This window comes from Engystomops pustulosus, chromosome 1 (genome assembly GCF_040894005.1).
Source record: "Engystomops pustulosus chromosome 1, aEngPut4.maternal, whole genome shotgun sequence".
Classification (NCBI taxonomy): domain Eukaryota; kingdom Metazoa; phylum Chordata; class Amphibia; order Anura; family Leptodactylidae; genus Engystomops; species Engystomops pustulosus.
Window position 1 is genome coordinate 260,533,036 of NC_092411.1, and position 127,490 is coordinate 260,660,525.

General features: G+C 43.6%; 2 protein-coding genes and 1 long non-coding RNA gene across 4 annotated transcripts; 1 reads left to right on the forward strand and 2 right to left on the reverse strand.

The window, feature by feature from the left end:
- Window positions 1-7,796: 7,796 nt before the first annotated feature.
- Window positions 7,797-40,010, reverse strand: LOC140112591 (uncharacterized). The gene is made up of 4 exons (XR_011852700.1): window positions 39,920-40,010; window positions 23,748-23,897; window positions 8,004-8,064; window positions 7,797-7,909 (listed from the first exon to the last, which is right to left on the reverse strand). It is a non-coding gene; the product is annotated as an uncharacterized lncRNA (long non-coding RNA).
- Window positions 40,011-52,358: 12,348 nt separating this feature from the next.
- SMIM20 (small integral membrane protein 20) lies at window positions 52,359-57,705 on the reverse strand. Its single transcript, XM_072132602.1, has 3 exons — window positions 57,525-57,705; window positions 56,023-56,079; window positions 52,359-52,479 (listed from the first exon to the last, which is right to left on the reverse strand). Exons 1-3 carry the CDS (start codon window positions 57,631-57,633, stop codon window positions 52,442-52,444), a joined length of 204 nt encoding a protein of 67 aa, XP_071988703.1. The 5' UTR covers window positions 57,634-57,705; the 3' UTR covers window positions 52,359-52,441.
- Window positions 57,706-62,748: 5,043 nt separating this feature from the next.
- Window positions 62,749-113,311, forward strand: SEL1L3 (SEL1L family member 3). Of its 2 annotated transcripts, XR_011849895.1 has the most exons (25): window positions 62,749-62,876; window positions 66,324-66,879; window positions 69,072-69,201; window positions 71,561-71,682; window positions 73,690-73,805; window positions 74,317-74,375; window positions 76,356-76,488; window positions 76,699-76,831; window positions 77,764-77,907; window positions 80,144-80,343; window positions 80,439-80,618; window positions 82,202-82,321; window positions 92,945-93,085; window positions 97,106-97,168; window positions 97,606-97,782; window positions 98,497-98,624; window positions 99,313-99,396; window positions 100,385-100,475; window positions 103,276-103,360; window positions 103,833-103,942; window positions 104,027-104,154; window positions 105,372-105,474; window positions 105,568-105,631; window positions 111,347-112,961; window positions 113,030-113,311. XR_011849895.1 is itself a non-coding variant. In XM_072125986.1 (24 exons), the coding sequence occupies exons 1-24, from the start codon at window positions 62,817-62,819 to the stop codon at window positions 111,505-111,507; spliced, it is 3,288 nt and encodes a 1,095-aa protein (XP_071982087.1). In that variant the 5' UTR covers window positions 62,749-62,816; the 3' UTR covers window positions 111,508-113,311. The 2 variants fall into 2 exon arrangements, 1 of the variants encoding a protein (XP_071982087.1); XM_072125986.1 differs by having other exon boundaries at window positions 111,347-113,311.
- Window positions 113,312-127,490: the final 14,179 nt, after the last annotated feature.

Consider the following 127,490-nt stretch of genomic DNA (forward strand, 5'->3'; position numbering starts at 1 on the left):
GGATATGGTAGAGTGGGCCCAAGATCGATTTTCCCTGGTGGTCCTAAGGAACCCCAGATCTAAACTGGGTGTGTGCCTGATGTGATGATATCATTTCGTCTACCGTCCTCAGAGATGCAACCAGGAGCAGCAAAGAAGTAAAGTTGAGCATTTATTTTTCATTAAGTTTCTTTTGCAACTGGGGGTCTCAATGTGGGCACTAATAAAATGAGTAGAAGAAACAAGTGGAGGATCCAGCACTCTGTACCATACGTGGAGACGGTAAGTAGATAAATCAAATTCTCTTTATTGTGGTTTAAAATTCATGCAGACACCACAATAAAGAGAATTTGATTTATCTACTTACCGTCTCCACGTATGGTACAGAGTGCTGGATCCTCCACTTGTTTCTTCTACTCGTCTTGGCCTGTGGACAGAGGCCGGTTTCCGGAGGCACCTGCCGTGGTTTGGAGTTCGGACTGCTATACCGACACCGAGGATACGGGTGAGCCGGCGTTTTCCATTACTGTTTTCTTACTAATAAAATGAGTCGCCTTTTAGGATGTAAATTATACGGGGGGCGTTACTATTGGATATTCAAGCAAGGATAACATTTTAAGATCCTAAAATAGGGGCATTATAAAGGGGAGCTATAGAAAATTATGCACCCGCTATAGACTCCCCTCTACACATATTATACTATATGGGCATTATAAAGTGTTTGGGCCACTTTGGAATAGAGAATTATAGAGAGTCCTGGGGGCACATTAGTGGTGTGGGACTAGGATGGGTCAAATGGGTATGACCTAGGACAGTGGTGGCGAACCTTTTAGACACCAAGTGCCCAAACTACAACCAAGACCCACATATTTTTTTCAAAGTGCCAATGCGACAATTCAGGCAGTGACTAAACTGTGTCACAGGTTTAAATTGTATAAGCCCTTGAGGACACCAATACAGTAGAAAGAAGGAGAAGAAGTTTGGATAATCATTGTAGCTTCCTTCTAGGGTCCTGGGCTGCCTAGGACTGCAAGAGGCCTTGAGTCCTCTGTCTGGGGTGATGGCAAGGGTGCCCATACAGAGGTCTCTGAGTGCCACCTCTGGCACCCGTGCCATAGGTTCGCCACCACTGACCTTGGACATTAAATTTGTCCACCGCTTGCTGTCCATGTTGCAACTTTTGTCTGTCAATGTAAAAGTTGAGGGGTACGGAAATGTCCATATAAATACCCTTGTTGTTTGAAACACGGATCTACTTTATTAAGAGTTTAGAAAAACACGTCCCAGATCCAGCTTTCCAAATCATACAAAGGATTTATTGACCATTATGTTTCTGGTGCCAACAGCACCCTTACGCATTGATATGTGTATGTCCATGTGCGTTTGTGTAGAGGGGCACTAAGCATAAGTATAGGAAATATACATGGCTAAATATTATACACTTTTCTGTAGTAAGTAGCATGAGGACTACATACAGAATCAATGTTCCTCATTAAATCTTGCACATTATCTTGAGATCTTACACGTTGAGTTGTGTTTGCTTTTTATGTATTATCCTGTTATTGTTGTCAGCGGCCAGCCCTCATAGTAACTTATCTGAACTGTATCTTGACAGCATCAAGCTAAGTTTTTCCAGTTTCATGCTCCGAGATCTACATCTGCTTCTGGCTTCTTTGTGTAATCCCCTGATTGATGACCCTGAGGTAGCCCAGTTACTAGAAGGCGAGTAATTCACTTTTGTGGCAGCTGGAGAGTGTGCCTCCCCTCAGCCCCAATTAATTACAACTCTCAATAAGAAAGTAATGTCCTGGTGCACACTCTCTTCTCTGAATAGAAGGATGAATTTAACCTGCGCCGTGGCAGGAACCAGGTGCTAAGACCATGAAATGCTTTCCGAAGAAAAAATGTAACACCAAAGCCTGGATATTATGATGCTTTCATCAAAGGGCATTCCAGTTTTGGCAACTAAATGTTATTTTTTCAGTAGGAAAATGTATACAGTTTCTAAATACAGTGGGTACAGAAAGTATTCAGACCCCTTAAATTTTTTTCACTCTTTGTTTCATTGCAGCCAATTGGTAAGATCAAAAAGTTCTTTTTTTGCTCATTAATGTACACTCTGCTGCCCATATTGACAAAAAAAACAGAAATGTAGATATTTTTGATAATTTATTAAACAAGAAAAACTGAAATATAAGTATTCAAAACCTTTGCTGTGACACTCATATTAAACTCACATGCTGTCCGTTTCCTTCTGATCCTCCTTGAGATTGTTCTACTTTTTCATTGAAGTTCATTGTGTTTAATTAAAATGATTGGACTTTATTAGTAAAGGCACACACCTGCCTATATAAGACCTCACAGTGCATGTCAGCGCACATGAGAATCATTAGGTTTAACAAACTGCCCAAGGAGCTCAGAGACAAAATTGTGGCAAGGCACAGCAAAGGGGTTTGAATACTTATGACCATATGATATTTCAGTTTTTCTTGTTTAATAAATTAGCAAAAATATTTACATTTTATTTTTTCTGTCAAGATGGGGGCAGAATGTACATTAAAAAATGAACAAAATAATTAACTTTATTGATCCTATTAATTGGGGGCAATAAAACAAATATGTATACCTGTCTAAAACTACAGAAGGAGTGACATACTGATGGTAGATTCCTGTTTATAACATGCACCAACACTGTCCTCTTGTGGTTTGCAAACAGCAACCAGCACTTCACTGGCACAATGTCATTTGATCCTGGTGACCTGGTCAATGCCTGCTTTTGGACACTACAAGTTATTTGCTCCTGATCGTTTAATCTAAAGTCATCTTGTCCCTTATACTTTGTCCAGCTTGTAATAGACAAAACCAGCTATATTAGTGGAGTGCTCCCAAATGGAACCTGCAATGTAGAGTGCTCCAGAACCGAATGCTGGACAGGCATGTAGGTCATCATATACAAATGTAGCAGAGAGTCCCAGCACATAGATACATCTTCTAAAAATCATTCTTTATTGTATTAACAACATGTTAAAGACCAATCATAACAGAGAATTAACACGTTTCGGAATCCACCAAGTCATTAGTCATGACATGGATTAAGTCATGACTAAGGACTTGGGAGGGGTCCCAAAAGCGTCAAAGGACATCTACCACCAGGATGAAGGATTGTACACCAAGCACACCGACGTACTGTTGTGAGCTCCCTCTAGCAGGATTTGCTCTTCTTTAAGCTTTTAATGGCCTTGTTTTTAAGAAAAAAAGGGCTTTAAAATTATGCAAATGAGCCTGAGAGGCTCCAGACTCCATTAACACCTATGGAGCTGGAGCCCCTCAAGCTCATTTGCATAACGGTTAAGGCCTTTTTTGGGTAAAAACCAGGGAATAAGAATCTAAAGAAAAGCAGATCCTGCCAGAGGGGGCACACACCAGTATGTCAGTGTGCTTGGTGTACAATCCTTTATCCTTATGGTAGATTAGTTTTAACCTGTTACTACAATAAAGAAGGGTTTTTTAGAAGATGTATCCATGTACTGGGACTCTCCACTACAATTTTATATATTCCATGGACTGTTCCTTGTCCTTGCCCTACTGGTCTCCTACTAAGCCTTGCTACTTCTTACTGATTCTAATTTATCTTTATCTAATTACATTGAGTTCTTTCGAATATTTTGTGTTCAAAAACACAATTGCCCTGACAGTATCAGCTTTCCATAAGGGGTGACCCCAAGGCAAAGACTGTAGATTGATATAATATAATTTATGGATCTGGTCATACATATTAGATAATTGTTGGCGGATCTTTGCGAAGTCTGTAGGATGTGCCAACAATCTACTCTACTGCAATCAAAGTAAATTCTCTGCTTGGCATCCAATAAAAGGCAAAGCTAAACACAGCCAAATATATCCCTCTATATATAATGAACAAATTGCCACTATGGAGTGCTATGATGTTCCACACCCCCTATAGGTAGGTAAGGTCAGCTGCCTAAAATTTTTACATACACCCCCTGGAAGTATGGCCTCAGGGGGGCACTGGAAGTAGTGGCCTATGCAAAACCTTTTCACTAGTCCCAGTAATACAGCCCTTCCAGCTGGTAGACTCAAACTAGCTACTTGATAGCTATAAGCCCAGTCCATAACATTGGGCCAGAAACCATCCCTGGTAGTATATAATGTTAGACCAAAGATTTGTGCATTGATATAAAAGAGAAAAAACAATGCCACACTTGTCTCCAGAGATTTTAGCCCCTTAAATTTAATCTGTGAACTTTTCCAAACTTAGGACAGATCAGAACTCCTCAAATCAGATCAGAGAGTTGCAGTACTGGTGCCAACATATCCGCCATATTTGAACACCAAACATAGACTTGCTTCTATATTTACATAATGTGCTCTGTGTATTGAGAGATTGAGACCCAGGTGGGCATTTTCTCCTCTCCCCAGATACCGGAAATGTAGCAGATTCCCCGGCTAAGATGTAACATAACTCCATAATTCCCTTATTAAATTAAGTGCTGTATGTCTGGTAGAGGTAATATGAAGTTTGGCTGTCCTCTTTACAAAAACTGTGCCTCCAGCATATGCTGTGAAGAAAGGCGGAAGTCCATAGTTGGTGGTTTCAGTGAAATTGCCCCTCATCTCTTCATGGCACGGTGGCTGAGTGAGTAGCACTTCTGCCTTGCAACGCTGGGGTCCTGGGTTCATATCCCACATAGGTCAACATCTGCCAAGAGTTTGTATGTTCTCTCCGTGCTTTCATGGGTTTCCTCTGGGTCCTCCGGTTTCCTCCCACACTCCAAAACATACTGGTAGGTTGTTTAGATTGTGAGCCCCATGGGGACAGGGACCAATTTGTCATGCTTTGTGCAGCGCTGCGTAATCTGCATGCGCTATATAAATAAAGGAATTATTATTATTATGGCCTTGAAAGCTAGTACTTCAGAGTTATTGTTGACCTCATTACATATGCGCTGTATAAGACGGGCTGGCCATTATTGAAGCCTTTTCACATCTGAACTGTTGGATATATGCTTTCTCTGAAACTGCTTCAATGTTTTAAGTATTACTTTATACTTTTTGGACCTGCGAGTCCTCCATCTTTACATGAAGTCTATTAGTGTTTTATCTTTTGTTCTGCTTAATAAAGAATGACACAAAAAAATAAATAAATAAATGTAAGCATTTCCTAAAACTAAAAAATAAATGTGAGTAAATAAAGTAGAAACCTATACATACAATAAACAGTCAAAAAACAAATGTACAAAGAAACAGTAAATAGCTTATACATGTTTATATGCTGAATGTTGAACCGAGTACAATGGCACCATCTCTTTTTTTATGTGTTTTGCTCATAAATAACAATAATTGAACTCTAAATCATCTGCAGAGTATAAACTCAGGATACAGAAAAATAACACAATGCTAAATAAATGTTATGCAAAAGACAGAACAAACTGTATTGAAGCAGACTTCCTCGTTACAGGCACGCTAGGTTCACCCTGGCACGGTTTTCTCTGCTGAATTTATAATGCCAGCTTTGTCTCTGCTGTATTGCTGGTTTTCCATTTAGCTTTATGTCTGAGTTTCTCCAATTTCAAGCACTATTATATTGCTCGCTGGACAGAAAAACACTTTTGTGAAAATGTCCCTTCTAAGCCATGACCGATAATGTGCAGCAGGGTGGAGGCCTTTCAAGTAAAGTACCTCAGTGTCCTTACTTTGTACTTTTTTAAAGTACATAATATAAAAGAAAAAGTCTGTAACAGGGTCCTTGATTCCATCTACCAAGCGTATTTCATAATATATCTTCGGATCAGACACTAGGGTTCTCAACGTGACCCATATGTGCTACATCCCGCTGTAGCAAATGGCATTCTATTGACATTCTATATTCTATGCAAAGCAATCATGTTAAAAAAACCTATAGCGTTTTTCCATCATTGATGATGAGAGGCGTATTAGTAAAACAGGCCATTAATTAGAGGTTAGTGGATCAGAGCACAGTTGGGGGAATTCATTAAGACTGGCAGGCCACCACTTGTATCCAATAAAAAGATACACTCGCAAAGTTCTGAACTGGCAGTTGAGTTGTTTTTTACTATAGTAAACCTGACTCTCCGGTGGCTGCCAAGGTAGTAATACAGGAGACAGTCTGTACCCAGGTTGATGGCAGGAAAATAGCACAGGAAGGCACACTGGGACTTACGTCAGGAATCGCAGGAGCTGGCAGACAGAAATGCAGGACAGCAACGCACTGGTACACAGGAACGGACTGGCACACAGGAACGCAGGACCACAGGAACGGACTGGCACACAGGAACGCAGGACCACAGGAACGGACTGACACACAGGAACGCAGGACCACAGGAACAGACTGGTAAGCAGGAATACAGGAATGGACTGGCACACAGGAATACAAGAATGGACTGGCACACAGGAATACAGGAACGGACTGGCACACAGGAATACAGGAACGGACTGGCACACAGGAACGCAGGACCACAGGAACAGACTGGTACACAGGAATACAGGAACAGACTGGCACACAGGAACGCAGGAACGACAGGAACGGATTGGCACACAGGAACGCAGGACCGCAGGAACGGACTGGCACACAGGAATACAGGAACGGACTGGCACACAGCAACGCAGGAATCACAGGAACACAGGAAAAACAGGGGAGCTTTCTTTTCAGGGAAGTTGGAAGATCTGGCAAGGGTAACAGGAAGAGGCTGGAATTTAAATCAGGCCAGAGCCAATTATCGGCGTGCTGGGCCTTTAAATCTTAACGAGCTGGCGCGCGCCCTAGGAGACGGGGAAGTGCGCTCCGAGCCACGGGAGCAGCGGAGATCCCGCTGGAGCCAGGGGAGGTAAGTGGAGCGGGGCACCTTAGGTACATGGAGAAACACGGAAGCACCCGTGGCATGTGCCCGTTGATGATGATTATGCACTAAGGTTATCTCATTATCATACATCTTCACAAAGCCTTGAAAAGGGCAGTTATTTCTATATCTGCCTCATAGCCTTCTCTCCCTATCTGCCATCAATAGGGCAATTTATAAAATTATTAAATATCTATTTTTTCCCTCTCTGTCCTCTCCTTAGCTCTTATTTTGCTGTAATGGTGCCATGACATGTGATAAACAATTTGTTTTCATCACGCACTTGTTGGTAGGATTTTTGTCATTAATTATTTTTCTTTTTGTTAGGTTGTATGACAGGAGATTGTGTTGAACAAAATATATACAAAATATATACTAACCTGCTGTTTAGATGAAAAATTTACACTACCTGCTCCAAGATTTATATGGGATCTACGCAAGCTGCTAATTTTCCCTTTATACCTACTGTAATAAACAATATGGGCTCTCATGGACTCTTTGGACCCAAAATTGGTTCCCGAGTACTCTAGATGTAAAAAACTTTTTATGAGTTTTTTGCATAATAGATTTTGTATATACTTTTGCATTGTATATACTATGAATTATTGTTATATTAATGTGATCGTGGAATATTTGATACATGGGTTTTGACTAATACTTGAGTTTGATTCTAGTAGCACACCTGTTAGTATCTTTGTGTCTACCTTTTGTATCTTTGAGATAGTCCCTATATGAGTATGGATCAGTGTTTGCAACCATATTTGAGCAAATTACTATTATTGATCGTGTGGCTACTCAATGAAGAGGTGGTTGTTATAATGTGGGTAATATCATTTTCCAGTGATTCGGATATGAATATTTTCATCGGATTAAGGGGGGCATGTTACGTGTTCAACGTATATCAGCTTGTTAATATTCCACTTTTTGCCTCACCTAGCTGAATAGAGTGCTGGTTGAGTGAGGATATTAGCACTTCATTCACATTAGGAGACTTGTGGGCCTCCGTTCTCATAACTGTTGTGGGATGTCCTAGTCCAGAATTCAGACTCATCCTGTGGACAGACGATACATTTCATGCGTCATAAAAACCTTTTTCATATAGTACAACGGTGTTAAGACTACCATGAATGGTGACTATAAGCTCACCTTATAAATCTGTCCTTGATCTCCATTATCTTTGACCATCAGAAACCACCATCACGTTGCACTGAAAGAAACAAAGTTATATTCCTGGGTTACTGACAGAATCAGGGTGAAAAAGTTATGTGCGAAACACGTTGGAATGCCGAGAGTGTTTATTGCGAACATGGGTAAATCATTTAGGGAAACCAGAGTTCCTGTTTCCCTGCACGTAAGATATAACATTAAGCATACTGTAACCACAAAGTTCACATAACGAAGGTGGGTTCATATATATCAGTGGTGGCGAACCTATGGCACGGGTGCCAGAGGTGGCACTTAGAGCCTTTTCTGTGGGCACTCAGACCATCACCCCAGGACAGAGCTCACCAGACAGGACCAAATCCACCAAAACTTCCTGTAGTCCCAGGCAACTTATGAGATGCTTTAAATATAAAGATATTTTAAAGTGACACTTCATTGGCTTTTTGGAATTGCAGGAAAAGTGAGAAGGAGTGGACAGGGTTGCATTATCTTTGGAGGTCATCCTGCTGGACCCTTCATTCCTCCTCTACAGAGAGACCCTGGACCCTACAATGATGTTCTTTCAACTGTATTGGCTGCCTCCGGGGGCCAATATGATTGAAAGATGTGGAAGAACAGGCAGCAATAAGTTACTGCTTAAAATGCCATGTTGGCACTTTATGGTAAATAAGTGGATTTTGGTTGTAGTTTGGGCACTCTGTCTCCAAAAGGTTCGCCATCACTGCTATATATGGTAACATCAAGGTATGGAATTGCATGTGTTAGGAATAATACTTGGATGTACACTTGTAGTATAATAGAGATATCCCTAGTACAATCCATGTTTGTCTCCACACATTTTTTTGGCTTATTTGGAATTTACTCTTCTTCTTTATTTTATGTACATACAATTCATTTTAACAATAATTAATAAAAATGTATTGTGATCCAAGAATTGTGGGATAACTTATTTTTTTTGTGTATAATATTTTGCTGGTTTTGGGGTCCACATGAGTTGAATTGTATGGGGGGGGGTGTCTGGATGAATAGGGAATCAGCTCATTATATGGTGCGGTAGGATGATGTGTGTATTAATGTATATGTATGATAGTGGTTTGCAGATTAGAACATATACATGTATACACAGAGATTCTGTACATGTTGGAAAACTTTGCTTCAGCTCTTTGCAAAATTGGTCTGTGGCTTGCAAAACTTTCAGTGCAATTTCCCTATTGAAATCATTATACAATTATAATTTTGGTGAAGGTTGGTTTGAAAATGTTCAATATGAGTCACCCACTTGTGGTGTGTGTGCATGAGGCACATCCAGACCACAAAGGAAGGCACTAAATATATTGTAATTAACTTCCAGATCTAATAATGTCAAATTCCAGTGTATTGTATTTTAATCTTTTTAATGCTTCCAGAACACATAATGAGTGCGGTCAGCAATGGTTCTCCATTCTGTAGAATTTTATTTATTGAATTGTTCTGTTTTATAGGAGACTTCCGTGGTACAGTATTGTGGGCATGCTTTGTGTGCAGCGAGGGGGAGAAGCTGCTCTTTCCAAATCAAGTAGAATATTTTCAGTGGAAGATTCGGTGTTATGTACCCCACAACCCCATCAGCGGCCCCCTTGTGGAGGGTATGCAATGCCTTTTCTAGAACTCGCTCTTTTATTTTAAAATTCGCCCATGTATGTATAAAAATCTACTCCAAAGTCATATGCAAATGATCTGTGAGATTCGTTACTTTTAGGGGATGAAGAGGCACATCACTTCATTCGTTCATATATTGGCCACTGTAGCAGCTGGAATCATGGTTATGGTGTCATTGTAAATATCAGAATTGTTTTGTTCCCTAAAAATATAATTATTATTATATATTACACCAGCTTAATGCATTTAATTCCCTGGATTTTTATATTTCAAATGATAATAAAGGAAACTAACCATCTCGGATCTACTTAATAAGGGAGATCCGAGATGATTGGATGTACTTGTTTATCCCCTATTTAGCAGAAATCTTGAAATTTCCTATCTTAAAATTACCAGTAAAGGCTACTGGGTGTCAGGATACAAGGTTGTGGATCCTCTGGACCACTGCGGACGATAACACAAGCCACAACCTGGGACCGGAGTCTAAGTGATACCCGGTTTTCACCAGAGCCCGCCGCAAAGCAGGTTGGTCTTGCTGCGGCGTGGTACCACCAGGTCGTTCCACAGGCGTGACTTGTCCGCAATGGCAGCCAAGGTCGGGGTACAGAAACGGCAGGCAAACTCGTAGTCGGGGACAGGCAGGAGGTCAGGACGGGCAGCACAGGATCGGAGTCAGAGACGTAGCAATAGGTCAAGGCAGGCGGCAAAGGAGCAAAGTCAAAAACAGAACCAGGGTCACAACGGAAAATCACATAAACAGCGCATGGCATAAACAAAGCTTTCTCCAAGGCACAGGGCACAAAGATCCGGCAGGGATCACAGGAAGAGGCAGGAATAAATAGTTTACCTGAAATGGGCAGCGCCAATTAGCGGCACGCTGGCTCTTTAAATCTGAAGAAGTTGGTGCGCGCGCGCCCTAGGAGCCGGGGACGCGCGCGCACGGCCGAGGACGGAGGAGCAGCGGCAGCCGGGACTGGAGAGGCCGGGACAGGAGCCGGGACACGTAAGCTGCGCTTGCGGCGCGCAGGCGGGGAGCGAGAGGCACGGGTGACCCCGCGATCCGTGATATGGATCGCGGGACCACCCGTGACAGTACTCCCCCCCCCCCCTTTGGCCTCCCCCTCCTCCTGGGCTGGAGAAATCTCTGCAAGAGGTCCTGGTCCAAGATATTGTCCTCGGGCTCCCAAGATCTCTCCTCTGGCCCGAACCCCTTCCAGTCAACCAAGAAGAACCACTTACCCCTCACTGTCTTCATATCCAGGATTTCCTTAACCTCATAGATGTCAGAGGAGTCGGCCACAGGGGCAGGAGGGGAGAGTTGACGGGAGAAGCGGTTCAAGATAACAGGCTTAAGCAAGGAGACATGGAAGGAGTTCGGGATGCGCATGGTGGGAGGGAGACGCAGCTTGTAGGAAACTGGATTGATGCGATTCAGCACCACGAAGGGACCCAGGAAACGAGGACCAAGCTTGTAGCCAGGAATCTTAAGTCGGACATACTTGGAGGACAACCAGACTTTATCACCAGGGTTGAAGACAGGAGAAGGCCTGCGTCTTTTATCGGCCTGGGACTTGATTCGAGCCGAAGCCTGTAGTAAGGAAAAACGAGTCTGTTCCCAAATGGTCTTAAAGTCTCGCACCAATTCCTCAACAGAAGGAACTTCCGATGGCACAGGCAGGGGCAGAGGAGGGCGGGGATGCAATCCATAATTAACAAAAAATGGGGCAGAACCCGCGGATGAAGAGTCCAAGGAGTTATAGGAGAACTCTGCCCACGGCAACAGAGTGGACCAATCGTCCTGACGGGCAGAAACAAAATGGCGTAGATAGCAGCCCAAGGTCTGGTTGACTCTTTCCACTTGTCCATTGGACTGGGGGTGATAAGCGGAAGAGAAGTCCAATTTCACCTGAAGTTGGTTGCAGAGAGAACGCCAGAATTTCGAGACAAACTGAACCCCACGGTCAGAGACGATGTGCTGGGGAAGTCCATGGAGTCTGAAGATGTGATGGAAGAACTGGCTGGCAAGATGTGGAGCAGAAGGTAAACCTGGAAGAGGGACAAAATGGGACATCTTCGAAAATCGGTCAGTCACCACTCAGATGACGGTATTGCCAGAAGAAGGCGGTAGATCCGTAATAAAGTCCATGGCGATATGAGTCCAAGGACAGCTGGGTATCGGCAACGGCAGAAGAAGACCAGCAGGCTTGAGACGTGACGGCTTATTTCGGGCACAGGATGCACAGGAACCCACAAAATCTCGAACGTCCTTGGCCAGATCTGGCCACCAGTAAAACCGGGAAATGAGGGCGATAGAACGCTGCACCCCAGGGTGCCCAGCCACACGTGAGCAATGTCCCCAAGACAGAATCTTCCTACGTAGAGCAGGTTTTACGTATGTCTTGCCAGGGGGTAGTTGACGAAGATCCACAGGCGCAGGCAGTACCAGTCGGTCAGGAGGAATGACATGCTCAGGAGCCGGTTCCTCCCCAAGAACATCCGAGGCACGAGAAAGGGCGTCAGCCTTGATGTTCTTCTCGGCAGGGCGGAAATGAATGAGGAAATCGAACCGGGCGAAGAAGAGTGACCAGCGGGCTTGACGTGGATTTAGTCGCTGAGCAGATTGGAGGTAGAGAAGGTTCTTGTGGTCCGTATAAATGCTGACCGGAAACCGAGCTCCCTCCAGGAGGTAACGCCACTCTTCCAAGGCAAGCTTAATCGCCAACAGTTCACGATCTGGAAACTCTTGGAGAAAAATCCGCAGGTGACAGTTCGGCCTTTGGAACCCTTCTGCGTGAGCACTGCACCGGCCCCCACGGAGGATGCATCTACTTCCAGATGGAAAGGCTTCTCTGTGTCAGGACGTACCAGTACTGGGGCTGAAGCGAACTTGGACTTTAAGTTCGTGAAGGCCTCCTCAGCGGACGAAGGCCAGAGTCGGGGGTTAGCACCCTTCTTGGTGAGCTCCACGATGGGGGATACCAGCGAGGAAAATTGTGGGATGAACTGCCGGTAGTAATTCGCAAAGCCTAGAAACCGCTGTATAGCGCGTAGTCCTACTGGACGGGGCCACTGAAGAGCCGCAGACAACTTTGCAGGATCCATCTGAAGGCCTCTGTCAGAGATTATATAGCCAAGAAACGGGATACTCTGCTGATGGAATAGACACTTTTCTAGTTTGGCATAGAGGCGATTGGCCCTTAAACGACTGAGGACTTGCCATACATGAACTTGGTGGGTCTCAAGGTCCGGAGAGAAAACCAGGATATCATCCAAATAGACCACAACACAGACATAAAGTAAGTCTCTAAAAATGTCGTTAACGAATTCCTGGAAGACGGCCGGTGCGTTACAAAGTCCAAACGGCATTACCAGGTACTCCAAGTGACCATCACGGGTATTAAAGGCGGTCTTCCACTCATCTCCCTGGCTGATACGAATGAGATTGTAGGCCCCTCGAAGATCCAATTTGGAGAAAATCTTGGCTCCATGAAGACGGTCAAACAATTCCGTGATCAATGGCAATGGATAGCGGTTCTTAACGGTGATCTTGTTAAGTCCGCGGTAGTCAATGCACGGACGGAGTGACCCGTCTTTCTTGGTCACGAAGAAAAAACCTGCACCAGCCGGAGAAGAGGACTTACGAATAAATCCTTTTTGCAGGTTTTCCTTGATATAGTCAGACATGGCCGCTGTTTCAGGTACTGATAGCGGGTACACACGACCCCGCGGAGGAGAGGTACCCGGCAGCAGATCCACTGGACAATCGTAAGGACGGTGAGGCGGCAATGTCTCGGCTTGCTTCTTAGAGAAGACACCAGAAAAGTCCTGATAGCAAACAGGAAGACCATCCAGGGCCTTGGGAGCCACAGCTGAAGCCAGGACTGGTACTGGAAGAGACATCTTCACACAGCGGGACAAACAATTAAGACCCCACTGAAGGATCTCCCCCGACTTCCAGTCAAGAACGGGTGCGTGGAGCTGCAACCAGGGTAGGCCCAACAGGAAGGAGGAGGTGGAGCGCGGAAGTATATAAAAAGACAAACTCTCCCTGTGCAGCACACCGACTTGCATGGACAGAGGCTTGGTGCAGTACTGGACCGGGTCGGAGAGGATTTGGCCACTGACAGAGGAGATGACCAGAGGCTTTTCTAGACGAACCACAGGAATGTGATGCCAGGAGACCAGGGCGGCATCCACGAAGTTCCCTGCAGAACCGGAGTCCAAGAAAGCTGAGACTTGGATCTGGGTGCGGGTACCAACACAGAGAAGAACAGGAATCATCAGGCGTGGAGAAGCTTTACTTGCACCTAGGGACGCTTCTCCCAAGAACCCTAGGTGCTGGCGTTTCCCGGACGCTGGGGACGGATGGGACAAGTCCCAAGGAAGTGCTCAGGGCTGGCACAATACAGGCAGAGGCTACCCTGACGTCTTCTATTGCGTTCCTGAGAAGAGAGTCTGGCCCTGTCCACCTCCATAGGCTCCTCGGCAGATGGTGCTACAGGAGGCTGGAGCGGCCTGTGGAAAGTAGGTGCCAGGTGGGGAAGACGTCGTGGGCGGACTTGGGGTTGTTCAAGACGTAACTCCTCGACACGCTCCCTAAAACGCACATCAATACGGGTGGCCAAGGTAATGAGAGCATTCAGGGAAGGCGGCAAATCCCGGGCGGCCAGAGCGTCCTTAACGTGAGAGGAGAGTCCCTTCTTAAAAGCTGCGGACAGAGCCTCATCATTCCAGGAGAGTTCCGAAGCCAGAGTACGGAACTGGATGGCATACTCTCCCACGGAAGAGTTCCCCTGGCGTAGATTCAACAGTGCCGTCTCAGCAGAAGAGGCCCGTGCTGGTTCTTCAAAGACAGACCGGAACTCTGCCAGAAATGCCGTCAGATTTGCCGTGACCGGGTCGTCTCTGTCCCAAAGTGGGGTAGCCCAAGCCAGGGCTTTCCCGGAGAGGAGGCTGATGAAGAATGCCACCTTGGAACGCTCCGTGATGAATTGGGATGGCATGAATTCTATGTGCAGGGAGCACTGGGTTATAAAGCTCCTGCACATCTTAGGATCACCGTCATACTTGCTGGGCATAGACAAGCGTAGCCTGGGTTCAACGGCGGGAAGACTAGCCGGGGTAGCGGGAGCCACGGGAGCAGCCACAGGAGCCTGTTGTTGTTGCTGGTTGGCTAGCAGTTGCTGCAGCATGGCGGTAACCTGTTTCAGTTGTTCACGTTGGGCGGCAATCTCCCGGGATTGCTGGACCACGATGGTAGCCAGAGTCGGCCGAGTGGGAAGCGGAACCTCGGCGGGATCCATGGCCGGATCTTACTGTAAGAATACAAGGTTGTGGATCCTCTGGACCACTGCGGAAGATAACACAAGCCACAACCTGGGACCGGAGTCTAAGTGATACCCGGTTTTCACCAGAGCCCGCCGCAAAGCAGGTTGGTCTTGCTGCGGCGTGGTACCACCAGGTCGTTCCACAGGCGTGACTTGTCCGCAATGGCAGCCAAGGTCGGGGTACAGAAACGGCAGGCAAACTCGTAGTCGGGGACAGGCAGGAGGTCAGGACGGGCAGCACAGGATCAGAGTCAGAGACGTAGCAATAGGTCAAGGCAGGCGGCAAAGGAGCAAAGTCAAAAACAGAACCAGGGTCACAACGGAAAATCACATAAACAGCGCACGGCATAAACAAAGCTTTCTCCAAGGCACAGGGCACAAAGATCCGGCAGGGATCACAGGAAGAGGCAGGAATAAATAGTTTACCTGAAATGGCCAGCGCCAATTAGCGGCGCGCTGGCCCTTTAAATCTGAAGAAGTTGGTGCGCGCGCTCCCTAGGAGCCGGGGACGCGCGCGCACGGCCGAGGACGGAGGAGCGGCGGCAGCCGGGACTGGAGAGGCCGGGACAGGAGCCGGGACACGTAAGCTGCGTTTGCGGCGTGCAGGCGGGGAGAGAGAGGCATGGGTGACCCCGCAATCCGTGATATGGATCGCGGGACCACCCGTGACACTGGGGAGTAGCTCCGGATTTGGAAACCAGGCTGCATTGCTGTAGCTGGGCACACGCATCTTCGAAGCTGAATCTGCTGCGCATGCAGTGTGCATTCAGCTACTGCGAGCTGCGCGCTAAAGACAAGCGGGTAGTAGGGATCCAGAGAATCTACTCCGGCGTGGCTCACGCCCCCGTAGCCTTAACCAGTAATTTGCATATTTTAAATATAAGAAATTTCAACATTTCTGCTAAATCTTAGCTTTGGCAAAAATAAAAAGGATGGGGATAAACAAGTACTGTATATATCAACCAACCATCGGATCTACCTTATTAGTCTAAAAAGTCTACTTGCCATTCCATTACCATTTTACTTACCATGGCTCCCAGTTTGCATATCTCACTTGTCTTTGGATGCTGGACTCAGCTGAGAGGGGTAAACTATCAAAAAGATGTTTAATAGTTCAATTCAGTCAACAAAGAACAGAGGGTCAACGAGACGTGTGTCTTAGATCAGTGTTGGTAGAGATGTTACCAAGACACTCTCCATGGAACAGGGCTGGGTCAACAAAGGGAACCTATGTGTTGGGTAGCCTAGTCACAGCTCCATCTGCTGCTTATGCTTTCATAGCACTTCACAAAAAATTCTGAATTATTGACTATTGTTACAATGTACAGTTAGGTCCATAAATTTTTGAACAGTGACAACAATTATATTTTCTCAACCATTATGATCCACACCTGAATGTGTGACCGTATCCTTAACATGGTAAAGGAAATCTACCATCAAACATGATAAATCAGGGGCATTTACTCATAGATCCAGGCTCTGTGAGTGTGGTAATCTTCTTATATTTGTTATCCATGGCCTTCTTCCTTCTACAAACCCCTCAGTTTCATAATGAGCAGAGCATGTCTCCCCTCCCCCAGCTCTCTCCTTCCTCCCTCTACCTGTGTAATCAAGCAGCAGCAGGAAGTGGAGGGGGAGGGGGATCTGCTCTGTAATCACCCAACAGAGCCCTTAAGACTCATTAGAATAATTATAAAAGTTGATTTTAGGGGGAAGGAGAACGTGAATAACAAATATAAGAAGATTACCACAGTCAAAGTGCCTGGATCTATGAGTAAGCGTCCATGTGTTTTTTGATTGGAAACTTCCTTTAAGTACCGTAGCTGAAACCCCTACACCTTTCATCCATGACACCTGAAGTTCATGCCCATTATACTGTATATCTATAACTTTAATATATTTCAGAATTTCAAAATTGTGTCAGTGTCCAAATATTTATGAGCCCAACTGTAGCTCTTATCATCTGTTTGGCATCTACAACATCCTCCGCATGGTAAAGCCAATATGCATTATGTTCCATGCAATGTTACAAAGGTATTAACCTGTACTAAACCATTCAGCCAATTTCCTGGGTTTGCTACTTGTGTAAAGTAACCAACACCTCTGACTTGGCTAAGTGTCAGATATTTTCTACGCTTGTATTTTTTTTTTAGGTTTTTGACAATTTTTACATTTTATTTGATTTCATAGAAGCAACCTGTTCAATGATTTTATCACGTTTGGATGCTTGGCTTATTTATCATATCCTGTTAATATGGGGACGTGTGGTTTATTTGAAGTGATTATACGGCATGCTTCTCCTATGATTATTAATAAATGTTTGCCTTTGTTCTGGGTTGTAAGAAAGTTTCTTGTAATTCATCTGTCCTGTTTTGCTGTAAATAAATCTATACACTCACCGGCCACTTTATTAGGTACACCATGCTAGTAACGGGTTGGACCCCCTTTTGCCTTCAGAAATGCCTCAATTCTTCGTGGCATAGATTCAACGAGGTGCTGGAAGCATCAGAGCATCAGGTCCATATTGACATGATGGCATCACACAGTTGCCGCAGATTTGTCGGCTGCACATCCATGATGCGAATCTCCCATTCCACCACATCCCAAAGATGCTCTATTGGATTGAGATCTGGTGACTGTGGAGGACATTTGAGTACAGTGACCTCATTGTCATGTTCAAGAAACCAGTCTGAGATGATTCCAGCTTTATGACAAGGCGCATTATCCTGCTGAAAGTAGCCATCAGATGTTACAGGGTACATTGTGGTCATAAAGGGATGGACATGGTCAGCAACAATACTCAGGTAGGCTGTGGCATTGCAACGATGCTCAATTGGTACCAAGGGGCCCAAAGAGTGCCAAGAAAATATTCCCCACACCACGACACCACCACCACCAGCCTGAACCGTTGATACAAGGCAGGATGGATCCATGCTTTCATGTTGTTGATGCCAAATTCTGACCCTACCATCCGGATGTCACAGCAGAAATCGAGACTCATCAGACCAGGCAACATTTTTCCAGTCTTCTACTGTCCAATTTCAATGAGCTTGTGGAAATTGTAACCTCAGATTCCTGTTCTTAGCTGAAAGGAGTGGCACCCGGTGTGGTCTTCTGCTGCTGTAGCCCATCTGCCTCAAAGTTCGATGTACTGTGCGTTCAGAGATGCTCTTCTGTGTACCTGGCTTGTAACGCGTGGCGATTTGAGTCACTGTTGCTTTTCTATCAGCTCAAACCAGTCTGCCCATTCTCCTCTGACCTCTGCCATCAACAAGGCATTTCCGCCCACAGAACTGCCGCTCACTGGATGTTTTTTTCTTTTTTGGACCATTCTCTGTAAACCCTAGAGATGGTTGTGCGTGAAAATCCCAGTAGATCAGCAGTTTCTGAAATACTCAGACCAGCCCTTCTGGCACCAACAACCATGCCACGCTCAAAGGCACTCAAATCACCTTTCTTCCCCATACTGATGCTCGGTTTGAACTGCAGGAGATTGTCTTGACCATGTCTAAATGCCTAAATGCACTGAGTTGCCGCCATGTGATTGGCTGATTAGAAATTAAGTGTTAAGGAGCAGTTGGACAGGTGTACCTAATAAAATGGCCGGTGAGTGTATATTGCATCTATTCCTGTACAATGTTTTATCAAAATACCCTTAGGATTAAAATCTGGAGTTGATCCAAAATCTCATTTAAAAGTGGTCTTCTAGGGGAGCTATCTTCTCAATGAAGTTAATGGTTGGTGGAAATTAAAATGTATTATAGGAAATTTGGAGAGGATAAAGGGGTTGTCTCCTCAAAAAGGAGGTGCTTAAATATAATATATATTAAATATATATATTTAGTATATTTGGTAGACATTGGGGCACATTTACTTACCCGGTCCATTCGCGATCCTGCGGCGTGTTGTCTGACGCTGATTTGGGTCTGCCAGGATTCACTAAGGTCGTGCGCCCGATGTCCACTAGGTGTCGCTGCTGCGCTGAAGTCCGCCGGAGTTCACCTTCTTCGTCCCGGTGCATGTAAGTGTTGATCTTGCGACACAATTTTTTCGGTTTTTCCGAATTCATCGGGTTTTCCGACGGCTCCGCCCCCACTTCTGTCACATGATTGCTGGTGCCAATGCGCCACAATCCGGTCGCGTGCGCCAAAATCCCGGGACAATTCGGTGCAAATTGGAAATATTTGTGAAACCTGACGAAAATGCACGATTCTTAGTAAATGAGCCCCATTGTATTGCTATGCACATCCCCCGATAGCAAGGAAACTCATCAACTTTGAAAAGTGTTACTAGTTCTTGGTCTAAAAACAGCTAAAAACAGGCTTATATTTTATGTTTGGCCTATAGGTCTGTTCTCATCATGTTAGTGCCTAGGACAGACATGTCGGAAGTAATGCTGGATGCGTCTCCAACCAGTCACTCTGCCCCATGACACATAAAACGTTAGGCATAGAAATCATATTTTGGTGTCCTGAAATATCTCACTTGAGGTACTTATAAAAGTCTCATTTATTGACCTCACCAAGGTTGCAGAGGATAATGTCCACATAAGTCAGAGGTTGTGTCCTGGTGGAGGCCAATGGCTTCATCATCTCCATTTGCTCTTCCTTCCTCCGTGTCTTCATCTATATGTCACCTTCCATCCATACTAGTGTCCATACAGGACCCCATATGAGCACCCCATGTCGCTGTCCATCATACGAACCAGACGCGTGTCTTGTAGTCTTGAATTTCTTGTGTCTCTGTATCAGGGCCGCATCTGCCATGAGGCAAGATGAAAATCTCACTTCAGGCGGCAGACTGCGGGTACCTGTAAAGGGCGGCAAAATTCGCCGCTCTAAAGTGGGCGATTCGGGCATCCATAACGCCCGAATCGCCCACCAGCTAAATAAATCGCGCTTGTCTCTTTAAGAAGAACGGAGCCACGCGCCGAGGGAGCAGCTGCCTGCAGGTGAGTATGTATTTTTATTATTTTTCATGTATTTTAATTAATTAAATGTGGCTAATAATTAATACTGGGGGGGCGCTATATATATCATATGGGGCCATAATTATTTTATACTGGGGGGGGGATGATGGAATGCTATGTATTTTTATTTGGGGCTATAATTTTTTTATACTGGGGGGGGATGCTATATATATTTATATTATTTGGGGCTATACCGTAATTATTTTATACTGGGGGGGATGCTATATATATTATTTGGGGCTATGATTGTTTTATACTGGGGGGGTTCTGTATATTTTATTTGGGGATTTGGGGCTATAATTATTTTATACTGAGGGGATGCTATATATATTATTTGGGGCTATAATTATTTTATACTGTGGGGATGCTATAGATATTATTTGGGGCTATAATTATTTTATACTGGGGGGACGCTATATGTATTATTTGGGGCTATAATTATTTTATACTGGGGGGATGCTATAGATATTATTTGGGGCTATAATTATTTTATACTGGGGGGGGGGATGCTATAGATATTATTTTGGTCTCTAATTATTTTATACTGGGGGGGGGGATGCTATATATATTATATGGGGCCAGAATCATTTTATACTGGTGGGTGCTGTATATATTATATATCACTATATCACTAAGCTGGGGGGCTGTATATGGGGTACAGTATATTACTAAGCTGGGGGGCTGTATATGGGATACAGTATATTACTAAGCTGGGGGGGCTGTATATCCAGTACAGTATATTACTAAGCTGGGAGGGGACCGTATTTGTGGGGCAAGATTGTATCCCTATATAATGAAGGGATGTTTTGTATGTGGGGAGAGTGCGGTCAGTTGTGTTGTGAGGGGTATATATTATTTAGGAGCACAGTGTTGTTTTCCAGGAGACTTTATACTGTAAGTGACTGTGGTATTTTTAGGGACGCCAGGTGGAGATGCTGCACGAAGCTGAAGATTGTCATCTATAAGGTACTAGATGCCACTAATGCCTCTCAGATCCTGTAGTCCAGCGATGGCGAACCTTTTAAAGGCTGGGTTCCCAAACTAAAACCAAAACCCACTTATTTACCATCAAGTGCCAACTTGACAATTTAAACAGTAACTTATTGCTCCTTGTTCTTCTGCAACATTCAATCGTATTGGCCCCCTGAGTACACCAATATCGTTGAAAGCAGGAGGGTAAATTCAGACATCATTATAGCTTCTCTCCAGGGTCTCTCTGTACTGGAAGGATCATGGGGCTATCAAAAGATAACCTGGCCCTGTTCACACCTTCTCACTCTTTCTGCAGTTCTAATCAGTCAAGGCTGTGTCATCGTAAAAGCATTGAGAGCAGCAGGAAGATTCCAGTCCTGTCTGCAAAACTCTGTCCTGGGGCAACAGCCTGGGTGCCCACAGAAAGGGCTCCGAGTGCCACCTTTGGCACCCGTGCCATAGGTTCGCCATCACTGCTGTAGTCAGTCACACAGTGTCAGGGAGCTGTCTATAGGGGTGTAAATTGTTAGTAAAGTTTAAGGATTTACTTAACAGGGAGCGGGGGTGGGGGGGTCAGCATTTTAATATTCGCCTCAGGCAGCAAATATGCTAGAATCGGCCCTGCTCTGTATATATGTTTTGGATTTTACATTCCCATACAATAGCCCAAACCTTTGTATCGATATAGATGAGGGGGTGTTTATTAGGACTGCCATTTTAAATTCGGGGATTTCTAAAAACTTCTTATCTATGAGTAGTGAAACTTCAAATATGCAAATGCTCATTTCTTTAGAGGATCTCACTTTCAGTAGCATACTCACTCCTACTACAAAGAGGATGTCTCTTATTCACTCTACACTCTATCAATGGGGTATAACAATTTTAAGCTGTGCACCCCATTGCCAATTTTTAGTTCTCGTATGTTCAAATCACACTGTGGGATGATTCATTCTATTATTCTAGGGTGTAGTATCTTGCAAATATTATTCATCTCTTTTATATCAAATACATTAAATTGTGTTTTCAGTCTAATATGTTATTGTTTTTGAGTTCTCCTAAGCAGTTTCCATGGTAACAGACTACAGGACAACACTATGTAGTCTGATCCTCCCATCAATCCCTGTTGGGGGGCCCCTATTAGGCTGTAAATAAGGAAATACAGGCAGTCCCCGGGTTACGTACAAGATAGGGTCCAGAGGTTTGTTCTTAAGTTGAATTTGTATGTAAGTCGAAACTGTATATTTTATAATTGAAGTTCTAGACGAAGGATTTTATTTGCCACAGTGACAATTGGAGTTTTAACATTTTTTGCTGTAATGGGACCAATGATTATTAATAAAGCTTCATTACAGACACTTTACAGCTGATCATTGCAATCTGGGACTATAGTTAAGCTTCCAGAGAGCTTCACCAGAGGCACAGTGGGCTGAGGGGTCCGTCGGTAACTATGGGCGTCTGTAAGTCGGGTGTCCTTAAGTAGGGGACCGCCTGTACATGGGTGTAAGGGGGCTTCTATAGAATAACCAAGAGGGGACTGTTTAGGATGATAAACTAAGGAATATTTTAGGGAATAGGAGACTGTTTCTGAATTTGGATTGCTGCCATGTGAGTTCACTGCAAAGGGGCCCAACGAGCCTCTGCTGCCCAGGGGCCTACTGATACCTGGAGCCAACCCTGATGTGGTAATACCACATTTGTATATTATATATAAAGTTTTCTTACTTTTACACAATGAAAACTCCAAAACGGAAATTCTGAAATCTCTGTGTGACGGTTTGTTTCTTGCTGTAAAAACTATAGTTTTTACTAGTAGCATTAAGGCTAAATATAACTTTTTGATTATGTTTTGCTCTATGCATTCTATACAATATTACCCCCCCCCACACACACACAAATATACATATATATAAAATGATATTTAAAGAACAATTTTTTTTATAGTTTCTATGTATGTGGCTAAAACTAATATTACCATATATACTCAAGTATAAGCCTAGTTTTTCAGCACAAAAAAATATGCTGAAAACCCAAACTCGGCTTATACTCGAGTAAAAAAAATATAGGTTTTACCAGGTTTTTGTGGTAAAATTAGGGGCATTGGCTTATACTTGGGCCGGCTTATACTCGAGTATATACGGTATGTTGTTAAAATGTTATATAATTGAAGAGAGTTTGTTTATTATATGTTAATATATACAATACTTCTATATTGTACTTTTCAGCATTAACCTATTGGACCTTGTTATTGGATGGTTCAAAAAGTACAAATGTAAATTGAAGACTGGAGGCCATTGTCAGACCTTCTGTTGAAACCCCTCAGAACCCTATGATAATGTTTTTGGAGGCCAAGGGGGCAAGAAAAAGGTGTAAAAGTAGAAGAGTAAGCCCTAGGTAGATTTTACGGCTACCTGAGCATGATACTGCAAATATCTAGTCAAAGGACATCTCCCATCTGGCATGTTCTGGCACATTTGCTACACCGAAATAAAGACTTTAGAATTTTATGACTTTTTAACTTTCCGCTAGCCAAGTGCCTCCTGGCTCCATCCGAAGATAAAATATGCACGCCACCTTCATTTATATTCTCTCTGTTGGCCAGTGGCAAGCGCTGCAGACTTTTTGTGCAGCCACACTTCTTTCTGGCCAGCTCCGCAAGGGAACTAGCTCATGCGCATGCGCGAGATTAGCAGACAGCCAGGTCATGCATATTTTATCTTCGGACGGAGCCAAGAGCCTTAATGTGGTGGTAGATGTCCTTTAAAGCAAATTACATAGACTGATAGTTGTCATCTGATAGTTGTCTGTTGTAATTGTTCTTACTTTATAGGTGAAAATCATTGAAGGCATCACGTCCAGAGCTCTTCCAAAGTCCATGTGAAAGTAGTACCAGGAAGGAGGAGCCCCGTATGTATCAATTTGTATATTCATTTTTCTTTGGCTTTTCAGGCATTATTATTCTTCGTGTCTTGACTGCAATCAAGAAAGAATATTAGTGCCACCTTATATCCTTCTAAGAAACTCAGCGAGTCAAAGAGCACCCTTCAGTACCATAAACTTACTCTCACCAAGGGAACACAAAAAATCTAAAGTCCCATAAATTCCTAGAACTCTATCCAGACTTCACTGTACTATACACTTTGTACTGCACTTTTTTGGTAGCTTTTATGACTATGAATGTCACTGCTTAGAGGCTGATGCAAAAAGCACATGACAAGAATAAAGTCTTGTCTCACCAATGTAAGAATTCACAAGGGTGCGGTTTCCTATGTTCTACTTAATTTCCACTGTTTATAAGCAATTTATATGGAAAATAGTTTAGGGAACAGCATGAAATGCAGTAATATTAGCCTTATCCTATCAGCTTATGTTATATTAAATATATAGGAACAATATAAATTAAGCAAAATAATGTGAGACGTTCACTTCTATTTGACATGGCAAAGAAAGAGTTCGGAAATAGATATATATATATATGGATATGAGCGGGGGCGTAACTTGAGAATTGTGGTTCCCAGAGAAAAGCTTAACTTGGGGCCCTACAGAACTTTTCCTTGTGCATTTTAGTAACTTTTGACCTCTGACATGGATGACTATGTAGTCCCTGCTCAGGACTACGAGTAATATACAGTGTTGCTCTTTCTGTAAAATTGCAACATCGTAGTTGCATGAATTCCGTTTTGTTTAAATTATGAGGCGATAACCATACTCCAATATTTTCATCTCCTTTAAAGATGAGGAGACAACGTGCACAATAAAATCTTTGATTAAATAAATACATTGCAATTCTACATATTGGACACAGTCAAATTCATAGTTACAGTTAAGGGGATTTCCAGTTTCATAATAAAAGTTTCTATTGTTTATGTAATGAAAAGTTAAACAATTTTCCAATACATTTTATGTATCAATGTCTCGCTATTTTCTTGATCTTTGAGTGCTATCATTCTTTAAGTAGCTTCTTTGTTCACTCCATGTGGATAAAAATCATTCCCTGGTCATGTGATGCACACAGGCGCACGACTCATTATATCCCTGGTCATGTGATGTCACACAGGTGCACGACTCATTATATCCCTGGTCATGTGATGCCACACAGGTGCACGACTCATTATATCCCTGGTCATGTGATGTCACACAGGTGCACGGCTCGTTATATCCCTGGTCATGTGATTTCACACAGGTGCACAGCTCATTATAACCCTGGTCATGTGATGGTACACAGTTGCACAGCTCGCTATATCCCGGGACATGTGATGTCACACAGGTGCACGGCTCGTTAAATCCCTGGTCATGTGATGTCACACAGGTGCACAACTCGTTAGTATCACAGAGAGTAATCAGAGCCGTCCACCTGTATGATATCACATGACTCGGGATATAACAAGATGTACACCTGTGTGTCATCACATGACCAGGGATATAACGAGCCGTGGACCTGTGTGACATCACATGACCAGGGATATAACGAGCTGTGCACCTGTGTGACATCACATGACCAGGGATATAACGAGCTGTGCACCTGTGTGACATCACTTAAGCAGGGATATAACGAGCCGTGCACCTGTGTGACATCACATGACCAGGGATATAATAAGTTGTGTAACTGAACTGTGCAACTGGTGTTTAACCACAGGAAGTAGACAATGAAACTTCCTATAGAATCACATAGATCCTATAGATCTAGAAAACTGTGAGGTGATTTTATAACTGTTCATTACACCAATAATATCCATTATTTTGTCAAATTGGACAACCCCTTTAAATGTGCTCCAGCTCCCCCTACATGTGGTGCGGCTCTCTGCTCACCATTTAAACTCACATGTTATTTTACTATTGAATATTTATACAAATTTATATTCAAAAACAGGAAAACAGAAGCCCAATTTTTTTTTTATATCTTTCCCTTAATTTTGTTTGCCATTTCCTAATAGATTAGATAAATTTTTGGGAGGTTTCATTAAAAATACACTTTGTGGGTGCCTTCTATTAATGATAAACCTACTTGTCTGTTATTGTCTATTTTTGCTTAATAAACTTAATGATAAAAATACACTTTGTCACAAAAAAAGCCCTCAGACAGTCATGTGAATGGCAAAGTAATTGTAATGCTGCTGTTTGGGAACAAACAATGGAAAAGGAAAGGACATATATGGACCAGTGAGGCCTATAGCTATACCCACCCTGCTGTCCCTACCTACTTGCCAATCCTACCCTAGATGGTAGGTGACAACTGGTCTGCATTCCCTTCCTGTGCCAAATTGAAAACACAGAGACGAAACAGGAAAAACAAACACAGATACAGATACATACAAATACGGGTCAAAACCAAGGGGACAATGGAGTAGAGAGTCAAGAGCATATCCTCAGAAGACAAGCAAAGATCAAAAATAAGAGAAGTCCAGAAAAGGCTACCAAGCTCCTCTTATGAGATATCAGAGTCCCGGACCTGAGAGTGATTGGACTGGTCTCCTAACATCCAGACTACCTAGACTAGCAGGAGAGGAAAGTGAGTAGAGAAGGCAAACTGTCCATCAAAGCTAGCGTAACTGTCTGTAGTCTAGAACCACAGGAGATAGACGGGAGTAGTGGAAATCAATTAAGACCGCCAGGATTGGAATAGGACAGAGTTCACACTATAACGAGACAGAATGCAAACCAAGTACCAAATCACAGTCAGCAGTGCCTCTTCTCCCATATTTTATGAGCAAAGGATGGCGCGAACAGGAACCATTGTTACCGTAAGTCAATTTGTAGAAAGAAGGCATGTGTACAAGAGCAAATGATGACAAAAGATTCCAACAAAATGGAATCAACTCTCATTTAGTGACCTTTTATTTTGACCCTCAAAGGGTAGTCCTGTCAGTGGGGCCCCTCTATGATGTCCATATACACCAGTAAAACATATAGACAGGGTTTTTCTTCACTAGACCATTCCTTTAATAATATGTAAGATTTTTTTTTTGCGTTTGTGGCACAAATTAGGTGTTTGCGAGGGAACCGAGAACAAGTGGGAGAAAAAGCAATGAAAGTGTGATAAGTCACTGTGTAGGAGGGTAATGGTCTAGACAAATTGTTTACTCTGTTCCTTCATTCCTGCCAAGTGGCATTATACTCGCCTTACAAGTGTTATAATGTAACGCCAGCACCTAGTAATAACCTGTTTAACAGTACCATAAAATGACATATATAGACCATAGGAAATTTGTGGATGCATATAAAAAAAACCTAAAAGCTCTGAGTCACTGCAGAGCAACGACCACAGGTGAAGACAGATATGTGTAATAAAGTTTTTGAGGTGTAATTGTTATCTAGGTAGTAATCAGAGATAAACCACATGGCATCCTTGTAGCTATATCTAAACGTTGCAAAACTTAGCTGAGAAAAGCATAAAGAAAGATTACCCTAAATATAATTCTTACTGATAGTGATCGCTTCCTGAAAACAATTATACAAAGCCAGCATATAACTCATCCATACGTTGTGTTGCTGCTAAACTACTGCAACTGTTCACACTTAGCCGTGGTTATTTTCTGCTTCTTATGTGGTGTGTGCACACGGACCTGTGAAAACTTTACACCTCCGAGATGAGTCACCTGTACATTACATTATCCAAGGTAGAGTGCTGTAAGTGGAGGGTTACAAACAGTACGCTTTTAACATACCAAATACCTTTATTACATGAGCTATCTTTTAAGCCAGAGCGGCACAAGCCCCCCCTCATTCCCGAAAATCGATTTATATTTTGTAAACAGAATATAACTAATACATCTTTTCTATAAAGGAGGCTAAGATACAGTTTCTCAGCTCTAGACTAGCCGCTTCAATAATATTGTTGGTACCATATATACTCGAGTATAAGCCCACCCGAGTATAAACCGAGACCCCTTATTTTACCACCAAAAACTGGGAAAACCTATTGACCCGAGTATAAGCCGAGGGTGTAGTATACAGCTAGCACATTTTTTGTGCTGAAAAACTCGGCTTATACTATCTGTACTATCTGTACACAGTGAGAAGTAATTACACTACAGTTCCAGCCAGTAACATCTCTGAATGCAGTGAGAATGGGCAAAAAGGAGAATAATGAAACCCTGGCAGCTACATATTTCTCTATAGCTTCAGTAACTTAACTGTACTACTAACTTATTACCATTTCTGACATGAAAATGTAAAGGATCTTGTAAGGGGAGATGGGACATGTCTGGCAGCTTGTGTCATAAATCTCAGTGCACAGAGTAAAATTGAAGGATTTATAATACTCAAATTGCAGATGTCAAGGATGATCAAAATGTTGTACAAAGGCTTGTGAACTGTCTATGCACTCATCACAACCTCTATAGGTACAACACAGCCTACAGATTGAGGTTCTTACCCTTTCCTGGCTATTGCTCCAAGTGCTTCTAATCTGGATCATTACTAACCCTGATCTGGACCTGGGTTTTATTACAAGATTATCTATATTGTCTCTGGGTGGTATATTTTGTTCCATTTACAGTTATATGGTATGAGAAATAAAATAGTACGGGAAGAGGCTTTGTGTAAAGTGGGTGGGACCTAGGTTGCGAAACTGTATACCGAAAAATACACCAAAATTTTGGGACATATTCTATAATAAAAATGAAAAATAGCAATAAAAAGAAAAAAAAGGAGAAACATTAGAAACTGTTAAATGTCTTTGCAAAGATCAAAACGCTAAATCCACAACAGCAACTCTAACCAGTCTTCTTCTCACATCTTCATAGTTGTACTGCAAATACAAGGCAGTATTATTATTGTGGCACGGACCACATAACCACAGACCACCGTACTTCACGTATTGATTAATGTACACGACTTTATTCTTTCCTGACCGTGATGACACCTAATAGTCATTACCAGAATCTAGTAAGGGAAATTGTAAAAAAAAAAACACACATCCGCGTAGTTCAGTGGGTTCAATACGTAGATCAGTACTTACCTGACATATGACCCATTAATTTCCTTTATGTAGCTACATATCAAAACAATTTTTTTTTTTTTTGCAACAGTTTAAAATGAACATTAAATGGCCTATAAGAGAGTTAACAATAGGTCTAGTACTCACTAACAAATTATGGAGAGTCATTTTATATGTACCCTATTGCTTAGCACCTGAATCTAAATCACATGGGTCAATGACATCACAAGCCGTGATGACCTCTTGCAATATGGCAGCAAGCATGTGCGCTAGTACTAAACTTTGTAAGATACATTTACCGGATGCCTTAGAGCAGTGATGGCAAACCTTTTAGAGACCGAGTGCCCAAACTTCAACAAAGACCCGCTTATTTATCACAAAGTGCCAACACAGAAATTTATTTGTGATTTATACTCCCTTCTCTGTCACAGTTTTCATTGATACCAGCACTCTGAGGACACCAATAAAGCAGAAAATAGTCCCAGGTACAGCTGTCACTTTAAAATACCTCTGTGCACAGCAAGTCCTGGGCTGTCTGGGACTGCAGGAAGATACCTGGAGTCATCTCTGGCGATGGCCTGAGTGCCCACAGAAAGGGCTCCGAGTGCCACCTCTGGCACCAGTGCCATAGGTTAGCCATCACTGCCTTAGAGACTCGTCCACTGGATGTTATGTAAAGGTGTAGTGCACCAGTATAACATAAGCTTAGATCTGGACTTCAGATTTTTTTAGGAGTCATTGCCGCTATATAGGGATAACATATGTTTATTTTATTTGGTCTATATATTTGGAGCATTATATGTTCAAGGATCCTGCACTTTTTTGCTTGATTTTATTAAACAATTGTTTCTGATATCCTGTTACTTATTTTATTTATTTTTATCTTATTGTTAGTTGTAGGTGGATGTACTGGTGCCGACACAATATTTTTTCTATAATGCGTTAGATACCCACCAAGTATGGTCAGCCCTCTCTACACATCTGCAACATCCCACAACCAGACCTACCCTTTTGTTGGTGGCCTGGAGGCAGCCGGGGCCCAGAATACCACGTTGTGGTAACGGTGCTTGGTATGGGGACCTGAGGGCTGTCCTACAGCCTGGTAGGTCTCCAGCAGGTGATGTGTGCAAGAAATATGGAGGGAGAGGCTGATGCAATGGTTTCTCCTTGGGGCAACCCCTCAAGTGTCTGTAGGATGAATCCCTGGGTGATGGATGAGGGAGCCCGCGGAGATAAGCAGCCTTATCCAGGGATCAGTCGGAAGCAACGTTGTGCAAATCAACTTACAGTTCTTTATTGAACGGCAGGCAATGACCAAAACGATAACAGTAAATTCTAAAGCTGGAAGAGTCATGGAGAGCCGATCCACAGGATAAGCAGATGCAAGCTGGGCTGGTGCAGATGGAACTGAGTCCGGGTGGTGGAGCTCAGTTCTGGGCTTAAAGGGGTATTCATGTCTGGGTATTCACATTCAGTTTCATTAATGTACCATAGAAATACATTTCTTCAATTAGATGTTATTAAAAAAAGATACCTGTGTGAAGATAATTTCTCATAAATGTAGTGATATGGTCCCTTAGAAACAAGACTGTGTCCCTGGATACGGCCACCTCTGCTGGAGGGATTGCACAAAGACACAAAGGGTGTTTGTATATGAAATGTCTGGGAGTTACTACATGTCCCACAGCCTTCCTGTGGTAATGATTGCTGAATCCAGGAGGTCAGGCAGGGCTCAATAGAGCATGTCTGGCCACCGCTGCCAAAATGTGAGGTGGTCGTATCCGAGGAAGCTATCTCGTTTCTAAGGGACAACATGACTACATTTATGAGAAATTATCTTCATACAGGAACATTTTTTGTGCAATGAGCACATTGTAATGAATGAGGAGGAAAATCCCCATATACTGCCATACTGAAGTATGGCAGTATATGACAGGATCGATCAGACAACCTAGGGTTAAAGTACCCTAGGTATTCGGAAAAATAGTAAAAGTAAAAATAAAAAAAGGTTAAAAAAAATTATAATTTAAAAAAAAAAAAATTCAAATCACCCCCCTTTCCCTAGAACTGATATAAATATGAATAAACAGTAAAAATCATAATCACATTAACCCCTTAAGGACCAGGCCCTTTTTCGTTTTTACGTTTTTATTTTTCACTCCCCACCTTCAAAAATCTATAACTTTTTTATTTTTCCATGTACAGAGCTGTGTGATGGCTTATTTTCTGCGTAACAAATTGCACTTCGTAGTGATGGTATTAAATATTCCATGCCGTGCACTGGGAAGCGGGAAAAAAATTCTAAATGCAGTGAAAATGATGAAAAAACACATTTGCGCCATTTCTTGTGGGCTTGGTTTTTACAGCTTTCACTGTGCACCCCAAATGACATGTCTATTTCATTCATTGGGTCAATACGATCACGGGGATACCAAATTTGTATAGGTTTTATAATGTTTTCATACATTTACAAAAATTAAAACCTCCTGTACAGAAAAAAAATTCTTCATTTTGCCGTGTTCTTGCGCTAATAACTTTTTCATACTTTGGTGTATGGAGCTGTGGGTGGTGTCATTTTTTGCGACTTCTGATGACGTTTTCAATGCTTCTATTTTTAGGACTGTTCGACATTTTGATCACTTTTTATAGAATTTTTTCTATTTTTCAAAATGGCAAAAAAATGCCATTTGCGACTTCGGGCGCTATTTTCCGCTACGGGGTTTAACGCAGTGAAAAATGGTTATTATATTTTGATAGATCGGGCATTTTCGGACACGGCGATACCTATTGTGTTTATGATTTTTACTGTTTATTTATATTTATATCAGTTCTAGGGAAAGGGGGGTGATTTGAATTTTTATGTTTTTTTAATATAATTTTTTTTTTTTTACTTTTTTTTATTTATTTTTTTTACTATTTTACAGACTCCCTAGGGTACTTTAACCCTAGGTTGTCTGATTGATCCTACCATATACTGCCATACTACAGTATGGCAGTATATGGGGATTTTGCATACCATCTATTATAATGTGCAGATCGCACATTATAATAGATAGCCTCGATCATGACAGCCTGGGATCTTTGTGTGATCCCAGGCTGTCATGGCAACGGATCGCCGCTCCCCGGTGACGTCACGGGGAGTGACGATCGGAGCCAAGATGGCGGCGCCCACGCGCCGCCGGCTCTTTAATGCCGCCGGCAGCTTTGTCGACGGCAATCAAAGGGTTAACACCCGCGATCGGTGCAAGCACCGATCGCGGGTGTTAGCGACGGGCGTTTGCTTCATTATGAAGCAAATGCCCGGTGAGTATGAAGAGGGCTCAGCCTGTGAGCCCTCTTCATACTCCCCCATGCGCAGTAAGACGTAAGGGTACGTCTTATTGCACTATGGGGTTAAGTATCGCTGCGTCTCCCCTCGCTATCCGTCGCAGGGATCCTGACGTCATGGTGCCTGAGATGGACGGCGCGGGGACACGGAGCTGATGCCAGAGCATCGCTGTATAGAAGAGGAACTGCCGTGGGGGGGGGGGATTGGAAAGAGAGAGTACACTGTTTGTTTTTTTCCTACAGGCATTATATTGGGGGCAGGGGCTGCAGGCTATATACTCGAGGGCTGATAGGATATATACTACAGGGGGCTGGCAGGCTATATACTGGGGGCTGGAAGGCTATATACTACAGGGGCTGGCAGGCTATATACTCCATGGGCTGACAGGCTATATACTACAGGGGGCTGGCAGGCTATATACTGCAGGGGCTGGCAGGCTATATACTACAGGGGCTGGCAGGCTATATAGTACAGGGGCTGGAAGGCTATACACTACAGGGGCTGGCTGGCTATATACTACAGGGGGAACGGCAGGCTATACACTACAGGGGGCTGGCAGGCTATACACTACAAGGGCTGGCTATATGCTGCAGGGGCTGGCAGGCTATATAATCCAGGGGCTGGGAGGTTATATACTACAGGGGCTGGCAGGCTATATAATCCAGGGGCTGGGAGGGTATATACTACAGGGGCTGGCAGGCTATACACTACAGGGGGCTGGCAGGCTATATACTACAAGGGCTGGCAGGCTATACACTACAGGGGGCTGGCAGGCTATATACTACAGGGGCTGAAAGGCTATATACTGAGGGCTGGAAGGCTATATACTACAGGGGCTGGCAGGCTATATACTACAGGGGCTGGCAGGCTATACACTACAGGGGGCTGGCAGGCTATATACTACAGGGGCTGGAAGGCTATACACTACAGGGGGCTGGCAGTCTATACACTACAGGGGCTGGCAGGCTATACACTACAGGGCTGGCAGGCTATATACTACAGGGGTTTGCAGGCTATATATTACAGGGGACTTGCTGTAAATAAATTGGGAGGCTGTGACCAATGCATTTCCCACCCTCGGCTTATACTCAAGTCAATAGGTTTTTCCAGTTCTTTGTGTTAAAATTTGGGGTCTTGGATTATACTCAAGTATACACGGTACCTCATTTAAATTTTTAAATTTTGTGCTCTTGAATATATACTTAACACAAAACGCCACCTACGGTAGCGCAAAGAGTACCCATATCCGGACAGGCAAATGAGTATAAACGTCACTTTTATTAATGTCTTAGTATAAAAGGTGATAGTTGAAAAAATCCTAAATGCTCAGTTAGAGAAAAGATTAAAAACACAGGTGCCTAAGGCTAACAGATTGCACCATATAAGCCTGAGATCATACTGTAGTGAAAAAATGTGGTGTGAGCAGATACACTGCCTGATAGAGCTAGGGATTAGGCTATCTAGGGTATCAACTGGGTGTACCTCACGCCTGTGAGTGTATACCCTAGGTGAGATTCCTAGGAGTTAGGCTTAGTTAGCTGAGTGAACCATGATAAGCATGTCTATAATGTAAAGGGTTATTGTCATTTAAACCCAATGCATTAGGTTCGGTAGTGTGTGATCAGGGATGATCTCATTACGTACCAAACCAAGCTACAAAGCTTCAGTGCGAATGCCTATATGCTCACGAGATTAGTACCCTGTGCCACTAGCACTATCTGATCCTAAGTGGATATTGATTCTCAGGTACTGACTAGACCCTAGAGGAACTGAGCTGCCCCCTAAGATCTAAGACGTGGGTTCAAATAAACTGAGGTTGCCTAGGCGTTCCTGCTATTAAAATTGAACAAAGATTAGCCCCCCGACATGTTTCACCGGTAAACCGGCTTCATCAGGGGTTGGGCTAATAGTGCACGTCGGCTCGATAACGCAGAGTATATAAAGGAAGAAACCCCTCCCACCTGCAGGTCAGTAATCAACCCGCTGTGTGGGTGAATGACAGGCCTCCAAATTGCAGCTCACTGATTGGTCCATAATAGCCAATGGTGACTGTACCAGTCTATCCATTAGATTGATCAGCTGTTCACTCCTGTCAGCAGGAGGAACTAATCCCAAACGTCTCATCTGCGCATGTCATGGGACTTAGTGCGCGTGTGAAGGTATTAGTAACTGCGCATGCCCAGCCACGTAGATTTAGATATAGAGTCGCGGGTCCCGACGGAGGTCCCATCTGTGCATGTCGGAGGACTTAGTGCACAAAGAGTACCCAGCGTTCTTGGTAATTGCGCATGCCCTGCCACTTAGTGTAGATCAAGTCATAGAACCCGATGAAGGTCCCATCTGCGCATGTCAAGGGACTTAGTGTGCAAGGAGTGTCCAAAGGTCTTAGTGACTGCGCATGCCCAGCCACTTAGTGTTAATATGGACGTAAAATCACTGGTCCCGATGGATGTACCAAGCCACCCATGTATCACAGGTACGTAGTCTTCACTCGATACTATGGGACCGCATGGCCAAATGAACACAGGGAGATAAAAAATCTGAGTGTTCAAAGGTGTGTATGCGGGCCACAGTAGCGGCTAATGTATTTGAAAAGTGCCCTTACAGTTTGGTCATCAGCAGATGACATTATGGCTTAATTATCACTGCAAATTCATAGGACCCAAGGTAATTGTTCTAGTGCACCTATAGACAAAGGGCCTACGGTAAGTATTTTGGTACATGCATTAAAGGAAGGGACCCATGTCTGTGGTTTCTTGGCTATCACTACACTATATTATGAACAAGTTTGTGGGATTAAGATGACATGGCAAGATATGAGACTAATAGGATATAGGTTATATTTCCATAAACCTATGTCATGAGTAAATTTCTCATACTGGACTGCAGTTCAATGCATAAATTCGGGGCTACCAGTGAGGGACGGTGCCGTTCCTTCACTTATTTGTGAGGTCAGATGCATTAGCTAGTGGGCAAGTGCCCCGAGGAGGGGAATACCTCTCATAGCCTGAGCAAGAAAAGTATTATAAGGCCCGTCAGCCAGTAATTACAATGAAAATAGAAAAGAAAATGTGAAAATGTGTGTACACAACAATTAGAGGTATGCAGTGAAGGTAAATCCTTCATTGAGGCCGGATGGGCTCATAGATTTTAGTTGGTGTATCCACCTAGCTTCTAATTGAAGCAGTCTACGATCAGCATTCCCTTGACGGGGTCCAACTTGTATTTGATCGATGGCCCAGAAGCGGAGGGTGCTTGGCTCTCCGCCATGATATAGTCTCACGTGTCTAGAGATAGGAGTATCTTTGCCAGTTGTGATGGAACTAATGTGGCTAGATATCCTTCTGCGAAGTTGCTGGATAGTCTTGCCTACGTATAGTCGTGGGCAGGCACATTGTGCCACATAAACCACAGCTGTACTTTTACAATTCATGAAACGTCTAATTGTAAATGTTTTGTTATCAACAGGATTAACAAATGTTTTGGTTTTGGGCATAAATGAACAGAATGAACAGGTTCCACAGGGGAAGAAGCCAGGGACTCTGTCTCTCAGTCTAGCAGTGGGGTCTGATTCTCCTTTAAAATGACTATGCACTAAAAAGTTGCGTAGATTTGAGCCCCTGCGGAAAGTGATAGTAGCTCTATCTGTCAGTCTTTCTTTCAGATTGGGGTCCGCGAGCAGGATCGGCCAGTAACGTGACATGATCTTCTTCATAATGTCAGCGTACGCATCGTATGTCCCAATGCACCTAATGATCTGCTTAGATGGTTGCTGGTCTTTACTACGAAAGAGTGTTTCTCTGTCTGTGTTTTTGGCCCTTGCATATGCTTTATATAGACATTTTTTGGGGTACCCTCGATTTCTGAACCTCTGATATAAGTTGTCACATTCTTTTTTAAAAGAAATATCGTCAGAGCAGTTTCTGCGCGCCCTTAGGTATTGTCCTACCGGGATTCCTGACTTGAGAGGCTGTGGATGCCAACTTTGCCATTGTAGGAAATTGTTGGTGGATGTGGGCTTGCGGTAGATGTCAGTTTTAAGGCCTTGAATATATACAGTTTATAAAATAAGCTTAAATTGCTGCTCTTTTACTTATGTAAATATATATTTACATAGAACTGCACAATAACTTTGAAATTTAGCAAATTGTGTAGTTATTAGTTTTTTTTTAACCACAATTAATGCTATATTTGGTTAAAATATATGGAATAAAAAAAGTAAATCTGAGAAATGATGTGAATAGAAAGTAAAAAGATAAGATCTGGACACTGAGATCACTCATACCTGGGAGATACATATGGGAGGGAGATGAAAGATAAGATTGAATGTTATAACAATTGTAAAGGACAAAAGTAAGAGTTTACATCTGATTTCAGATTAATAGTAGAAAGTCATTCTGAAAGTCAAACATTGATACTTGCATGATTAAGAAGGTATAGTTCAGAAGCTTGTAATTTACCGAAGGCTGTAGAGAAGTCAACACTTGTTTTCCTCCACAATACAATTTTGTGGATTCCAAGTTAAAAACATCGGGAAGTATTGTACCTGATGTGCAAGCTATTTGATGTACAAGGCATTTTTAGGTCCACGACCTGTGCACCTCTGTCTCTGTCTCTCTGATACCCTTTCTCTGTCTCTCTCTTTTAGTCTGTCTCTGTTTGTCTGTCTGTCTGTCTCTTTCTGTCTCGCTCTCTCTCTTCATATTACCTTAAACATAAGGTGTATTATACCCGTTGCCTATAGTAACCAATCACAGCTCAGATTAATGACCTGTGGGAAAATAGACGCTGAATTGTGATTGGTTGGAAACTGCTACAGCAGCCAGCAGACAATAGCTCATGAATATGGTGGCTAATAAGTGTATTTTGGAAAGCAGGGAGTGAAAATTCTGACTCAAAAGTCTATGATGTTCCCTGAGTCACAGAGAGCTTCTGTGCAAAATTTGGTGATTGTAAACGAGACAGGACAGGTTCCTTTATTGGAAATACATATACAGAACCCACGCTTCCCACACACACACATACACTCAGCTTTATATATTAGATGTATAGTCTTTTTGTTAATGGGTTTAAGCTGATAAGCTGCTGCACCCATTCTGAAACATTGTCCCAAAAAGGACCAAATTTGGGGGTATGCTGAAATTATGTTATAGCAGAGTAAGGCCACATCCACACCACATTTTTTGTATGCGCTCAGTGTTTATGCCAAGGGAGCTCCCGGCTGACATGCAGATTGTATACATATGCTGGCAGACAGAGGCATCCTTTTTATACATTGCATACTGTGCAGAAGACAAAATGGAAAGATGCAGCTCCCTCCTACTGAGTGATATGCTCAGCGGAGGGCATTGCAGGCAATGGAGGGAAGGGGGGAGGGGGAGATGCAAGTATTGCACTCGTCTCCTGGCCTCTGCTGAGCATACGGTCAGGATGGTCCAGAGGAGAAGCTCTCTGAACATGGGTGATTGCCAGTCACTTTCAGTGGAGGAGCAGGATAACATATCCCTCTGTATGTGCATGCAGTGGGATCTGTCCTGACCTCCGTCCTAGGGGTACATCGGGAATCCTCCTGATGTATTGTTACACGTGAATGTGACATATACTTACATGTAATGTAAACCTAGCCTAAGCTATACTGTTTCCATTTGTGTTCGGCTAAACTGCTTCCATAACTCATCACTAAGGGAGATTCCTATATCTATGAATAAGCCATTAGGGTCTTCCCTATATTAACTTGCAATTACTCAAGTAGCGTATATACTCAAGTATAAACCGAGTTTTTCAGCACAAAAAATGTGCTGAAAAACCCTAACTTGGCTTATACGCGAGTCAAGAAAAAAATAAAAAGTGTACTCACCTTACGACGCCCCCCCCCCTCTTCCATCCATCGTGGCCCTGGCATTGGCTCTGTGTCACCACGTGTCCGTCACAGGCACCATGACGTCAGCCGCATGCTGACATTCTAGTGTGTGCGCCGGCTTTGGGGGTACAGTGGCTACAGACCATATACTGTGGAGCAGGGGCTGGCAGGCTATATACTACAGGGGGCTGGCAGGCTATATACTACAGAGGGCTGGCAGGCTATATACTCCAGGGGCTGGCAGGCTATCTACTAAAATGGCTGGATGGCTACATACTACAGGGAGCTGGCAGGCTATATACTACAGGGGGCTGGCAGGCTATATACTCCAGGGGCTGGCAGGCTATCTACTAAAAGGGCTGGATGGCTATATACTACAGGGACTGGTAGGCTATATACTACAGAGGCTGGCAGGCTATATACTACAGGGGCTGGCAGGCTGTATGCTACAGTGGCTGGCAGGTTATATACTACAGGGGCTGGCAGGCTATACACTACAGGGGGTTGGCAGGCTATACACTACAGGGGGCTGGCAGGCTATATACTACAGGGGGCTGACAGGCTATACACTACAGGGGGCTGGCAGGCTCTACACTACAGGGGGCTGGCAGGCTATATACTACAGGGGCTGGCAGGCTATACACTACAGGGGGCTGGCAGGCTATACACTACAGGGGGCTGGCAGGCTATATACTACAGGGGGCTGGCAGGGTATACACTACAGGGGGCTGGCAGGCTATATACTACAGGGGGATGGCAGGCTGTATACTACAGGGGCTGGCAGGCTATACACTACAGGGGGCTGGCAGGCTATACACTACAGGGGGCTGGCAGGCTATATACTACAGGGGGCTGGCAGGCTATACACTACAGGGGGCTGGCAGGCTATACACAACAGGGGGCTGGCAGGCTATACACTACAGGGGTTGGAAGGCTATATACTACAGGGGGCTGGCAGGCTATATACTACAGGGGGCTGGCAGGCTATATACTACAGGGGGCTGGCAGGCTATACACCACAGGGGGCTGGCAGGCTAAATACTACAGGGGACTGGCAGGCTATACACTACAGGGGGCTGGCAGGCTATATACTACAGGGGACTGGCAGGCTATGCACTACAGTGGGCTGGCAGGCTATATATCACAGGGGCTGGCATTCTGTATACTACAGGGGGCTGGCAGGCTATATACTACAGGGGGCTGGCTGGCTATATACTACAGGGGCTGGGTGGCTATATACTACAGGGGCTGGCAGGCTATTTACTACAGGGGCTGGCAGGCTATATGCTACTATATACTACAGGGGCTGGCAGGCTATATACTGGGGGTGCTGTTACCAATGCATTCCCCACCCTCGGCTTATACTCGAGTCAATAGGTTTTTCCAGTTTTTTGTGTTAAAATTATGGGCCTCGGCTTATACTCGGGTTGGCTTATACTCTAGAATATACGGTAGTAGTTTCTTTTTAAAGACAAATTCTGTCATAAAACTTACTTAGAAACGATATAAAGTTTCTACATTAATATGATCTAGTTAAGTCTTGATACATGCGTAGACATACTTACATGATGAGTTCACGCTTGTTGCTGTGTTTCTTTTGCTTACATCTCGCATTTCAGAACTTTGTGGCTTGTGGAGTTCACTGTGATTTTGCAGCATTTCTTTCCCATTGACCTCAATTAGCAAAACGGCAACATAGAAAACCATGTGTAAGCGCTGCGCTGATGTTTTTTTCACGTGATACTGTGATGTGGTTTTATATAGAAGCTGCCCTGTTATTATTTCCTAGAACTGATTTTCTAACAATGGTATATTCTACACCTCATTATTTGTCTGTATACTTGTGGTGTGTAAATGTGGCCATATACCTTCTTTCCTCTGCCACCTGCTGCCGTATACCTCCTCTCAGCTGTAATATTGTAACATGTCTTCTGACTTTGTCATACCCAGATGACTCTGCCATATAAAGACCTGCAAAGTGCATAACCAATAATAATAATAATTACAGTGTAGAAATGGACATACAATACAAATCCATATTACCATACAATAAATATGACAACCGAATACACCACACAATGTCATATACTGCCCGATTTACAGTGCAACGTCTTACCAAATATCAATGCCATGAAGTTACCTTAACAAAAGTGGCCTAACACCTGGTCCCCACTCTGTTCAGCTGTTCTGACTTCTAGAACATGGAACCAGAAGCAGTTTACTCACCGGCCATTACACATAGTGGCTCTGTTCGCTCCGTTTATGGTGACCGGGTGCTGGCACTTCTTTACCTGTATAGACCATCAATATAAATTTAGTACCCCTTCCCCCATGGTTTTCATGTTGTGTTGAATCACTCCCACCCCCTTCTTTTTAAGAGATGCACACCCTTTCCACATTTCCCAGCACCTTTATTCTCCACTTCTTTGTCTATCCCACGGTTCTGTACACCTCTGAAGCCGGCAGCCACAATGTGACGGTATTATCACATCGTACCTGGCAGCCTCTGCTACACTCAGCAATGCAGAGGCTCAATGGTGATGTGGGGAGCTAACAGCTCCTTTCTTCTGTATTGCACTCAACTCTATCTTTGTCCTGAGTTGAAGCATGTGACCAGTAAGGCACTCCCGAAAATTCAGTGCACTAGAATAATGGAACCTCTTCCTCTACCTATGTGAAAGCTTCAGAGGGATGACCATATCTGGCTATCTTGGCCTTCAACTTTGAAGTGCAGATGCTTGTTCTACACCCAAAGATGGTGGAGCTACTAGAAGAAATCTCCAATTTAGCTACATACTTAACCTTGATTCTTAAAGAGGACATGGTAGGTGCCTCTACTCAGGCTCAGGTAATCTGGTGGTATATAACCTTTAAGATGGTTTTTGCTTAAGTCCTGTCAAATTCATATCAGGGCATAACCAAATTTGTCAAGATATTTATTAAAAATTAGTCTTGGGGTATTTACAAATACTGAAGTTCGTAGGGGTTTTCCCTTCTACAATGCCTAGAAAAGATTAGCTCTGCACACACAGCCTGTGTCCCCCAACTGCCCTTACAGGGAGGAGCAATACAGGCCTATACCAAGCTATGGGCTCAGGGCCTTATACTGAGTTAAATACAAAAAATAATGGGGCACATTTACTTACCCGTCCAGAGGAGTTCACGAAGTACGGAGTGTCCGATGCCAGCACAGCTGCGCCACAATCCGATCACCTGCAACACAATCCCCAGTTACATACCTGTCACAGCGGTGCAAATCCCAAAAACTTTGGAAATGCGATCCGTGGACCCATGTTCCCATTTCATTCAGATATATCCATATATAGATCTATATCTCTCTATATTCCTAGTGCACCATTTCCATTCCAGCACTGAGCGGGGAGGAATCTGTCCTGAATTAAAAATAGTAGAAAATTCATAATAAGAAAAACAAAAGCAAATTTGAATTTCCTACTGAGAGGCCGAGTCCAGAAATAACACACAGATTGACATTAGTTTACCTCATGCTGTGCCTGGGCAGGAAACCAAAAATTGCAATTTTCTTATCTTCAATAAAAATAAACCAGATCAAAAACGCAAAAGTCAAGTGGAAGATCATGTAGCTGTGTGTCTCTTACCGTGCTGCAGTGCAGGAATGTAGGGATTATATGACAGCGCTCGATTGTGCTGACGCTACTGGAAGTAAGATAATATAGTGATGACCCCTGACACCACAAAGTTACCTTATCAAAATGTCATCAAGATGCTGTATACATTGTATATCCCACTTCTCTGATGTCTACTTTATAGTCATGGCCTGTCAGGTTTCCTTCTAGTGGTGTTCCCCTCCATAGAATTTGTAGCATATGTACATCCAACCTTGTGTGCCATCTCTCCTTTAATGGTGACCAAGAGATGGGGTTATTGGAGTTTCGTTCTCATGATAAGATTGATTAAAATATGTTGGATTAGAAGGTTTCTAAGGCTTTAAAGGAAACCTACCACTGCTCGCATGATTTTATCAGACTACCTGGTAGGCTATTTAATACTGATGCCGGCACATACTTTAGTTAGGCACGGGGATTGTTAGTTTAGCTTAAAAAAAACCGTATTACTTACATTTGTAAATAGCCCTCTGGTGCTACCCTACATCATCTTTGGAAGGGCGATGGCTTCCGATCTTTAATTATTCCCGCCTCCTTCATTGTAGCCGTCCTCCTTCAGGTGCCGAGAGCCGTGACGTCACCAAGCTCTCAGCACCTATCGCCGGCCGGCTGTGCGAGAGTTAGTATCTGCACATGCACGATAGGTGCCGAGAACTTGGTGACGTCACGGCTCTCGGCACCCGAAGGAGGGCGGCTACAATTAAGGAGGCGGGAATAATTAAAGATCGGAAGCCATCGCCCTTCCGAAGATGACGTAGGGTAGCACTGGAGGGTTATTTTCATATGTTAGTTTAGCTTATTTTCATAGCTAAACTAACAATCGCCGTGCCTAACCAAAGTATGTGCCGGCATTAGTATTAAATAGCCTACCAGGTGGTCTGCTCGCATGATTTTATCATGCGAGCAGTGGTAGGTTTCCTTTAAGGAATTACAAGTTCTCAACATCTTTGTGAAAGTGACCCTCCACCCTGAAGGCTTTAGTCTATTAGTCAGGCATTGATAGTAGTAATGCCTGGTGCCATACTTTCTGCTCTAGATGCTACTATGACTCCTACACCTTCAACTCTCCTAAAATGGCCACTGAGTTCTTCAGGGATGTCCACACCCTAAACTGCCCCTTACTGGAATTATGGAGGGGACAATCGGGGCAAGTCAAGCAGCAGGAACAGTACAGAGGGCACAAAGAATGTTAGCTATACATGCCTAATGTATAGTCAAATCTTGTTTTCTGGATAGAGGGTTTCGTTTAGGGGGGTTTCCAGGAATTCTGGAAAACCTCTAGAGGAAGAGTAAAAAAAAAAAGGTGTGTACTCACCTTGCTTTGGTTCCTGCATTGTGCTGGTACTTACACTCTGTGGCATAAGCGCCAGTGGTCACAGGGCCTACTTTGGCCAGTTCTTGACCTCCTTGGACCATGGGATGTCACTTATCAGATATCAGAGGAAGTAACAGGAGAAGACCATGGATTTACTGAAGGGGCTGGGTAAGAACAGGGAGAACAAGGAGCAGGGTAAGAACACTTTTTTTGGTCACCTCTCTAGCAAGTGGTTTTCCTAAAAAATCCCTTAAAATGTTTTACATTTTAATATATCATGCACGACTATACCCGACTGTTTAGTTACGTTTTTAATCTGTCTTGTCCGTAAACAAATTAAACTTTAGAACAAATTCTAAAATTTTCCTAATAAAAGTGTGCAGTTTGAAGTTGGATGCAGAACTATGTAAATGACGAAGACCGTGGTGGCAAAAGAACATCAATTCTGGAGTATAAAGTCACCTGAGTCAATAAAACACCACGGATGGGGGGGTTAATTTCATAAGAGCTTTTGATTCATGTGTTGGCAGAGATGAAGACATTGCAGTGATCCTGAAGGAACCTTTATTCCCTGACATTCACATTAAGAGGCTGCAACTGCTTGGGCCAAACTATAAAACTGTCAATGTTATAAGGGATTCCAGATCCCCAAATACTGAAAAACTTGTCCTTACCAGGAAAGTCGGTTCCCTCAGTACGAGTTAAGTATGTGTTTATTAAGCATCCAAAATTTGGGATATTCTCTTTCTAATTCAAACCTGACTGTGAATGTAATATCTGCTTAAATAAAACTTGATGCAGACCCACCAGAGAGGATTGTATGCTCGACCTTATCCAAATCCCCACCGGTGCAGATTCCTTTAGCGGACATACATACACACACATACACTCAGCTTTATATATTAGATTGCACAAATTGTCACTCCATTCAGAAATAAGGTATTGCCGGAGATAACGCTTAGTACTTAGTTATGTCCAGCCTCAATGAACTGAGAGGAGAAGCAGGTGGATACCAATGGAAACATAGGATTCTCATTCATCTCATTGATCAGGTGGGATCCCATTCCTCTCTAATTAATAGATATCACCTATAGGGGATATAATTAGTAGTTAAGGTCAGTTGTGTGTGTTCAGTGTTTAGAAGGTTCTTAATATTTGCCTGGAAAGTGTGCAGGGTTTCTTCCTCTATGTCACGTGGAGAAGAAAATTGTAATTATGGCTCCTTCGGAAATGCCTGACAAGGTAAACACTAAGCATCCTGACCAAGTCCATGTACAGTGGATTGCATGTCCATGTCAATACTAACAGTACTGTTATATGCAGCTCAGGGGTCTAATACTATGTGACTCATATATTAAAAACTAACATAACATCGTCTGTGTTTTTAAACAATTTAAAGCACATCCCAGTTTTCATAATGGTTTTGACCAGATTGTCCTATGTGATTGTCTTATTTGTGTAACTTTCCCTTTTCCTGTCCCGATTTATGCCATTTTCTGTTCTGAAGCTACTTGTCTGAAATATTCTGCAGCAGCAGCAGTGAAGTTGAGTGTAATCTCTTCCTGTCTTTGTTGAGTCAAAGTTAGGTTGAAGTTAAGGCAAAGTTTGGTTGTCCACAGTTCCCATGATGTTTTGTGGTTTGAAGTAATTTATCAAAAAATCCAGTGGGATTTCTACAAGTGAATCCAAAGTTTGTATTTGCTGTGATAAGCCTAGAAACTTTCATCACATAAAGGAGCATTGAGAATGTAATAAGTAGTAGAAACCAGCAATGAAACATTTACATAAAGTGTATAGTCTGTGTTTTTCACTACTAAGGGTTATAAGCTTCCTAACTTTGAAAATAGAGAGCAGATGCTGTGGGGAGGGTTGCTTCAGAGGAACGTGTGACAAAGCTTGAGGTACATAGAGACAGAGGAAGTTCTGCAGAATCATAAACTGGAATGGAGGGACTGATATGGAACAAGGCAGATTTTTTCCTTACTTTTATTTTACTTCACTATTCTTTGCAGGAGAGGTCTTTCTCTAGTGTCTGCACAGACACAACTTTCCTGCTACCTTCACATAGAGTGCATCAAATGAATGAGTAGGTAGCAGCAGACTGTAGGTGTCAGATTACATAGATGTTCAATGGGGAAGGGAGGGGGAGCAGTGAGTCACAGCAGCTAGGTCTCCATGCAGTATCTTTGAGACAACAGACTACTAGAGATAAAGGCTGCAGAGAGTAGGACAGCTGGACAAGGAACTTTATAAATTACATAATGATGAGAAAAATGCTTTATTCCTCCTGTACAAACATTGGACTACTGGTTTCAGCATGTATTGTTGAAGGTGTCAGCTACATTTACTGAGATAACATAAATTGTATCGCTTCGAATATTACTGATATATCAACACTAATGATGTGTTTTCCCCAGTATTTGATTTTCCTATATTATGTCCATTTCCATAGGAAGTAATAGAAAGTATTAGCTAATGCCACATTAATATAATTTCCTCTCAGGATTTTGGTTATCACCTTACAGAGCAGGTTACAATCACAAGTCACAGTCGCTGGTTTCTGTGTTAGTGAAGGAGAATCTTTTTAGGGCAGAGCTGGCAGAGATACGGAAACAGCATTGTCTTCTTTTAACCAGTAAATAATAAGCTGCTATTATGTGGTTTGCTATGTAAAATCTTCCCGCCTTTGCCCGGGGGATTTGTGGGGTGTTAATGCCAATAATCATTTCTACAGTTTTACAGAAATTGCTTACAATTACCAGATGATGGAATTTTGGCAGAAAATGTGTATAATACTACCCTCTGGTGGGCAGAATGAGAATTACAGCAGAAATTATTTATTCATTTTGGGGGTCAAATCACCGTTATTCATTTTTCTATGAAAATGTAATAAACAGAAATTATTTTATTCAGGATCGGTTACTATTGAATTGCATCCATGGAAAGCCACCTTCTGTCATTCTCTCATTATATGTAACATGTGTCCAGGCTCCTGCGCTACTTTTTTTTCCCCTATAAATGATGTGCTTAAACCTATAATAAATTTGGGTCCCAAGAAATGACAGACTGTCAGCACTGCCCATTGATGGTTTCACATCTAGAGATTTTTACAGCTAAATCACGATTTATTCCATGTTTTTAATTTACATTTTTTGTGGAACAAACATGATCCCATTGCACAAGTATGGACGTTGCGGGCCAACATAGTTATCTGCTTAATAACAGCATTCCTGGCAGCTTCATAGCACAGACATGGAGGCTTCACAGCACAATTACACTAGAAAGATCACACTCACATTGGTTATATTCTAGATAAAGCTATTGGTAATGACAGTCAGTATAGATATACAGTGAAACCCTGTTACACTGTACATTGTAATAAATTCTAATGGTGGCCAAGTATACATACCGTAATATAGGGTGAAACTGGAAAGCTGAATAAAGAGAGGAGGTCTACTTAAAGGAGTAGTTCCATGGGATCTTCTATGTATCTGTGTGAATTGTGCTGTAAAATTCTGACACACATTTTGTTTTGGAGCCTGTCACAGAATCCTAAAGTAGTTTTTTTTCCACACAACTGTGTGGAACATAGTCTGTATGGCAGCCAATTCAGGAAAACGCCTACAATTTCCTGACGTGTTTTAAATTAGACCTTTAATTGGAAGCAACTACCCATGAGACCCATGGTCAATATAAATCTGTATATAACAATTAGAGCTCTTTCACATTGGCGTAGTTTTTCACGTCCGTGGTTCAGTGATTTCCATGGATGCCTCACAAGGCCATTGATTTCTATGAATGTTTTCACATTGGCTTGTATCTTTACTGATCCGTTGTCTGTGGAAAAAATGATGAAACATGTCCTATTTTTTTCAAGGATGTGGATCCTGAAGGCAATAGAAGTCTATGGGTCCACAAAACATCTGTTTTTTTTAACTGATGAGGTTGAAAAACTAGGTGTAATGTTTTCGAAGCAATGTTAAACCTTTAGTTTTTTTTTTGTGGACATGGAGGCAAAATAGAAGAAAAACAGAGATGCAACGGATGTGCAACTGAAGCTGAGCTCCAATGCCTACGTGATGGAGTCAGAGAGGAAAAAAGAGCGGGAAAACACAACTCTATTCAGACCAATCGGTTAACTACTACCACATCCTGAGGTAAAATCAAAAGAACCAAATACATTAATCATTAAGGGACTAATGCACTATACTTCCCCTTCAACAATAAGCACCAGCGGTCACCTTAACATACGCAGACCCCCTTCCCATAGTTGGGACGAATGTAGAGTTTGAAGCACATGCGTGGCCATTCTCAATTCAAGTCTATGAGGGGAATTTATCCATGGCCACACCTTCGTGGCACAGCAGATACTTTGGGAGGCTTAGACCTCTTGATGTATGCGTCGGGCGGCTGCACCGCTCGGCAATGCTATGCCAGACCTGACCTGACATAGTTTTGCGTAAAAACCTGCCAACATTGAATGACAGAATACTAAAGAGCAATGAAAATAGCTCAACAAAGAGAATGGACAGTGGCTGTGCATGTGTGGGAAACTCTATGTCCAGCCCACCCACAGAAAGGGAATGAGGGGACCCTTATTCTGAAGAGGTGGGACCTGCATCATATATGGTATATCCTGTGGAAATATAATAAATACTTAAGATGAGAGTAGCCCTTTAAGTAAGTTTAGTGCCATAGTATCCCAGATGTGTCAATTTCACCTCATCATACCCCACTATAACTTATTGAGAATGTTTTACAGTCATGGTGGGTCTGAGAAATGTAGCTGGCGCCTAGGACATGGGTGCATGAGATTGGCCTAAGCCCGGATCTACATGCTGATCAACTCCAATGATTGGGGCTTATTAATGTGTGGCCACCTGCCATGATGTTTATTTTGTAACTTAAAAATTCTGAATACAATATCCTGAGTATTCTGGAGAAAAGAGGGTAAGGATAGGTTTGGTTGGTCCAATAGTACATGAGTCTGCCTTGTGAATTAGTCAATGAGGAATATATCCTAGTAATTAGGGACTGCCTTAAAAATCCCCTCCAAACAGTATTTCAGTACTTCTATTGGAACCTTATTGGGTATTCGAGCACAGACAGGACTACCAGTTATCGATCCTCCACCGACCCCGGTTGGGGTGCAGATTTATCCACTGACAGAATGAAGGTTTAATATCGAGTTCATCCACAGTCCTGGAGGATTCTTCTCCCAAATTTTGTAAGGAATGCTTTTTATTTTGTGAAGTTCTGCTGATTTCTATGAAAAGTGTGGAAAAAACATTACATCACTTGGATTTGCTTCAAATCTCTTAGGATCCGTCAGAGGAGAAAGTCATCCCAATGCAATGATGAATACCAGCAATAAATACAGTGAAAAACTAAACCAACATTAATTGTGGCAGAAAGATACATAAAGTGTTTTAAAGATACAGATCGACTTCAGCATAAAGCCTCTTATTATTTGGGTGACACTAGTAAGCTTATGTATTAGGGCTCATGTGATGCAGATCTATAATGTAGCGCCTATAGACTGCTATAGGCTTACACTGCATCAGAAACAATTCAACTATTGCTTAGTCCATATGTTAACATTGAAAGGAACCTGCCATAAGAAACTGACTTAAAGAGAACCAGTCACCCAAATTTTCGGCACTAGGAGCTGCTTACTAGCGGTAACGCTATCAAACACTGCGGTGCGGTAGAGTGTAATCATCGGACCGCTCTCATAACCGTATTCACGATGCCTCTTCCCCAGACCGGCTAACTAGCTCCATAGGCCGGCAGTCACCTCCCCTATCCACACCCCAACCCCGCCCCCTCATGAATGCGTCAGACAGCTTTGCGAGCTGTCCGTCAATTACACTGTACCCCGTCGCAGTGTTAGATAGCGTTACCGGAGGTTCACCACATTGGACCTGTTTAGACCAGGTCTGCCATGAAGAAGTTTTCTGATATAGTTTTCCGGCAGACACTTTAAATATTCCAGACAAAGAGTCATGAGGGTCGGAGAAGCCACAAAAGGCAGGGAGCGGGAGATTTATATGTCTTCTTTGCAGATTTTCGGGAATAATGAAAATCCCCCATTGTGTCAAATGGTCTCTAAATCTGTGCCCCGAAACAGACTAAAGTAGGGCACGCTGAGTGAAAATGGTTTCATATATCTCAGCATGTAATAGCACGTGAAAGTATAGTGACCAAAAACAGAATAGAAATATGTCCATCTGATTGAGGCCTTACTTTTATGTAAAATGTCCTATATTATGTAGGTTTTGCTGTCTTGGGTACATTTATACATCTGAATTTAACCGGACGTCTAATATACTAAAACAGTGATGGCGAACCTTTTAGAAACTGAGTGCTCAAACTACAACCAAGACCCGCTTATTTATCGCAACGTGCCATCACAGAAATTTAATTAGTTATTTATACTCCCTTCTCTGTCACAGCTTTCATTGATACCAGCACTCTGAGGACACCAATAAAGCAGAAAATAGAAGAAATTTGGATGATCAAGATCTGTCCACAACTTCCCAGCCCTCCAGTGGTACCAGGTAGCATCGTCACTGTAAAATAGCTCTGTGCACAGCAAGTCCTGGGCTGTCTGGGACTGCAGAAAGATACCTGGAGTCATTTCTGGTGATGGCCTGGGTCCCCACAGAGAGGGCTCTGAGTGCCACCTCTGGCACCAGTGCCAAAGGTTAGCCACCACTGTACTAGAGGATCGGTGGCAAAAACTGAGACTATCACTTAGATTTCCCACATAAATTTCCTGAGTAGTTGGGTTATACTTTGGCTATATTTACTGATTCACATCAGGCCCCATACTTACAGCTCTGTATGCAGCACCACTGCCTATGGTGGAGACTAAGCTTAGAGAGATCTTAGTTAATACTGACAAAATTTGCTTTTTTAAGTTTCTAGCCCTAAAAAAAACATAAGGCGACAGCTTATAAAGAGCAGGTGTCATGGCGTGTTTGCATTTCATTAGTTCTCTCTGCTCAGAAGAAGGTACGTTTTTTTTTAATAAAAACATAACAATGACTGAGAGATAAGAAAATAGTCTGGACCGCAAAGCAACATTCCTCTGGTTCCAGTGAGATTTCGCAAACCTGGATTATGAAAGAGCGTTCAGCTGCCAATACGATTTTTGGCTCAGGAAAACTTCTGGCGCTCAAGAAAAAAAATACTCATAGAGGTAACTATAGTGTAACTGGCCGATTAAAGGAGAAAGTGCAAGGTAATTAGAAGAATCAGTAGCGGAGTATATAGACATGTGAATACTGGTAGTCCTGCATTAGTGGTTAGCACTACAGCCTTGCAGTGCTGGGGTCCTGGGTTTGAATCCCACCCAGGTCAACATCTGCAAAGAATTTGTATGTTCTATCTGTGTTTGCGTGGGTTTCATCCGGGTCCTACGGTTTCCTCCCACACTCCAAAACATACTGGTAGGTTGTTTAGATTGTGAACACCATGGGGACAGGGACCAATTTGACATGCTTTGTGCAGCGCTGCGTAATCTTTGTGCACCATATGAAGAATTATTATTATCCTAGTGGTGTGGGACACAGAGGGTGACACCAAGCACCAAATATATAAACCCTTTCTGCATTAGATATAAAACACTAGATTAGTTCTTCCTGGAGTGATCCTAAAACCCCTGGGGTAACAGATTAAGGACTAAATGACCAAGAAATATTTTTATCTTCATATCTAAGAGCTGTAAATGGTCCCCTAAACCACCAATATACCCGTTGTAAGCATAAGGTATACTTATCTCCTCCCTAGCACCTATGACATTACAGTTACTGTAGGTCTCTTGATCCCCAATATTTACAGCTCAGCATGTAGACCCAGGGAATAGGGCAGATATATAATAGTGGAGACCCCAGAGCAGACGCATAATAGCGTGGTTACTCATTGGATATTAATAATACTGGAGACACCCCCCCCCCCCCCCAGTGCAGACCTATACTACTGGAGACCCCCATAGTAGGCATATAATACTGGAGACCACCAGAGCAGGCTTATAACAACAGAGACCGCCACAGCAGACTTAGAATACTGGAGACCACCAGAGCAGGCAGATAATAGTGGATACCCTCCCAGCAAACTATAATACTGGAGACCCCCAAAGTAGGCATATAAACAGAGACCCCAGAGCAGGCATATAATAGTAGAGCCCCCCCCCCCCCCCCAGAACACACCTATAATACTGGAGCCCCCCAGAGCACATCTATAATGGTATATATTCCCCAGCAAACCTTAATGCAAGAGACCCCCAGAGAAGACCTGTAACACTGGAGACCTCCAGAGCAGGCATCTAATAACAGAGATCCAAGAGAAGACCTAGAAATCGGAGACCTCTAGAGCAGACATATAATAGCAGAGACCTCCAGAGCTCACCTATAATACTGGAGACCCCTGGGAATATGTATAATAGTGGATACTCCCCCAGCAAACTATAATATGGGAGACCCTGCAGAAAAGAAAAAAAAAACCCAAAACAAATACTCACCTCTCCAGGGTCCTCTTCTACTTTGCCTTCTGACACTGGCTGTAAGTGCTGGCAATGGGACCCAGGGCAGTGCAGGAGAGGAGCTGTGCGGGAAGTACAGTACAAATGACGTGTCCTCACCGCTCAGGTCCCCAATCCTGCCTTGCCCTTGGTCCTAATGCCAAACTTACAGCCAGTGTCAGAAGCCAGGGCACAGCAGGAAATACAGTGGTCTCCCAAGCAGCAAACTGCAGGTTGTACAAGCCTGCACTAGGGAATCTCGACATATAGGACTGAGAACTCTCAAAGTACACTGTAATACTTCTATATTTCATTGTATTATATGCAATCAACTGTCCAGTCATTTGCTAATTTGTTATAGAAATTGTAGTGAAAACCAATTCCTAAGATCTTTGTTTTTTTTTAATCCAATTGCTATTTATCTTTAATCTACAAGTTGGCGTTTTTTCACCCTGACCCATACACTTGAAAAAGCATTTTTATGATCAGCTTATGATAGAATCACTTTAGAGTAGCAGTGTAGCGCCACCTTGTGGTGACTGGGCTCAGTACTCTGATGCTTCACTCCTACCCACTGCTTGGGTATAACTTGGCATTTCACATTTGATGCAGTCTATGAGTGAAGATCTATTACGTTTACTTGTAAGGACCCAAAGTCTATCAGTTTCTACCTGCAGGGTGCACATACATGTCTACAGAGTACAGATGAGTACATATGAACAATATTCAGCACTTGTGTAAGATGTAAAGTACTCCTTGGACAGGTTTCTTTTATACATTTTTTATACAATATTTTAATACCTTATCAGATTTCATTCAAGACGTCAAAAATTCTACAATTTATTACATATGTACAAATTCTTCAGCAAAATTATCCGCTCCATCTGCTCCAATATATAACTCCATTTTACTTCCTTGAGAAAGGGTCGCTCCACACCTTCAAACCTACAAAAGGGAAAAAAAAAAATGTCATTATGGTCAGATTGTTCCTACCATATACTGCAATACTTCTGTATTGCAATATATGGCATTTTTGCGGCTCATTCATTACAATGAGCCACTGGCTCATTGTAACGAATCTGCAGAAGCCAGATAGCCTCGGGTCAAACGAAGACCCGAGGCTACTATGGCAGCCGATCGCCACGATCCCCCCCCCCCCCGATGACGTTCGGGGGCGCGGCGATCGTCTTTTAAATGCCGCCGGGTTAATAGCCGCAATCGGTGCAAGCACCGACCGTGGTTATTAGTGGTGGTGGTTTGCTGCAATATGCAACAACCCCCACCTTTGTATGAAGAGGACTCAGCCCGTGAGCCCTATTTATATAGTCCCTATACCTATGCGCCGTAGAGCTACGGCGCAGAGCGTTTAGGGGTTAATTAATATATTTACGGTGACAAATGATGAAAAAGTGGCAATGGAGGCATGATAACTTTTTTTCAGACTGACAATTTTTATATTTAGTTTTTTGGAGGCAGGTTTTGTTTTCACTTTTTTTATTTAACCCTTTCACGACCCGTGACGTAATAGCACGTCACGGGTTGGCTGCGGGTGCATGGAGAGGGCTCACGCGCTGAGCCCTCTCCATAGCCGGTAAGTCTTTGCTGCATATTGCAGTGTTTTCCCCCTGATCGCTGCCGGCGGCTTCAAAAGGATGGCGCCGTCGTCTTTTCGGGGAGCGGCGATCCGTCGCCATGGTAGCCTCGGGTCTCAGGAAGACCCGAGGCTACTTCGGGTTAACCCATGCATTACAATGGGCTATCAGCACATTGTAATGTATGAGGAGTAAAATCCCCATATACTGCCATACAGTAGTATGGCAGGATATGATAGGATCGTGCAGACAACCTAGGGTTAAAGTACCCTAGGGAGTCTGAAAAATAGTAAAAATAAGAAAAAGTTAAAAAAAAAATTATAATAAAAAACCCTAAAAACTCAAATCACCCCCCTTTCCCTAGAACTGATATAAATATAAATAAACAGTAAAAATCATAAACACATTAGGCATCGCCGCGTCCGAAAATGCCCGATCAAAATATGATAACATTTTTTCAATGCGTTTAACCCCGTAACGGAAAATCGTGCCCAAAGTTGAAAATGGCACTTCTTTGTCATTAAAAAAAAAAAAATTCTATAAAAAGTGATCACAAGGTTGAACAGTCCTAAAATTGATCATTGTAAACGTCATCAAAATCCGCAAAAAATGACACCACCCACAGCTCTGTACACCAAAGTATAAAAAAGTTATTAGCGCCAGAAGATGGCAAAATCCCCCAAAAAAATTTCGCACAGGAGGTTTTAATTTTTTAAAATGTATGAAAACATTATAAAACCTATATAAATTTGGTATCCCCGTAATTGTACCGACCAAAAGAATAAAGTAGACATGTCATTCGGGGCGCACAGTGAAATCCGTAAGTTCCAAGCCCACAAGAAAACGGCACAAATGCGTTTTTTTTTTAACAATTTCACTGCATTTGGAATTTTTTTCCCGCTTCCCAGTACACGGCATGGAATAATAAATACCATCTCTATGAAGTGCAATTTGTTACGCAGAAAACAAGTTGTCACACAGCTCTGTATATGGAAAAATAAAAAAGTTATGGATTTTTGATCTTGGGGAGTGAAAAATGAAAATGAAAAAACAAAAAAGGGCCAGGTCTTGAAATGGGTTAAAGGGAACCTGTCAGGACTATTTGAGACGCTAAACCACTCACAAGTCCTTTTTTTTTTTTTTTACACAGGTGCATTAAAAAAAAAAAACAAACCCCCCCCCCCCCCCCCCCCACACACACACACACACACACACACATTACTTAACTCATTCCGCTTGGTGCCTGCGCACTGTGGAAAGTTAAGCCAGCCTAGTATACCCCGGCTTCACTGCGCAAGAACCGTAGGTACAGCGCATTTACAATGAAGCCAGGGTGATATCTTGGCTTCACTGAAGCAATGCAAGAGGTGTCGCCGGGTATAAATGGTTTTTGTTTTTTTTTTTTAAATTTAGCCATACAAAAAGCCAACATACAGGTCTATTTAAACCCTAAACCACAGATCCATACAGACCTGAAGTTAGTCTAGGGTCCCAAATAGACATGGCCAGTTCTCTTTAACCCCTTAATGATCTGGCCCTTTTTGTTTTTTCATTTCCACCTTCAACAATCTAGAACTTTTTTATTTTTACATGTAAAGAGCTCTGCGGGGGCTTGTTTTCTGTGTAACAAATTGCACTTCATAGTAAGGGTACTGAATATTCCATGCCGCGTACTGGGAAGCCGGTAAAAAAAATCCAAATGCCGTCAAAATGGTGAAAAAATGCATTTGTGCCGGTTTCTTGTGGGTTTGGATTTTACGGCTTTCACTGTGCGTCCCAAATGACATGTATACTCATGTCTACTTATCACAGGGGTTAAAAAATTTGTATAGGTTTTATAATGTTTTCATACATTTACAAAAATTAAAACCTGTACAAAATGTTTTTTTGATTTTGCCATCTTCTGGCACTAATACCTTTTATATACTTCAGTGTACGGAGCTTTTTTTTATATTTTTCAAAGTGCAAAAAAGTGCCGTTTTCGACTTTGGACACTATTTTCCGTTGCGGGGTTAAACGCAGTGAAAAAACTTTATTATATTTTGATTGATCGGGCATTTTCGGATGCGGCTATACCTAACGTGTTTATGATTTTTTACTTTTTATTTATATAAGTTATAGGGAAAGGGGGTGATTTGTATTTAGGTTTTTTTATGATTTTTTTTAAATTTTAACTTTTGCTTTTTTTTCAGACTCCCTAGGGTACTTTAACCCTAGGTAGTCTGATTGATCCTACCATATACTGCCATACTAAAGTATTGTAGTATCAATATCAGTATTGTAATGAATGCGTTAAAACGAGAGAGCCTCGGATCTTCCGAAGACCCAGGCTATCATGGCGACCGATCGCCGCTTCCTGATGACATCCATGCAGCGTCAGGAACTTTGCTGTGCTAGACACAATCGTGGGTGTTACCGGTAAGCAATATGCAGCAAAGACTTACCGGGTATGGAGAGGGCTCAGCCTGTCAGCCCTCTTCATGCACTGGAACCCGACGCACGCCGTAAAAGTTAAGAGGTTAAATTAGCATTCTAAAAACAATGGAGGCAATTTGAATTGTTATGGTTTTTATTTTTGTTTTTAAAATTATCTCTGGTACATTTTTGGACACCTATGAAAATGCTGCTGTTACTGTACATTCTGCCTCTGGCCACAGGAGCCTCTGAGAGGGTCACATTTAGGATCCAGCAGCGATTGTGCTGGTTGATGGCAAGTGTCTGCAGTATAATACAGCAGACACCAGTCTTCTATACAGAAGGCTCAGTCATTGAGCACACTTTGTTCAGTTTATGTCATTAAGATGCACACGAAAATCAAAAAGGGATCAAGTGGCTACTAAAACAGAAGTTATGGATGTAGATGCCCTGCAGAGCCGCCTCCTCATGTGATATATACCTGGTGGCTGCACATCTTCCTGGACAACTCCTGCTCGATTTACTGCTTGTTCTTTCTCTAGAAAAAGAAATAGATTATGTTAGAACTTTACAGTATAAGGCTGCACACGAACGTATGCCTGCTGGGCCGTAGCCGGGTGGGCATTAGTCCTGCACCATGAAGAGGTGACCCCACCCCTCTCCATAGAAATGCACGGTGTACCCCCTTGCACATCGGGTAAGATAGAACATGTCCTATCTTTTTCCCGTGTGTGGATCGGTAGGATGTCACACGTGTGTGGCACCGTATCAGTCAGTGCGGCCATTACCGTCTATGGCTGTACATACGTCCCACATACGGTCGTGTGAATATGTGTGATAACTATGACAATGCGTCCACCATAGGCTCCTTAACTGCAGCACTTTTCCCACTCTCCTTCCTATCTCCATTATTTACTTCCTTCTCCCTCTGCTGTTTTTTTTAGGGCCGGCTGCAACTTTGGAAAAGGTCCCATATTTCGCCCAATCACACAGACTGCAAACCTTGCACAGGACGGGAGTCCTTGCATTATACAGAACTATGATGCAAGGACTCCCTGCTTACTAGCCAAACTACAGCACCAATACTGTATTAACCGGTATACTACCTGCGCTGTTGTCTGCCCTGCAGAGGAGAAGTCCCTGCATCATATTTCTGTGCACATCCTGTACAAGGTGCCACTCCATGGGATAGTTTAATCTCCAGAGGAAACAAGGCTTCTCCACTAGAAGATCTGTGAATCTGTGGAAGAGCTGAGCTATGGGGCTGGACACAGCAGGGGCATCAGAAAACGGCCCAGATGCCTTTTTTACATCAAAATAACATTGATGGTTATACACCCTTTCCTTCCTAGGTTGAACTTGATAGACATATATACTAAATATGCCCAAAAAGTATAAGCCAGATCTTCAGGGCGCATTCACACGATGCGTTGTGTTTTTGAAGCATTCCACTGGCTTCAGCCTTGTTTACATGCTAAGGTTAAATTGCGTTCTAGATGCAGTGGAAACGCAATGTAACCTTAGCATGTAATCAAGCGCCCTCACTGGTCGGGACTCCAAGTTTCCCATTTACCCAGGACTTTCTTCTTCAGCCGATGAGTGGCCTCCTTGGACCTGGGGACAACACAAGAAGTGACCTCCTTCATCCAAGAAGGCCCCTAATTAAGCAGGTCCAGTGATTTCTGTCTGGAACCAGCCCTGAAAATCCCAAGTACTGACTGTAATGATGAACACTTTAGGAGACAATAATAAAAAGCTCTGGCACATAACAGGTTACACTCTCATGATCACTCTCTGGGGGTATTCACACATCAAAACTGCATCAGACAAAAAAACGCATGAAGTTATAGAATGTATTGGAGATACATTTTCTGCTGAATTATATTATAACTGCACACATCTGTTTCTGATGCAGTTTGTATGCGGTTTACCCGTCTGCATGCAGCCATCCGCACAGGCAGGTCACATGACCCCGGCACTCACTGTACTGGTCTATGTGCGTCATCGGGTGGTAATATATGGGGTACAGAGCGGCCGCCACCACCGCTGTGAACCCCCCAAATATCATCAGCATCCTGCTGCTCCTGCCCATGACGGACGTGTCTGCAAGGTCTCACACCACGTGCTGCCCGGAAACCGCCTGCAATCCAACGCCGATTCCTATTGGATGGTCTGTACACTGAAGTTATAAGACAACAGTTCCTATTGGCTAATGCCTGCGCGCTGTCATTCCTCTGACACTTGTTATGGCACGGATAGAGCGCCCTTCACCTGTACTGTACATGGTACATAGAGACCGAGCGGCTGTCTATAGTTACCAATCAGAATGCAGAGCTTACTCGTTAGCGGTCTTTTGGAAAATGAAAGCTGCGTCCCAATTGGCTGCTATGGGCAACTCATTGTTATAACTTCAAGATATTACTTGACCATTAAGTTTAATGCCCCTCCATTATACAGAAAGACGTCCATGTGTTATATAGTTGACAGTTTGCAATAAAAAACAAAAAGACCATTTTCCCCTTTGGATTTCAGAGATTTGTGGAAATTTATAGTAGCTAAGGTGTATAAGTCATAACTTTTTGAAAAGTTTTTGGCTCACCTACCCATAAAGTGTGCCCACAAAGCAAATACAGTGCACGACTCCATTTCATGTCCTCCTTTGTGGCCCCCACACAAATTTCATGTCCTTAGCAGTGCTCACACCATATCATTTCCTCCTTAGTAGCTCCCACATCATCCCACATCGTAAGTCATTCCTCCCTGCTGCCATCAGGCTGTTCAACAAAAGAGGCCCAAACAGAAGTAACCTGCGCCCCCACCTAACCAGTCCCTGCAAGTTCCATCCACAGACTAAACATCAAACTGCCGATCATTGCTTGTCTCTTTTTTTGTCTTTTTATCCCCCTTTTCTTTTTGTTCATTTATCCCTAATATTATTGTTGTCATAGTTTCTGCTGCTGTAACGCTGTGAATTTCCCCACTGTGGGACTAATAAAGGATTATCTTATCTTATAATTTCCTCCTTAGTGGCCCCCACACCATTTCATGTCCTCCTTAGTAGCTCCCACATGATATAATTTCCTCCTTAGTGGCCCCACGCCAATTCATGTCCTCCTTAGTGGCTCCCACATCATATAATTTCCTCCCTAGTGGTCCTCACACCATTTCATGTCCTCCTTTATAATGGCCCCACACCAATTCATGTCCTCCTTTGTGGCCCCACACCAATTCATGTTCTCCTTATAATGGCCCCACACCATTTCATGTCCTCCTTAGTGGCCCCCACACCATTTCATGTCCTCCTTAGTAGCTCCCACATGATATAATTTCCTCCTTAGTGGCCCCACGCCAATTCATGTCCTCCTTAGTGGCTCCCACATCATATAATTTCCTACCTAGTGGTCCTCACACCATTTCATGTCCTCCTTTATAATGGCCCCACACCAATTCATGTCCTCCTTTGTGGCCCCACACCAATTCATGTTCTCCTTATAATGGCCCCACACCATTTCATGTCCTCCTTAGTGGCCCCCACACCATTTCATGTCCTCCTTAGTGGCCCCCACACCATTTCATGTCCTCCATAGTTGCCCCACATAATTTCATGTCCTCTTTAGTGGCCCCACACCAATTCATGCCCTCCTTAGCTGCCCCTACACCATATAATTTTCTCCCTAGAGGCCCCACACTATTTCATGTCCTCTGTAGTGGCCCCACACTATTTCTATGTCCTCCTTAGTGGCTTCTATGTAGTTTAATGGGTGGCAGGAGATATGTCCAGATAATGTTAAAAACAGCAGTGATACAGAGAGCCATCTGCTGTGTATTATGTGAGGAGGAGTCAGGCAGGGGTGTAAGTAGAAGAGGCAGGACCCCATAGCAGACTTCTGAACAGGACCGTCCTTCCCCCGTAAAAAATATATATATTTGTACACTCACACATGTGAGTTACAATCACATACATTTATACACTCATATATACACACATTTATTTACATACACATACAGCATATACACACACCCAGGGCCGCCGATAGGGCAGTACAACTGGTACTGCCCTATGGGGCCCGGACTCTAAGACACTAGGGGGGGGGGGGGGGGGCCCGGCCGGTGGGCCGCAGACTGTGCGGTCTGTGCTGCACACAGCGTCGGACTGGCCCACCGGAGTACCGGAGAATCCTCCGGTGGGCCCTGACGCGTGCCGAGTCCCGGTGCTCCGATGCGGTCGAGTTCCCAACTCTCCCATGACGGCGCGGCCCCCGGAGCTCTCACCCCTGCGCGGCCCCGGCGCTCTCACCCCTGCGCGGCCCCGGCGCTCTCACGCCTGCGCGGCCCCGGCGCTCTCACGCCTGCGCGGCCCCGGCGCTCTCACGCCTGCGCGGCCCCGGCGCTCTCACGCCTGCGCGGCCCCGGAGCTCCCGGCGGTGGCCGCGTGGTCCCGGCGCCCGATGCCTGCTTCCTGCTCCTGTGCTCGCCTGCACCTGAGATGGCGCGTTCCCGCGGCTGCTGAACACGGTAAGGTCCTCTGTGTGTGTGTGTGTGTGTATGTCTGTCGGTCGGTCGGTACTGGGGTGGGGGTAGGCCCTATTTCTATCCTGGGGTGGGGGGTGAGGGAGGCCCTATTTCTATCCTGGGGTGGGGGGTGAGGGAGGCCCTATTTCTATCCTGGGGTGGGGGGTGAGGGAGGCCCTATTTCTATCCTGGGGTGGGGGAGGCCCTATTTCTATCCTGGGGTGGGGGGTGAGGGAGGCCCTATTTCTATCCTGGGGTGGGGGGTGAGGGAGGCCCTATTTCTATCCTGGGGTGGGGGGTGAGGGAGGCCCTATTTCTATCCTGGGGTGGGGGGTGAGGCCCTATTTCTATCCTGGGGTGGGAGGTGAGGCCCTATTTCTATCCTGGGGTGGGGGGTGAGGCCCTATTTCTATCCTAGGGTGGGGGATGAGGCCCTATTTCTATCCTGGGGTGGGGGATGAGGCCCTATTTCTATCCTGGGGTGGGGGATGAGGCCCTATTTCTATCCTGGGGTGGGGGATGAGGCCCTATTTCTATCCTAGGGTGGGGGATGAGGCCCTATTTCTATCCTGGGGTGGGGGATGAGGCCCTATTTCTATCCTGGGGTGGGGGATGAGGCCCTATTTCTATCCTGGGGTGGGGGATGAGGCCCTATTTCTATCCTGGGGTGGGGGTAGGCCCTATTTCTATCCTGGGGTGGGGGATGAGGCCCTATTTCTATCCTGGGGTGGGGGATGAGGCCCTATTTCTATCCTGGGGTGGGGGATGAGGCCCTATTTCTATCCTGGGGTGGGGGATGAGGCCCTATTTCTATCCTGGGGTGGGGGATGAGGCCCTTTTTCTATCCTGGGGTGGGGGATGAGGCCCTTTTTCTATCGTGGGGGTGGGGGATGAGGCCCTTTTTCTATCCTGGGGTGGGGGATGAGGCCCTATTTCTATCCTGGGGTGGGGGGGGGAGGCCCTGTCTCTATAGTATATAGTCTTTATACAGCGGCAGTACACAGCCATACATGGAGCTACAGTGTGGTACATGAGTATTTTGTCTTTATATATATCCCTTGTTTAAAGGGAATCGAGCACCAGGTGCACAGCATAGTACCTGAAGGTATCATGCTATGCACCTGATGACCCTGACTTCAGCACTGTAAGTTCCATCAAAATGGCCTCTATGGTTATCCTTTAATGCTTTTATAAAGAATTATGTTAATTACCAGCTTAGGAGCAGTGGGAGTGCTCCAGTGCACCTAAGGGCTCCTTATGTCACCCAGCGGCCAGTCCTGCGGTGATCCGAAATCCCGATACCTGTGCCTGCTCAGCAGCCTCTGTGAATCAGTGTGCAGGTGCTGGGACTTTAGGTTTCCTTGGGGCATGCAATGAACGCTCCTTCTTTTCCTTCCCATTGGTTCTGAGGAAATATGAAGTCCTGACCCTTATGCAGTGATTCACAGAGGTTGCTGAGCAGGCACAGGTACCAGGACTTCAGATTACCTCAGGACTGGTGGCAGGGTGACGTAAAGAGCCCTTAGGTGCACTGGAGCACCCCCACTGGTAATTAACACAATTCTTTATTAAAACATTAAAAGATAGTGGCGGCCCTAGCAATTGCACTTTATAATGTTATATTTGTTATATGTTGTCTGTTAAACACTTTTATATGTTTACTGTTCACCATGCTTTAGTTTTTGATGCCATATTTGCACTATAATAAATATACTTGACCAAAAGTATGACTCCTATTGGCAATCTACCAGAAGAGTGTGCCTTGTCGTAGCAACAGGCCTCAAACCCTGTTTGTGAAAGGTCACTGCGGGGGGGCAGGAGGCTTGTTCGGTTTTGGGGTGTGTTGGGGCCCAGACACTTTTGCTGTATGGGGCCCCGAATTTCCTGATGGCTGCCCTGCACACACCATATACACACATACATACAATACCATATACTGACATATAACACACACAATACCCCCGGGGCTTCTGTTTTATATAGAGAGGCTCTGTTTCTAAGCAGATTTCAAGTTAAAGCAGTATGGCCCACCTTCAGGCCTGAACGGGCGCAGCCTATAGCGAATGTGCAGGTGCAACTGGGTAAGAGCACCATGACATAGATATGACAATTAAAAGAGAGGTGTATAGATAACTATACATAGTTATATAACGATACCTCTCTTGTCTATTTGTTATTGGACTTTGCACATTCTTTCTCGTGCAGACTGCTTGCACAGGTATTTAAGAAGTGTTCGACACATATGCGTAGTACATAACTCATGTGTGTCACATCTGCACTATACCCAACACGGCACAAATTTCTGCACATAAATGGCCGTTCTGGTGCTCAGTCGGATCGTGCGCCACATTTCTCATACAGAGTCTGACAGTGTGTTAAGTGCCCCATGTCAAAGGTGCACCAAAAAAAGTTGGTGCATTCTATCGAAACTGTGCAGGGAGCGCTAGATTCTTGAAGAGTGGGCACCACAAATCCTGAATCTGGCGCCCCATGCACACTACACAGACAACTGCACATAGTACTGCACTGTTTTTCATAAATGCACCCCATTGTATTATAACCTGCCTTATATGTTATATCAGTGCTCTGAAAATAATCTCCAGCACAGACGTGGATCTGTAGAGATTACCTGAGCTGGAGGGAGGGGGCATGACAGGAGGGGAGGATCAGGGCAGCACCTGCCCATGTACACAGGACTCCTTCTGCTTCCACCTGGCAGCCCCACCCCATAGAGCGACAAGAAGAACAGGACGGGAAGGAAGAATGCTGCAATGGACACACATGCCAGGTGCTAGAGCCCACTGTCTATTGCTCCTCTGCATGGTGAGGAATACTCTTCTACTCCTCTATTCCCCCACATAAGGCTGGGATACGATGCCCCTCGCATCTACTTCTATATGTATCCATCAATGTATACATTGTATACATTCTATATGTGTTATGTAGCTGTAACTGATCTGTGTTGTTGTTGTCCTCTGTATACATGTTGCCATGTGTGACACATGTACACATGTACAAACACTTGACATATATATATATATATATATATATATATATATATATATATATACAGTATATAAACCTACAACACCATGACCTGAATATTTACATTACATTTCCTCATATATGTCGCGTATTAGTGAATCATTGTATGAATAGTAGGTCGGTATGCTCCTTTTAGATTATGATCACACATCTTGTTACGTGTCACTTTCCATAGGGCAGTAGCTAAAATCACATCCAATTGTATTGCTGTCATGTGACATCTACCACCGACATGCTGAGCTTTGTAATTTTGCAAATTTTATAAGCCATAGATCTGCGGATTTCAACCAGCAGCTTTCTAGTAGTTACAAAACTACAACTCTCAACGTTCAGAGAAATGAAGCAGAGATCATGTCATCCCACAAAAAGCTATTAGAGTATATTTTCATTATTTTTCTAATACTGATTTATTTCATTATAATATGGTTTGAATAATGATATATATTTATCATTCAGATGAATTCGCTTGAAGTTCCAGCTAATATTGGAGTCTGGGATTATTCAGGATATGTTTTTGTCTCCTAGATCTTTGTTGCTAATCCTTCAAGCAATGGGAATTCAAATCCCTGTTATTACAACTCTTCAATTAGACCTCTGCATGAGATCTATGAAAGGCTGTGCTTTGACTAAATACTAGATAATAACTAGCCCATGCTCTCAAAGTATTAATTTAATTAGTGACAAATCCAGTAAAATCTGTGCGGCATGAAAATTCTGTGCATGAAACATTCTGTTTGATGTAGGAAATCTATGGATTCTGGTCACTGTGCTGTAGAATTCCTTCATCTACAGCGTAGTATTGCATTTCTCAACAATTTCCACAAATACCAACCAAAAACAAAGACAGCAATAGATAGAATACAGAGAAAAGCTGACACCATCACTGGCTAGAATAGGGTGCAAAGTCTAAAGATTTTCCCTGTTCTTTACCCTTATCTCCCACAAGGAATTATAGTGTTCTCCATATGGATTCCTGGGTTGCAGTAAATAATAGTCACCAATTGACAGTGAGTGCGCTCTTGTTAGGGTCTGGATTGGCAGTAAAAATGAACCAATCATAAAGCTACTAACAGGCATTGATAATACCTTTAAGTGGGTTGGACAAAGTTGTCCCCTATCCACTTGGTAAGAAAAAATCTGCGAGGGTCCAATTGCTTGGTTTTCCCTATAGCACTGATGGCTAACCTTTTAGAGACCGAGTGCCCAAACTACAACCAAGACCCACTTATTTATCGCCAAGTGCCAACACAGAAATTTTATTTGTGATTTATACTCCCTTCTCTGTCACAGCTTTCATTGATACCAGCTCCCTGAGGACTCTAATTAAGCAGAAAATAGAAGAAAGTTGGATGATCATTGTAGCTTCCCTCCAGGGTCCCATAAACAGGAAGAAATGTCAGGGCCGGAGCAGGAGCTACAATGATAATCCAGATCTGTCCACACCTTCCCACTCCTCCAGTAGTCCCAGGTAGCCCTGTTACTTTAAAATAGGTCCGTGCACAGCAAGTCCTGGGCTGTCTGTAACTTCAGGAAGATACCTGGAGTCATCTCTGTTGATGACCTGAGTGCCCACAGAAAGGGCTCCGAGTGCCACCTCTGGCACCCGTGCCATAGGTTCGCCATCACTGCCCTATAGGATGTGCAGGGACTTGGGACTTGGGACCTGGGTGCCAGAGGAGGCCCACAGACATTGTCCAGTACAGAGTTCGCCAGACAAGACTCAAGACATCCTTCTGTAGTCTCAGGCAGCCCACATACTTGGCGCTCTAATACTATAGCAGATGTGATGAGGTGTGGACAGGGCTGGATTAGCATTGGAGCTCCTTCACCAGGCCAGCGATTCTTCCTCTTCGCGAGGATTATGGAGGTATGCTACATTGATAATCCCAATTTTCTATATATTTATCATTGTCCTTCGGAAGTGTATACGAATAAAGGCTGTGGCAGAGAAGTTATCAATAAGTTACTGCTTTAATTGCCATGTTGCCAGTTATTAACATTGTTGATATGTTCTAAATACAGGCATGAAGTGTTGAAAATATAATTATGATAGATGGAGGTTTTGTACTTAATAGACTCCATTTGTTAACCATTCAGTGGAGCCAGCTTTGCACTTCCCACTTATCCCAGGCTGATGAATAGCGAGGCACATGACCATTACAGCCAATCAGCCAGAGCAGTTTTCACTGATTGGCTGTAGTGAAGTCACATGCCTCCCTACTCATTATAGAGTTTGGGAACACCATAGAAGGTGCTACATTGGATCTCCAGACGGAAAATAAAGTAAGTAAGGCTTGCTTATGTTTTTGTTCTGAACCATTGGGGCATTTAAAGAGAATATTTCACCACATTTTTTACAAATACACCTAGTGACCAGTTCCCATAGAGCCCTATTAACTATATGTCGCCCTTCTTTTAGCTAGAAGTTGTTTCCCACACATCCCCATAAAATCAACTTTGTTATCTTACCTGGCATACAGCTAGATGGAGCTGCAAGTGTCCAGAGGAAGTGTCCAGCAGCTTCTCCCCATGCCTCCTTCTCACCATTCAGCACTTCATGTCATGTGGCCAGGGTGACGTCATCTAAGGTCTTTTGCCCACTAACATTTTCACAATGTACCCCATGTATGCATCTGATCACATGAAATCCCTATGCCTCCATGGAAACAGGCTGTGATTTCATGTGCTCAGATAATACATGGAGTAGATTTTGCAAATGTTAGTGGTTAAAGGACTTTAGATGACATCACCTGACATGCAGTGCTGAATGGTGAGGAGGCATGGGGAGGAGCTGCTGGATTGGGTCGAGCAGGACATACCCCCTTCAATTCACAGCTAGATGTGGCTATATGCCAGGTAAGATAACAAAGTTACGGGGATGTGAGGAAAATTTAGCATTTAGTTTATAGAGCTCTTTGGGAACCTGCTGTATTTGTAAAAACTGTGGTGACAGGTTCCATTTATAAGAAAAAATAGTACCAGACAACCCCTTTAAGGAATCAACTGAGACATACACTAGATAGTGTTATGTGATATTGACATTAAAGGGAAAATTATTTTTATAAAATTTATGGTATAACGTTTTACAGGTCTCTCACTCCATTGTGTACATAATTTTTGGCAATGTATTACATGCATACAAATACACCCTGTGCTAATACTGTTAATTACATGCCAATCCCTCAAACTAATGTCATTGAGATTAATGGTTTCCTCTATCTACAGGTTCCTTTTCTATGCTCCACGAAGGAGACGACATCTGTAACCAAACAATCCGAACAATACTTGAATGGTAAAGACTATGTAGCTCTTCAGGACTTGCCAACAACACTTGCCAATGCAAATATATCTGTGGAATATCTGTGCACTGGTCCCTGCTCCGTGCATCTGGATGTTGTGGCTTCCTCGGAATTTACAACAGGAATTGCGGTGTTTAAAAAACATTGGAAAAATGAAAGAAATCTCCATCAGCTACGGAGGCGATCAGTCAAGTTGCAGTTTCCAAGCAGCATGGTCTACAGAGATGATATCTTCATAAAGAAGTCTATAGATATATACTATGCAGTAATAAGAGCCTGGGTTGTACACAATCTGGAGGTAGAAACAGAAGTCAGACATAATGAAACTTTATTATATGCAGTAGCTAAAACACATGCAGTATTGGATGTTATTCCTGCTCAACAACGACCTTACAAGGACCATCATATCTGCAGGCCATGGTTTTATGAACATTGGCGAAGGTGGGAAGACAAAGCAATACTTGTATGTCCTCTGGAATCAGGTAAGTCTATTGAAATCTGGAATATCGGTTATTTCAAGGCTGTTTTCAAACATTACATAAAATTGATAACTAGGCTGAGATATATGTTTAGCCTTTTTTTGACATAAATATATGACTACTTTACCCACTATCATTTTAATGGGTTCCTAGCTTTACGGTGCTTCAGTAGGGCTTTTATTTACTAATGGTGGACATAAAGGGTCCCCACAACCAAGATTAAGATTAGGCCTGTATTATATTAATAGCCTCTCATAAAAAATTGTCCTTTCAAGGACATCTACCACCAGGATGAAGGATTGTAAACCAAGCACACTGACAAAGTGGTGTGTGCCCCTCTGGCAGGAACTGCTCTTCTTTAAGCTTCTTATGCCATTGTGTTTTTCCCAAAAAAGACTCTTATGCAAATGAGACTGATGTGCTTTGGGCTCAATAGCTGTTAACTGGGCCTGGAGCCCCTCAGTCTCATTTACATTGAGAGTGTGCTTGGTTTACAATCCTTCATGCTGGTGGTAGATATTCTTTAAGGCTGTGTTAACATGGCATTTTGTAATCTGATACAACAGCTGAGAAGATTTGCAGCCCAATGCAGCCTAAAGAGGTTGTTTGTTTGAGACTATTAAGATACTGATTATTTGGAGATTGGTTGCAGATCTAAGACCCAGGCCACACACCCTCTAATCATTTGATATTAGCAAAGCCCACCATATATTGTATAAAGCCATCAGTTTATTGCTCTGTATACTTGAAACTGTAATGGCGGCAGTCTATGCCTGTCGATGTGTTACTTAGTGTAGCTACTGTAACTTACTGTTGCTCCTACACACTTCTCACCAATTTCCTCAGCATTTCTGGTGTCATTACACCATCCTGTTCCTGGCCATTGGCCATTGACCATCTTGCTCCTGTGTCCTAGGGCGAGCATCATAACCTGGGATTCACTTACCTATTAGTGCATACCTTTGGTGATAAAAGGCATGTTCCACCACTACAAGCTTCTTGGGCGCTGTGGTTCCCAGCAAAGGTTGAATTTGTCTCTTTGCTATCTGCCCCAACCTCTGGCTTCTACTATATTATCTGTCTGTTTGCTACCTGCCCTGACCTAACACTTGTATCCTGCATTTGTCTGTTCCCTGCATGCCCCAGACTTACAGCTTTTTACAACCTTTTGCAACAAGCTGGATTGCAACCTGCCCCCAAAACTGCATTGTCTTTAACGACTTTATCTTATACATCACCATCTCCTGTCCCAATTGGGCCAGCTGCTAGACAGGGGTACCAGGACAATCACAAGAGGTGAAGTCCAGATGCATATAGGGGTAAACACTTGGAGAGGTTCAAGGACAACACCTTTAGTGGTGACCCAATTCAAACCAGGTAGACAGCATAGCAAGCTCACAACCCACAGGTTTTTTTTTTATAAAAAACAACAAGTTACTGAGTGTTGGACTCCCACCACCCACTTATCAATGATTTATGATTAAGAATAGGCTATTTATTGTAAATCTTGGACATCCAATTTTATTACCTTCAGTAACAAAGATGATGCAAATGATGGCAGTCTTCCTCATTGCAGACATACCTTGAAGTGATTGTCACAAGTTGAGAAATTTTAATTGTGATTTGTAATTGTAATTTGGTTTTACAAGGAGGTGTACACAGAGGCTTATGAGAAATAATGTACCTGTTACCAGGAAAGAGACATATTGAATAACCTGTGGTTAGACATGGGGCCTCCAGTCTCCTACCTGATAGCATCTTCCACATACACTTACTGGGAAATAAGTCAGAATTGTTTTTTTATGAAGTTTTTCTGTATCCACATTTTCACTTCATTTTCTTTAAACGTTTTATTAACACCTATGAATGGTCAAGTCGTAAGTTTCTGGCTCAGCATCTTGGTTTCCATTTCATGCAGATACTTCCAAATAGTGTCCTATCCAGTCCGAGAAGTAGTAATCCAGAAGTGATTATAGTGCTGAACCTGATGATTCTTGACCTAAGTATCACGTCCTAACAAGGAATTCTCTGTAGGCCAATGTGGTCAAGCCTATGACACATCTGGATTGGGTATCTTAGTACAAGCATATCATTTTTACAGTGGTGTTTGTTAGAACATAATTGAATTCTCATTTACATTATGTATAACATATTTGATGCACATTTTATCACATCTTTTGATGTTCATCTTTCAGAAGCCGTCATGATACTTCCATTTCCATTGGCATCAAATAATGAACACAGCGGCCTTATCAGGATTTTGGAACCATTTACAAACAGAGATCTAGAAATAAGGAGACGCCAACTTGTCAGCCATTATCCAATGTGAGCTATTATTATATTTTACACTGTATTTTTAGGATCTGCTGAGCAGACTTCAACCACATAATGGGGGGGATTTACTATTCTGGGGCAAACACGACTGTCGGCATCGGAGATCAGTCTCCGGAAAGCACAGCCCGATGTTTTAAAGTGGAGCACAGCTGTAAGTAAATAATGGGTAGACGGTAATAATCAGTCGTGCGCCATAAAATTTTGTCATCAATGAGATGTGCGCCAAAAGCTTACATGGACTTCATTTTGCTCTCTGATCATTTTCTTCCTGGTCTATTGTGCGCCAAAAATTGCGCCTAAAATGCAGACAAAATACACATAAATGTGACGGATAATGTGGAAAAGTTAGGCCACTTCCACTTGCGCCAAAAATATACGGCGGAGTCGGCATAGTCGGAAATATCTATTCTTTCTGGCAGAAGCTCATTATAAATGATCTGCAACAATTCTGTGCTCAAAAAAACGAACGATCCCAGCATTTTTTAAGCGAATTTTTTAAGCGCAGATACGATAATACGTTCAATATGTTCATTGGGCTCATCAGATAAAATTATTTTGAAGACAAACTTCTGTCATTCCCTTAGAAATAGACCCAGATTTTGTTTTCTGGGTTGGCTTGCCTTATGAAGACATAGTACAGACTGGGTTGGAACCTGGGCCCAGCAGTGGATCCTATGGTTCTCCGGTTGGCCAATCCTACACATAAGGGGCTTATTTACTAGGGTCCCGCGGCCGCATTTCCGTCGGGTTTTCCAACATTTTCTTGATTGTGACAAATCGGGGGGCGGACCGTCGGACAATCCGACGGATTCGGACAACGCGCAGGATTTAACATGTCAAATTGTGTCGCAAGACATGCACTCACACCGGGAAGAAGAAGGTGAAGTCCAGCGGACCTGAGCGGGGAAGCGACACATGCAGGATCTCGGGTGCACGATCTTGGTGAATCGCGCCGGACTCCATCCTCGTCGGACAGTCCAAATCGGGGATCGCGACAGGAGCGGGGAAGTAAATGTACCCCAATATGTTGGGAATGGTCATTCAGGTATCATAGACATGACATTGTTGGAGAAATCTGATATTTATGTGAAGTAGGGAAGTGCAGATAATTTGGCTGCCATATTGTTGTCCAATTATTCTAAAGTGTAATATGTAGGGTTCAGTTTTCAAAAATATCACTGAGACACTAAAATAAGTCTATTCATGCCTATCTCTTAAAGAAAATCTACCATCAAAATACAGCATGATAAACCAGTGACATTTACTCCTAGATCCAAGCTCCATGGCGGTGGTAAACTTCTTATATTTGTTATCCATGGCCTCCTCCCTTCTAAAATCAACTTTTACAATTATGCTAATGAGTCTGAAGGTTTCTGGGTGTTACCAGAGCCCATCCGTGCTGTAGCTTCACAGGCTGTAACCCTGTCTCACTTTTCTCCTGCTCCCTCAGTACTTACACCTCGCTCCTCTTTGGGAAGGGAAAGTACTTCTGCATAGTGTAACAGCCTGTGAAGCTACAGCACGGAGGGGCTTTGGTAATGCCCCCCGGAGCCCTTGTGGCTCATTAGCATAATCAGCTTAATTATTAGCATAAGTGTATAGGTTGATTTTTAAAAGGAAGGAGGTGATGGATAACAAATATAAGTAGATTACCACAGTCACTGTGCCTGGAGCTATGAGTAAGTGTCCCTGGTTTATCATGATTTTGATGGTAGATTTCCTTTAAGCTGCATTTCATGAGCAATATTTTTAGTATATAGCAGGTCATGCTCAGAATGAAAAATTATTACAAGGAGTTTCTTCTAGTGCCTCAATTATTGTTAGTACAATGTCATTGTAACCTCAAGGATGTTTTAACCAGAACATCTCCAGGGTAGCAGCAGGTCTTCTTTTACTTACATAAGTTAAGTCATAGTGGTGGGAGTCACAGCCATATTTATCATGTAGACCTAGACTTAAACATTACGGGACACATTTACCAAGGGCTGTGTGCCTGTTTTGTGTCATACTTTGCATGTGCAAACTACTAGCACAGGTATTTAAGAAGTGTCCACACCACATTTGTGCGCCAGATTTAACATGCAAAGTGTGTCTGAAATGTGTCACACGCCCCATGTTAAAGGTCCACCAAAAAAAAAAGTGGTGTACTCTGTCAGAGCAGTGCAGGGAGCACCAGATTCATGAAGTACGGGCGCCACAAATCATGAATCTGGCGCCCTCTGCACACTACACAGATAACTGCACATAGTACAGACTGCACTGTTCTTAATAAAGGTGCCCCTATGTTTTATGCAACTGATCAATGATTTTCACCAAGGATACCTGACCTCCCATGTTCTATCTGTTTCAGGATTACTCTTTCTGTCTGGATGTATTTGCTAGATTATTGTTCTAATAAAGAGTGTGGGATATTCCACCATGTGGACACCAGTAGAATGTATGCAACACCTCTCCTCTTCCTGACTGATAAAGGTATGTACAGCCGAGAGAAGCTGAAATACTGCCCTCATAGTGAGATTAGGTTATTTCTTTGATATATAACATACACCAGTGGTCCCCAACCTTCTTGTAACCAGGGACTGAGTTGTGTAATCCCCTCACCAATGGTTCCTGGGAGAAAAATAATGTTCCCTGCAATTATAGTGCCTAATTTTATGTGTCCCCTTTTCTGTAACCCCCTCTTGATAATGCTTCCTTTTCATTAGCTGCTTCTATATATATATACAGGCAATCCCCTACTTAAGAACACCCGACTTACATACAACACCTAGTTACAAACGGACCTCTGGATATTGGCCATTTACTGTACTTTAGCCTTAGATTACAATAAACAGCTATAACAGTTATCACAGGTGTCTACAATGAAGATTTATTGTTACTCCTGATTCTTATGACAACCCAACATTTTTAAAATCCAATTGTCACAGAGACCAAAAAAAGTTTGGATGGGGGTTACAATGATAAAGTATACAGTTCCGACTTACATACAAATTCAACTTAAGAACAAACCTACAGACCCTATCTTGTATGTAACCAGGGGACTGCCTGTATATATACACACAATATATATACACATATTCAGTATATTAACATTTCCCCCAATACTCACAAACAACTGGAGTCGTCTTCTTGTCTCCTCTTCCCTGCAGCAGTACCCAGCTCTGATGCTGGCAGCACAATGTGATGACATCTGTAACAGTCACACAGACAACAGAACTAAAAGTCTCTATGGGAAGAGTCTGGAGGGAGGAGACTGTGGACCAGTGGACCCTCTGGACCACTGCGGGAGATGGTATGAGGCCCGCCGTGGCAGCCAAGGTAAAGGATATGCAGGAAACAGTCCGAGCCTGGGATGACAGCTGGAACACGGAGGGACACTGGCACGGACTGGAGGCGTCTGGGAACGCTGGAGACAGGAGACATGGAGACGTCTGGGAATGCTGGAGACAGGAGACATGGAGACGTCTGGGAACGCTGGAGACAGGAGACATGGAGACGTCTGGGAACGCTGGAGACAGGAGACATGGAGACGTCTGGGAATGCTGGAGACAGGAGACATGGAGACGTCTGGGAACGCTGGAGACAGGAGACATGGAGACGTCTGGGAACGCTGGAGACAGGAGACACAGAGGCGTCTGGAAACACTGGAATACAGGACACACCATGAGCGTATGGGAACGCTGGAGACAGACACAGAAGCATCTGGAAACGCTGGAAAACAGGAGACACGGAGGCGTCTGGAAACGCTGGAAGTCTGGGCACGCTGATAGGCAATCACTTTAACAGGAACCGCTGTGGGAAGCGAGGTGTGGAAACCTTGGAAGTTACATTAGAATGCTGAAGATCCGGCCAGGAATGAAGGGAGGTGCCAGATTAAAAGGGCTGAGCTGGATTAGCGAACTACAATCAGGAGGGAACGGGAAGCGCGGCCTGGAGGGAAGGAGGCGTGCAGCCTACACGTCGGGACCCGAGCAGAGACAGGAGAGGTGAGTACACGTAGGAGGGCACGGGTGTCCTTAGTACAGATCGCGGGTACGGCCGTGACAACATCACATCGTGTCTTACGCCATCAGAGCTGGGAACAGCCGTCACAGCAAAGAGGAGACAAGATAAAGACTCCTGCCACTATGGATCTTCCATCAGACACTAGAATTTCTTATCAACTGTTCTTATCCCAATGTTTTAAATGTAAAGTACAAGTAAAAATTCAGAAACCGTTTCCTGTTCCCTAAAATATTCTCTAGTTTATCATACCAAACAGGCCCCCAATGGTTATTTTATATAAAGCCCCCCATGGATTTCTTATGTACAGCCTTATGTGGGCTCCCCCAGCAGCTCTGGGCCCCGGAACTTGCCTGGGTATGCCCAGTGCTGACACTGGCCCTGAAAGGTAAAATTAAACAGCTCCCTTACTTTGTCAGCAGCTTTATATGGTCAAATCTGCTGACTGATTTATTATATACATGTCTCTGTTTCCAGGTCAAGTCCATATTCAGTTGCAGCTCGCAGCAGGGAATGATGTAGCAATGATATCAAACTTCCATCTACCTTTGTATCAATGGATCCGACTGGACGTCACAATTAAAAGAAAAGCGGTAATTACAGCTATTACTTGGGTGTCCCAAAATGAAAACCCTTATACAAATTATGTCAAATACCATCTTTATAAGGATCTATAGATTTATAGTGGAGCAGCCTTAGCTCCCAGTGCCCGGCTAGACTAGTACACGCCCCTGTAGCCTCTGCAGGTAATTTACATATTACTAAAATAAAGTTTTTAACAAGTTAGGTACCAGAATTATTAAATTACAGATTAGGGCAGAGGCCGGCAGGAGGAATCTACTATCACATCTAGTTCTGATAGTAGATTCCTCATTGTAGGTTTCCTTTAAGACAAAAGGATTTGGCAGCCAAACTTCACCTGATTGTTATCTCCTGTGATAGTTTCCTTGACAAGGTGTCTGCACTTTGTGGTGGCCATGTCTTCCTTCTGTTCAATTTACATTTTGGAGCTACACTTAAATAAGAAAATGTTCTAAATGTTTTAGTTACTTTGAATACTATTTATGACTCCTTTTTTAACCCCTTGTATTTTATCGAGTTTAGATTATATTAAACACCTTTCTTGGACGTGAATTAGAAAATGATAACAGTCAGTCTTTCAGGTAAGAGTCTCCTTCTAATAGTGTCTGTATAAAGCGAGTTGCCTGAGCATTAGCCGTATCACCATCACATGTTAACTAGCGATTTACACTAGTGATCATGGTATCTATAAAATCCCTTTTGCTGTGACACATGCAGAGACTGATGGTGCGGTTTTGGTGCAGTTTTATTAATTTAACTGATCAAAGACAATGGGGCACATTTACTAAGAACAGTGCAGTGTGGACAATGTGCAGTTGCCTGTGTATAGTGCAGGGGGCGCCAGATTCAGGATTTGTGGCGCACGTTCTTCATGAATCTGGCGCCCCCTGCGCTTCCCCGACATAGTGCACCTCTTTTTTTTTTTTTTTTTGGTGCACCTTTAACATAGGACGTGAGACACACTTCTGTCGGACTTTGTATGATAAATGTGCTGCACGGTCCGACTGAGCACCAGAACGCACCCTTCAGTGCGGAAATTTGTGTCGCATGAAGAATAGTGCAGCCGTGACACAAAAGGGTTGCATGCGGCACCGATTCTTTAATTTGTAAGAGCAGGTATCATATTATTTGCACGTCATAGATACTTGATAGATTGGGGCAGATTTACTTAGCCGGTCCGTTCGCGATCCAGCGGCGCGTTCTCTGCGGTGGATTCGGGTCCGGCCGGGATTCACTAAGGTAGTGTCCACCAGGTGGCGCTGCTGCGCTGAAGTTCCCCGGAGGCGTGCTGGAATGCCCTGAAATTCACCGGCCTATACCTGGTGAAGGTAAGTGTAATTTTCGCAACACATTTTTTGTCTTAAATGCGGCGGTTTTTCCGAATACGTCGGATTTTCGTTCGGCCACGCCCCCCGATTTCCGTCGCGTGCATGCCAGCGCCGATGCGCCACAATCCGATCGCGTGCGCCAAAATCCCGGGGCAATTCAGGTACAATCGGCGCAAATCGGAAATATTCGGGTAACACGTCGAGAAAACGTGAATTGGGCCTTTAGTAAATGACCCCCAGTATGTTGCTTCATTATATAACAATATAATAAATATATCAGTAAAATACATTTGGTTTGTGGCTGTAAAGTTTAAAAATGAGGAAATGTTAAAGGGATAAGAATAATTTTGCAGCAGACTATTTGTTACTATATCAAAGTAAGCGCATAACAGAATAGATCTACGACCATGTTTTATGATCCATAGAAAATGCTCTTCTTACTAACCTACTTTTATTAATTTGGGCTTAGTTGCTTACCTCTTCCTCCTATACTTTCTTGGGCAAACATGACTATTATTTACATAGCACACAAAAGGTGGCGTTATATTGCATTAACCCTAGTCCTGCTCCCTTTATAACCCTTTATTTTAAGGCTACAAAGCAAAAATATATTAGAATAACGTTTTGCGAATATATTTACTATACAGGAAGTCCCCAGGTTACGAACAGGATAGGTTCTGTAGGTTTGTTCTTAAGTTGAATTTGTATGTAAGTCGGAACTATATATTTTATAATGGTAGCTTAGCCAAAATTTTTTTAAATGTTGAATTGTCATAAGAACCAGGATTAATAATAAATCTTCATTACAGACACCTGTGATAACTGTTACAGCTGATTATTGTAGCCTAAGGCTAAAGTACAGCAAATTACCAACATCCCGGGGTCCGTTTGTAACCTGGGGTTGTCTGTAAGTCGTGTGTTCTGTATTTAGACATATCCGTACCTGTAGGTGGGTGACAACCAATAAGGCTGCTGGTTACAATTTTGTGTGAGCTCCAATGGGGAGCAGGCATGATGGCTGGGTTATCCTTCAGAACAACGCTATATACTCGAGTATAAGCCTAGTTTTTCAGCACAAAAAGATGTGCTGAAAACCCAAACTCGGCTTATACTCGAGTAAAAAATATATAGGTTTTACCAGTTTTTTTGGTGGTAAAATTAGGGGCATCGGCTTATACTTGGGTCAGCTTATACTTGAGTATATACGGTAATTTTTAACTTTTTTTTTTTCAGTTTGGAAAAAGACATCTATTTCAATGATACAGATGGATACATGGCCCTAGGAGGAAGCAAGTATGTGGTGGGAATTGATGGATTCTTTGGACCTGTGAAATATTATCGGCTTAAGGCTCTACATATGGATCAGGTATAAGTAAAGTTATTGCTATGCTACATGCCAGGAGCTCTACCATGTCTTCTTGAACAAATATTTGCATATCTCATAAAAATTAATACAGCTGCTTCTTTTATAAGAGGACAAAAAAAGGACATGTGGGTATATAAATGGTTGTAGTACACGTAGATGATATCATATGTGATTTTATGAATAGCAAGTTTTTGATTCTTGTCTCTGCAGATATCCAACCCTCTCCCAGATGATACGATTTACCATCAGATACAGGATTATTGTAGCAGGTGCATGCATGTCAGAGAGATTGTGAAATTACATGCTAGTATTCTACAGGATCAGCATAACCTGGAAACTAAATGTAAGTACAAGGCACTAACAGAAATCTACCATCAAACACTTACTTATAGGTCCAAGCACTGTGACTGTGGTAATCTTCTTATATTTGTTATCCACGGCCTCCTTCCTTCTAAAATCAACTTTTAAAATTATGCTAAGGAGCCAGATGGGCTCTGAGGGGTGTTACCACACCCCCACTGTGTACTGTTACACTGTCTCACCTCCACCCTGCTCTCTCGGCACTTCCCTCCTCCTTTTGCCTGCTGTAATTTTGCTCAGTAGGAGAGGGGAAGTGCTCAAGCACAGTGTAACAGCCTGTGAATCTGCAGAATGGAGGGGCTCTGAAGGCAATGGATAACAAATATAAGAAAATCACTACAGCTAAGATGCCTGGATCTTTGAGTAAGTGTCCCTGGTTTATCATGCTTGTTTTTGATGGTAGACTTCTTTTAACAACTTGCCAACCAGCGGCATACATGCCATAAGAGCAACGCCCCCTCCTCTTACATGACTTTATCTGGAGACAATCAGGGTGTTATAGTAGTATTTTAGCTGTATGTTGCGATACAGTTCTTTTTTGGTATATTTTATGATCCATCAGACCCCCTAGGGTTCAAATACCATTGGTAACTTTGTAAAATGCATTTACTGTATATTCCAGGATTGTAGCTGGAATTGGAGCAATGCTGTCCTTCTACTGCAATGTTCTTATCTCTCTGCATTGAACTGCTCACACTCTCCCTTGTGCTTGGGGTTAAAGCCGTAGTTAAATACTACAGTATTCACTCTGAGCAGAGGGGACTACCTATGGGGCAGTTCAATGAAGAGAACTTAAAACACAGCAGTTAGAATCTGCTACAATCTATATACACCTCCGATGACGTTGTATATATAGAAGTGATCCTTCAGATAATATCCTTTTATAATAAACTTTTATAATATCATTTATTGCAGGTCAGGCACAAAATTATTATAAAGACCTGGAGCTAAAGTATAAAGAGCAACCAACTACACTAATGGATCCTTGGACTCAGGAAGAACAAAATAAATATAGCAATTTGTTCTTGTTGCTCAGAACTACAGATGGGTTTTCCTGGGGTAAGTTTTGAGTGAAGGTCACATCCTATACCTAATTTAGGTTCTTCGGCAACAGTTTTCTTTACTCTATTTACGGTGAAGTAAAACCTGCATTTTGTTGCTTAACCATCAAGAATGGTCATTAAGTTTCTTGGCAAAAAAGTCATGTGATCACATTGTTTCCTGGAAGTACATTACCATAGGTATCGTATTTACTCATGTTGGTTACACCGTGACCTTCTGATTACAATGACCTATCCCTTGGATACTTCATTAATATTGTTAGTTTATAAAATTTTGTGGCATTTCCTCGGCTGCACACAAGCGTGGTAATTTTTGTACTAAAAATGTAAAATATGTAAAATACTTACCTAAAATACTTACGTCATACTTACCTTTGCGTCTCTGGTCCAGCATGGAACCACCTGTCACTGTTGGTCTTTGATGAGTGATGGGTCTCACATCAACGGTGTGCACCTGTAAAGCAACTGGATGGGGGAGATTTATCATTAATCTCTTAGAGCAGAACCAATTAGAGCTCAGCTTTTATTTTTCCACAGCTGTTTCTAAAATTAAAGCTGAGCTCTGATTGGTTTCTCTGGGCAACTAGACCAGTTTTACCCCAGAAACTTGATGATAAATCTCCCCCGATGTGTCCTGTATTAGATTGTAGCGGGTGTGTGCTGTCGAAACAACCTCACCACTGAATTTCTGGTGTGGAAGGTGCCATGCTGGACTGTAGACATGAACCAAATTATTATTTGAGTTTTATTTTAATACCACCTGAGAACCATGGTATAAAATAACAAAAACCGGACAAACACTTCAAGGTTAAAAACTCTGAAACGCAGGAATTACTATTGGCACCAGCAACCCCTGAGTCAATGTAGAGAATAATCCAGAATTACCCATTAAAACTGGGAGTCACACTGGTGAAAGTTTTAGCAGTGGCAAGTGCCGGAAAAAAAAGTTGAAAATGACTGGTAATTGGATTTTCCATAACTTCCACATCTGCGCCCACAGGGACAGGAAACAAACTTTAAAAGGGGTCCCTGCCCTTACAAGCTCAGTAATATCAGAGTACCATAAGAAATTAAAGGGGTATTCCAATTTCAGTAAATGAATGTAAGTGTTTATATTATAAAAAGTTATACAATTTTCCCATATACTTTTTGTATGAATTCATAACAGTTTTCTAGATCTCTGCTTGCTGTTATTCTATAGAAAGCTTCTATTTTTACTACCAGTGCACAGAAATCTGACCATGGTCACACAGGTGCACGGCTCGTTGTGTTACAGAGCGTTATCAGAGCTGTGTGATATAACGAGCCGTGCACCTGTGTGACCATGGTCAGATTTCTGTGCACTGGTAGTCAAAAAAAAAATAGAAGCTTTAACATTAATTTGCCAAAATCAGAATTCCCCTTTAATCATAACTTCCAAACTTTATTAAATTTAAACACTTCATGTCAGAAAAAGAATAAAGAGGAAGACAACAGGATAGAAATAAACCTGTGTCGTTGTGGAGGTTATAGAAAAAACTATTACTGGTGAGAGTAATTTTCATCTTTTCCCTTCACCTTCTCAATGGCACTGGCCGAAGCAAGGTTCAATGCTGCGGTGGCAGGGAATCCCTTCTGTCTGTGGCTTTGTGGAGGTGAAGGGAAAATGGTAATACAAATGGAAAAGCTACTTAAAGGGGTTGGCCACTCTTTTAAATATGTTGCCCATGTGTCTTTACTGCCTTTAAAATAATCCCTCAATGATCATCAAATGATTCAGCAGTGCTGCTAATTCCTTTTGTGCTGTGAGCATACTCTTTGTGATTCTTTGTTTATATGTCTGAGCTCTGATGATAAGGAGGGGTTGTAGCAGGAGATTATGACTCATCCTACCTGGCTCTGCCTGTGAGGACAGGCAGCGAAAAGAGACACAGTGAGAGATGCCATTGAGGATGGCCGGAGCAGTGAGAGAGATGAAGTTGTGTGTATAAGCAGATGGCAACATGGTGATAACAGGGAAAGGCTTAAGCTCTTAAAGGAGGCACAGACACCAGTACATATCCATGCAGAGACGTGTCAAATTAAACTGATTTATTTAAAAATGGCCAACCCGTTTAAAGTGCCCTGTTTGGTGTATGTGACAATAGCAGCAACCCAATATTTTGATAATATAACAAACAATTATAATTATAGACAAGCAATAAACAAGATTTTCATTTTGGATAAAATTAATGAAACTTTGCTTTATTTTTCAGATTTTCTTAAAGACCCAGGTGTCCAGTTTGGAAAATATATATTTGATGAGACCATGAAGAATCTGTCTTATAGTCTTCATCACCTCAAAGATGCTCTTCCCAATTTGCTTGATGCCAGCTGCAGTGGATACCATAAGGCATCTTACCTACTCGCTGTAATCTATGAGACTGGTCTCGGTGCACCCGCTGATCCAGCGGAGGTGCGTTTCATCATGTCATAAATCTTTAAATTTGTTTATAGGGATTTTCATTGTTGATCTTTGATCCCTCTGTCGTAACTGCCCCCTGTTTTTAGGCTTTACTCTACAGCCTGGTTGGAGCACAAGGAGGAGATAGGCTTAGTCTTCTGAAGCTTGGATATAAACACTACCAAGGAATAGACAACCATTCCCTGGATCTAGACGTTGCCTTTTCTTACTATATGAACGTTGCCAAAAAAACTTCAAAGGATCGACTGGCAAGAGACACAGAACAAGTAATTTTTCTCACTTTATTAAAGTTTATAAATCTGTATTGTGCATTCTGATATAGTAAGATGTATGCACCCCTGACAAAACATTTAGTGAAGTCTACCATCATCAAAATCCATCATAATAAACCAGGGACGATTACTATTATTATAGTTATTATTATTGTTATCCATGGCCTCTTTCCAGGGTCGGCTCCAGGTTTCAGTAGGCCCCTGGGTGACAGAGCCTCAGTGGGCCCCTTTGCAGTGAACTCACGCGGTGACATTAAAAATTCAGAAACTAAAACAGTCTCCTGTTCCCTAAAATATTCCCTAGTTTATCATTTCATACAGCCTCCATATGGTTATTTTATATAAAGCCCCTTTCACCCCCTATGGATTCATTAGATACAGCCCCCTTCACCGCCATGGATTCCTTATGTACAGCCTTATGTGGGGCCCCCACAGCAGCTTTGAAACCCGGGTACGCCTCTTTCATTGTAAAATATACCTTTAAAATGATGTTAATGACCTAGAAGGGCTATCCCAGCCTCTTCCTGTAGCTACAAAGGCTGTTAGTGTGAAGGAGCACTTCCCCCCTCCCACTATGCACTCACTGCTGCTTAGGTTACATAAACTGCGGAGTGGAGGTTGAGATTGAGAACTGCTGCTACACAGTTTGTAAAGCCAGTGCACCGAGGGGCAAGGGTAGCCATTGAGGCTCATTAGAATAACTTTAAAAGTTGATTTTAGAAGGAAGGAGGCCATGGATAACAAATATAAGAAGATTACCACAGTCACTGTGCCTGGATCTATGAGTAAGTGTCCGTGGTTTATCATGATGGATTTTGATGGTAGATTTCCTTTAAATTTAACAAAATTCTCACCAGTCTGTTGCTTATTCTTTACTTCCCTATATGTTAGAAAGTTTCCTTGACATCCCTGCCTTCAAGTAATCAGTTTTGCTGCAGGGCCAAGTACAGGAGTAGTGAAGTATTACCCAATGTCCATTGATAGCAATTGGTAATTAGTGTTATGCAGGAAAACACAGGCTTTGCACAGGTTATTTTCCACAGCCCGATAGGTGATGACGTCAGACAGCTCTCGGCAATTCCCTCACATGCCGGTAGAATCAGTATCCTATGAAAGTGAAGCCACTCGAGCATGTGTAGTGATGAGCAGTTGGCTGCACAATACTGATACTGCTGCGCATTCGCTGGAATTACTGGGAGCCACTGACGCTCTGGCTGGGAGTGGAGTGGAGGGGCAGTAAACATAACTAACCGATGATGGAGCCTGGAGGGGCTTTGTTGCTCCTCAGGCTCATTTGCATAAATTACAAGCCTTTTTTTGGAGAAAACAAGCGTACAAGAATCTATAATATGAATGGATCCAGACTGAGAATGCATTACAACAACATATGAGTGTGTTTGGTTTACAATGGCTCATTTTGGTGGTAGTGATTCTTCTAGGAGAATCGCTATTGCTCTGATGATGTTCCAATGCTTCATCATTTTGTCGCAGTTGCTCCATTTAAGTTCAGTTGCAAATTTAGGAAAAAACTTTATGTGCATGTCTGGGCTAAAACTTTTGTACGTTATTTATTGAAGGCGTATGTAGAAACCATCAGACTAATGGATGAAGACATATTGAAAGAGCAGACCAGAGAGAACGATGACCTATTCTTATGGCTTAAACAGAATGCAGAGCGAGGAGATGTGTACGCCCAGGTATGCAGGACTTACCAATCCTATGCCTATTATAGCTAGCCAATGTCCACAAGGGAACAATAGCTTGATTATATAGGATCCATGCATTATATGCAAACGCAAGAAATTATATGCTTATGATACAAGATAATAATAACAATAATAATGATTCCTTTATTTATATAGGGCACACAGCTATTATGCAGCGCTACATAGAGTTTGCCAAATCGGTCCCTGTCCCCAATGGGGCTTACAATCTAATCTACCTACCATGATGTTTTGGAGTGTGGGAGGAAACTGGAGGACCCAGAGGAAATAAAAATATAAAAAAGCAAAATATTCCAGATGACAATGAAATAGCATCACACCCAAAGAGCTTCACTCATCAATGACTGACGGCTAACGGTGTATAGCTCTATACATTGCATCTGTCTATCATTGGTGAAGGGGCTAGGGAAAGAACAGGGTGTATAAGTAAGAGACATTAAGGCTGCATTCACACGAACATGTGGGCGGGCAAACGTCGGGCACTCTGGAGAGAAGGAGAGGTCAGGGCTGTTCACCCCTCCCCTCTCCATAGAAAATAGAGCCGCATGGCCGTTCTTACAGCCAAAGATAAAGCACGCTCTATCTTTTTTTTGTGGCCACAGCATGGAACGATGAGCACGTATGCCGACCCAGGGCGTTATAGATGCCTATGGGGGACGTATATCCGGCCGCTCATTTGCAGACAAATATACGTCCCCTATATGTTCGTGTGAATGCAGCCTTATAGCAATGGGCCACCCATATTCTTTGCTTGCAACTAAATAACTGCCAGGGGGCTTTACTTGTAATCATTGGGTCCTATTACAAAACTTACATTTTATATACAGTAGTGCCAGTGAACATGGATAATTCACTCAGTGATGTCACCGTATAGAGATCATACACACAGTGATGTCACAGTACAAGAACAATACACACAGTAATTTCACAGCACAAGGATACCATATACAGTGATGTCACAGTACAGGGATAACATACACTTTGAGGTCACAGGAAAGAAATAATACACATAGAGATGTCACAACACAGGGATAATTACACAGTGATGTCACAGTACAGAGATAATACACACGGTGATGTCTCAGTACAGGGATAATACACACAACAATATCACATTACAGAGATAATACACACAACGATATCACAGTACAGAGATAATACACACAGTGATGTCACAGTACAGGGATAATACACACAGTGATGTCACAGTACAGAGATAATACACACAGTGATGTCACAGTACAGGGATAATACACACAGTGATGTCACAGTACAGAGATAATACACACAGTGATGTCACAGTACAGGGATAATACACACAATGATATCACAGTCCAGAGATAATACACACAGCAATGTCACAGTACAGAGATAATACACACAGTGATGTCACAGTACAGAGATAACACACATAGTGATGTCACAATACAGGGATAATACACACAGTGATGTTACAGTACAGGGTAATACACACAGTGATGTCACAGTACAGGGATAGTACACACAGTGATGTCACAGTACAGGGATAATACAGTGATGTGACAGCACAGGGATAATACACACAGTGATGTCACAGTACAGGGATAATACACACAGTGATGTCACAGTGCAGGGATATTACACACAGCAATGTCACAGTACATAGATAATACACACAGTGATGTCACAGTACAGGATAATGCACACAGTGATGTCACAGTACAGGAATAATACACACAGTGATGTCACAGTACATGGATAATACACACAGTGATGTCACAGTACAGGAATAATACACACAGTGGTGTCACAGTACAGGATAATACACAGTGATGTCACAGTGCAGGGATAATACACACAGTGATGTCACAGTACAGGGATATTACACACAGCAATGTCACAGTACAGGGATAATACACACAGTGATGTCACAGTACAGGGATAATACACACAGTGATGTCACAGTACAGGGATAATACACACAGTGATGTCACAGTGCAGGGATATTACACACAGTAATGTCACAGTACATAGATAATACACACAGTGATGTCACAGTACAGGATAATACACACAGTGATGTCACAGTACATGGATAATACACACAGTGATGTGACAGTACAGGAATAATACACACAATGATGTCACAGTACAAGGATAATACACACAGTGATGTCACAGTACAGGGATAATACACATAGTGATGTCACAGCACAGAGATAATACACACAGTGATGTCACAGTACAGGATAATACACACAGTGATGTCACAGTACAAGAACAATACACACAGTAATTTCACAGCACAAGGATAACATATACAGTGATGTCACAGTACAGGAATAATACAGACAGTGATGTCACAGTACAGGGATAATATACACAGTGATGTCACAGTACAGGAATAATACACACAGTGATGTCACAGTACAGGGATAATACACACAGTGATGTCACAGTACAGGGATAATACACACAGTGATGTGACAGTACAGGAATAATACACAGTGATGTGACAGTACAGAGATAATACACACAGTGATGTCACAGTACATAGATAATACACACAGTAATGTCACAGTACAGGATAATACACACAGTGATGTCACAGTACAGGGATAATACACACAGTGATGTCACAGTACAGGGATAATACAGTGATGTCACAGCACAGGAATAATACACACAGTGATGTCACAGTACAGGGATAATACACACAGTGATGTCACAGTGCAGGGATATTACACACAGCAATGTCACAATACAGGGATAATACACATAGTGATGTCACAGTACAGGATAACGCACACAGTAATGTCACAGTACAGGAATAATACACACAGTGATGTCACAGTACATGGATAATACACACAGTGATGTCACAGTACAGGAATAATACACACAGTGATGTCACAGTACAGGATAATACACAGTGATGTCACAGTGCAGGGATAATACACACAGTGATGTCACAGTACAGGGTAATACACACAGGGATGTCACACTACAGGGATAGTAAACACAGTGATGTCACAAGACAGGGATAACACACACAGTGATGTCACAGTACAGGGATATTACACACAGCAATGTCACAGTACAGGGATAATACACACAGTGATGTCACAGTACAGGGATAATACACACAGTGATGTCACAGTGCAGGGATATTACACACAGTAATGTCACAGTACATAGATAATACACACAGTGATGTCACAGTACAGGATAATACACACAGTGATGTGACAGTACAGGAATAATACACAGTGATTTGACAGTACAGAGTGTGGGAGATTTGGCCCAGTAGAGACCGTGGTAGCGGGGTGCTGTGATGCAGTTCAAGACAGTGACACCAAAGTACAGTCCAAAACAGGTCTCGCCTGCGTTTATTGTAGCAGCAAAATAAAACAGCCTTTACATTCAGGCATTAAACAAACAAAATCCTACCCGTCAGGGTGCTAACTATACAGGTGTTCACTAACTCACCACTAACAAAATCACTTGGCTGCTCCAGGCACAGAGGTCAGGGCTGTGTGCTCTCCAGCCAACTTCCAGAGAGAGACAACACTTCCAGCTCTGCTGAGCGGTTTAAAAAAAAGACTGATTGGGCTGCTACCATCACCTGTGTCCAAGGTGCTGGACACCCAACCTCAGCACTAAGGCCTTGCATAATAGCAAAACCTAGGGGAAACATACCGCCCATCCACAGTTAACCCCTTCAGTGTCTCACATACCCTTCCCCTCTGTTTGAGCCTGTGGGGGCGAACACTTTTGGCCATCAGACAGTGGGTACGGGATAGGGCATCGGCATTCCCATGCAGCTTTCCCGCTCGATGTTCTACCGTGAATTTGAAATTCTGCAACATTAGGAACCACCTTGTGACCCTGGCGTTCCTCTCTTTGGCCTGACTCATCCAGGTGAGGGGAGAGTGATCGGTCACTAGTGTAAACTGTCGCCCTATCAAGTAATACCTCAGGGATTCCAGAGCCCATTTGATCGCCAAGCACTCCCTCTCAACTATACTGTAGTTCTTCTCAGGGGGTGTGAGCTTGCGGCTCAGGAATGTCACGGGATGTTCCTCACCCTCAACTACTTGGGACAGGACAGCCCCTAAGCCCACGTCAGAAGCGTCAGTCTGCACAATAAAGGTCTTGGTGAAGTCAGGGGTGATCAGTACCGGTCCCTTGCACAAAACCATCTTAAGTCGCTGAAACGCCCCCTCAGCCTCTTCACTCCACTTTACCATCACCGCCCTGCTACCCTTGGTCAGGTCAGTCAGGGGTGCCGCTATGGTAGCAAAATCGGGGATAAATCGGCGATAATAGCCCACTATGCCTAGGAAAGCCCTCACTTGCTTCTTGCTCATAGGTCGTGGCCACTGCTGGATCGCCTCCACTTTATTTACTTGGGGTTTGATGACACCTCGCCCAATACGGTACCCCAGGTAACGGGCCTCTTCCAGACCCAGAGCACATTTCTGGGGGTTCGCTGTCAACCCTGCTGCCCTCAGGGAGTCTACCACTGCTTGCACCTTGGCCAGGTGACTCTCCCAATCGTTACTATAAACTATGATGTCATCCAGATAGGCCGAGGCATATCTCCGGTGAGGTTTAAGCACGAGATCCATTAACCTCTGGAATGTGGCGGGAGCCCCATGTAGCCCAAAGGGGAGTACCACGTACTGAAAAAGCCCATCAGGGGTAACAAAAGCGGTCTTCTCTTTGGCCCTGTCAGTAAGGGGTACCTGCCAATACCCTTTCGTCAGGTCAAGGGTGGAGAAGAACCTAGCATGTCCAAGTCGTTCTATCAACTCGTCAACCCTGGGCATGGGATAAGAATCAAATTTGGACACCTCGTTCAACTTCCTAAAGTCATTGCAGAACCGTAGGGAACCATCAGGTTTGGGAATCAACACAATAGGACTCGACCAGTCACTTTTAGACTCCTCGATAACCCCCAGGTCTAACATCTGCCTGACTTCTTCGGATATGGCTTTCCGGCGCGCTTCCGGGACCCGGTAGGGTTTTTGGTGTACCCGGATGTGGGGTTCGGTTACGATGTCATGCTTGATGACTGAAGTACGTCCCGGTAACTTAGAGAACACATCCACATTTCGGAGCACAAACTCCTTCGCTTCCTGAATCTGGGCCCTGGAGAGGGACTCCGGGATCTGTACTTCAGGCACCTTGGCATCGGGTACACCTACCTTCGGTGTCACCTTCTTGGGGACAGACGCTTTTTCTACTCCCACGGCTATCAGGGACTCTCTTTCCCTCCATGGCTTTAGGAGGTTCACGTGGTATATCTGTTCGGGTTTCCTCCTCCCCGGCTGAGATACCTTGTAGTTAACCTCCCCCACTTTCTCCATGACCTCATATGGTCCTTGCCATTTTGCCAAGAACTTGCTCTCAACGGTGGGCACCAGAACTAGCACTCTGTCGCCTGGGTTAAAGGTCCTGAGTCTGGCTGACCTATTGTAGACCCTAGACTGGGCCTCTTGTGCCCTTGTCATGTGCTCCTTTACAAGGGGCATTACCGCCGCTATGCGGTCCTGCATAAGGGAGACGTGTTCTATCACACTACGGTGGGGGGTCCTCTCCTGTTCCCAGGTCTCCTTGGCTATATCCAAAAGCCCACGTGGGGAACGGCCATATAACAGCTCAAAGGGTGAGAAACCCGTGGAGGACTGGGGAACTTCACGTATGGCAAACATCAAATAGGGCAACAAACAATCCCAGTCCTTCCCATCCTTGCTGACCACCCTCTTTAGCATCCCCTTCAAGGTCTTGTTAAACCTCTCGACTAGGCCATCTGTCTGAGGATGATACACAGAGGTGCGGAGCTGTTTAACCTGCAGTAACTTACACATCTCCTTCATTACCCTAGACATGAATGGGGTACCCTGGTCAGTCAAGATTTCCTTGGGGAGGCCTGTGCGTGAGAATACCTGGAACAGCTCCCTAGCAATATTTTTGGAGGAGGTGTTCCTTAATGGAATTGCCTCGGGATACCGCGTAGCGTAGTCCAGGATAACCAGGATGTATTGGTGCCCCCTTGAGGATTTGACTATCGGGCCAACCAGATCCATTGCAATCCGCTCAAATGGCACCTCTATGATTGGTAGCGGGACCAAAGGACTCCTGAAGTGGGACACCGGGGCAGGAGCTACAATACCGGTTTACCTCCTCCCACACCCCGGGCCAGAAAAATCTCTGCAGGATCCTCTCCCGGGTCTTCTCAGCACCTAAGTGCCCTCCCAGCACATGTTTGTGTGCCAACTCTAGCACCAGCCTACGGTGAGATTGGGGTACTACAAGTTGCTCAACCTCCTCACCCCGTATCTGGTCGACCCTGTATAACAGCTCCCCAACAATCACCATTCGGGGGTATATTTTGTCAGCCCCTGGTATTTGGAGTACCCCATTTATCACCTTAACATTCTCCCGTGCTTTAAACAAGGTAGGGTCCTGTAGCTGTGCAGCCCCAAAATTCTCACGGGAAAACTCAAGGTCCGGCATGTCGGCCACCTCCTCGTGGCCCTCGACCTCACCAGCTAGGACCTCTAGGGGAGAGAATTCATCACATGGGGTCACCCCTACTGCTGGTGTGGGTACATCGGCCTCAAAGGGTTCAGGGGCCAAGGCCGGACATACCTGACGTCCATTATCTGCAACAGCACCTGAGGTGGGTCTTCGTCTCCAGAGGTCCCAAAACACCGGTAAGTCTCTGCCGATAATAGCCTCATGAAACAGGGTCCCCACCACCCCCACTTCATGGGTAATAGTACCACAAGGTGTATGTAGGTTGATGACAGCAGTGGGATATTCGCGAGTGTCCCCATGTATACACAACACTCCCACTTTACGCCCACTGTACAGTCCAGGATCAACCAAAGTTCCCCGCACCAGGGTAACCAGACTCCCTGAGTCTAGCAAGGCTTCCACCGTGTGACCACCGATTGTGACCATACACACTTGGGGTTCTGCATCCGTGACTGACTCGGCAGCCAGAACCGGCCGGGCAAACAGTGACATTCGCCGGGTCTGGTTGCAGTCCATTGGCTCCACTGACAGGGGACAGTTGGCAGCAATATGGCCCATTTCATGGCATCGCCAGCACTGGATACGGCTATGACCTCGGTCACGAGCCTCACTGGGTTTCTGTGTATCCAAGCCCCCCAGTGTACCCCCTCCCAACCTGACCTGTTTCCCTTTTTCTGCAGTAGCAGTCCTACCAGATGGTTTAATGGCCTTGTCACTGGCACTGCTTCGTGTGGGAGGGATAAGTAGAAGATCCTCCGTAGCCCGATATCTCTCTACTAGGGACACGAGTTCCTCAGCATTTGTGGGACCGGCCTGTCCAACCCACCGCTGGAGCCGAGAGGGCAGAGAACGGGTGAACTTGTCAAGAACCACTCTCTCGACCATCTGTGCTGGGGTGCAGTCATCGGGTTGTAGCCACTTCCGGACAAGATGGATCAGGTCATGCATTTGGGAGCACGGGGGTAGTTTTTCAGAGTATGCCCACTGGTGGACCCGGCTGGAACGAACTTGAACGGTGACCCCAAGACGAGCCAGAATCTCCGCCTTTAGCTGGGGGTACTCACGGGCCTCCGTTTCACTCAGGTCGTAATAGGCCTTCTGCGATTCGCCGGTCAGGAACGGTGCCAGGACATCTGCCCACTGCTCAGCTGGTAACTCCTCTCGCTCAGCTACTCGCTCGAACACAGTGAGATAAGCCTCCACGTCGTCGGTCGCCGTCATCTTTTGTAAAGCCTTCTGCACTGCAGCCCGTGCGGAGCACTGGACAACCGGGTACCCTTGCAAACCAGTATGGGACCCCTCAGTAGTCGTCGCTTGCGGTGCTGCCATAACGCCAGAAAACTTTTCCATCATCAGCTGGAACATGGCTCGGGACTCTGCCTGCTGTTGCTGTAGCATGGCTCGGGACTCTGCCTGCTGCTGCTGGAGCATGGCTTGCTGCAGCTGTCGATTAGCCTGGGACTCTTCCTGCTGCTGCTGCCGATAAGCTCTGGCCTCCTCCTGCTGCTGGCGGGATCTCTCCTCCTGCTGCTGGAGCATGGCTTTAATAAAGTCCTCCATCTTGGCTTTATCCTGCAATTTGCCTGCTGCTTTCACCCAGGCCATGCAATGTTGCAGGATGTAGCGAGCCTTTCAGGTGTGTGTCTTTTTGAACTGCCCGCAATCCAAAGCACCATATGTGGGAGATTTGGCCCAGTAGAGACCGTGGTAGCGGGGTGCTGTGATGCAGTTCAAGACAGTGACACCAAAGTACAGTCCAAAACAGGTCTCGCCTGCGTTTATTGTAGCAGCAAAATAAAACAGCCTTTACATTCAGGCATTAAACAAACAAAAATCCTACCCGTCAGGGTGCTAACTATACAGGTGTTCACTAACTCACCACTAACAAAATCACTTGGCTGCTCCAGGCACAGAGGTCAGGGCTGTGTGCTCTCCAGCCAACTTCCAGAGAGAGACAACACTTCCAGCTCTGCTGAGCGGTTTAAAAAAAAGACTGATTGGGCTGCTACCATCACCTGTGTCCAAGGTGCTGGACACCCAACCTCAGCACTAAGGCCTTGCATAATAGCAAAACCTAGGGGAAACATACCGCCCATCCACAGTTAACCCCTTCAGTGTCTCACAAGAGATAATACACACAGTGATGTGACAGTACAGGATAATACACACAGTGATGTCACAGTACAGGATAATACACACAGTGATGTCACAGTACATGGATAATACACACAGTGATGTGACAGTACAGGAATAATACACACAATGATGTCACAGTACAGGGATAATACACATAGTGATGTCACAGTACAAGAACAATACACACAGTAATTTCACAGCACAAGGATAACATATACAGTGATCTCACAGTACAGGAATAATACAGACAGTGATGTCACAGTACAGGGATAATATACACAGTGATGTCACAGTACAGGAATAATATACACAGTGATGTCACAGTACAGGAATAATACACACAGTGATGTCACAGTACAGGGATAATACACACAATGATGTCACAGTACAGGGATAATACACACAATGATATCACAGTACAGGGATAATACACACAGTGATGTGACAGTACATGGATAATACACACAGTGATGTGACAGTACAGGAATAATACACAGTGATGTGACAGTACAGAGATAATACAGACAGTGATGTCACAGTACAAGTGCAGGAATTATATATAATGCCGTATTATAGCACAGGAATAAAGTAAAAAAAAATTCTGTAAATAAGTCAGCCTTTTCCGGACAAGTGATGCACACAGCTACATAGTAAAACCTAGTATTAACAAGGTAAAGTGTACATAGAACCTCTGACTGTCATCACTTAAGCCCCTTCCACACTGGCGTTTTTCACGCGCGAGTTCTGCGCGTGCATTTGACGCGCAGAACTTGCATTGCACTCTGTCCCATTGTATTCAATGGCTCTTTCTCCATTAGCGTTGTTTTTGACGCGCGTGCTTGCGTTCGTTTGCACGCGCGTCAAAATCGCAGCATGCTCTATTTTTGCGAGTCACGCGCAATTTTCACGCCCCATTCAAGTCTATGGAGATGCATCAAGAACGCATTGCACTCGCAATCATTGCAAGTGCAATGTGAGTGCAATGCGTTTTAAACGTAAGGGTTGCTAGGTGACCAGAATAACAGTATTTCCCCTGCTCGCGAACGATCATTTAATTAAAAAAACACAGTGAAGAACAGTGAAGAATAGAATAAAACCAGTGAACACAGTGAAAACAGTGACCACAGGATCATTTAAGAGAAAAACACAGTGCAGAACACAGTGCAGAATAGATTACAGATGTTCGGCACATCTGCTTACTTGTCGGGAGATACGCGCGGAACGGTGCCCAAAATAGCATGTGAAGAACAATATATATGTGTGTGAAGAACAAATTGCAGATGTTTAAATACATCTGCAATGTGTTCTTCACACATATATATTGTTCTTCACATGCTATTTTGGCCGCACCGTTCCGCGCGTATCTCCCGACAAGTAAGCAGATGTGCCGAACATCTGTAATCTATTCTGCACTGTGTTCTGCACTGTGTTTTTCTCTTAAATGATCCTGTGGTCACTGTTTTCACTGTGTTCACTGGTTTTATTCTATTCTTCACTGTTCTTCACATCTGCTAACTTGTCGGGAGATAATATACACGGGGAACAGTGAAGAATAAATCGCAGATGTTTGCAACTTATCAGAAGACATTATTTTTTAATTAAATAACCCATTTTAATCCCAAACCATGGTCCCTTTGAAAAATGCTCGATTCTCCCATTGACTCGCGCATGAAAAATGCGCCGAAAACGCAAAAAAACGCTAACAACACGCGCGTGAAAAACGCAAAAACGCTAATTACTCCAAGGAAAAATGGAACAAAAACGCAGCCAAAAACGTCAGTTTTTCACGCATTGCACCCTGACGTGAAACGCAACGCTAGTGTGGAAGAGGCCTTACAGCTCTCTAATTGAAAGTACACATTGATAGACCATTATTTTTCAGTAACCCTTCAAACAATACAGATAAGCCATACAGACATTTGCTTTATCTTCTAGCACAGATTGGCGCAGATGCTTTTCTGGGGTCAGCAAGGTGTAACCAAGAACACCAGAGCGGCCATTGAATGGTACGAGCGAGGAGCCCTGGAGAATGAGGAGCCGGTTTTGATGTATGACTACGCTGTCCTGTTATTTAAGGTATCTTGTCTTACTTATAACATTACTTTTTCCTGGGACTTTACATATATAGGGGCAGATTTACTTACCAGGTCCATTCGTGATCCAGCGGCGCGTTCTCTGCGGTGGATTCGGGTCTTCCGGCGATCCACTAAGGCAGTTCCTGCGCTAAAGTCCGCCGAGGTACGCCGGATTCCACGATCCATTGCTGGGTGAAGGTAAGCGCGTCTCCAGCGACACTTTTTTTTTTTTTTAAAATGCGGCATTTTTTCTGAATCCATCGGGTTTTCGTTCGGCCACGCCCCCCATTTCCGTCCAGTGCGTGCCGGGGCCGATGCGCCACAATCCGGTCGCGTGCGCCAAAATCCCGGGGCAATTCAGGAAAAATCGGCACAAATCGGTAATATTCGGGTAACACGTCGGAAAAATGCAAAATGGGCCCTTAGTAAATGACCCCCCATTGTTTCAGACAGCAGTGGGCAGTCTTGTAGTCATCTATCATGATCACACCAATACAGGCTGTCCCCGGGTTATGTACATGATCTGTTTTTGTACATGTTTCATTTGTAGAACAGGTATATGAGGTTTGTGGGAATAACTCCAGACAAAGTATTTATCATACAGTTGTTAATTGCAGCCTGGATTTGTACGTTCACACGTTGCAGTTTTACAGATGCATTACAATCAGTATTGGTGTAGTTTAAGATGCAATTTTATTAAAGGGGTTATCCGAGTTTAAGAATTAACTTAGGGCCTGTCTGGGGCCACAGAAATTGCGCACAGGGAGCTGACCACGCCCATCTATCCCTATCTCTCAGCATTGTAGGGAGCTGGGAGATATTGTCGGATGGGAGCTACCAGGCGGCCGGAAGCCCCCTCTGTGCCCCTGTAAACAAACAAGCGCCGGAGGAGGTAAGTACACATTTATTTTTCTTTTAGATAGCCTGCCCCAGCCCGGGACTAAATCATTTCTTAAACTTGGATAACCCCCTTAATGTAACAGGTGGAAGCCTGTGTCTGACTTTGATTTTGAAGGGGAAATAAGATTCAACTGTTCAGTTCGTGTCTTTTACCAAAATGAGAAACTGCACCTAAAACCACCTGGAGCATGTGAACGCAACCAGAGCTAAAGTTCTGTAAATTACCTACATCCAGAGAGCTTCACCAGAGGTCACAGTGGGCAGTGAGGTCTGTAACTTAAGTCAGTGTCCTTAAGTCAGGGACTGCTTGTACAGTCAGCCAAAATCCACACACAACATTTTTGTGAAATATATCCAAAGAACAGAGCAATAGCTGGGAAAGAGGTATGGTACTCACCCCACTTTCTGCCATTTACTATTAAAGGGTTAATCAGCCTGAAAAATATATAGCGCTTTCTTTACGGAACAGTAAAATCTCTGTCCATGGATTATATTTTAAATTGCAAATCAGCTCCATTCAAGTGATTAGAACTAAGTTGCAATCCCAGACACAACCACTAGACAGACGTGGCACTGTTTCTGCAATAAAGCAGCCATCATTTTCTTATTAGCAGCAAGCCCTTTAAGCTTGTATACTCTATTCACTGGAAAGGTAAATGACATCTATACATACATGCCGGGCATAGTGTGTATACATGCAGGATATAGTATGTATACATGCAGTACATAGTGTGTATACATGCATGGCATAGTGTGTATACATTCAGGGCATAGTGTGTATACATGCAGGGCATAGTGTGTATACATGCAGGGCATAGTGTGTATACATGAGGGCATAGTGTGTATACATGCAGTACATAGTGTGTATACATGCAGGGCATAGTGTGTATAAATGCAGGGCATAGTGTGTATACATGCAGGGAATAGTGTGTATATATGCAGGGCATAGTGTGTATACATGCATGGCATAGTGTGTATACATTCAGGGCATAGTGTGTATACATGCAGGGAATAGTGTGTATACATTCAGGGCATAGTGTGTATACATTCAGGGCATAGTGTGTATACATTCAGGGCATAGTGTGTATACATGCCGGGCATAGTGTGTATATATGCATGGCATAGCGTGTATACATGCATGGCATAGTGTGTATACATTCAGGGCATAGTGTGTATACATGCATGGCATAGTGTGTATACATGCCGGGCATAGTGTGTATAAATGCAGGGCATAGTGTGTATATATGCCGGGCATAGTGTGTATACATGCCGGGCATAGTGTGTATATATGCATGGCATAGCTTGTATACATGCATGGCATAGTGTGTATACATGCCGGACATAGTGTGTATAAATGCAGGGCATAGTGTGTATATATGCCGGGCATAGTGTGTAAACAAGCTGGTCATAGTGTGTATACATGCTGGGCATAGTGTGTATAAATGCAGGATATAGTGTGTATAAATGCAGGGCAAAGTGTGTATACATGCAGGATATAGTGTGTATACATGCAGGACATAGTGTGTATACATGCTGGGCATAGTGTGTATACATGCTGGGCATAGTGTGTATACATGCTGGGCATAGTGTGTATACATGCTGGGCATAGTGTGTATAAATGCAGGGCAAAGTGTGTATACATGCAGGATATAGTGTGTATACATGCAGTACATAGTGTGTATACATGCATGGCATAGTGTGTATACATGCAGGATATAGTGTGTATGCATGCAGTACATAGTGTGTATACATGCAGGGCATAGTGTGTATACATGCAGGATATAGTTTGTATACATGCATGGCATAGTGTGTATACATGAATGGCATAGTGTGTATACATGCAGGACATAGTTTGTATACATGCAGGGCATATTGTGTATACATGCATGGCATAGTGTTTATATATGCAGGGCATAGTGTGTATATATGCAGGGCATAGTGTGTATATATGCAGGGCATAGTGTCTATATATGCAGGGCATAGTGTTTATACATGCAGGGGATAGTGTTTATACATGCAGGGGATAGTGTTTATACATGCAGGAAATAGTGTGTATACATGCAGGACATAGTGTGTATACATGCAGGACATAGTGTGTATAAATGCTGGGCATAGTATGTATACATGCAGGACATAGTGTGTATAAATGCTGGGCATAGTATGTATACATGCAGGACATAGTGTGTATACATGCAGGACATAGTGTGTATACATGCTGGGCATAGTGTGTATACATGCTGGGCATAGTGTGTATACATGCTGGGCATAGTGTGTATACATGCTGGGCATAGTGTGTATAAATGCAGGGCATAGTGTGTATAAATGCAGGGCAAAGTGTGTATACATGCAGTACATAGTGTGTATACATGCATGGCATAGTGTTTATACATGCAGGATATAGTGTGTATACATGCAGTACATAGTGTGTATACATGCAGGGCATAGTGTGTATACATGCAGGATATAGTGTGTATACATGCAGTACATAGTGTGTATAGATGCATGGCATAGTGTGTATACATGCATGGCATAGTGTGTATACATGCAGGGCATAGTGTGTATACATGCAGGATATAGTATGTATACATGCAGTACATAGTGTGTATACATGCTGGGCATAGTGTGTATAAATGCAGGGCATAGTGTGTATACATGCAGGGCATTGTGTGTATACATGCCGGGCATAGTGTGTATACATGCAGGGCATAGTGTGTATACATGCAGGGCATAGTGTGTATACATGCATGGCATAGTGTGTATACATGCAGGACATAGTTTGTATACATGCAGGGCACATTGTGTATACATGCATGGCATAGTGTTTATATATGCAGGGCATAGTGTGTATATATGCAGGACATATTGCGTATACATGCATGGCATAGTGTTTATATATGCAGGGCATAGTGTGTATACATGCAGGGCATATTGCGTATACATGCAGGGCATAGTGTTTATATATGCAGGGCAAACTGTTTGAATCATGGATTTTAAAAAGCCCATAAAACTACAAAAAAACATGTGCTGAAGGGTAATAGAACTTGCCACAGAGTCACCTGGTTGAGGTTTCATACTTGTTTTAACGCAGATGTCCCTACAATTCTCTCTCATTGTTTTTCAGGGTGATGCTGTGCCAAAGAATAAGAAGCTGGCCTTAAAATTAATGAAGAAATCTGCTGCAAAGGTGATGATAACTTAATGCTACCAGCTCATACACCTCTAAGCTAATGGCATCCTAAGGTCAAGCATGGAATATTATTTCTAGAATTCCATTTATTATGTTGAGACTACGACTATAAGAATCCATTTCACCAATGCACCAGGGACTAAGTACCCAAAGGTTTGAGACTAAGTGTTCCCATGGCCTCGACCCCAACAGTCAGAGTGTGGCCCATAAGTATTGAAATATCCCTTTAATTATGAAGGTTCCTTACCTTACACTTTGTTACTGCTTCGTTTGAGACATTATAAGGAACACGTTTTCTTCCTCTTTGCTGACATCCGTGAAATCATGGGTTTTGAGAAGCAGGAAATTAGGGCTAGACTCTTAGGCAGCGGTGAGAAGTTGCACAATGTGTTTTAATGTTAATAATAGTTGATTGTTGTTGTTCATGTACCCAGGGACAAGTTGAAGCTCTTAATGGCTTGGGTTGGTATTACCACAATTTCCGGAAAGATCACCTCCGAGCTGTGAAATATTGGAGAAAAGCCTATGACCAGGGGAATGCAGATGCAGCTTTCAACCTGGGGGTGATGAATCTACATGGCACTTACCCAGGGGAAGATGGTGTCAATGAAGTGAGTATAACTGCTCTGCATCCAATCACCAGACAGCAATCCGGAAATGTATTATAGCCCAGAGCTGCTTACACAATTCTACAGTCCTTGTCTCTAAACCCCCAAGTAATCCTTTATGGCTCAACAGGACTGATGTACTACCATTAAAGGAAATTTACAATTTGTTTTTATGCATTGTGAACCAAACATACCTTGAGAATGCTGTAGCTACATGGATGCAGAAACATATCTTGTTTAATCTCTGATCTGAGTAGTTTTGATCAAAAACAATTATAAAATTCAGGACTTTGAGAAAGCTGGGTGCCGGCTGGCTGCCCTACAGAAACACATTACTTCCACATACACAGGAGCTGCCTGAACTGTCCAGATAGGACTAATCAACCTGAGCTGGATGACTCATACAAAGCAGCTGGGGGATTGATTACTTCTGCCTGTCAGGGACAACACAGTGATGACATATTCTCGGCTTATGGTGGGCAAGGCAAGGCTGAAGCAGTGCATAATTAGGGTAGGAGGAGAGCACTGGGCAGCCACAGTAGCGGCAGAGCCTCATTATCATAATTTTGTAATTGTTTTTTCAGCAAAACCAATCAGTGCAGGGCTTAAACAAGATATGTTTCTGCACAAGATATGTTTCTGTAGCTACAGCACTCTCAAGGTATGTTTGGTTCATAATGATTTTTTTTTAAATGTTTTTTTTTTTTTGCATTTCAGACACAAGCTTATGAATTCATGTCAAAAGCTTCCCAAGGCGGCCATATTGAAGCCTCTGTCAATGTGGCACAGTATTTAATCACTGGAATATTGGAAGGTGTCCAGAGAGATCCAACTACTGCGGTCCTGTAAGTATAACCAGCCCTAAGGTAATGACTTTTACACTGTTATTAACGTTATATAAAATTATTTGCAACCAATGAGAAAATCTTTTCCTTGTAGATGGTAAACAGAGCCTCAGCTTTTTACTTCAGTACTAATTACATTATCTATAGAAGATATAATAAATAATAGAAAATTTAAAGGAATTGTCCGTCATGATAAATCAGTGACACTTACTCCAGGAAGCGTGACTTTGGTAATCTTTTTATATTTGTTATCCATGGCCTCCTTCCTTCTAAAAATATGCTAATGAGCCGATAGGGCTCTGGTTTTGTTACCAGAGCCCCTCTGTGCCGTAGCTTCACAGGTTGTTACAGTGTTCAAGGAACACTTTCCCTCTCCCACTGTGTGCTGAAACTTCCTCTTTTGCATTGAGGCCAATTGAAGCAGAGGGAGGAGAGAAGTGCTGAGGTATAAAGGGGGAGGTCAAACGACCTGTGAAGCTATTGCATAGAGGGGCTCTGGTAACACCCCCAGGAGCCCTTCAGGTGCATTACATACTTTCAAAAGTTGATTTTACAACAAAGGAGGCCATGGATAACAATATAAGAAGATTATTACAGCCATGGTCCCTGGATCTATGAGTGTCATTGGTTTATCATGATGGATTTTGGTGGTAGATTTCCTTAAATAGTGATTTATATTTCTATCCAGGGTCGCAAAGTTTGTTGCGGAGCAGAATGGAAACATTGGACTTGTTATACGGAAAGCTGTAAACTCGTACCTGGATGGGGCACTGTAAGTCAGATTTATGAGCATTTCTCTGATTTAGTCAAAGCAAAAGCCAATTCCTACATTAAGGGCAGTCATTTAAAAAGCGGGTTAATTTAGATTGAGTTGAAGTTATAGGCCCTAGGTGACATTGGTGCTGTCTTTTGGAAAATAAGTTGTTATATCACCCCTTCAAAGGTAGTCAGTCATTTCATGCCTAATGTCCGATCAATTAAACAGCATGTTATAGAGCAGGGAGCAATGGGCATACATTAAACATTATTATGTATTATGTAGGTATATATTTTCTTACTTCTTTTTTGCAATTTTTTAAAAAAGATTTTACATTTTAAAACTGCTCCGAAGTATTTTCCATGTTGCACAGAGGTGATTCTTCATTTGGCAAACAAAAACCTTTGTTTTTAGTTATGAAAAGTGAATTATTTTTGAAGTGCAGCTGCTCAGAGTAGGTGCATTTTTGCACCTTTTTTCCTTTTTTTAGGCACAAATTTGTGATAGATGCCCTGCAAACATCTGTATAACAGCCTCTCACTATGTCAGATAAGGCGCAGGGACTCAGAACCACTAAGTGTCTGACTTTGGCGTGCACCAGAAAATGTCGCAAAAAGCGCCAAATTAATGAACTGTGCCAGATTATTGCGCAAAAAAAGCAAGAAACAGTCTAAAAAAACTATGATTAATGTCCCCTATTGAGTTTTTCATATTCTCAGGAAAAGCCGAATTATCCAAATATTTCATATACTGTACATTAGATAATTGACCGCCAGGTACATTAAGCTAGTCTAATGTCTGTGACCCGCATTAGAAGTGAACACTTACACAGTAAAGGCCGGTAATCACGGAGTAGGACCACCCACTGGACTCCTAAATTCTAAATTTTCAGGGATTGAAATAAAAGTAATTTTTGAGGTATGGAAGATAGTTTGAAGTTGACATGAACAGGATGATTTTGTTTATTTCTCAATTAACAATGATTTTTTTTTTTTTTTTGCAGAGATGATGCTTTTCTGAACTTCATCCTGACAGCAGAAGCCGGAGTGGAGATGTCACAGACAAATGTGGCATATCTTTGTGAAGAGCATTCAGTGTGTATATTTTATCTTCTTACATTAAAGGAAATGTACCGCTTAATTTAACCTGTACAAGGCACCACCAGTGTTTATAGAGGATAAAATCTATACTGCCAACATACCTTTATTAGCTATATTAACTGGCTCATTCGTTATAAAAATTCATTTTTATATTTCTGTAAATTAGGGGGTGTTACCAAAGCCCCTCCCGGCTTTGGCATTACACCCCCACAGCACTTACCAGACGTGCTGTCTCCTCCCTCCCAATGAGGTCACCGCACTCGGGCATGTGCACTACGTCCTTCCAATGCCGTGCCTTCTAATACTTAGACATTGGGGGGGGGGGGGATTTAACAATGGGGCACATTTACTTACCCGTCCCGTTGATGCCGTCGATCCGGAATGTCCTATGAGGATTGGGAGCTGCTACAATTCACTAAGATCGTGCGCCCAATATCCTGTCGTTTCCCCTGCTGAGGTCCCTGGAGTTCACCTTCTTCTTCCCAATGCATGTGAGTGCTGATCTTGCGACACAATTTTATTTTTAATTTCTGCGGTTTGTCTGAATCTGTAGATTTGTCCAACGGCGATCGCCACAATCCGATAGGGGGCGCCAATAACCGGGGCAATTCGGCGCAAAAAGGAAAAATTCAGGAAACCTGACGAAAATGTGTCCGAAGGACCCTTAGTAAATGTGCCCCACTGTGTCTCAGGTTTCGCCAGTTACTAGCTGAAAAACACTTGCCTTATCCTGTGCCAGATTCATCACTGTGATGATGAATTCTGGTGCAGGATAACACTGTTGGTTCCTACTTTAGACCTACTTTTATTTGGTCTAAACTGTGCACCAGAATTTTGGGCGCACAAATGGCTAAAAGCCTTGATAACTGTGGCGCAAGGCATTTTGGCGCAAAACCACCATCATTGTGGCGCAAGTGTGTTTATAAATCCCCCCCATTGTCTTATAACAGACCCCATAATCCGAGGTATAGCTGTACAATAAGGATCTGATGGGACTGTTCCCTTATGTACATTATTAGCCAGTATGTTTCAATGAAAGTTGAGAGTCCTCAATTGTTGATACCTTTTATTGTCTAAGAGGGTGATGACAATTGCAAACTTTCGAGACTACAGTCGTGGCCATAAGTCTTGGGAATGATACAAATGTTAATTTTTACAAAGGCTACTGCATCAGGTTTTATAATGGCAATTTGCATATACTCCAGAAGGTTATAAAGAGTGATCAGCTTAAAAGCAATTAATTGCAAAGTCAATATTTGCCAAGAAAATGAACTTTTTCCCCCAAAACACATTTCAACTTCATTGCAGGCCTGCCTTAAAAGGAGCAGCTAACATTGTTTCAGTGATTGCTCCAGTAACACAGGTGCGGGTGCTGATGAGGACAGGGCTGGAGATCAATCTGTCATGATTAAGTAAGAATCACACCACTGGACACTTTAAAAGGAGGCTGGTGCTTGGCATCATTGTTTCTCTTCTGTTAACCATGGTTATCTCTAAAGAAACACGTGCAGACATCATTGCACTGCACAAAGCTGGCCTAACAGGGAAGAGTATCGCAGCTAGAAAGATGGCACCTCAGTCACCAATCTATCGCATCATCAAGGAATTCAAGGAGAGAGGTTCCATTGGTGCCAAAAGGCTCCAGGGCGCAAAAAAAGGATCAGCAAGTGCCAGGACCATCTCTTAAAAGTGTTTCAGCTTTAGGATCAGGCTACCAGCAGTGCAGAGCTTGCTCAGGAATGGCAGCAGGCAGGTGTGAGGCATCTGCACGCACTGTGAGGCAGAGACTCTTGGAGCAAGGCCTGGTGTCAAGGAGGGCAGCAAAGAAGCCACTTCTCTCCAGAAAAAACATCAGGGACAGACTGATATTCTGCAAAAGGTACAGTGTGTGGACTGCTGATGGATCCCCTTTCCGATTGTTTGGAACATCTGGAAAACCGCTTGTTGGGAGAAGACCAGGTGAGCGATACCACCAGTCTTATCTCATGCCAACTGTAAAGCATCCTGCAGCCATTCATGTGTGGGGCGGCTTCTCAGCCAAGGGAATCGGCTCTCTCACAGTCTTGCCTAAAAACACATCCATGAATAAAGAATGGGACCAGAATGTCGTCCAAGAGCAACTTCTCCTAACCGTCCAAGAGCAGTTTGGTGATCAGCAATGCCTTTTCCAGCATGATGGAGCACCTTGCCATAAAGCAAAGGTGATAACTAAATGGCTCTGGGAACAAAACATAGAGATTTTGGGTCCATGGCCTGGAAAATCCCCAGATCTTAATCCCATTGAGAACTTGTGGTCAATCATGAAGAAATGGGTGGACAAACAAAAACCAGCAAATTGTGACAAAATGTAAGCATTGATTGTACAAGAATGGATGGCTATCAGTCAGGATTTGGTCCAGAAGGTGATTGAGAGCTGCCAGGGAGAATTGCAGAGGTCCTGCAGAAGAAGGGACAACACTGCAAATACTGACTCGCTGCAGTAACTCCTTCTCACTGACAATAAAAGCTTTTGTTACTCATAATATGATTGCACTTCTACTATTTCTGTATGTGATAAAAACATCTGACAAACCAGAGGGCAACAGATCATGTGAAAATATATTATTTGTGTCATTTTCAAAACTTATGGCCATGACTGTACTTGGGTCTCTTCAGTTGGATGGTAATTTGTTCAGAAAATGTCTATTTTAAGTTAATACATTTTTTCCTATTTCATTCTATTTCTTGTGCATCTAACATATTCTGAATGTACTTATGGTAATAAAAGGTTTTTAAATTTATTTACATTTTTTAGGCATTGTCCACAACACCTTTAGGGGAAGCTTGTATTTGGAGATATTATAACCTGTCTATAAACCAGCACAATCCTTCTAATTACGGTACGTGTCTATATTCCTGTTCAGTGCTATATCTTTTACTTGAAGAGTTATAGATAAATACTGCATTTAACCTAAATGTTACAATTCTTGCTGGAACAACAGTATAAGCTTTTAGATTTAATCATAATTTAATAATATTTTTTTACAATTAACAGTAATCTATGTAAATATATTATTTATTATTATTATTTTAAAAATAAAGTTTATAAATTTATTGACAATTCAAAACATCATTTTAGGTAAGCTAACATTATATGCAAGTAAATAGAAAACATTTCCAAAAATTCTAACCATTCCACAGGAGTACAAGGTTAAAGAATTAAATTTTAAGTGCAGTATCATCAGTTGGCCAGGAGATGGAGCTATGTATCAATCATTAGTCACTTCCATGCTATTCTACAAGTCATTCTATTACCTATAAATGAGATGAAATATTATAAGATACATTGGTAATAACATATATCACATATAGCTTTATTGAAGATGGGTGATATGTACTATTATGGCGGCAAAAATCAGCACAGAGACCTGGACCTTTCCATGAAGTTTTATACACGGGCAGCGCTGCAGGGGGAACCCCAGGTAATCAAATACGTCTCCAATCCATCTTATATATTGTGAATGTAAATCTCTCCTTGTTGACTAAAATGTTTACATTGTTTTTAGGGGTTTTTCAGTTTGGCCCAACTGGTTCAAGAAGGAACTTTGATACCTGAGTACTTGTTGGAGCTCCTGAAAATCGAGACGTCTTTGTATCCTAGTAACTATTCCCTGGTCATGGAGCTGTATGAAAGGTGCGTTTGTGCTGCTACCTTTAAAATTTTCTTCCCTTTACTCCATAATTATAGTGACACCAGCACACAAATACCACAGTGCAGCATAAAATAGTCCCATACTCCATGTTTCCCAAGCACAATGCTGACTGTCTCCGTCACTTGTACAGGCAGTCCCCAGGTTATGTACATAATTACGTTTCATAAATGTAGATCCAGACAAAAATTTTTTTTTGCCCCTGTGACAATTGTAGTTTGAAAATTTTTTGCTGTAATTAGAACAAGGATTGTCAATAAAGCTTCATTACAGACACCTTACAGCTGATCATTGCAGTCTGGGACTATAGTAACATCCAGAGAGCTTCACCAGCGTTCACAGGGGTAGAGGGGTCCGTCTGTAACTAGGGGTCATCTGTAAGTTGGGTGTCCTTAAGTAGGGGATACCCTGTATAGACAATGGAAAACATTTATCTTACTGCTTCATGAAAGCCTTCTCCCTCAGATATGCCGGATATGTCAGGAGGCTCCGGTGTCCCTATGTATCCGCTGTGCTGGACTACAATTCTCTGCCAGGTCCTGGTCACAGGCCGTAGCAGCCGCTGGCCCCACTCCTCTTCAAGCAAAGTGGGCGAGTGGGTGGTGTAGAGGGAAAAAATAATCACAATACCTGGCACTTTGCAAGAAATTGCAGTTCCAGGGTTTTTACACCAGGACTTGTGCACTTGATAAATGTTCCCCATTAATGTGAGTGCTGGAGATACCCGAGCGCTGAGCTAAGCAATTCCCAACACTCCACTAAATGTACAACACATGTACTACCTGCTACTCCGTCAATTAGTAAGAACTTGAAATAAGTGGAGGTCCAAGTCGTCTGACTCCAGATAAGATTGTTATCCCCTATCTTGTTAATGGGGGGGGATAACTAACCCTTTTAAGATTCAAAAAAGCCAATGACTTCCACTTAGTATCAAGATAAATGTCTGATATATATATATATATAATTTACATTTCTCACCTTGAACTTTTTAGCGTGTAAAATAAGTAAACTTTTCATCTTCTGGTAATGGAGGTCTTCATAAAGTTATTAGTTGGCTACTACAGTGGTTGGGGGGACATGAGTCCAGTGTGTACAGACACTTTTATCATCATAAATAAGAAACTTTCTTATCTCTAGTTAGGTTATTGCTTATAACTCTATTCCGATATGAAAATAATATTTTCTGTTCTTTTTCTGGCAGGTGTCAGAATCATAGCAGTGATGAGAGCATTAGTCCCTGCACATTGGTGTTACTTTACCTGCAGCTGACTGACGCTTGGCATTTCATTCTGAATTCTTCCTTGGTAATACTTGGAACAACCGTTTACGATAATAATTTGGATTTGTCTAAAGTTATTGGGCAATCTTTACTTGTGTTTGTTTTGCTTCTTTTTTAGGTTCATATACTGGTGTCTGTCATCCTGGTGACTTTTGTATTACAGTGTGTATATACTCTTAAAGGTGAGCCCCTACCTACCCAAATCCCTTACATCTAGGTCAAATACCTTACACTTAGACCGGCTGGCTTCATTCATTGCAAAAATTAAGAAATGCATTACAATAGGTTGTTGCATCTTTAGATTTTTTCATATAGGTCACAGCAAAATTAGAAGCATTGTCCTGTACTCGATATTGATACTCATGATGGTTAGTAGCAGACAACCAGCTCCCGCACTGATCAACTGTTTGGGCTGACATAACGCATTAGACAAAAGATCATGAAATTGGGAGATCGTTGAGTTCCTCCTTGCAAATAGACTGGTAATCTGCATGTATGATCACCTCTATAGGACTAATAGCCTATTACAGCCCTTGTTAGACAGTCCCATAAGGCTTAAAGGAAACCTACCACTTGTAGTGGCAGGTTTCTGATGGAAACACCGGGCACCAGCTCAGGGTGAGCTGGTGCCGGAGCTTATTTTCGTTAGTTTTTTAAACCGCAATATCGCGGTTTAAAACACTTTTTAAACTTTATAGCCGGCGCAGGCAGGTACCCGCTTGGCACTTACCGTGCGCACGGCTACATAGGAAGTGAAGGAGAGCCGAGCGCGTACCTCCCTGCGCCGGCTATAAAGTTTAAAAAGTTACGCGATACCGCGGTTTAAAACACAAACGAAAATAAGCTCCGGCACCAGCTCACCCTGAGCTGGTGCCCGGTATTTCCATCAGAAACCTGCCACTACAAGTGGTAGGTTTCCTTTAATGGAGCGGTGATCATGATGTACACTCAGGTCAAACAGGTGATTCAGTGAACCCTCGTTCTGACAATCATTGGAGTCCAAGCAGCAGTGGACTATAAAACATGCGGTTTGGGCGGTATTTGATTACATTGTGAGCCCCCATTGGGGACATGGACTGATTTGGCAAGTTCTAAAGGAAGGGATTATTATTATTATCCCAGGGCCCAAGCCGTCTAGGGGGCCCATAGCCACCCAAACCACCTAGCGAATTTTATATTGAAAAAGACCTTAACCCATGAATCCTTGTAGATCTCTCCCTTCTCTCAATATGCATGCACACAAGAGCCATTTCAGGACCTTTGAAGATCCTTCCAAAAGGTCCTAAAAACACAGATTAAAAGAAGGCAGACATGATACATCTTTCATTCTCAAAAAAGCTTGATTTTAGGACCATATGTAGAAAGTGATTCCAGACTTGTAGGGGCTATAATAGTCATACAGCCCAGGGCCCACGGCAGCGCGGGGAGAGGAGGAGGAGGTGAGCGCCGCTCGCCCCCGCCCCTCTCCATAGGAAAGTATGGGCAACGGCGCCGTAATACAGGAAAAGATAGGACATGTCCTATCTTTTCCCGGGCTACGGAGCGGTACGGTGCCGCACGTGTGCTGCACCGTACCGCTCCAGTACCATGCTGTGAGCCCATAGAAGTGTATGGGGGACGTATATTGGCCGTACATACGTCGGCCGTATAAAGGTCCCCCATACATGTGTGTGAATGTAGCCTTACTCTGCCCCTGACTGGACAGACCCTTTGCAACAAAACATTACCTACCCTGTAAAAGTAGAATTCAGTCTTTCCTGTTTTCCTGGAAAGCCACCTTTTTTACCTAGAAATCACTAAGTGCAGATTTGCAGAAGTAAATATTTGTAATGGTCTCAGAATTTTAGTCTTTGTGCTATTTACACCTTAATCTCTGTTGACCACAAGTAAACGTCCCCTTCATAGTTTTCAAGATTAGGCAGCTCCATTTCCAACTTCCTCTTCATGTGATCACTAAGGGGTCCTAATGGAGAAACCCCCATTATTCACTTATTTATCTTGTGGATATCCCCTTAGGTTCTGTTTTTCCAGATAGCTACCGTTTTACATAGTGTAGATAGATTTGTAAAAGTAAATATTTGTATTGGTCTCATTTGTCTTCTGTCAGGATTGTAGTCTTTGGACTATTAACTTCTTAATCACTGCAGACAACTAGCAGACTCCAATCCTATAGTATGTAATGTAATGATCACAATGACAACATGAACATAGTGGAGATAATGAGGATAAAGCAGGAGGTCACTGCCATGTCAGGTTTCTCATGATATTTTAAGGTCAGCTCTATAGCACCTAAATATACAGAAGAATTCTATATTTTAATCATTTTTAAATATAATCCTAATGGGTTAATACAAGATTTATTTTTATTCTAAATTCCAAGAAAAGGGGATACCATGGTGATCAGGGTCTGAGCAATGAAGACATGACATGCACACTGCTGCCCCATTCATTCCTTATAGCATTGCTCGATATAGCCAAGTGCATTACAATCCCCAGTAGTGCCATGGGAGGGGTATATAAGGCACATGGTTGACCTGTCATAATGGCTATAAGCAGTCAGATATGCAGGGCCACATAAATACTGTCCCCACCTACCTTGAGAATGTGGCTGCTCACAGCATGCACAGGACCTGCTGATCTATCCGGCATGCACAGCCCCTGCTGATCTATCCGGCATGCACAGCCCCTGCTGATCTATACGGCATACACAGCCCCTGCTGATCTATCCAGCATACACAGCCCCAGCTGATCTATCCAACATGCACAGGACCTGCTAATCTATCCGGCATGCACAGCATTGGCGCATCTATCTGGCATGCACAGCCCCGGCTGATCTATCCGGCATGCACAGCCCCTGCTGATCTATCCGGCATACACAGCCCCTGCTGATCTATCCGGCATACACAGCCCCTGCTGATCTATCCGGCATGCACAGGACCTGCTGATCTATCCGGCATACACAGCCCCTGCTGATCTATCCGGCATACACAGCCCCTGCTGATCTATCCGGCATGCACAGGATCTGCTGATCTATCCGGCATACACAGCCCCTGCTGATCTATCCGGCATGCACAGGACCTGCTGATCTATCCGGCATGCACAGGACCTGCTGATCTATCCGGCATGCACAGGACCTGCTGATCTATCCGGCATGCACAGGACCTGCTGATCTATCCGGCATGCACAGGACCTGCTGATCTATCCGGCATGCACAGGACCTGCTGATCTATCCGGCATGCACAGCATTGGCGAATCTACCTAGAATGCACAGCCCCTGCTGATCTATCTGGCACATACAGCCCCTGCTGATCTATCTGGCATATACAGCCCCTGCTGATCTATCCAACATGCACAGGACCTGCTGATCTATCCGGCATACTCAGGACCTGCTGATCTATCCGGCATGGACAACCCCTGCTGATCTATACGGCATACACAGCCCCTGCTGATCTATCCGGCATACACAGCCCCAGCTGATCTATCCAACATGCACAGGACCTGCTAATCTATCCGGCATGCACAGCATTGGCGCATCTATCTGGCATGCACAGCCCCGGCTGATCTATCCGGCATGCACAGCCCCTGCTGATCTATCCGGCATACACAGCCCCTGCTGATCTATCCGGCATACACAGCCCCTGCTGATCTATCTGGCATACACAGCCCCTGCTGATCTATCCGGCATGCACAGGACCTGCTAATCTATCCGGCATGCACAGGACCTGCTGATCTATCCGGCATGCACAAGACCTGCTGATCTATCCGGCATGCACAGGACCTGCTGATCTATCCGGCATGCACAGGACCTGCTGATCTATCCGGCATGCACAGCATTGGCGAATCTATCTAGAATGCACAGCCCCTGCTGATCTATCTGGCACATACAGCCCCTGCTGATCTATCTGGCATATACAGCCCCTGCTGATCTATCCGGCATGCACAGGACCTGCTGATCTATCCGGCATGCACAGGACCTGCTGATCTATCCGGCATACACAGCCCCTGCTGATCTATCCAACATGCACAGGACCTGCTGATCAATCCGGCATACTCAGGACCTGCTGATCTATCCGGCATGGACAGCCCCTGCTGATCTATACGGCATACACAGCCCCTGCTGATTTATCCGGCATACACAGCCCCAACTGATCTATCCAACATGCACAGGACCTGCTAATCTATCCGGCATGCACAGCATTGGCGCATCTATCTGGCATGCACAGCCCCGGCTGATCTATCCGGCATGCACAGCCCCTGCTGATCTATCCGGCATACACAGCCCCTGCTGATCTATCCGGCATACACAGCCCCTGATGATCTATCCGGCATGCACAGGACCTGCTGATCTATCCAACATGCACAGGACCTGCTGATCTATCTGGCATACACAGCCCCTGCTGATCTATCCAACATGCACAGGACCTGCTGATCTATCCGGCATGCACAGCATTGGCGCATCTATCTGGCATGCACAGCCCCGGCTGATCTATCCGGCATGCACAGCCCCTGCTGATCTATCCGGCATGCACAGCCCCTGCTGATCTATCCGGCATGCACAGCCCCTGCTGATCTATCCAGCATGCACAGCCCCTGCTGATCTATCCGGCATACACAGCCCCTGCTGATCTATCCGGCATACACAGCCCCTGCTGATCTATCCGGCATACACAGCCCCTGCTGATCTATCCGGCATACACAGCCCCTGCTGATCTTTCCGGCATGCACAGCATTGGCGCATCTATATGGCATGCACAGCCCTTGCTGATCTATCCGGCATACACAGGACCTGCTGATCTATCCGGCATGGACAGCCCCTGCTGATCTATCCGGCATGGACAGCCCCTGCTGATCTATCCAACATGCACAGGACCTGCTAATCTATCCGGCATGCACAGCATTGGCGCATCTAACTGGCATGCACAGCCCTGCTGATCTATCCGGCATGCACAGCCCCTGCTGATCTATCCAGCATGCACAGCCCCTGCTGATCTATCCAGCATGCACAGCCCCTGCTGATCTATCCGGCATGCACAGCCCCTGCTGATCTATCCGGCATACACAGCCCCTGCTGATCTATCCGGCATACACAGCCCCTGCTGATCTATCCGGCATGCACAGCATTGGCGCATCTATATGGCATGCACAGCCCTTGCTGATCTATCCGGCATACACAGGACATGCTGATCTATTCGGCATGGACAGCCCCTGCTGATCTATATGGCATACACAGCCCCTGCTGATCCGGCATACACAGCCTCTGCTGATCTATCCAACATGCACAGGACCTGCTGATCTATCCGGCATGCACAGCCCTGGCTGATCTATCCGGCATGCACAGCCCCTGCTGATCTATCCGGCATGCACAGCCCCTGCTGATCTATCCGGCATGCACAGCCCCTGCTGATCTATCCGGCATTCACAGCCCCTGCTGATCTATCCGGCATTCACAGCCCCTGCTGATCTATCCGGCATTCACAGCTCCTGCTGATCTATCCGGCATGCACAGCATTGGCGCATCTATATGGCATGCACAGCACTTGCTGATCTATCCGGCATACACAGCCCCTGCTGATCTATCTGGCATGCACAGCCCCTTCTGATCTATCTGGCATGCACAGCCCCTGCTGATCTATCCGGCATGCACAGCCACCCGCAAATCTATCCGGCATGCACAGTCTCTGCTGATCTATCAGGCATTCACAGCCCTGGGGGATCTATCCAACATGCACAGCCCCAACATGCACAGCCCCAACATGCACAGCCCCATTGTTTTTAAAAGGGATCCACTTCCCCAGAGTGCTAGTAGCATCAAAATGCGATAACCATAGCTCTTTTCACATGCACAGAATTAGTTTTCTAAAATAAAAAACATAATTCCATGATCTTTTTTTTTTCAGATAATATTTTGCGGTCCAGAAGAGTTCACATTGTCAGTGGTTCAACAACCCTTGAAAACAATCCCAGTGCTACTCAAAGACCGGAACAAACAGAAGCCTCTGTTGGAAATAGTTTTGCACGGCCCCATTCAGAGACTAGAAACGTAGGCCTGGCCAGATGACACACAATGTATAGCGATGGCCATAAAGTGAAGACATATAGCGCTGTTCTTCCTCTTTTCAGATGATCAAGGTCAACGTCTGTGGTGCATTTTTAATCTGAATTCGGACTTCACAATACCTATGGGACCATTGGGAAAAAACTTACATAACATGTCCTATTATGGAAGCTTTTCTTGAATCGGAAAATAGGCCACATCAGTTTAGAGTCCCTTGGACTACAGCAAAATAACCTGTCCTCTGAATTTGTTCTTAGGCCAGGGCTACACTACAACATTTTATTATGCTTCTAATTGTTTTTAACTATTGTGATACAGCTATGGTCCAAATTAAAACCCAAAGTCGCAGTATTTCCTTGGCCTAACGTGATCTAAACTAGCATTTACTATGATAGACCCAGTTCACACCTGTGCTTGGACCACTGTTATCTTCTGTGAATAACACAATAATGATGGATTTGTTAAAATGTCCAATGTTTTCAATAGACTTTTGAAGGGGAGATTTGCCTCTGTAAAATGACACCAACACTGTGTTTCTATGTGCCACAGTTAAGAAGATATAGCTAGTTGAATTGTGGCCACTCCTAACTATGGTTTATTTTTCAAAAATAATTATATTTTTTCAAAAAGGCTGAAAAATCCTGCAAGGGCTTCATTTTCACAAAAACACAGCTTATGTAATGCACTGAGCAAGCAGCTTGGATGGACTGGAAGGACATTGAGACCTAAGGCTAGACCCGCTTCCAAGCTGTCCCTTCCTAATTGGCCATCATACCCTAAGCGGTAGGTAATAACTGGTTGACATTCCCATCCTGTATCATAGTTCAAACAAGAAGACAAAGACAGGAGATACGAACACAAAGAGTAGTCAACAGATACAGGTCAGAGCCAAGGGGAGAATGCAGTACAGAATCGATAGGCGGAGGGTCAGAAAACAGGCAAAGGGCAAGGAATTCAAGATACAGAATAAATAAATGGCAGAAAGCTTTAAATAAGACTTATAGCAAGCACTTGTGAAATGGCAGACAAACCTTATATGAAAAGTCCAGAGTCCTGGTCCAGAAAGTGATTGGACCAGTTCCCTAACATCCAGAAAAAGCAGACTAACAGGGAAGAAGTGGCGGAAGGTCTGTTAATCTAAGCTTACACAACTGTTTGCAACCCAGAGCAAAAACAACAGGAGACAGACGGGTGTAGTGGCATTCTATTAAAACAGACCGGAATGGAATAAAGCAGTGTTCAGACTATCTATTCATCTATGGAGCATGACACCATGTAGCCAAATAGCCTCAACACCCGACCTTTCATAATATTATGTAGGCTTACAAAATTATATGAGAATGGGCTGGGCTATAAAAGGGTTTCATAAGTTTCAGCTTCTGTACCCAGATCTGATAAAGACTGAAGGTATAACGACTACTGTGTATTAGGCTTCCATTATTTGGGCAAAAAATTGAGTGGAAGCTGCACTGCTATTTCATCTGTCGCAGATAACAGAAGCCTAACAGAAGTGGTGAAAACTGAGTGGTGAACACTAACTGAGGCCATTAAAATTCAGTTGAAATTAATGAACAGATCTGTTAGATTTCCATTATTATTGTTTTAGTGGCAGAAGATAGAAACAGAGGTCCCAATGCAGGTGTGAACTGGGCCTTAGATGTTTTCTTGGATCAACCCTTGTTGAACACGTCTACATTGTCATCTGAATTTAAATATATGAAGGATATTTCTGTTTAATTTAGGAATTTAAGGAATTGCAGGCAATTTTCTAGATATGTCGGAGAATAAAAACATATTTTAAATCTCATGGTTATTATGACCCACTTTGATGTGATGTGATAAGTTTGCTTTATGGTATAACCCACAAGGTGAACATGGCATGAAAAAAACACAATTCCTAGTGCACCTCCAGGAATTGCGACTCCGCACCCTCCTTCACCAAGTGGGGGTGGGGCCAAATTTACTATAATTTTTTTTAAAAAGTAAAACTAAAATTAATAAATAAAACTTACAAAAAAACTAAAAATCACACCTCTTTCCCTAGAACTGATATAAAAATAACCAATTAAAATCATAAACATGTTAGATATTGCCGCACCCCAAAAGTTCCAATCCATCAACATTTTTTTCCCAGCTTCTCAGAAACCAGCATGGAATATGAAATTGCATCACTAGGAAGTACAATTTGTTAGGTAAAAAAAAATAGCCTTCCTACCGCTCTGTACAGGGAAAAGTGGTTAAATTAGTCTCAGCTGCTCCTTCTACCTCTGTTCTGGCCTGGGTCTTCCTGGTCTTTGTCCTAGCAGATTCCTCATCGGTGACTATTCTTCTCCATCAGGTGTAGGATGACTTCTCTCTTCTCTGACTTATTAGTGCAGAATTTTCCACCCAAAAAACAGCCTATGAAGCTGCAGCATGGAGGGGCTCTGGTAATGCCCCCCAGAGCCCTTCTGGCTTAATAGCATAAAGTTGATTTTAGATGGAAGGAGGCCATGGATAAGAAATTATAAGAGGACTAGTAAGTGTCCCTGGTTTATCATGCTTCATTTTGATGGTAGAAGCCCTGGACATCTTGACTTTTTTTTGCAGACACGGGACACTAAATCACATGTCCATAAGGAGCTGTAAGTGGTTTAGTGTCCCAAATTGCCCAGTATATGAAAACCTGGTTCATTCATACATATACAGGCAGTCCCCTTGTTACATACAAGATAGGTTACATAGGTTTGTTCTTAAGTTAAATTTTTATGTAAGTCAAAACTGTATATTTTGATTGTAGATCCAGACAAAAATTTTTTTTGCCCCATTGACAATTGTAGTTTCTAAATTTTTTGCTGTAATGGGACCAAGGATTATCAATAAAGCTTCATTACAGACACCTTACAGCTGATCATTGCTGCCAGTGACTATAGTAAAGCATCCAGAGTGCTCCACCAGAGATCACATCTGGCAGAGAGGTCTGTCTTTAACTAGGGGTCGTCTATAAGTCGGGTGTTCTTCCCTCCTAACCCTCCTAAAAATAAGCCCTTGTTATAAATACAGTGGGTATAGAAAGTATTCAGGTCTATTTTTAATGTTTTCACTCTTTGTTTTATTGCAGCCAATTGGTAAGATCAAAAAAGTTCTTTTTTGCTCATTAATGTACACTCTGCCCCCCATCTGATAAACAGAAATGTACATATTTTTGCTAATTTATTCAAAAAAACATGTCAAATGGTCATAAGTATCCATACCCATTTCCTTCTGATTCTCCTTGAGATGATTCTACTCCATCATTGGAGTCCAGCTGTGTTTAATTAATTGGACTTGATTAGGGAAGGCACATACCTGTCTATATAAGACCTCACAGCTCACAGTGCATGTCAGAGCACATGAGAATCATGACATCTAAGGAACTGCCCAAGGAGCTCAGGGACAGAATTGTGGCAAGTCACAGATATGGCCAAGGTTACAAAAGAATTTCAGCAGCACTCAAGGTTCCTAAGAGCACAGTAACCTCCATAATCCTTAAATGGAAGTAGTTTAAGACCACCACAACTCTTCCTTGGCTGTCCAGCCAAACTAAGAAATAGTTGGAGAATCGCCTTGGTAAAAGAGGTAAAGAAGGACAAATGTGGCCAAGTACAGAGGACTGCCTGCATATCCTTTCCCCAAAACCCAGATAGGCCCACCCTAATGTCCCCTTTTGACTCAGCCAAAAAAAGACCACAGACACGTTTTAACCTTAAACTTTGTGGTATGACGACTAGAGAGTCGGCCACAGCTTTATTAAACTTATAATAAGTAACTCCTACTCGTAGAGTAGCATTGTAACATATAACAAATAAACCCGGGCACCCGTGAGCCCGCCTTCTAGAGGGCATGTAGGTCACATACCCGATATAAAAACCGCCACGGGGGATGACATGTATCCCTTACATGTCACTCCGACCCCCCAACAACAACTGTAAAGCCCTATCAATACCATCCTGCAAATCCGATAGGAAAATATCGAAACCTATATCGGACAAATGGACCCCATCAGGTAGCAGCAGGCCCCTATTATCCCCCTCCAACTCTCCATGCCTGACCACAACGCCGCCTCTTTCGGTAACAAAACGTGACACTCTGGTGTTCAGAAGTCGCCTCCCTCGCTCGATGGCGGCCACATCCCTGGCGCCCTCCCATACTGCACGAGGGAGAATTTCAGACCATACCAATATGAATCGAGAGAAGAATGAGGAGAAACGCTCTAAATCGGACTGAATAAGGGCTATCAGTTCTCCTAAATGCACAAAACATAAATCGTTTCCCCCCAAATGCAAAACCAAAATGGAAGGGGCTTCGGCGGAGCGGCTGATGTCCACGAGTTCCGGTAGGGCCTGCAGCCATCGCAGGCCTCGAATTCCCCGCCAGCGGACATCTGCATTGTAAAAGCCCATTGATCTGCCACCAGGTCGTATCATGGCTCTTTGCTCGGCCCAATAGACATGAGAATGCCCCAGGATCCAAACGTTCGGACGTGAATCTATAATGAAAAACAATTAATTAATAACCAGATCGGGGCGAATATAACCTGCAAAGCAATCAGAACGCCAGCGCCCTATCCTCTGCACGTCAGCATCTGACAGGCCTAACTCACTGGCAGTGGTCGCAGCGCCAATACGAAAAGAGTGAGTACCGAACTCACCCGATGGAAGGCCTACTTCCTCAAGCACCCTTTTAAATACTGACGTAAATTGGAAACTGAACTATCAGCATGTGAGAAAAACTGAGTACCCCCAACCCTAACCTCCATAAATTCCGTTGCAGCAGCCACCGGGCAAGCAGGACCCCCTACCTGACGCAGCGCTACCCAACAGCCCTTACCAAACACATCCGTCTTAGAACGCCGAATCCGAAACCTCAATCCTCCTGCCGAGATTTACACATCCTCAAAAAGGAGACCCCCAGGACGCGCTGCGCTAGGTGAAACCAACTCCGACACTCTCAATGCCCCAAAGAAAGCAAAAACAAAAGCGGCCCGAAACAAAAGAACCTCAAAGGAATCCTTACACACTGCATGTAAGCAAGGCAAAAGGCGCAATAGAATTGAAAACGAGACAGGACGGCGTGCCTCCCGCCGCACGGAGCCCTTTTTCCAACCCTTCAACACCTGCCGGATGAAAAAACACTGCGTTACATCAGACCACCCATAAAGCTTAAAGAAAAAGGAAACGCCTGCCAACCGCCGTTGTGCCCCCACACCAGATACCCCTTGAGCCCTCAAACCTTCCAAAAACTTCAGGGTAATTTCAAGCCTCGGCCCCGCAACTGAATTCCAACTCCTCCCACCCGCTGCAGCACACCACTCGCCCCAAGCTTTACCATGAGCATTCCATGTAGATGGTGCGACTGATGATCTCAGCAGCGGGAGAAGCTGGCTTCCAGGGTTGACCATAGGGACCCTGGGCATGGACATAGACTCCGAAAGACCTGCCAATTGAAACGAGACAATGCGTCAGCAATGGAATTATCCACTCCCGGAACATGCCGAGCTCTGAAAGAAATATTATTCTGCAAACACCTCAACACAAGCCTGCACAACAAACAGAGAACCGGAGGGGAAGAAGAGGAAAGGCAGTTAACTACGTGCACCACGCTCATGTTATCAGTCCAGAAGATTATGGATTTGTTGGACATGGCCGAACCCCACAGTTCCACTGCTGCTACTATTGGGAATAACTCTAAAAGCGCCAAATTCCCGCACCAACCCCTCTCTCACCAGCACTCGGGCCAGGGCTCAGCACACCAGGCAGAGCCAAACAGCACACCAAAACCCAGGCTTCCAGACGCATCAGAGAACAGCTGCAAATCAGGGCTAGCAACGGCAGGTTCCCGCCAACAAGTCCTCCCATTATAAGAGGACAAAAACAGATCCCATACCCTCAGGTCATCTTTTATGTTACGTGTAATCCTGACTCTGTGGGTTGGGGACCTGATCCCGGCAGTAGCCAAGGAAAGGCGGCGTGAGAAGACCCGACCCATTGGCATAATCCGGCATGCAAAAACCAAGAGACCCAGTAAGGACTGCACCTCACGCAGCGTCACTTTCGATGCTCCTAAACAAGCCGCAAGCGCTAAACGCAATTTTAGCAATTTATCCTCAGGCAGCCGAAATACCATAGCTAATGAATCGATTTCAATGCCTAGAAAGGATAACACTGTACATGGGCCAACCGTTTTTTCAGCTGACAGAGGCACCCCAAAGCGCTGCGCCAAATCCTGGAAAGAAGTCAGGAGGAAAGAGCAGTGAGAAGAATCACAAGGACCAACAAACAAAAAATCGTCCAAATAATGAGTAACCAGTCTGGAGGAAGTGAAGGAGCATAGGGACCACTCCAAAAACGTGCTAAACACTTCAAAGTAATAGCATGAAATGGAGCAGCCCATAGGCAAACACATGTCGTAATAGAAATACTCATCCAGTTGGCAACCCAAAAGATGGAAACAATCTTCATGAACTGGTAACAATCTGAATACGGACTCGATATCTGACTTTGCCAGGAGGGCACCTGGGCCCGCGGCACGCACTAACTCAACGGCCCGGTCGAAGGAAACATAAGAGACCAACACTAAATCCTTATGTATGCCATCATTAACAGACGTGCCGATGGGATAAGACAGATGATGAATCAAACGGAATTTGCCCGGCTCCTTTTTGGGGACCACCCCTAAAGGGGAAATCCGCAAGTTAGAAAAGGGCAAAACCCGGAAGGGGCCCGCCATCCTACCCAGATCTACCTCTTTGGACACCTTACTCCTTGCAATCTCAGGAAAATCCCAGACCGATTTCAGATTATGTGAAAAAACGGGTAAACTACTAGGCTTGAAAGGGATGAAGAAACCAAAAGTGAAACCCGTCCTAAGCAGGGCGGCTTCCGCTTTCTTGGGATAACGGTTTAGCCAGGGGAGCATCTCTAGCACGCGAACTGGGGTCCTCCTGGCGACCACCACCTTGGGGGCGGGGGAGGACGGTAGCAGGGCGGGAACAGCGCATGGCAGAATGGGCGCCCCCGCAGTTGGAGCACTCATGCCAGAACTTACAGGACCCGTAGAAGCGACAGTGTCCGTCGTTGAACATAAAACACGTTCCCGACCTGCGAGCCGCCCCCACCCCCTGGGGGGCTGATGGGACCGTGGACGAGGAGGAGGAGGCGGCGGTCGGAAAGGGCTTCTGAGCAGTCATTAAGCGCAACCAGGGATCAGTTGCTTTTGTGTCCCAGCCGATCTCAGGATTTTTAGCAATACGCCTCCTGAACTCCTCGTCATAACGCCACCATGCAGCACCCCCATGGGTGCGAAAGGCATTGAAAATGGTATCTAAATAAACAAACAGTTGAGGCGCCTTTTCTGGCATTTTTTGAGTTAACACACAGCCTAACACTGAAAAGGCTTGGATCCAATTATGAAAGGTCTTGGCGACTTTTGGCTTCCGTTCCACACCGCGCTTGTAACGGCGCTCCTTGTCGACTGTCACCATGTCCACGGAAACCAGAGACCAAATATCAACATAATTGTTTCGTAAAATACGGTCCCTGGTATCCTCAGAAAGGTGAGAACCAAGAGGTAAAACCCCATTGAAATAGGTATCCCTGAAAACAGGAACAGAAGGGGTAAATGTGGAAGTGGAAACCTCTGCCGTGGTTTTACCTGATGGGGCCGGCGCAGCGGGAGCTGCCGGCGCCGATCCCAGCAGGGAACGAATTGAAGCTACAAGAGCAGGATCAGTCACTCCCCCCCCCAAGCCTGCAAGCAGGCGGACTCACCGACAGCCGGAGATGACAGGATCGCGTCTGGGTTCTCTGCAGGTGCAACCGGAGCCGGCGTGGCAGGAGAAGGCGTTGGTGGAACCACCTCCCGATTGGGCCTGGACGTCTCCCGATTGGATCGGCGACTGCGACGATGATGCCGTGGTGATGGACTCCTGGAGGAATCAGAGCTTCGTCCCCGGGATGATCTAGACGAGACCGATGGAGACGTAGCGCTCCGGCTCCGCGATCGGCGCCTTTTCCGCCGGGTCGACCGGGATGCAGATTGGCGCCCGGAGGATGTCCCGCAGTAACTGGCCCTGGAACTGGCTCTCGAGTGGGCTGACGGCGAACGCCTGGCGGCTACAGGAACTATGTAACCCGGACCCAAACCCCCGGACAGCATTGGGACGACTAGCGGGGGCGGGACCACAAGGGTGCCAGCGCCCAGCGGAGCAAGATCAGCACCCAGTAAGTCCTCGTCAGAATTAATTTGACCTGGGGAAGGCATAGAAGGAGAATTAACAGCCATAGGAGGGAGCCGGGTGAGTGGTGTTGTCATTACCGCACTCCCACCACTAGATGGCGCCAGAGTACTGGAGGGATACTGGACGGGAGGGGAAACCTCACTGACCGAGGTGAGTACATCTACTCGGCCTGTCAATTCTACTGAACGGGAGGCAGAGCGACGGCCCCCGCTGCTCCCGACAGTAGCACTAGCTAGGGGCTGCAGGTGCCGGACCGAGGAGGAGGAGGCCGGCATCGGCGTGGGCGGGATGCAGTCCGGGGAAGCTGCTCTCACCACAGCCATGATTGCAGGCTGGGCCAGAGCAGCACCAGCCCCCGAGCCTGACGGGGGAGGGGTGACAGGGATATTATGCACGGCCGCCTGCGCTGATGGAGACAAGTGCTGAGGCGGCCGTGATTGCCTACCCGAACGACGAACCCCACTGGATGCAGGGGGAGCAGCATTTGCCGGGAGGCCAGAGGCCTGAGCTTCAGCCAGCAGTGAGGCCAGCCATCCAGATCCCTCTTCCCTGATGCGACAGCGTATGGCATCATCAGAAGCCATGGTGATGTACACACTCCAGAAGATCCGCAGGAAAGAGGGTGAGCTCTGGCTTGCAGCCTGCTTTATCACTTTTGCCCACCCCTAGATACCACCCACACCTGTAGCCCACCCCCAGTCACGTAGACCATGTACCCGGGGTATAAACAAACTTTTCTTAAAGGGGCCATGCTGCACCTGCTGAAAACCTTGCAAAATTCTCACGCCTGAACCTGCAGGCAGTCATTAGCCCCACGGCTAAGCGCCTGCGGGCTATCAAATATCCCTGATGAAAATGTCTTCATAGTGCTCTGGACCTCAGACTGGGCCAAAGGTTCACCTGTTTATCTGGAATTAGGACAGATTTATTTTTTTGCTCTGAAAAATTGGTTAGGGTGTATTTTCCAGCGTTGTCTTATTTTTAATAAATCAACATTTATCACCTTCTGGAACATCATTTTATCTCTTCGAACCCTGAATTTCATTGTGATGCCTTGTGACTGTTGTGACTTCAGAACCATTAGGCCTAATTTCTCATGTCTAGCAATGGCACTTGCCTTAAATGAGCTCATCTTGTTCATGTTCCTGTCTCAAGAGGATTCCCTGAAGCTCCTTCCTCTTCCTCCATCTTCTAACTTGGGCATTTTTTTCAAGCCTTCTCTGAGAAGGCTGAAAAATCCTACAAAGGCTTATTTTCAGGGTAGGTCTTATTTTCCCAAAAACACAACATATGTAATGCATTGAGGAAATGGCTTGGATGGACTGAGTGAACCCTTCTCAGCTGACCCTACCTAATTGCCCAGCGTATCCTATGCGGTAGGTGACAACTGGTCGACATTCCCATCATGTACCAAAGTGCAAACAAGAAGACAAAGACTGAACAATACAGAAGAGTAGTCGACAAATACAGGTCAGAACCAAGTGGAAAATGCAGTACAGAATCGATAGGCCTAATGGGTGGTCAGAGAACAGGCAAAGGGTCAATGAGTTCAAGACACAGAAGTCAAGATAAACATAGAAAAGCTCTAAATAAGATTTATAGCAAGCACTTGTGAAATGGCAGGCAACACTATTAGATCAGAGTCGTGGTACAGAAAGTTATTGGATCAGTTCCCTGACATCCAGACAAAACAGACCAGCAGAGTAGAAGTGTGGGTGGAGGAATATATGTCCATCTAAGCTTACTTAACTGTTTAAACCCAGAGCAAAAACAACAGGAGACAGACAGGTGTGATGGGATTCAATTTAATCAGCCAGGAATGGAATAAAGCAGTGTTCGGACTATCTATTAATCTATGGAGAATGGTAGGATTACAAAATTATATGAAATTGGGCTGCTTTATAAAAGGGTTTCATAAGTTTCAGCTTCTGTACCCAAATCTGATGAAGACTAAAAGGTATAACGACTACTGTGTATTATTGCAGCACCGTATGCTGAAGAATGCACAGCTAATAGCTGCCTGTGAGCTGAATCCAGTCTTCTATTGATTACACCACATCCCTCTAATTTGTCAAACATTAGCCATGATGTACGTCTACAGTGAACCATATGACTGGAAGGGGTCGTGAACTATGTTATTCATGCTGTAAAACACTGTTGTATTCCTAGAATATCTCTTTATTATACCCGAGGAAAGAGTAGATGCATGGACTTAAATATTCAGTTTTACATTTACTTTTCTAACCAATTTGCTTAAAGCGTGATAGAAATATTACAAGGAAACTAACTCGTATATAACCATCAAAATGATCATCTAGCTTTTTTTTTTAACTATTCATGAAAAAACAGATACACTTCATTTCAAATTCAAATCCAATCCATAGATTGAATTATTGAGCATCCAATAAATGAGCAAAAAAATTACCCCGCCTGAGACCCAATAGAGAAGTTTAAATAAAATAAAATAATGAATAAAAAAGTGTCCAACTTGACCCGAAGACCATAAAGGAAACCTACCATGAGGAATCTACTATCGGAAGTAGATGTGATGGTAGATTCTTCCTGCTTGCCTCTGCCTTAATCTGTAATTTAATAATCCTGGAATTTAACCTAACTTGTTAAATACTTTATTTAAGTAATATGCAAATTATCTGCAGAGGCTACTCGGGCATATACTAGCCTAAGCTCCCAGTGCCCTGTCAGGCTAAGACTCGCCCCAGTAGCCTCTGCAGGTAATTTACATATTACTAAAATACAGTTTTTAACAAGTTAGGTACCAGGATTAGTAAATTACGGATTAGGGCAGAGGCCGGCAGGATCTACTTCTAATGGTAGATTCCTCATGGTAGGTTTCCTTTAAACCTAGAAACATCACCACCAAAAAGATAGAGAAATTATCAATTTGTATGGATATTTTAAAACACAAAATCTAAAAGTTTCTCCAAGATGCCCCCTGCTGATATTATAGTTAGTTGTGCCAGAAACTAAACTAAGGAGAGATGTATCACTGTATCACTGTCTTTTTTATTGTATTTTTTGGTCACAATGGGAGAATCATGCTTTTTTAGCGACTTATTCGTATGCACTTTAAAGTTTGTCGCACACTGGGGAATGTAGTTTGCATCATATTTCTCTTTAGATTACGACTGCTTACAGATTTATCTAAATGAAAGGTAAATCAAAATAGTATAAAAGCTCAAAAAGAAAGGTGCTGCATACCTGACTAATCATAAATGCCGCTCCCGTCTAAATGTTCCTGTATGAATTTAATGTCTCATGAATGTGGCAATGTTGTTCCTTAGAAACGAGATAGCTGTCCCTGGATATGACCATCGCACTCTGGCAGCAGTGTCAGACATGCGCTATTGATTCCCCGCACAACTACCTGTATTCCGCGTTCATTACTACAAGGCGGCTGTGGAATATGGTGTATCCTCTGGCGTTTCAAATGCAAGAACAATTTGTTTCTTTGTGCAATCACTCTAGCAGTGGTGGTCATATCCAAGGACAACTATCTCATTTCTTAGGGGCAACATTGCTACATATATGGGAATTTATCTGCACATGTACATTTTTTTTGTAACGTCCAATTGAAGAAATGTATGTATATGGCAGATGAATTCATTTAAATGTGAATACCCCTTTCATTCTTACTTTTTATCTGGCATTGTTTTGCTTAAAAACCTTGCTAATGATTGATTGCAGGTTTTAAGAAAGTAAGCCGGCACAGGACAGGAACGCCCCATGCCAGCCCACTCTGACACCCACCGCACCCCTTCACGAATAAGGTAGCTGCTAAAAATTGCGATTATTTCAGTGCATCTATGCCAGAAATTGTCGTAGAAGCACGGATAAATCCTTGCTTTATTCAGATAACACAGAGACATTTCCAATCATTTTTGAAAACCCATTAATCCCTAATTCAGATGGACAAAGTTGTGTTCCTCTAGCTTTGACTATAAGTACAAATCGGATGTATCGGTCATAATTAGTATTGAAGCCTGGAGAACTCCTTTAAATAGTAATTTAACTAATGCAACTAACATTTAAGATAAGCCATTTATGAACTAACCATAAGATGTGCCGGAATATAGGAATGCCAAGGTATAGCAGCAATGAGTAACTCAACAAAGAATGCGCAGGTTAATGAGGCTATGGGGTCACAAAGGCCATGAACAGAAGTGAGCAGTCATCGTCTGAGATTAACAACCAAAGTGCAAGCAGGTGGAAAATGTATAGGTCAAAGGCTATAGTACAGGTAACAAAGGGAAATATTGTAAGGAAAGGCCATTGTGAATACTATAAGATTCTTATAGCGGCTCCTCTCTATACATGAGAGTCGCATAGAAAAATCTATTAACTACTGTGCAAAATCAAAGCCAATTTAATGTATCTTTTGGAAACCATACACCATGGATAACTGTCAGACAAAGAAAAAACGAACAGTCCTCAACTTTCACTGCTGACTCCAAGGGCATAACTACAATGGTAGCAGCCTTAGCGGCCGCTATAGGGTCGGTAGTGTCAGGGGGCCTTGTCATCTGACTTGACACTTAAGAATGGAGGAGGTGTACCATTATATACATATTGGGGCAGATTTACTTACCCGGTCCGTTCGCGATCCAGCGGTGCGTTCTCTGCGCTGGATTCGGGTCCGGCCAGGATTCATCAAGGTAGTTCCTCCGCCGTCCACCAGGTGGCGCTGCTGCGCTGAAAAGCATCTGAACGCACTGGAGTTCACCGGCTCGGGCTGAGTGAAGGTAATCGCGTCCCAAGTGACACATTTCTTTATTTAAATGCGGCGGTTTTTCCGAATCCGTCAGGTTTTCGCTCGGCCACGCCCCCCCCCCCCGATTTCCGTCGCGTGCATGCCGGCGCCTATGCGCCACAATCTGATCGCGTGCGCCAAAATCCCGGGGAAATCGGCGCAAATCGGAAATATTCGGGTAACACGTCGGAAAAACACGAATCGGGCCCTTAGTAAATGACCCCCATTGAGTTGCACATTGTACAGCATAATCTGTATATAACATATATGTGATGTATATATGCTATATGTGTATATACTGTATGTGTGTATATATGTTGTACATCTGCATATGGCATTGTATGTGTGTATATGGAATGTATAAATATGTGTATGAGTTAAGAACTCTATGTTTATGGATGTGTATATACGAGTGTAATATGTGTAGGAAAGGGGGCCCCATTCAGAAGACTGCTATGGGCCCTGCCTTTTCTAGTTACTCCCCTGAATGACGCCCACTCTTGACTCTGGACAGACAGAATAGCGATAATTGTTGTCAGACATCAGTAGTGGCAGCTTAAATGTTATTAGAACGAATGGATCAGGTATGTTGAAATTCAAGGTTCTCCGACTTTAAACTAGACTTAATAGTTGAATTGATTTTCTTCAAATTAATTAAAGGGTTTTGGTAGAGCTCTATAAAGTGACAGTAATATAATGAAATAGAACCTCCCATTCCTTAATTGTGCTTCTAGTGTGTTTCCTAGTGCCCATTGTGCTGTAGTTTTTATGTGTCTCCTTACAACATATGGGGAATCTGCTCAGCCAATGACTGGCTGAGGTAGCTCACTGCTCCAATCAGTGATTAGCTTAGACACTCAGGAAGTGAAGTACATCGGGGATCGGTAGTGACATCACTGTAGTGTCAGGGGGATGAGTACATTCCATTTTATTGTGTATTAGTCTCCATTAGAGGACTTTTAAGTATAGTTTTTCATTTACTAGACAATAAACAAATAGAACATTTCAGACTCTCTGTTAGTCAAATTTAAGTCCTGAGTTGGTACGGATCTTTCCCAATACTTGGCAGTCAAATTAACCTGCAAATTTAGAGCTGCATTAGTAACATGTAGGGTGTGCACTGGGAAATATAGTGTAAATTGTTTACAGAATAAGACTACCCATGATTCATAATTGCACAATAATTAATAGTACCTCCATTATAATATATGTGTTTGATTAAACCTAACACGTAACAACCTTAAATTAACTTCCTGTAGCGCAGGTGAATTTGTTTTGTTAATTACTGAACTTACCTAAATTTGCATATCTTTTAGAATGACACTGATGTAGAAACTGCGAATGCGTCATGAAATCCGGTTGTCTACCACAGAGTTCTGATCATAAGGCATTTTAGTAGACTTACCGCTTGACTAACCTTGGTCAACAGTGAATTAGGTCCAGTAGATAACTATGTAAGATGTCCAGTGCACGTAGAAAGAACCATCCGGGTCAGGGTTAATCGGTAATAGGTAAAGTTCCCATTTAAACCTTTTAGTCACAGATGGGCGCCTTTGGTATCATAAGCCGGTCATGCAGAAGAGAAGAAATCCAGCGTGAAGTTACATAGCAGTCTTCATATATGGAAATTAACTAAGGTAATCAACCAACGATAGTGTAATAGGGTGACTACTGGAGGGTTTTTATTCAATACAGAGAAATAAGGTTTTTTTGGAGTAGATGTACAGTGATTAGCAACCAAGAGATTTATGGCTGGTTTGGGTATTCAATATTTCCGAGTAAATGCGAAGAGGCCTCTGTCTATCCAGTGTGATAATTGATGCTACTCCCGAGTTTGCCAGTTCTATATATATATATAGAATCATCAGTCTGATTTATGAAAATAGGAGACAACAGTCCATTATTTTGGTGCTTATTCCAGTGAAAACTACAAATGTGTCTTCAGTTACTACTAGTGGTGAGTAGAACCATTGTTGGTTCCTTCCTCCAGACCCAACTCGAACTTCATCAGAAGAGCATCACTAGTTCCTACCCTCAACAACAACATACATTGCAACTGTATCCAAATATATAGCTACGGATGCATCACAAAATTCACCCTGTGCTCCATTAATTTCAGTGAGACTTCTGACCATAGCATAGTGCGAGCCAATGATGGAAATAGGCATCACAATGCAGCTAAGGGAGGTTTGCTGGTTCGAATTCTCCAGACCCAAAACTGAACTTCATTAGAAATTCATCACTAGTTGCTACCCTTAATTCGCCCTGTGCTCCATTAACTTCAGTGAGACTTCTGATCACTACATAGTAAGAGCCAATGTTGGAAATAGGCATCAAAAGGCAGCTAAGGGAGGTTTAAAGTCCTGACAATTTAAGGGGGGTCAGACCCCCTGCAATATTCCTTCTTGTAAAGGTAAAAGGTAATTACCTTTAACAATATCAATAAGGATGCCAAGCTTGGCCTATTGGTGTGACACCCTTAACGTTTCACCTCATCTGGGTTTTCTTGGGCTTAGATGCAGTCTCTATGATTGTATATTCTGCAACTATTATTCTGCATCAGAAACATAAAGAACTGGAAGATTTAGTATACAGTAAAACATGTGGAATTTGTTCCTCATTGAATAGAAGTCACATGGGGCTATAGACCATTTGAATATGATGGGGACATTAGACTGAATCTAGTATTTTCAATTAATACATGTAAGAAATCATTTTGTAGATTGTAGTTTTAGTATAATAAATTAAGTAATTTTATGTTCTTGGACTTTTTGCCTTTGTGTTACTTGTCTTCGAGGAGCGATTAAAATTCCAGGTGCCAGTATCAGACAGGCTAATAAGCAGTTCACTGTAGACAACCAAAGCATGACAGCTAAAATGATAACCAAATAGACATTGAGACACATAGGTGTGAAGTATGGTACGGAGAATAATAACTATAGTACGAGTACATTATGTTGT

Bases quoted from the DNA above. Each gene is read 5' to 3' on its own strand.
- SMIM20 (XM_072132602.1), bottom strand. From the start codon at position 57,633: ATGGGCAGGAGCAGCAGGATGCTGATGATATTTGGGGGGTTCACAGCG. The intron at 56,080-57,524 runs GTGAGTGCCGGG...TTCTTTTTCTAG, and splicing joins GACGCACATAGACCAGTACA to AGAAAGAACAAGCAGTAAAT. The intron at 52,480-56,022 runs GTATATATCACA...TCCCTTTTGTAG, and splicing joins GGAAGATGTGCAGCCACCAG to GTTTGAAGGTGTGGAGCGAC.
- SEL1L3 (XM_072125986.1), top strand. From the start codon at position 62,817: ATGCTGCAATGGACACACATGCCAGGTGCTAGAGCCCACTGTCTATTG. The intron at 97,169-97,605 runs GTGATGATAACT...TCATGTACCCAG, and splicing joins TGAAGAAATCTGCTGCAAAG to GGACAAGTTGAAGCTCTTAA. The intron at 103,361-103,832 runs GTACGTGTCTAT...TATCACATATAG, and splicing joins GCACAATCCTTCTAATTACG to CTTTATTGAAGATGGGTGAT.